At 53.7% G+C, this 136,931-nt stretch overlaps 6 protein-coding genes across 8 annotated transcripts; 4 read left to right on the forward strand and 2 right to left on the reverse strand.

Moving 5' to 3' along the window:
- Positions 1 to 6,284: 6,284 nt before the first annotated feature.
- Positions 6,285 to 30,118, forward strand: irak1 (interleukin-1 receptor-associated kinase 1). The gene is made up of 14 exons (XM_088908738.1): positions 6,285 to 6,536; positions 14,025 to 14,192; positions 15,384 to 15,539; positions 15,708 to 15,829; positions 16,301 to 16,486; positions 16,923 to 16,987; positions 18,697 to 18,811; positions 21,250 to 21,362; positions 24,009 to 24,216; positions 24,848 to 24,916; positions 25,337 to 25,570; positions 25,867 to 26,317; positions 26,641 to 26,766; positions 27,073 to 30,118. The coding sequence occupies exons 1-14, from the start codon at positions 6,341 to 6,343 to the stop codon at positions 27,126 to 27,128; spliced, it is 2,265 nt and encodes a 754-aa protein (XP_088764864.1). The 5' UTR covers positions 6,285 to 6,340; the 3' UTR covers positions 27,129 to 30,118.
- A 1,202-nt stretch (positions 30,119 to 31,320) lies between these two features.
- Positions 31,321 to 73,453, forward strand: LOC148838998 (host cell factor 1-like). Of its 2 annotated transcripts, none has more exons than XM_088938332.1 (28): positions 31,321 to 31,333; positions 42,066 to 42,269; positions 49,485 to 49,633; positions 50,383 to 50,543; positions 50,858 to 51,066; positions 51,652 to 51,736; positions 52,792 to 52,898; positions 53,062 to 53,241; positions 53,638 to 53,994; positions 54,830 to 54,981; positions 55,390 to 55,584; positions 56,014 to 56,238; positions 56,987 to 57,091; positions 57,427 to 57,649; positions 58,031 to 58,173; positions 59,120 to 59,258; positions 59,583 to 59,803; positions 61,378 to 63,007; positions 63,504 to 63,664; positions 64,180 to 64,569; positions 65,040 to 65,283; positions 65,859 to 66,245; positions 66,505 to 66,626; positions 67,741 to 67,878; positions 68,340 to 68,525; positions 69,412 to 69,709; positions 69,953 to 70,016; positions 71,273 to 73,453. In XM_088938332.1, exons 2-28 carry the CDS (start codon positions 42,068 to 42,070, stop codon positions 71,313 to 71,315), a joined length of 6,516 nt encoding a protein of 2,171 aa, XP_088794458.1. In that variant the 5' UTR covers positions 31,321 to 31,333; positions 42,066 to 42,067; the 3' UTR covers positions 71,316 to 73,453. The 2 variants fall into 2 exon arrangements, with proteins under 2 accessions (XP_088794458.1, XP_088794450.1); XM_088938324.1 differs by lacking the exon at positions 31,321 to 31,333 and adding an exon at positions 40,540 to 40,677.
- On the reverse strand, positions 33,554 to 34,871 carry tmem187 (transmembrane protein 187). Its single transcript, XM_088939379.1, has one exon. It carries the CDS (start codon positions 34,593 to 34,595, stop codon positions 33,831 to 33,833), a length of 765 nt encoding a protein of 254 aa, XP_088795505.1. The 5' UTR covers positions 34,596 to 34,871; the 3' UTR covers positions 33,554 to 33,830.
- Positions 73,454 to 76,041: 2,588 nt separating the features above from the next.
- Positions 76,042 to 81,917, reverse strand: LOC148839000 (ras-related protein rab7). The gene is made up of 5 exons (XM_088938347.1): positions 81,803 to 81,917; positions 79,521 to 79,647; positions 78,402 to 78,620; positions 77,401 to 77,526; positions 76,042 to 76,718 (listed from the first exon to the last, which is right to left on the reverse strand). The coding sequence occupies exons 1-5, from the start codon at positions 81,853 to 81,855 to the stop codon at positions 76,626 to 76,628; spliced, it is 618 nt and encodes a 205-aa protein (XP_088794473.1). The 5' UTR covers positions 81,856 to 81,917; the 3' UTR covers positions 76,042 to 76,625.
- A 1,831-nt stretch (positions 81,918 to 83,748) lies between these two features.
- cdk20 (cyclin dependent kinase 20) lies at positions 83,749 to 92,297 on the forward strand. Of its 2 annotated transcripts, XM_088939053.1 has the most exons (8): positions 83,749 to 84,053; positions 86,060 to 86,173; positions 86,983 to 87,171; positions 87,550 to 87,671; positions 89,065 to 89,127; positions 89,726 to 89,849; positions 90,478 to 90,633; positions 91,718 to 92,297. In XM_088939053.1, the coding sequence occupies exons 1-8, from the start codon at positions 83,979 to 83,981 to the stop codon at positions 91,907 to 91,909; spliced, it is 1,035 nt and encodes a 344-aa protein (XP_088795179.1). In that variant the 5' UTR covers positions 83,749 to 83,978; the 3' UTR covers positions 91,910 to 92,297. The 2 variants fall into 2 exon arrangements, with proteins under 2 accessions (XP_088795179.1, XP_088795189.1); XM_088939063.1 differs by lacking the exon at positions 89,065 to 89,127 and having other exon boundaries at positions 83,752 to 84,053.
- An 8,854-nt stretch (positions 92,298 to 101,151) lies between these two features.
- gata1b (GATA binding protein 1b) lies at positions 101,152 to 120,085 on the forward strand. The gene is made up of 6 exons (XM_088932336.1): positions 101,152 to 101,347; positions 114,020 to 114,352; positions 115,011 to 115,523; positions 116,487 to 116,632; positions 118,257 to 118,382; positions 119,062 to 120,085. The coding sequence occupies exons 2-6, from the start codon at positions 114,139 to 114,141 to the stop codon at positions 119,356 to 119,358; spliced, it is 1,296 nt and encodes a 431-aa protein (XP_088788462.1). The 5' UTR covers positions 101,152 to 101,347; positions 114,020 to 114,138; the 3' UTR covers positions 119,359 to 120,085.
- Positions 120,086 to 136,931: the final 16,846 nt, after the last annotated feature.

Here is a 136,931-nt window from a genome sequence, read left to right on the forward strand (position 1 = left end):
TTTTAACAGAGGAGTAAATATTCTGAATTTAAAAGGCTTTACCCGGGTTTTGGGGGGGGCTGACGTCAGATCGAAGATCCTTCACTCACTACGACCCCTCAGAATTCCATGACGTAACCTGTCTCCGTACAAGTGTCGGTGTGCTTATTTTCTCGGCGCGGTGTCCTGGTGCTGTTCGGTCATACGGCGACTTCGGGGGCGACCCCGTATCTGTGCGGTACACCTGTGAGCCGCTGGTGTCAGGTAAGGGGGGGCACAAGCTTTCAGGAGTGAAGCCACACACACACACACACACCAACCGGGCAGCACAACGCCAAGCACGAAAGGGAGCCCGCACCAACACACCTCCGTTCGCTAAACCTTCGCCTCGTGCCGGAGCGACCTGACACAGAAAGCGTCAGGTGTTTTGTTTTTGTCACTGAATGGGTTTTGCAGATTAGTCCCGGAAGAAACACAGACGCTTCCCCCTGCTGGAGTTCCGAGGGTGGGGAGAGAGAGGCAACCGCGCTCTCCAGCCTAGACGTTTCTAAAAAGGCGTTAGAGAAGGCGCCTTTGCACAGCTACGCATCTGCCGGGATTCCCACAGTACTGCAGGCGGAGTATCTGAGCCGCAGAAATCACACCGAGCCGACGAGCCGCTCGGAGCCGCTCGGAGCGCAGCACCGACCCGGGCTTCTGTCGGAGCGGCGTGACGACGCTTCCGTCATCGGAAAATTCACAGGTCGAATGGGGAACAAAAGCCGAGAAGACAGCAAAACAGCACACGCAGAAAACACTCTGTCCAGCCCACGCGTGTGCACGGGAAACCCCGAGGTCGGGAATAACGGCTCCGTGGGAGTGAGGACTCGAATACAGGCGATTTTTTTCCCGAACTTTTAACATAAAAAAATCCAGCCAAAAGGGCAAAAGGTAAAGAAGACAAGGGAACAAAAAATCGCCACACAATAAATTAAACATTTACATACTGTACATCATTTTGTTTTATTTTACGAATATGATACCTACCCCGTATTACTGACAGATTGATCCTATCTAAATGTTCTCTAACCTTATTACCTGTTGCGAGGTTTAACACCATATCAAGCTCCTTTAGCCTAGCGTCCACATTTCAAAGCTGATCCAGTCCGTCTGGAACACAGAACTGAACAGACACCGCCTGCTGGCGAAGACCCCGATGACGTCACAGCCCCTCGCCGCGGCCGGCCGGCGCGGAGTCCAGCTCCCTGCGCGGGGAGTCACTCTCAGGCTCGGCCGGCTCGCCGCTGACTGCACCGCTGTGCGAAGGGAGATGAAAACAGGGGTCTTTCGCGACCTCTCCTCTAGCTCTGCAAGCAAAGCGGGCGGACTCGCCCCTCAGAGCCCGTGCGGTCCCCGGCCTGTGGGTGGACGGACAGGCGCCGTGTGGACGCGGACCGGCCGAGTGGTCGTTGTCGGTGCTGTAACTTAATTAATTAATTGCTTACACTTATATAGCGCTTTTTCTGGGCACTCCACTCAAAGCGCTTTACAGGTAATGGGGAAACTTGTGGGTGGAGATCGATATCTGCTCAGACCCCTTCCCAGAAATGTTTCCTCTCAGCAGACCGGTGAGGGTGAAGTTAAATGTGTCTTTTTAAATGATTTTCCGCGGCAGAAGGCCTCACACAGACACAGAGCCGATGGTGAGGTATGTTTAAGATTTTTCAGTAGATTGCGGCCCGAAGCTGCGGGAGGACCGGGTGTGCTGGGATTGGGAACTGGGCAGGGCTACATGCAGAGTGGAGTAACACAGCCATCTGTACTGGGATAACCCCTAAGCCGCATCACTGACGCCATTCTGGTACAGTTCCTACACGGGCCGTGTGCGGGGATGATTAAAAAAACAGGAGTATTAGCACACAGCGTGGGAGCACCTCATTCAATTCTAAAAAAATGAGCTAAAATTCACTAGTAGGCAAAGCGAAGTGGCAGATGATGACGTCTTTTAATGCGGACAAGCGCGAAGTCTGCATGAGGGCATAAAAAAAACAAATTCTACACCCGAAACAGGACTCGCTGAGCCAGAAGAGGGCTCCACAGCCGAAACGTTGTCTCTTTTCTTTTCCTTTCAGCAGGGAATAAACCTGCGCCCGTTCCTTTGCAGTCTACCCAAGCTGACGCAGCTCCCCACTAGAACTACTGATAATGATAATGAAAAACTTTATTTTATAAAACGCCTTTAAAGGTGGCTTCTCAAAGCGTTTTACAGAATGACAACAATAAATAAAAAGAATACACAAGATAAAACACAATTACAATACACAGAGGAGGCCGTGGATGGTGGTGCTAAGTATAGTAGGAGCAGAGGGGTGAAGAACAGAGCCAGTTCAGTAAAGGCTCTTCTAAAGAAGAAGGCTTTGAGTCTGGATTTGAAGGAGTTTAGAGAAGGTGACTCTCTGATATCCTTGGGGAGAGAGTTCCAGAGCTTGGGGGCAGAACAGGAGAAGGCCCTGTCACCCCTAGAGTGTAGACGGGCTTGGGGGACAGTAAGGAGAGCAGAATTTGAAGAGCGGAGGTTGTGAGGTGGGGAGTGGGGTGATAATAGTTCAGACAGGTACTGAGCTGCCCAGTCATGCAGAGCCTTGTAGGTGGAAACATGTAAATGCTGAAGACCAAGGGGCCCAGTATTGAGCCCTGAGGAACACCAGACTTGACAAGACCAATTTCAGACCTACGCCCATCAAGAGAGACAGAGTGACAGCGATCAGTGAGGTAAGACCTGAACCATTTGAGGGCAGTGTCAGAAACTCCCAGCACAGTCTCAAGACGAGGAAGTAAGATGTCACAGTCAACTGTGTCAAAAGCTGGTGAGAAAGACTTGGGTATTTACATTGAGTTAGCATTTATTTCTTCTAGGCAATGTGGGGACGCTCGAGAGGTGTCAGGTTAAACTTGTGCAAGGCACTAGTGAGACTGCTTTGAGAACACTGTGTGGAATTTTTCACCAGGTTACAGATCCATCCTTCCGTTTTCTGACCGCCTTGTCCAATACAGGGTGGCGGGGAAGAGCCTGGGGTCAGTTTCAGTTTTCCGGTTGCTTTGGGGAGTCGGATCAATGAACTGTAAGTGAGCCAGTCGGGTCGAACCCCTGTCCTCAGGTTCGTTCTCCAGCCCTTCTGCTCGACACGATGAGGCAGAGCACGCAAACAGCGCCGCGCCACTCTGGCAGCTAAATTCAAATTCCAACAGCTTTATTGGCACGACCGGTCAATGACAGAAAATGCCAGAGCCGATACAGTCAGTGCAACATCTGCAGACATTTACGACGCGGACGCACAGGCACATCCTAGGAACTTCAGGACGACACACGACACAACCACACAGCGACACGCGTTCGTTTCCTCTCTATCTCCTGCTGCAGACCGCGGAGCGCGCCTGTGACGAATAGCGGGGGGGGGGTAGCCGCGCGGGGGGCAGGGGATTGGGGGTCGCCGAGCTCTTTTGGCAGCTCGCGCAGGATGCACTCAGCATGACTCAACTGCTGCCGCTGCTGCAGCAAGAACAAGAGCACCATTCAAGTGGGTGGGAGAGAGAGAGGCGGGGGGGGGGGGGGGAGCTCGGTCTCCCCCTCTGTCAGCGCGCCGCTATTCAGGTCGCTCCCAGGCGGCCCACGCGCCTCAGATGACAGTTTACATCCCCGTTTCTTAGAAAGCTCTGCTGCACCCAGGCTCTGCGCGGTTCCTCTCGCAACGTCAGGAATGCTCTCTCATAAGCCTTTACACAGCATGGCTATAATAATAGCGACAGCAGTAACGATCTGCCTGCTCTCTGTGCTGTGCCCTGCCTGGCCAGCTCACGGCCACGTGAATGTCTTCATGGCTGGCAGTTAGCTCACCCCCCTGTTTCAGCATGCGGTTTGCATCCTGAGTTGTTTCTAGCTCTGTATTAATTTAGCATAATTGTACATCAATACATGAAAAATATATGGATCACCCAGGTAAAAGGTCTGGAGTGCAGTATAGCAAGAGAGATCATGAAAAGGCAAAGCGCATTTCGCCAAAAAGTGTTTACTAAATGGAATTTGAAGTTAGGTTAATATCCTTGATTTTTTGACAGCCTGCCTGTCTATTATTTTATTGATCGGTGATCCTGGAGGCTGGCATGGTGGCACAGCAGTTATTACTGCCTACGGCTCTGGGGCTCCGGGTTCAATTTTTGGGTTGCTGTCTGTGTGGAGTTTGCAAGTTCTCCCCGTGTTAGCATGGATTTCCCCCAGGTGCTCTGGTTTCCTCCCACAGCCCAAGGACATGCTGGCAGGTTAATTGGCTTCTGGGAAAACTGCTCCTGGTGTGAGTGTCTGTGCCTGTGTGTGCCCAGCAATTAACTGGCTTCCCATCCAGGGTGTACCCTGCCTTCGCCACTTGCCTGCCAGGATTGCGACCTGAATGGGATATAAAGTGGGTGAAGAAAATGCTGATGATTAAAGGACGAGGTACCTAAACAGCTCATCCCTGTTTCTGAACCCCCTCCTTATGCTTGTCCTTCTGTATTTCTGGATTGCTTTGATGGGATTGAGGCCAGAGCATTAATCTCAAATCTGCATTTCTCCCTGTGTCACGGAAACAGCTCTTTGCACCCCTGGCAGTGTGCTTCAGAGCGCAGTCGGGCAGGAAGCAGAGGTGCTGCACCCTCACACATCTTCTCCAGGTGCGCGGCTTCGTTCTGGACTCTCCCATTTGTCTTTCCATCCAAAATCGGATGACAGACAGGACCACCAGCTATTCCTTCACTCGTTTTTTTTTTCTCGTATCACATGTTTAGCACGTGATCAGCTGTCTTCACAGTCCAAGGTGCACGTTGCCATAAATAGCAGAAGCAGAATGATAAGCTGGGGGTACTGCGGAGTTCTCGGTAGGGGAGATTCAGTGTACAGCATGAGAGGCAGAGTCTCCACACTTGAAAGTGAATTCTGCCGTTTTTCATTTTCTGTCAGCTCTGCTGGCCTGCTGCTGTCCGGGGGACTGTGTCAGCTTCACTGCCTCTTCTGCTTTATTTTCATCTCCAGGGGTTAACAGCTCTTTGAAGTCGACAGACACATGGGATTCGAACCCACAACCCTTACTACTCCTCCACTCTCAGCTGCATTGCTGTACCCCTCCTGATGTATCCGATCCCCGATTCCTATACGTTCCGCATCACCTCAATGGAATGTCTGTGCTGTCTGATTACTAATCGCCGTTGATTGCTCCTTAAAAGCATTTAGGGGTGGAATTCACTCCAAGGAGTTTAAATGAAACATTTCTTAACACAAATTGATTTGAGAGCTAAAAATGGTTTCTGCTTTACAGATGTCATCTGTATGGACAGGATCTGTGAGACTGCACAAATATTTTGACTCTCTGCAACGTTTAATTAGTGTTTGCTGAAATCAATCAGTTATTAGCCATTATTACGGCATTTCTATGGATGGTTCTGGGGTGCTGTTAGCTTGTTATCTTTAGGTGTGGTTTTTCCAATGACAATAAAATCTTTGGAGCATTACAGCATATTCATAAATATGAGTATAAATAAAAACATAAATGCTATTTCTAGTTCAAGCCACCCCACCTCTGAAGACCAAATAAATGTACATATATGTTATTCAGAAATGGGAGTCACTTTATAATAACAGGTAGCTTGTGACGGATCAATTGGAAATTTGGTGTTTCTTCCTGCAGAATCTCATGCCCAGTTTGGAGTCTTAACTGGCATTTTAACTCACTGTCGTACTAGGACTACTACCTGTGACAAAAATGGTCGCTGCTAACACAGTTACAACACACCCAGATACAATGTGGAGGCTGAAGCGGATATTTGAAATGAACACTGATATTTCACAGCACAGGGTGCCCATCTGTCTGCGGCAGGTCTCCGTATTTCACGGCACCAGTTTCAATCCACAGCACGATTCCAGTGGGCCTGAGAGCACTGTGTTACATCGAATGTCTCCCCACTGGAACACTCCTCAAAATCAGCATTATTTTGAGTAATCTCTCCGCTATGATTCTCTCTCTTTATGTTTTTTTTTTTTTGAGGGTGAGAGAGCGGTACGTTTGTAAACATGTCATGGTTGGGATTGAGCTGCGAGAGGACCGACCGAGACGGGAACGCAGCGCCTTGAGATATCGCGTATCCCTGTGCCCGGTGCGCCACACTCAAGATGGCGTTTCCGGCCAGGACCGGGTTTCCATGGTTTCCGAAGCGCGTTTCCGGAGTCCTCCCCGCCCCGTCGGAGTCCAACCAACCCCATCGAGAGAAAAAAAGTCCTTCTGAGTCTTAAAGGGGAAGTGAGTCAGTAGCGTGGAACCTCGCAGATGGAGTCGTCGCCTCCGCCAGCGGAGCGATGGTTCTGGACGGGACCGTTGTAAGTCCGAGGAAGGCGCTCGCCACTTCTCCCGGAAGCCGCCCGGAGCCGAAGCAGACGAAAATGTCCGCCGGGAGTATCGAGGGGCAGTACCTGTACCGCCTGCCGGCGCACATCACGACCGAGTTCTGCAAGGTTATGGACAGCCTCGACAGGTCGGACTGGCTGCGTTTCGGTGAGTTAGCCCCTCATTTCAAGCCCTCGTCCGAACTGGCGGTCCCGGTTCCGGCAGCCGCCCAGTGCGGGACCGGCGGGGGTGGTCAGTCCCGGGACTAGCCGGGTGTCTAATCGGCTTCCCCCCCCGGGCTGAGCTGTGCGCTCTTGCGGCGCACGGAGTGAGACAGAGTGGCGGGCTGGGCTGGGCTGGACGGGACGGGACGGGACGGGACCGAACCGACCTGGACGAACCGCTCCGGCGCGGACAGGTCCACGACAGCAGGGAGTCCCGTTGCAGTGATCATGGGGGGGGGACAGCAGGTTAGACAGGACCGGGGTCTGTACAGTGTGTACGGTGGACTTCCCATTCTTAAACTCGCATTCAAAGCCAGCACAATCGGATTGATTGCCGAGTTACAAGAAATTATATTAAAATACGATGTCGCGTCGTTGTTGTTATTGTTAGTGTTGTTGTTATGGGTGCTGCCGCGGAGCTGCGGAGCTGAGGCCGGGGACAGTGAAGATCCCGACTCGAGGGGTTGCGCAAGTGTGTTACTGAGCGCTGCGCCGGGTCAGAAGCGGCGCTGCGCCGGTTGACATGCCTTGATTTTCACTTGCGATCCGGGCAGTGCGTGGTGCTCCGCGGCCAGAACTGCCGTCTCCCCGGCGCCCCGGCCCCGTTGCCTTACAGAGAACTTCGGTTCCCCCTGAGGCCGGGACGGGTACGGCTCCGGCTCCGGCTCCGGCCCCGGCCCCGGCCCCGGCCACATCGGCCCGGCTCACCTCGCCTCCCTCCCCACGCAAATTCTTGGCATTCTGAGCGTGGCGCATTCCACGGGAGACCAGGGGGAGTACCCGTTCCTGTCCCCCCCTCCTCACTCTGATCCCCCATCAAACTTCATCCATCCCAGTCTGGTCCGGTCTGTGTTCACTGTGGTCAGCAGTCCCCTCCCGGCTACATGACCATGGCTGAACAGAGAGGGGTGCTGGCCCACCAGTCCCTGTGGACAAGCTGCAGGTCAGTCAGCTCCAGGCCACCAGGCTCAAAGAAGAGAAGCCTGACTGCTCCCCTCACCCCCAACCAGAAAGCTAGAAGCAGAACTGGTCACAGGCTGCTGTGTTTCGAGACGCTTACACGGGGTGTTGAACGTGGTGGAAAGGGGAAGTGTGTCCTTCAGCACCCCTGGTGCTCTGTCTCATGGTTCAGAAGTGCGTAGGGGTCTGGGTGAGGCAGCGACGGTCTTCTTTTTGGCCCGGTGTTGCCAAGTTTGCCCCCGAAGTCAACTCGACAGGGGTCGCAGTGCATGCTGGGATGCTTAGCTTCCGCTTCCCTGTCAGTGACCCTGATCAGTTCTGTCAGTCCTGTGGACACATCCAGGAGGGTCTGGTGAGCTCTGAGCCCGGAGTAGGATTAAGGGCAGGTGTGTCTAGTCCTGGTCCTGCAGGGTCGGTGTGTGTCTGCAGGGGGTCCAGTCCTGGTCTCCTGCAGGGTTGGTGTGTGTCTGCAGGGGGTCCAGTCCTGGTCTCCTGCAGGGTTGGTGTGTGTCTGCAGGGGGTCCAGTCCTGGTCTCCTGCAGGGTCGGTGTGTGTCTGCAGGGGGTCCAGTCCGGTCCTGCAGGGTCAGTGTGTGTCTGCAGGGAGTCCAGTTCTGGTCCTGTTGGACTGGTGTGTCTGTGGGTTTTGTTCCATCTTGACTCTTAATGAGGTAAAAAACAACAGGTGTCAGCTGACTGGTTTTAACACGCAGGTGACTGTGCTGTCTCAGGAGCAGTGATGTCAGTGCTGTGCGCCCCTGAGAGAGGACCTGGCTGTGCCTTAGGGGAAAGTTTGACTCTGACTATTTTTATTCCTTTTGCTCAGGCATAACGACACCTTTTCTTCCACATCCCATAGTGTTGCGAGGAGCTAGCTGTGTTTGCATTGGGCTGGTAGAACAACGTCTATTACTTTATATGCTGTATGTCTGCTGTAGCAGATTGAGAATAAATGTCACAGCGCCAATGATGAGGGCTTCAACATCCCCCCTCCATGTACCCCCCCCTCCTCACACACACATAGATAAGATAAGATCACCACAGACAATTTCTTGCATTAGGAATTGCTGACCCTGCGCACTGACCCCAGCTTGCTCTCCAGGAGACACACAGACGGGGAGAGAAGCTGGGGGTCAGAGCACAGGGTCGGCCATTTATACAGCGCCCCTGGAGCAGCTGGGGTGAAGGGCCTTGCTCAGCGGCCCAACGGAGTAGGATTCCTCTGCCGGCCGCTGGATTTGAACCGGCAACCTTCCAGCCACAGGCGCAGTTCCTGAGCCACAGAGCCGCCGCTCCGCCACACACAGGGATTTTAATCAGTGTCACAGCCCGAACCGGAAAGGTCAGGTTTTAAAATCCGGGCTGGTCTGAGTTCTCCCGTGTCTTAACCGGCGTTCAGCTGTGTTTCAGGTCTCAGCCTCTGACTCAGACTCGGCAGCTGCAGCGATCGTGCTGGGCTGTGCGTGGGCGGGCCAGCCTGCGGTGACCCTCGGCCCCCCCCAGGGGGGCTTCAGGTGTTGCTTCACTTGTGGTCCCAGCCGAGATGGAGGGTGTGAAGCTGTTGGGGAAGCTTGCGGTTGTGTCGCGGAGAGAGCAGTCTAGCACGGGGCATGGGGCTGTTGAGGCGCAGGAGGAGAACTCCTTGAGCCCCCGGGGCTCCTGTGTGGAACGGGGTTCCTGGGGTCGCTGGAAGAAGGGGGCCCGGTCGAGAGCGGTCACCCCTCGGCCAGGCCGCAGGCTGGCAGCGTGAAGGGCTCACAGGGCTCTGACACTGCGCAGGGGGAGCAGGCACACGAGAGAGGCAGATGAGCTGCTCTCCTAACGTCCTGCCCAGACTGGTGGTCGGCCTGAGCGAACCCCACTCTTGCTGGAGAAGGGTCAGGGGCCGTGGGGAGGGTCAGTGCGGTCAGCTTGCCCTGGACAGTGAAGCCTGGGCTGGGAATGTGTGGACGTGCACCTCGATCATACCTCGTGCGCCGAGCTGAGAAACTTGGGGCCCCTGCAGCCTCCCGGTGAGCCCGAGCTGGGCGGGGGGAGGGCGGGAGGCAGCTGCTGGCCAGCGGCGGCCGAAGGTTCGATTTAATCCGAGCCACGACCTCCCCTTGCGAGCACGCTGGTGCCCTGGGGCGAGAACTGCAGTACGATTTCAGGGGTGCGCTGTCCCCGAAACGCCTTCTCTCGGACTAATCCATCCTTTTCCGAAGGCTCCTCCGACATCCTGCTCCAGGGGCTCGGGTAACTCGGGAAGAGTATGTACGTCTTTTTTTCTGTCCTTGGTACCTGAAGCAGTGAACACGGTGAGAGAACTGCTAAGATCAAGCACACAGAACCTGCATGAAGCCAGCAATCTGCTGGAGATCAGGGGTGAAACAAGGGGCAGGTTTCCTCTCTGTCTGCTGCTGGTCTGATACAAGCCTGTAGCAGCTGCAGCAGTCAGAGATACAGGGGTTAGGCTTTTTCAGATGAAGCGATTTCCCTGGAACTGTCAAAAGCCTGCTCACCCTTATTTGAGAGTTCAGCTTTCGTTGACGCAAAGGCTGGAATCAAGACAAATCCCGTCGGACCTTCTCTTGACTGGATCCCGTCCCGCCCAGGGTGGGCAGAGCAGACCAGAACAGCGCCGGCCTGCTGTCCCGAGATCTGCGGCCGGGGGTCTTCTGTAACGGGCAGTGCTGCCTCGGTCTGCTCCGCGTTCACACCAGGAGGGCTGTCGGGCTCCGTGCCTGCCCCCTCACTGACCGCCAGGGCTGCGTCCCAGCGTCCCTGCTGTGCAGTACCCAGAGCCAAGTGCGTCTCTCACATTCAGAGCTTAAACAAGTAACATAAGACGTATCAGAAGCGTAGACCGGCTGATCTCCGTGAAACTGGAGCGGGAACGCCAAGACCCTGCAGAGCCCAGAGCTCATGTTCATTAAGTGCAGCTGATCAGCGCCCAGAGAAGAAAGACGGGAACAGCTGGACAGAGGAGTGCTGTGTCCCTCCCCTCCCCCCCTCCACGGCCATGCGGAGGTGGAGCTGAGGAGTGTGGGAGAATCTGGGAACTGGAGAGATGAAGATATGTCCAGTGACCGCTTTTGGCAGTCATTGCAGAGGGGAGTGGTCCAGTGGGAACTTGTGTACTAGGGGTGGAAGTACTTTGTCAAATGTCTTTCCTGTCCTGTGTTTTAATACATCCCTTTTAGACTAATCCTTCCGTTTCGTGAGGATTGGAGGCTTATTGATATTGTTACCTAAAACAGTGTTCTTTTGTTCTCTGGCCCCATGCTGCTGACAGGGCAATAATATGGCCCAACAGAATACATATTTGATCATCCTAAATCATACACAACTAAATGTAGACAGACATGTACAGTGGGTTAAGAGTCCTGCTTGCTGTAGACCTAGAAAATGAGAGAATTCTGGTCCTGTAATCTGAGCACACCCCAATAACACTTTAACAGGGCAAGCAGAGGAAACCTGTTCCCCAAGTCAAATAAAAACAGATCGCACCCAGGACTGTTCCTCCCTCTCTACAGCACTGATGCCCACGGGACAATGCATTACTGACCTAGGAGAGAACTCTTCCAGCCGGAGGATTCCACAACAAAGGAATTCAGAGTTTCCTTCAATAAAAAAAGACAGCAAGCCCTTTTATAATGATGTCCTGATTACTTAGACATAATTATATATTTATATATTATTACTACTACTAATTTATTACTATTATTATTATTATTATTATTCTGATGATGTAGAAAGAGGTCGTGGGGTAATGGCACTGAGCACCAGGCACCAGGGAAGCACACTGCTGAGCACCAGGTCTTTCAGTGGCACAGCAGTGCCTTGTCCAGCGGGGAGGTACAGACTGGACAGGTGCAGTTGGGCTGGTCGCTGTGGGCTGCTCTGCAGGGTGCAGGACAGAAGCCGTGAGCGTGCAGGAGCTCCTGTCCACGTTCATGCAAAGCCCTGGACCGGAAGTGTCTGTTCCCGGAGAGGTGTGGATCTGTTGGTCACCCGGCGTTGCAGAGAGTCTCGGTCGGCACCATTCCCCAGAGGGCTGTGGGCTCAGGACTCGCGGCCCCTTCCGGTTTCCTTTCCCCCCGAGCTCTCGTTAGCTCTCAAGTGAACAGATTCACCACGTGATTGGAGTGACGATGTCATCCAAGTGATCTCATCTCTCGGCTCTCAGACCTCGTCTGGGACAGAGACCAGAATAAGGCAGTTGAGGCCTTGGAGAGACAGCACTGCAGTAAAGACCAGGAATCGAACTTCAGACAGTTACTATTATATTCCAGTATTATTATGCATTTCCTGCTGGTGTGGGAGCCAGTACCTGGAAAGTGTGCGTGTACCAGGTGTGATGTGGGCTCTATCCTGGCCTCTGTTTATCAGATGGGGGATTTTTCTTATGTCTTCCATGGGTGTTAAGCTTTAGTGGGCCTGTTAGGTGTTTTTATCCCCAGCGGGAGGAAGTGTGAATCTCTGATGTGAAGAACACACACGGCTGGTGATGCCAAATGTGGTCACAACAAAAAAAATCGTGGCGGTTCTACTTTCTCTGAAGAAAGGAGTGGTGTGTTGGAAACGCGGGTGCGATGTGTGGCATGAGATGGGAAGTGAATGGAGACCACAAGTGGTCCCACATCAGACCGAAAATCAGCGGCACTTCTTTGCACAGAGAGTTGTGGGAGTCTGGAGCGAGCTACCTGGCCATGCTGTCGGAGCCGGTACCCCGGATTCTTTCAGGAAGCAGCTGGATAAGATCCCCAGCTGCCACACAGGCCAGATGGACGAGATAGCTAGCTCCTCTCGTTTGTTTTTCATCAAATCTGTTTTCAAACCGTTTCTACCAATTCAGGGGAGCCAGAGCCTATCCCAGCAAGCAATGGGCACAAGGCAGGAAACGCCCTGGACACATCTCACACACACACACACACACACACACCAGGGATAGATTTCACGTTTAACCCATTTGTGGGGAGAACACGCAGACTCCACACAGACAGCACCCCAGGGGAGCACAGACGACGCCCTGCCTGCCCCTCCTCACACACACGGCTGTGAGCCCCTGGGGGCGGTTAGTACCCTGAGCAAGGAGACCAGGCAGACGCAGCGGCTGACTCACAGCGCCTGCACTTTCACACGTTCCCGAGAAGAGCCTTTCTCTAAATCCCGGGCTGGTCCGTCCCTCCTCCTTTCCCACTCGGACCACCCCGCCTTCCTAAAAGCCGCTTGTAGTTTCCTGGAAAATTCCCGGCCAGTTTTATTCAGCTCCTGCTCGTTGTAATCGGATGATTCGATGACATCCTTCTGCGCCTCCCATGTCCGAAAATTCTCTTCTGTTTGTATCCTTATATACTCCCAAAGCAGAAACTTTAAAAAAAAAAAAGAGCAAAATAAATTGGTTTCCGGAAGAAACTCCCCTTTACAAGCAATCCATTGTAAACAAAAGCGTCGATGTGCCTGAGTGCAGTGTGTGAGGATAGGATCTTCTCTCAGCCCTCTGGAAGTGGCCGATAGTAAGAAAACGAGCTCTAGTTTTCTGTAGGTCCTGTCCAAGGAAATAATGAGTGAGCAGGGTGGGACGCTCTCTGAGGATTAGATAGGTGGCGAGAATCTGGGACTAGAGCTCTGCCAGGATTCATTAATTCCCGCCTGTAAATCCCTTTACTGAATATTTACGGTTTGCATTAACCCTTCACTTGCAACTAATTTCAAGAGTGTGATGAGTGCCGGACCTGGAGGAGGAGCAGGGTTCAGGGCTGGAGAGGCAGCACAGGGGAGCCTGACCTCCTGTGCTCCTCTACCGCCTCCAGCCTCCTCCCTGACCTCCTGTGCTTCTCTCTCACCCTCCTGTCCTCCTCTCCAGCCTCCTCCCTGACCTCCTGTGCTCCTCTCTCACCCTCCCGTCCTCCTCTCCAGCCTCCTCCCTGACCTCCTGTGCTCCTCTCTCACGCTCCTGTCCTCCTCCCCAGCCTCCTCCCTGACCTCCTGTGCTCCTCTCTCACCCTCCCGTCCTCCTCCCCAGCCTCCTCCCTGACCTCCTGTGCTCCTCTCTCACCCTCCCGTCCTCCCCTCCAGCCTCCTCCCTGACCTCCTGTGCTCCTCTCTCACCCTCCTGTCCTCCTCCCCAGCCTCCTCCCTGACCTCCTGTGCTCCTCTCTCACGCTCCTGTCCTCCTCCCCAGCCTCCTCCCTGACCTCCTGTGCTCCTCTCTCACCCTCCCGTCCTCCTCCCCAGCCTCCTCCCTGACCTCCTGTGCTCCTCTCTCACCCTCCCGTCCTCCCCTCCAGCCTCCTCCCTGACCTCCTGTGCTCCTCTCTCACCCTCCTGTCCTCCTCCCCAGCCTCCTCCCTGACCTCCTGTGCTCCTCTCTCACCCTCCCGTCCTCCCCTCCAGCCTCCTCCCTGACCTGTGCTCCTCTCTCACGCTCCTGTCCTCCTCCCCAGCCTCCTCCCTGACCTGTGCTCCTCTCACCCTGCTCTGCTCTCCAGCCTCCAGGGTGCTGCACGACCAGGTGGACCTGCGCCTGGCGGAGCGCAGCGAGAGGCCGACGGACTCCGTTCTGCACCGCTGGGGGGTGCAGAACGGCACCGTGGGGGAGCTGCTGCACGTGCTCAACGACCTCAAGCTGCTGCGCGCCCGAGACATCATCCTGCGCTGTGAGTCGGTCGCGAGTGCGGAGTTAGTGGACTTCGCTGGCGTGAATAATTAACCCTCTGAGGAATGGATACCAGTGCAGAGGCTGTCAGGGCTGGAGCTCTTCAGGACCAGGAGCGAGGGTCTCTGCTCTCACACATTTGCCCAGGATAAGGGTATCTGCTAAACAAAGATGTAAATAATAGCTACATGCAATCCGGCCTCGGCAGCTGCATCTTTCAGGCAGAACTAATCTTGTTTTGAGCCGCTGTACACGTCGGCAGACTGCTTGAATCCGGAGAGCAGATGCACCCTGAAACAAAGGCTTTATCCTTAAAGCCTGAAGCAGTAGGTTTTCCCCGAGTCTGTGTCAGGCTGTGGACTGGGACCTGCTGTGACTCACCTGCAGTTAACAGACTCCCGGTCCACCACGTCAGCTCCTGCAGCCCCCTGCTGTTTTTGGTTCTGTTCTGGCGCAGAGTTCTCCACTGTGCAGTAGCTCGGAGTCAGCTTACAACAGGCGGCCTGCTGCGGACAAGTTTGTTTCCTTGAAGCCTGGAAGCAGGTTTGATCCCAGGTGACCCCGAGGTAGTTTGAGGTCAAGAGGCATCCTGAAGTAATTAAAGAGCGACTGGTTATCGGCAGAAGAGTAAAGACCCTGATGATGTTCATTGGGGCTGCAGGACTGTAGCTAGATGCAGAGATTAACTCTTCCTGCTGAAAGCAACGTGGTTTTCCTTTCTGTCCCTGGGCCCTGTCTCATCAAGCGCCCTGGCTCCAGGAGATCACAGGACACGCCGAAAACCTTGCGTGCGCACACGCACGCATGCATGCATGCACGCACACACAGACACAGACACACACACACCTGCACGCACGCACCCGCACCCACACCCACAAGCACACTGCAAACACTTGGCAGCCAGTTCAGCCAAGAGGTGTTTGTGTTTGAGTCACATGGTTGCTCTGTGGGGTTTTTTCAGTTATTTCTATGAATACCGTTTCGGCTCGTAGTGTCTTTGCGGTTGCTTTCTGTGCTTCCTTGCACACCGTGCCGAACGACGGGGTCAGATTTTTTTCTTTCACATGTGACGGAAAGAGAAAATTATTTTAAAAAGCTCTCTGTGTGAAACCGTCCTGTGTCCCCCCCATATCATGACGATGGGTTCTTAGTCTGACGGGGGACTCCCGGATTGACATATTTTTAATTCTAGGGAGCCCGGTGCCCCCCAGTGACCGACCAGCCCCCACACCGTGGCCACAGCCGCCCCCCAAGCCCAGTTTTTCCGACCAGCTGTTCAGCCTCCCTCTGAAGGACCAGCACCAGAAACCCCAGAGTAACATGGAGACCCGCCTTCTGACACCACCAGGTACTGCCAGTGACGCAGAGGGGGATGGGGGCGTGTGGGAGGATGCGGGGTGCGTCGGCTGACGGGGTTAACCCCTCGGTGTGCCCGCTGATGGCACCGTCTTTGGAACCTGTTTTCTGGTGCTCCGCTGGTTCAAGGCCTGACCTGTTTGCTTCCCTGTTGCTCCAGTGCCAAGGCCTCTGCCCAGACCTGGGCCCCCGCCTTCTGCTCTCAGGACGGACAGAGAGAAGCGTCTGGAAGACCTGGACAGTCCGCCCAGACCCCCGGAGTGGCCCACAGGGGTGGGAGGGGTAGGAGAAGGGATATCGGGGTCTGGGGAAGATGGGCACACACACACATCTATCCACCCATTTTCTGACCCCTTCATCCGGTACAGTCGCTGGGGAGCTGGAGCCTATCCCAGCAAGCACCGGGTGCAAGGCAGGGCACACCCTGGATGGGACACCAGTCCACACACAGACACACACACGCCAGTGCCAGTTTCTCCATAAGCCAGTTAACACACCAGCATGTCTTTGTGCGGTGGGAGGAAACCAGAGCACCAGGAGAGAACATGCAGACTCCACAGAGATAGCAGCCCAGGAATTGAACCCAGGGCTCCAGTGCTGTGTGGCACCACCGGAAATGACCTCCTCAAGTGTGAAACTTCCCTCTTCCTTAGAAATTGGCTCATCAGATGTTCTGGTTCCTGGTTCTTTGGGAGCAGGGGTTGCACAAACAAGCGGAGCTGCTTAATTTTTGGGCTTTTTTTCCTCTTCCAGCCCCCCACCAGTGATCCCAGCTGTGACACCCAGCTGGTGCACAGCGCCCTCTGCTGGCCGCTGGAGGAGGTGCTGCGCGGGACAGAGAATTTCTCCAAGCGGCTGTGCATCGGCGAAGGAGGCTTCGGCCACGTGTACCGCGCCACCATGAGGAACACGGACTACGCCGTGAAGAAGCTCAAAGAGGTCAGGCGTGGGGGTCGGGGGTCAGAGGTCGGGGGTCGGGGGTCAAGGAGACTGCGATCTTGTGTGCCCAGCAGAGCTCAGTCTGGTCCTGTCTGATCTGCAGCTCAGCAGTCGCTCACAGTCAGACAGTAAAGCCTGGAGCGGCTCACACAGCTCTGCAATGGGAGTTTTGCCTGAAGTAGCACAGCCATTGGTCATGAGCCGGTTTACTATACTGGAGGGTTAGTGTACAGAAAATGCTGCGATTTGCAGGGAAACAAAAACATTTATTGTTTTTGGACATAACGCGTCAAGAAAATAACGAAGGGGTTGTCTAAATCAGGGGTTCCCAGTGCTGGTCTTCATTGTCTTCATTGTAGCTCTGTAGGGTGGGGGGGGGCTGGGCCCCTGCTGCCCGGCGTACTGACCGTGTACTGGTCCCTTCTTCCCTCCCCAGGACTCGGAGATGGACTGGAGTCTGGTGAAGCAGAGCTTCAGGACAGAAGTGGAGAAGCTCACCCAGTAAGACCCTTTGACCTTTAACCCCCCCCGTTCCCTGCGATTCGTGTGAGAACAGGGGGCGAAGCTGGTCAGTAGGGCCAGGAGAGAATCCAGCTGTTCTGTAGGAGGGTAGACCTGTCACCCTGGAGATCGGCTGTGGAGTCAATCCTGTCTTCAAATGCCCTCGGATATGCGGAAGATACCCTTCTAGATATGCAAATTACAGTTACACCACCCCAGTCGCAGGGGCAGTGAGAGTCAGTGGCAGAGCTCGGAGTCGAACCGTGAACCCCCCTGGTAGTAAGGTGCCGTTTAGTGGCCAGAGCGCCCAGGCCGCGCTCGACGTCTTCGAAACAGGCCTCCTTTCCCAGCCCGGCGAGCTGCAGACTGAGCTCATGCAACCGCTGCAGAACACGGGACCCGACTCTCCTTTCTGAGCCTTACTAACCCACGAATGGAAAGGCAGAGGAGACGGGGGGGCTGTGAGCGACTCCCAGCAGCCCCTGTGGGCGCACAGCCTTGCCCTGAAGGGTACGTCCCGGCATCTCGTCCGTCGGCGCCGGTGTCGCGGGATCGGCCCTCTGCGGCTTTCGCCCTGTGCAGTGTGTTGGTGAGGCCAGCCCGGGTGCGGTGCTTCCGGGGCTCATCACAGAAACTAGACTCTTGTGCACAAGGCCGGGCTGTGCCAGATAAAGCTGGGGCTTCCCACTGCGCGCTGCCCCCGCTCTGTGTCAGAGCTGGCCAGCGCTCCGGGCGAGAGCAGGTCGCACATCTGCTGTTCCTAATCCCACCTCCTGCTCTGTCCACGCCTTTTAAATCGATATGTCCACCGGGGGGCAGAGTGGTGGCTCTGTGGACAAGGATCGGCACCTGTGGCTGGGAGGTTGCCAGTTCGAATCCTGCGGCCGGCAGAGGAGTCCTACTCCGTTGGGCCCCTGAGCAAGGCCCTTCACCCCAACTGCTCCAGGGGCGCCGTATAAATGGCTGACCCTGCGCTCTGACCCCCAGCTTCTCTCCCTGTCTGTGTGTCTCACAGAGGGATCGGCCTCTGTGTCTCACAGAGGGATCGGTTTGGGTATGCAAAAAGACAAATTCCTGATACAAGAACTGTAAATGGCCAATAAAGTGATCTTATCATATATATATACTTTTACTAGTAAGGGAGTTTTCAGGTACACAGCAACACCTGCTCCTGGTTTTCACTTGTGAAACTGAGAAATGTGTGTATCCGTCAAGAAGCGCTGGCTTTACAGCAGCGTGGGTGATTTTGTTTTGAAGAACGCTGAACGTTGCGAAATGTGTGGCCTGACTGTTAGGGGCCGTGTCGAGACGTTTCAGAAAGATGAGTTCGCGAGCCGTGAGTCATCTTTGTAACCAGGCCTCCCGCACTTGGAGGCCTGACCTAGAAAAGCTGGGGCGCCAGTGAGAACGGAGCGGAGTTGCTCTGCCTGCGCTTCCTTCCCTCTCTCCCCGGGTTCGAGAGCCTGTGACTCGCTGGCGCTCGCTCTCTCTCTCTTACGGCCCGGGTGCCTGCTGTTTCCAGGTCGGGTTGGGGTTCTCCGGTCTTCATCGTAATAGCTGTGTCGGCCTGCCTTGAATCTGCTGGAAATTAACCTGGCCAGACGTCCGCTTCAGATGTTAATGAAGAAAACGTATGGTTTTGTACCATATCAGCACGCCTGTAGCTCTGCGTTCTGACTTCTGTCCCTGGTGCCTTGTGTCCTCTGCAGATACAGACACCCCAACATCGTGGATTTCGGGGGGTACTGCATGGAGCGAGGGGTCTACTGCCTGGTGTATGTGTTCATGCCCAACGGGTCACTGGAGGACTGGCTGCAGAGCAAGGTGAGCCTGGCGCCGGTCGTCTGTGGCCGGACTGGTTTGTAGTGTCCAGTCTGGCTGCGACCACAGCACTGAGCTGTCCACAGGCTCGGACCGCGAGGTCGAGCCGAAACGCCCCAGCGAGCAGCGGTGCTGCAGTCTGACGTCCTGCACAGACAGGTGCCCTCTGTAGTGTCCCGAGTGGGAGGCATTTAACAGTTCTCAGCTTCAGCTGGAATGAGGCGCATTGTGGACGTGACTCTGGCACTTCGCCTTCAGATCGCCGGAGTGTAACTGTTGACTTTTTCACCTGGCTTGTGACGTGTGATCCAAAAGAATTGGGGAAGTGTGCAGTTAGGTCGCCTGGTTTTCCTTCTACGAAATTTCCCTCGCCCTCAGACTGCGAGTTGTCGGGACAGGAAGCCCGCGGTTCGAGTGTCAGGCCTGTAGGTGGAGCATGAGTCGGTAACGGTCAGCACTGAGATCGGACTTGTGTGCTCCCAGGGACGGGAAGAGAACGATACCGGGACCTGGGACCCAGTAATAAACGGCACCTAGCAATAAATAAAATTGCCAACTGCTTCATTAATTCAGTGATGTGAGAGTTTTTGTTGACTGTTGGCAAAATTCCTGCTACTTCCCATATTCTTCTCCTTCTGTCTTGGAAGTAAGAAGCTTGACTTGCTGTTAGATCTTATAACCAGAATATCCCGTTGCAGAAGTAGCTCTTAAAATTAAAAAGGATTTTTTTCTAAAACGGGCAGCACAATGAGGTGCCAGGCACAGCTGTTCTTGGGTCCAGGGGTAGATTTAGACTTGGGGAACCTTCTGCACGGAGTTTGCATGTTCTCTGTGTGGCCTTTGCTAGAGGTAGTGATTTCCTTCTGCAAGGCCTGGCGTTAAGGGTAGCTGGCATCTCGACATGAACTCCACGAGCATGTGCCTGTACTTGCGTGTTCTTGTGTGTGTGTGTGTGTGTACGCGCGTGTACCCTTGTGCACGTGTGTTCGCGTGGGTGTCCTGTGGTGGACCGGAGCACAAGGTGGAGTCCTGTCTTGCCCTGTGTGCTCCTGGGAGCGCCTCCAGGTTGCTGCGCTCCTTTCCTGGAATGAGCATCCTTCCGTTAACTGATGGATCTTGTTTTTCGTCGGTTGTGAACTCATTTCCACAAGAAAGAAGCGTTTTTTCCAATTGCGAATCATCATCCGGTAGTATCGCGAGCATGATTATTCAAAAAGATTGATTGTCGGAAGGGACAGGAAAGGACGAAAACTAGCCAAGGGGCTGAGTCCTGAGGGGACGATGACGTTCGGCGTGACGTTCTTCTAATAAATGTGGTTTTCAAAGGGGGGACGTTATTTTCGTGTGTTTGTGAAACTTCAGCAGATTCACAGGCTGCAGGGTAAGTCCCTTCCACCCCCAGTGCGTTCTTTCCTGCTGCCCTGCGTCGGGTCAGGTGGGCGAGGCCAGGAATCCCCCTCCCTCGCGCGCCAAGAGCTGCGGCGCGTGTGTGCGTGACACTCTTCTGCCATTCGGTCAGCAGTCGGCCCATCATGCACTGTGCTTAGCGCTGCCCTGGAGTGTCGCGTGACACTCAAGGACACTGCAGTAAAGGGTTAGATTAAAGCAGCCCCATTTAGATCAGGGGCTACAAATGCAGTTTATTAGTGATTCACACACGAAGTCTATGAAATGACACCAGTGTGGTGATAACCAGCTTTTAAAGATTGGATTGATGTAACAAAACATCCTGACCGTGCCCATAGGTTGGGGGTTGTGGGAGTGTGGGACAGGCTGATGGGCAGAATGGGCTCGTCTCTTGTGTGACCTTTCACCTGCTGACCTGCACAGGCTAAACTCCGAGGGATCAGCTCCCACTGTCCTCACCCTGCGTGAAAAGTGAAAAGTTGGGACTGGGGCTGGAAGCAGTGCAAAAGGCGGAAGAACTTTGTGTTTTTGTTCATCTAGGAATGGATCTGGATCGTCAGACAGACCTTATCTGAAAGATTCCTAAGCTGCTCTCTGAGTGAATGATGAGATAAAGGGATAACACCTAAACAAGCCTCACGCTGTGGGGGGGGGGGGGTGGAGGGTGCAGGGAAATTCAGATATTTGGAAATATTGTCGCTTTGGGTCTTCTTTTAGTCTTTCATTGTCTTGTGTCCTGGGGCTCAAGTACCCACAGAGAAGTCCGGCAGACGCTGCGCCCCATCAGTACGAGTGTCATGACTGGCGGTGCCGGAGCATGCAGCGAAAGTCACGCTCATACTGGCGACCCAGCTCTCCTCACGGGGAGCTGCCGCTCACTTCAGACGTCTGTGTGAGCCTGCGGACACGTCCCGCGGCCAGCGCCAGACCGCGCACGGCGACGGTGGAAAGACATGAGTCTCACGCCGCCTTTCTCCTGCTTCTTCTTTAATGGCGTGTGATGATCCCGGCGCTGTGTGTGTCTCGCTCCCCAGACCGGCGGCGCCCCCTCCTGGCAGCAGCGCGTCGGCGTCCTGCTGGGCTCTGCCAGGGCCATCCAGTTCCTGCACGAGAGCACGCCGGCGCTCATCCACGGCGACGTCAAGAGGTGAGCAGGGCGCCGCGCATCTGGGTGCACGTGTCATTGCTTTGGTTAAAAGTGTCAGCCGTGCAAATGAGTTGAGAGCACAACAGCATGCGCTGTGGGGCGACTCAGCAGAAGGGCGCAGGTGAGGTCGCAGATTTACCGTGGTAAAATCGGGGGAGAAAGGAACTGTGCCCTTTTCATCCTACGGCTTTGTTTCGGAATTCCAGTCCGGGAAACGCACCAAGGAGCCAGCGCCCGTCTGTGTTTTAAACTCCCCAGCTCTCGATGTGGCTCGTGGAGCGGTCACTGCCACGCGATCGTGGCGTTGTCCAGGCTTCCCATGGGCGGCAGTAGGGATATCCCTGCTTCCACTGTCCGCGTGTCTGTGAGCACCCCGGTTTTTCACCGTGGAATTACTCCAGTCGTCGCTGTGTAAATGGGGGGATTTAATCCATTTTAAAAGGACGTAGGAACATTTGATGTTTGTGGAACTTAAACGGATGCACGAGCCGTTGCCGTGGCGCCCATCGGGGTCAGAGAGGGGTCACGGTGCCGGACACCGTTGCTGCCGGAGCTCCGGGTGCCGGACAACGTGGGCGCGTCTCTCATACACCCCGAAAACCGAGCAATGTCTGGGCGCGGCTCTGGCACGCTTGGCTTGTCGCGTTTCGCCAAGCGCCTGGGGCCTCTTCCTGGGCGAGAGACATGGAAAAGATCAGGAGGTGCTGCCGGCGAGCTGGGGGTCGAGCGGTAAAACGGCCCCGGGCTGACGCCAGGCCTGATGGGAAGCCATGGGTCCAAGGCTACGTGCCCTCTGCCGGCGGGGTCTGTGGTCTGGAGAGGCGGTGAGTAAACATCATGTCGCTGCTTGCAATGCTGCTACCAGCGGCTCTCTGGGGTCTCTCTCTCTCTCTGTCTGTCGTCGAGACAGGGGAGATCGCGAACGCCCCTCCAGCGTTTGTTACGTGACGTGCTGCGTTCGCCCCAGATTGGCGCCTGGTGTTCGTGGTGTCGCCCGCACAGGTCCGTCTGAAGTGTGACGAAATTGACATGCCTCTCTCAGATACCGTTTAAGGCAGACATGCGAAGCAGCACAATTGTGCCGACCCCTGACCCCTGACCCCTGACCACCAACCCCCGCCAGGACCAGGGAGTGTATCGCCAACGTTCGGTTACGTGTCGAGCCGCGCGGGGCGCGTGGGAGAAAGGGACAGTGAGGCCTCCAGGGATGCTGACGTGAAATTAAGGCTAAAAAGGGAAGTGTGAATTTGAAGTGAATTTTAGTCGTGTGGTGGCTTTGGAAATCTGCCAGTTTTGACTCGTGAGCGAGTCAGCCAGGCGGGGGCGGTCGAGGGCAGGCAGGGAGGCTGAAAGCAGGCACAGACGGGCTCTGAAAATGTAGGTCACAGGCTGGTTCTGCCAGAACCAGGGAGGAAAGCCTTGAGGCTGCCCTGTGTTGACTCACAAGAGGTGACAATGCAGAGAGAGCTGCTCTGACTCTTTACCTTTATCTGACTCTGTCTCTGATTTCTGTCCCTTGTGTCTTTCTCTCTCTCTCTCTGCTTTCCTCCCTCCTCGCAATTCCCCACCCCAGTCACTCTGTCTCAATTACCTCCTCTAAAATCTCAAATTCCAATTCAAACAGCTTTACTGGCATGGGCGGTAAATTACAGTGTGGCCAAAGCACATACTGTACAACCGATATAACATCTACAGACATTTACATACAACATACAGTATAACACATAGAGCATTGTTGAGAGACAGGCTCACTGTTGCTCAGGCTGTGACAGGAGATCACGGGCTGCAAGCTCAACAGAGTTCCCTCTCCCTGCTCTGTCAGTAGGATCTGGAGCTGTTGTGATTCTGTGATTCTGGTGTGGGGATTCTGGGATTTCATTTGTCATTTTGGGGGAAGAATCTTTGTCTAATCCCAGAATATTCAACACAGTGCAGTAGGAACTGCATATCTGTCTTTGCTTCTCCCTGCTGGCAGTGGGAGCACAGGTTTGCCTGTGTCCAGTGTCTATGGCCAGGCTGTGGTGACTGAGCCTGTCCTCTCTGGACAGCCAGATCTGCCTGTGTCCAGTCTCTATGGCCAGGCTGTGGTCACTGAGCCTGTACTTCAGCAGGGTCTGTTTCTTCTTGCTGTTTCTTACCCTGGTCAGATATTCAGCTAGTGTGTATTGTCTGTTTAGGGTTCTGTGGCATTCCAGTCTGTGTTGTGTTTGTGTGTCCCAGTGGGTGAGGTAGTGTTGTTTGGTTTGTGTTGTGATTCGTGTGGTTTCAGCTGTGCTGTCCTGAGGCTGGTTGGCGTCAGTGAGTTTCAGGACCAGCTGGCTGAGGAGGCTCTTCTCCGGGCTCAGCAGGGCCTTGTGATTGTACGAATTCTGGTCGCTGTTTCTCAGGAGTACCCAGTACTTGATTGCTCTCTTCTGTATGCCGATAAGAGATGGGTATTGGCCTAATTCAGCCCTGCACGCATGCGTTTCTAGGCATTTTTCTCTGCACATGGAGGATGTTTTTCGAGATCTCTGTGTGCAGAGATTCTATGGGATGTTTGTCCCTTGTAGTGCAATCCTGGTCCCCCTGTCCCGCCCTCCATCTCTTTGCCCTGTTCTGACTGCACTTTCTTCCTGATTGCCGGTGTTTCTCTCCCTGCCCAAGCTCCAACATCCTGCTGGCCGAGGGCCTGGAGCCGAAGCTGGGCGACTTCGGGCTGGCGCGCCTCTGCCGGGCCCCCCCGGGCCGCGGGGCCGCCACCAGCTCGGTGGTGCGGACGCAGAAGGTGCGCGGCACGCTGGCCTACCTGCCCGAGGAGTACATCCTGACTGGGGAGCTGGGCGTGGAGATCGACACCTACAGCTTCGGAGTGGTGAGGGAGCGTTCCTCCCCAGGGCTGGACAAGGGAGGGCACGGGGCATGTCTAGGAGAATGTACTCATGGAACAGGCGGTGGCATGAAACGGGGGGTGCTGGTTTGTGGACAGGGTCTATATTAATTATAATTAGGTAGCTTTTTAATTCGGACAGCTGTGTTGGTAGTCCTGTGTGCCATGAAGCAGTACCCAGTGAAGCTCAGCACTGGCCAGCACCTGGATGGGAGACTCCTGGGAAAGCTCAGGCTGCTGCTGGAAGAGGTGTTAGCGGGGCCAGCAGGGGGCGCTCACCCTGCGGTCTGTGTGGGTCACAGTGCCCCAGTATACCGAGGAGGACACTATACTGTGAAAAAGGCGCCGTCCTTTGGATGAGGTATAAAACTGAGGTCCTGACTCCCTGTGGTCATTAGAAATCCCAGGGCGTTTATCAAAAAGAGGAGGGCGTGTTTCTGTACTTACTGCGCTCCATAAAGACTGAAACCGAGCACAACTCTGCTGATGACGTATCTCCCACTACAGGATGCTGGCTAGGAAGAAGAGCAGGTGGCAGTGCAGGTTACACACGTCGGTCTGGCGCCTAGGAGTGCTGTGTGAAACTGGCAGCCTGACTGTGCGTTGTTCTCCTCAGGTGCTGCTGGAGCTGCTCACAGGGCGGAGAGCACTGGAGACTGACGGCACCTCGCGGACCAGATACCTGGTGAGAGCTGACTGCCCTACACTGTGCTGCAGTACACTGGACTGCACTGTAGTGCACTGCACTGTACTGCGCTGTAGTACACTGGACTACACTGCACTGTGCTGTAGTACTCCTGGACTGCACTGCGCTGTAGTACACTGCACTGCGCTGTAGTACACTGTAGTACACTGCACTGCACTGTAGTACACTGGACTGCACTGTACCGTAGTATAGTACACTGGACTGCACTGCACTGTAGTATAGTACACTGGACTGACATCTGTACTGTAAGGAAAACACTATTTGCAATAGCTGAAATGCAAAACTAAACGAATCCTTGTTTGAAGACGAGGGAGAAGGCCAAAGGGACAGACAGGCCTGTGCTGTCTGTGCTGAGTCTGACGAGGGGTTTTATATACGTGGTCCCTGCTGTCTCCGCAGAAAGACCTGGTGAGGGAGAGCGAGGAAGAGGCTGATGAAGAGAGAGGAAGAGGAGGAGCGGGGAAGAGCGCCCGTGTCTCCCAGGAGGAGAGGATAAGTCAGGCTGCTGCCCACATCTGGAAGAAACATCTGGATCCCCAGCTGCGCTCCCAGTTCTCCCCCGGCTCCCAGGAGCTCTGCAAGCTGGCCTGCCGCTGCTTGGACCGCAGGAAAAGGAGACCCCGCATGAAAGAGGTGAGAGGGAGGGGAGGAGAGGGAGGGAGGAGCAGAGGGAGGGGGAGGAGAGGGAGGGAGGAGCAGAGGGAGGGGGAGGAGAGAGGGAGGTGCAGAGGGAGGGGGAGGAGAGAGGAGGAGAGCAGGAACGCAATGGGAGGAGGGAGAAGAGCAGGTGAGCAGTGAAGGGGGAGGAGGCAGTGCAGACGGAGAGACGGGAGAAAATCGGTTTTAATTCCAGTAGTGACGTGGAGCCCCGTGAGAGCGAGAGCCTCACCGTGTTGCTGGTCTGCTTGACTCCCTGCCTGTGGCCTCAGGTGTTCAGACTCCTCCAGGAAGTGCAGCAGCGTCTCGACAGCAGCAGCCCGGCCTCCCAGGCCCCCCCGCCTCTCCCTCCGTCCCTCCCGCTCTCGGCCTCCGTGGACTCCCTCGCTGACCGCTTCTCCAGGCTGGGCCCGCAGGAGGACACCTTCCACTGCCCCCCCATCCCGCACCCCCCGCCGGGGGCGCTGACGTCCCAGGACGGCCTCCGCTGCGCCTCCCTCTCTCGGGTGCCGTGCGAGTCGGACGAGAGCCAGGGGTTCTCCCAGTACCTTGTGTCCAGCCCCGGGGAGCCCGACTCCTCCTCCCTCTCGTCCTGCGGCAGGAACGGACTCTACGGTTCAAGCCACAGCCCTCAGAGGAGCCCGGGTTCGAGGCTCGGCTCCCCGGATGGCCTGGGCGGCGCCCCGGCTCTGGCCGCTTCCTGCGCCCCCAGCTGCCAGGCAGGTGGGTGAGAAGGGGCCCCCGAACGCACCGACCGCCTCGGAGAGCGGGCCAGGAGGACAGGGCGGCTCTCCGTCTTCAGCTGTGCTCTTTTTCCCTGACCTCTTTCCTGGCTTTTTTCTCCTGTCCGCCCTTCCGCTCCTCCTCCCTCAGAGCTCTCCTCTTCCTCTGGTGTGGAACCCCTGCTCCTGGGTGCTTGGCAGCGGCGATAGGTGCGCCTCCTCTCCCAGATCCCCCAGCTGGGTGACCTCTCACTTCTCAGTTTGGGTTCCATCGTGCAAACTTGACAGGATGAAAGCCCTCTCTCCCCTCTCTCTCTCTCCCAGGGGGGTCCGGGCTGCCGCAGGGGATCGTGATGAATCCAGCCAAGGAGAGGTTCTTCCACAAGCTGGCCCTGTACCAAGAAGGGAGGATTCCCAGCTCCGAGCTGCTCTCCTCCTCCGCGCTCTCCGGTCAGCCGTCGCTCCTTCCCCCCCTCCCCTCCCCTCCCCTGTTTCTGCGCCCCCACACCCCCTCCCCTGAACCGGGCCCCCCGTGTGACCTGCGAAGGAACGGGCGCGGGTTTGTTCCGCACTGAAAGGAAAAGAAAAGAGACGCAACGTTTCGGCTGCGGAGCCTCCTGCAGGTGTTGTCTTCGGCGCCTCTTCTCCTTTCGGGATGCAGTGAACCTGTGCCCGTTCCTTCCCAGGGGAACCGTCTGCCATCGGAGCTCCGAGAGGGCCCTTGACTGAGTCTGACGTGGCGTCTTCTCTCCACAGCCAACAGCGACGGCGAGGTCAGGCGGCCGGAGGAGAGCGACGAGTTTGACTGCTGACGGGGGGGAGGAGCCCAGGCCCGTGTGTGCTCGTCTCTCGGACCCCACGCACTCACCCACCTGTACGCAGGGCAGCGTGCGCTTTCCTGCGGGTGTCCCCGTTGCTTCCGTTTGGGTGTGTGGCACAGGAAGATGGACGACGGGACTCGAAATCCAGATTTTAATGAAGACTTTGAATCTTTGCGTTCAGCTCTGATTCTGCCTGTTTCTCACCGTTTGCGTCTGTGTGTAACTGCTAGACAGCCTGTGCTGCGTGCACGTCACCCCTGGTACTTCTGGAGAGTCACAGGGACTCCCCCACCCTTCTGACACGCTGTCAGAGCGCCGAACTGCTGCAGGTTCCTCTCTGTGCTGAGCGGATGTGAATGTTTGGCGACGTCGCAAAGTCCGGCGTGCAAGCCCTCGGGCGACGCGGCCCAGTGCAGAATTGGCCACAGAATACTGGACTCACGCTGGAAGGAGCTCATCCCCACAGAGGGAATGGAATCACAGCCCGAGAGCAGAAAGACGACGGTATGTCTGTCCGCGACGCTGTGCCGTTTGTGGGGAAAGACCAGCTGGGAAGAACTTCCGTGTTCCCAGAGCACGATGACCTCGAACACGCCTCCTGGGAGAGCCGGCATCGGCGTTGACGTCGATTCAAAATCCCCCCCCCCCCCCCCAGCATTTGTGCAGATCTCCAGCCTGGCCAGTCTGAAGTGGTGTCTGGCCTGGGCGCTCGGGCGGGGGGCTCTGAGGGGGAAGGTGCTGCTGTATTCATCTTGAACACTATGTCCAGCCCTGCCGCCCCCCGGGAGAGGAGGACCGCGGACCAGTGCTCAGGGAAACACCGGGGAGAAAGGTCGCTGCCCTGAGGGGTAGGCGTTGGGACAGACCCGGACCACGCTGCTGTTTTAACTCTCTTGTCCCGCTTGGCCTCTCCGGCCGCTAGGCCGAGCGAACGGCCCACGGGCCCCCGCGCCCATCGACGCGCCCGGTCAGACGCTCGGGGGGCCGCGCACGTGCTGCCTGCCCCGTACTGACCCCTGCACCGACGGTCTCCCTGCAGGACGGCTGCTGACACGCAAGCGGTACCGAGTGTCGAAGTGCACGCCGCTGCCCGATGGGTGTTCTCATTGACAGTCATATTCCCACTGGCACTATTAAACCACTATAAACGGGAGTGGTGACAGACGGGAGGAAATAACACAACGGTACCAGAGAGGCTTCTCCACTCCTCCTGCTGGGCCTTCTGCCCGGAAAGACTGGAAGTGGAGTACTGTGCCTCTGGGAAATCTGGAAGTAGGGATGGCTTGATACCAGGGATAGATGTATCGCCATCACTCCGGGGACACACTGACGGAGGTTGCCATGACCAGCAACGCTCTTTTATCACCGAATCCTGAAATCGGAGATTTTGAAAAACTTATCCCCTTTTATTTAATGTTAGTAATGATTTCTTCTAGTGCTGATTCTTTTTTTTTTAATTGGAATCCATTCAGAGTTTTTAAGATTTTCTTTCTTTAAATTAAAATTGCCCTCTCCCCTCCCAAACATAAGTGGGCAGTGACTTTTCGTTGACCCTGGACTGTTCCATTACCCGGAACGGGGGGTAGGGAGGGCAGGGTATTTGTGGCACTATGTGTACTGTCACGACCTGCACTGTAAATACAGGTTGTTATGATCATAAACCCACAAACCCACGTCTTCATCTCCTTGAAACAACTTCTGCCCCGACCCCTCTCTCAAACACCCGTTCCCTTTCCCATCCCATCAGAAGGGCATCTGTAGCATTAAGGAACAAACTGTCATCTGTCCATGACCTCACCACTTCTTCCGGTAGAGGATGGAGGGGCAGCCGGAGCCTATCCCAGCAAGCAGCGGGAGCAAGGCAGGGTACTCCCTGGATGGGACACAAGTCCATCGCAGGACACACACAGACACAGACACACACTCACGCCAGGGCCAGTTTCCTCAGAACACACCAGCATCTCTTTGAACTGCGGGAAGAAACCAGAGCACCTGGAGGAATGCCGCACGAGCACAGGGAGAACATGCAGACTCCACACACACAGCACCCCAGGGCCCCTGCCCTGGGAGGCAGCAATGCCGACCGCTGCACCACCGTGCCGCCCAGGAACTGCCATAGTAGTGGAAACAGACGTGGCTTAAAGATTTGGTCACAGCCCAAGGCCCGAAGATCCGCTTCAATCCCCAGTCATCGCTGCTGCCTTCGTCTCTCTGCCTAGCGGCGAAGGGGCGCGGTGTCAGGCCGTTGGTTACGGAGGCGGGCGAGACAGGGTGGCGGATGAGGAGAGTCATGGCAGGTTCGCCCAGGGGCGTCCGTTCGCTCCCCCGCCCTGTGTTGTCGTGTTTTGCAACTGCGGTGCGTTGCCGTCGCTGTCTAACCCTAACCCTAGCGTGGTGCCGGATGGCCGCCCCAGTCTTCCGTACGACCGCGGTGTTTAACAAAGCCGTCGAGAATCTTACCCACCCGGTGGGCAAAGGGGGGTGAGAAATATCCTTTAGATCGCTATGTACTTGCATATCTTTGATTTGGGGCCCGGCGAAATCTTTAAAATCTTAAACTGCTGCCCTCCATTAAAGCATGCCTTGCAGCAGATCCAGTTTGCTTCTTTTTTCTTTCATTTTCCCATCTGAATAGAAAATGCAAAGCTGTCTGCGATCAGCGTCCTGATTTCCAGATATGTATAGTTCAGTCAGCCCCTCTGATTTTATTTAATATTTATTTAACAGAGCAGTTGGGTGGATTTGGTTGAAATTCTGTGTTTTATTTTACAGATTTTATTGATCACTATCATCCCTGTATTTGCAAGGATTTTAAAAATGCTGTAATGAAGTTCTCAAGTACATTTTATACCTTGTTCACTACACACCTTTTGTTGGGTATAAATTGGGTTTTGTAAACAAATGAAAATTGTATTATTTTCTATGGAATTTTGTTTCTGCTGAAATTCATTGGAATTATAAAACATACCAAGTTCTGTGTTAATTGTTTTTCTGATTCTTACTGGAGTCACTGAATACACACACACCTGGAGTACAGACTCTTACTGGAGTCACTGCACACACACACACACACACCTGGAGTACAGACTCTTACTGGAGTCACTTTTGCAGACACAGGGGTGTCACAGGTAGTGCTCATGTCTTCAGTGGGGCGTTGGGAGCCCTAATGAAGAGAACTCTGACGGGGTGAGCTGTGGGGGTGAGGGGGGTGTCTACACACTCACAGGTAGACATGTACACACACAGCACACAAACACAGGTAGACATACACACACAGGTAAACACGCACACGGACACACAAGCAAGCTCTCAAGTGTGCATGCTCGCCAGCGGCTGCACAACTCGATCCTGGAGCCCAGAGTCCCGCGGCAGGGGCTCGTCAGGGCTGCGGATCCTGTCCAGCGGCGAGTCGGGTCTGGCAGAAAGAGCGAGAGCACGTGACTTTAGCACACCGACACGGATGACACGGCACGACGAGTTTGGCATGTTGTCAGCTGAGGTGACGTTCAAAACCACTTTCATCCCAGGTAGTAGACGCCGTCTTGGTAGCCAGGCAGTTTAGACATTTCTGTATTAAAGCGTTGTCTCTGGCTTGAGAACGGAGTGGTGTATCCGCTGGGCTGCACTCCTCTTTAGCTCTGAAACTCCGAGGTTGTGAACTGGCACTTCTGTTTACGTGCACTGCACGGCTAGGCCTTTCCCAGCTCTAGCCCTCTAGCCCGCTGATTGTAAACGATGCTGCCTTTGCCTTCAGAAATCCTCAAAACAGCTCCGCGCGCCGCACGTCACGCCCGCCCCTCGAGACGGCGGAACCTGCAGCTCGCGAGCCGGGGCGCGGGGCAGCGGGCGACGGCCGAGCTCGCGCCGGCGCAGGCGCCCGGGCGGCCCGCTGATTGGAGGGCCCGCAGCTCTCGCGTGCGCTGCCTGCTGTCAGTGTCTCTCTCAGCTGATGAAGAGCAGGCTGGCACGTGGAGGCGGTGTGCTGCCTACAAGCACGAGGAGGGGAGGGCACGGGACGGGACGTCACGCGCTTCGGCAAATACAAAACAGGCAACACGCAACACGCAACGCACGGCGCGCAGCCGGACCGCAAACACGCCGGCGGACGCACAACTTGCTCAGAATCTGGAGAGTCCCGGGAACACCGAGATAAACATGCCTCTGAAGTTTGCAGGAGCTGTGTCAGTGGGAATGCGGTAAGCAGAGCACAGGTTGTATGAATCTCTATATCCCAGCGAGTGAGGTGACGCTTCTGAACCTGGTAGATTTTTTGGATGGGAGTGAGCACAGTTATTGTTGTTTATTATCGGTGTCGTTAACATAAAACCTAAGAATGCTGATGTTGTAAACAGCCCCAGACTTCTCACAGTCTCTGGCTGTATAAGGGTGACCACCCTGCAGCTGCAGCCTGGCTGTCAGATCTCAGCAGCTCATCCAGCCTGTCTGGGTTCCAGCTGTGTGAAGTGTGGGGCGTGGTGGTGGACCAGCAGGTGGCGCTCTGCCCACTGGACCAGAATTTCCAAACCAGTGCCTCAGTGTGGTGACCGGGCGCAGCATGCTGTCCTCTGGATGAGACGTTAAGTCCAGGTCTCGCCGACTTGGTCATTAGAGAGCCCCTGTGCGCTTGTTCATCCTGGTGTCCCGGCAAAATTCCTCTCTGAGCCAGGACACCCTCACCCTCCTGAAGCTCCCCCAGGTCTGCGAGCAGGGCTGGGGAGCCCCGTCTCCCTGTGTGCAAAGAGCTTTGAGATCAGGGACAGAAACGTCTTTCAATTCCACTACTTAGCAAATGGGAAAATCTTTATTTCCATTGAAGATACAATGTCTCTGACATATTTTGGGGCTCTTATCTGGGGGGTGCCTGCTGTTCTCTCTTATTTGGGTCTGACTTTTTATTGAGTATCTGAACTGTGAGATTTTCAGCTTAACCTGAAGTTAGATCTGTGGACTATAGTGTCACTTCAAATGAGATTTACACAACAGGCGTCTTTGAGACCATTAACAGGTTTTTGTCTGATGGCCTTTACGAATCAGTCAGTTACAATATCAGGGTTGGGCGGTGTGTCGATGAGTTTCCATTTAAACTGGGTTCTTACTGAGCTCAGGAGAGCAGGGGACAGGACTGGACAACTACAGACACACTGACCGGCCCTGCAGGACCAGGACTGGACATCACTGCAGACACACTGACCGGCCCTGCAGGACCAGGACTGGACATCACTGCAGACACACTGACCGGCCCTTCAGGACCAGGACTGGACATCACTGCAGACACACTGACCGGCCCTGCAGGACCAGGACTGGACAACTACAGACACACTGACCGGCCCTTCAGGACCAGGACTGGACATCACTGCAGACACACTGACCGGCCCTGCAGGACCAGGACTGGACAACTACAGACACACTGACCGGCCCTTCAGGACCAGGACTGGACATCACTGCAGACACACTGACCGGCCCTGCAGGACCAGGACTGGACAACTACAGACACACTGACCGGCCCTTCAGGACCAGGACTGGACATCACTGCAGACACACTGACCGGCCCTGCAGGACCAGGACTGGACAACTACAGACACACTGACCGGCCCTTCAGGACCAGGACTGGACATCACTGCAGACACACTGACCGGCCCTGCAGGACCAGGACTGGACAACTACAGACACACTGACCGGCCCTGCAGGACCAGGACTGGACATCACTGCAGACACACTGACTGGCCCTGCAGAACCAGACTGGACATCACTGCAGACACACTGACCAGCTCTGCGGGACCAGGACTGAACGTCACTGCAGACACACTGACCGGCCCTGCAGGACCAGGATTGGACAACTGCAGACACACTGACCGGCCCTGCAGGACCAGACTGGACATCACTGCAGACACACTGACCGGCCCTGCAGGACCAGGACTGGACATCACTGCAGACACACTGACCGGCTCTGCAGGACCAGGACTGAACGTCACTGCAGACACACTGACCAGCCCTCCAGGACATCACAGCAGACACACTGACCCTAAATGACCAGGGCCGGTCAGTGTGTCTGCAGGGGTGTCCTGCAGGACCAGGATCGCTCACCCCTGGGTCACTGCTCCTGTTTTTTTTAAATCGGTTCTAGGCCGGTCACCTGCACTACACAATGAGGCCACAAGAGGCCGCTCTTGTGTTGGCAGAAATAGCTCTGCCGTTTGTGGGGAACTTTACAGGTGTAAAAAATCGCGCTTCTATCACTCCTGCTAGGGGCGGCCGGCCGTGATTCGCTGTTGTCCCCCCAGGAATAACTTACGTAACTTGCGTCCTCTTCTCACGTATTGAACGGTATTTTAAAATATATGCCTTCATCAGGGAAATAAAATCAGAACACTTCTGAACAAAGACCGATGACCTTAGTGACGTACCACACAACTTCAGCCACTACGCTACAATTTATTTGAGCGATCTGCAGGTCTGCTCTAAAACGGATATAAGAATACTGCATTCTAAAAATCCCCATATTCTTTAAAATGTATATCTCCATTGCTGGGGGCGTTTTAGACGAAGAAAGCCGGCCATCCCTTCGCGCGATCCCAGACAGAAAGTCGTTCGCTTGATCTCGGGCAGAGAGCTCGCCTGGACAGAACCGGACTCCGGAGCTAAAGCTCGGCGGTGCTCCGAGGAGGCTGACGGGTCTGGACGGTCCGCAGAGAGTCAGTCCGCCCTGACCGCCCGTCTCTCTGCGGCTCGGGTCAGATGGGTCAGGAAGCGGAAACTGTAGTGGAACTGCAGGACGTCGCACACTTTGGACCAGAAGTGGCCGGACAGGCGGCGGAAGCCCCGGTAGCGGGCCAGGGGCAGGTCGAGCAGCTTCAGCCCCACGAACCCGGCGCACGACAGCAGGGCCAGGCACAGGTAGCGCCGGGACAGCGCGTCTCCGTGCCGCCGCTGGACGCGGAGCCCCTGGCCGGCGGCGAGGGCGATGTGGAGGCCCAGGGCCGCCTCGAACCCGCGGTCGTGGAGCAGCGCCAGGGCGAAGCTGCCCAGGGAGCACAGCTCCGCCGCCAGGCAGAGGCGCGGCTGCCACCCGTGGGTGATGTAGCGGCACCACACGGGCACCCAGGCGAAGATGGGGAGGGTGAACCACTGGTCCAGCACGGCGGGCAGGCGGGCGAACGTGGCGAGGCGGGCCCACTGCACGGGGCCGTAGGCGAGGGCCATGGAGGCGAAGACGTCCTTCATGTAGGCCGCCCCCTCGCTCGTCCGCTCCGCCCGCAGCCAGAAGAGCCCCAGCACCATGTAGCCCACGTTGACCAGCGAGTTGCACGGCATGGCCAGCCAGGCCGGCAGCCCCGGCACGGGGGTCTCCGCGTAGTGCTCGTAGCCGAGTTCCACCGCCACCGAGTCGAAGAGGCCGCTGGCCGCCACGGCGAGGCAGAGGGCGGCGGGGAGCGACACGTGTATCAGCGCCGCCTTCATGCCTGGAGCTCTCGGGCTGCCGACGGCCCGGCAGCCGCTGCGTCCGCCCTGCTGCTTTGCGAGCGGGTTGCACGGTATCGGCAACCACAGGCCAGTGCTGCTGCTGGCTCTGTTTAGTTTCTACCCTTTTTTTAAAAAAAAAACTTTGCAAACCGGTACGTGCACCGCTGTAACCAGGTCTTTAAAAGCCTCGGTAGTAGATGTTGCTTTAGGTATTTGTATGTTTTGCGGTCAGCTCATCGGCAGCCGGGTTGTTGCTCTGAAGCGATCGCTTGTTCTTCCGGGGTCTTTTTTTTGTCTTGCCAAATGGGCGTGGTTGGGGTAGTTCCTACCCTCCCATTGGCTGAAACGCTCTGTCCCAAGTACCGCTGCCCAATAGTAACACAGACTTGGGTGGCAGCTGGAGCGTCCATTGGCTGTTTGTGGAGATCCCTCCCCCCCCCCCGGCCTCCTTTGGACCTGCCCGGTCGGGCGCAGAATAAACACCTGGAGTAAATTCACAACATGCTGTCGTTGCTGGAGTGGGGCAGCTCGATTCGTGTTAGTGAATCGAGTCGTGTGATTTAGGGAATCTTTTAAGTAGAACTGAATCTACGTCCCCAGTGAGGGTGAGAGAGGGAGGGAGGGAGGAAGTGACAGTGAGGCCGGCCGTGAGGATGGGCAGTGTAGTGGCAGGTGCAGGCTGCAGTGCTGCTCTCTAACCCAGCGGTTTCCCTGGCGACAGGTGATTCCCATCACCAAGGAAACCTCAGGATTCTGGCAGAGCCGTTCCCTGTGCGCTCTGCTCCTGCAGCCAGCCAGGCCTCTCTCTCGCAGAGGAAGAAACAGATGTGAGATCAGTCCGGGCTAAAACTCTGTGGCGCCGTGTGCGGAGCCACCACACTCCCTCTGCTGGCGACACCGGATCCTGGCCTGGACTTGCGGCTGCTGGGATTCCCAGTGCACGGTGTGGAATTGAATGGGTAATAATAAAAATGATCCATTATTTGTATAGCGCCTTTAAAAGTGACTTCGCAAAGGGCTTTAAAGTAAGAAGAAAGTACACATTTAGAGCAGAATTGCACAATTTCAGTGGGGGTTTGGAATACAGTAGAAAAGCAAAGGGCCAGCAGACACAGAACCAGTCAAATCCAAGCCCTTCTGAAGGAGAGGGTTTTGAGTCTTGATTTGAAGGAGCTCAGGGAAAGGGAGTCTCTGATATTCTTCGGGATATAATTCCAGAGCTTTGGGGTCCTGTCACCCATAAAATGTAGACAGGCTTGGGGGACGGACAGGAGAATTTGATGAATGAAGGTTGCGAGGTGGGTAGTGGGATGATAGAGGGGTACTGAGGTGCCAAGCTATGCAGAGCCTTATAGGTGAGCATGATTTTGAAGTCGACACAAAACCTGATGGGAAGCCAGTGCCAGGACTCCAGCATAGGAGTGATGTGATCACTTGCACAAGACCTGGTCAGGATTCTGGACAAACTGAATCAGTTTGATCAGTGGGGATTTAGGTACCCCAGCGAGTAGAGTGTTTCAGTAGTCAATTTGAGAAAAGACAAAAGTGTTGACCAGCTTTTCAGTGACAGTTAGCAACAACATAGTCTGGTGATATTTCTAAGGTGGAAAAAATATGTTTTTACAATATGATGTACATGGGGGGGGGGGTTCAACTTCAAAAATCACCCCCAGGTTGTTTAATTTAGATTGAAATTCAAGTACAGTGCCACCCCCAGATAGGGTTACTGCACTGCCTTTACAAAGTTGATGGGAGGTGCCTAGAAGCATGACTTCAGTCTTGTCACACTTTAAGGGAATTTTGAGTATTCCATGTTTTTATGTCAGAGATGCAATTAGAGCAGAGACGGCCACAGTCACACTACAGTCACAGATTTAGTATGGACATAGATTTGAGTATCATCAGTGTATAACTGATCATTTAGACTATGTGATCTTAATAGCTGACCAAGTGGGAACAAGTAATAGGTTTATTCCATGCTGAAAAAAAGAAGAAAGAGAACACAACGTTTCATGTAAACATGTAAATGCTTAATAGTAAGGGGCCAAGTATTGAACCCTGAGGAACACCAGACTTAACGAGTCCAACTTCAGCACTGACACCCCAAAGAGAGAGAAAGTGCTGGCAGATCAGTAAAGACTTGAACCACTTAAGAGCAGTGAAAAAACTCCCAACACAATCTCAAGATGAGAAAATAAGATGTCAAGGTTAACAGTTTCAAAAGCAGCACTGGGTCAAAGAGAATAAGGATAGAAGGAACCAGAATCAGAAGCCATCAGAAGAAGACTGTTAGCGACTTTAAACAGGGCAGGGCATATATATATATATATGTATTATGTTCTCCTCCCCACTGATAGCTGATGTGTGATGAGAGTTCTGGCGCACTATGGCTGCCGTCGCATCATCCAGGTGGGGCTGCACACTGGTGGTGGAGGGGATCCCCATTACCTGTAAAGCGCTTTGAGTGGAGTGTCCAGAAAAGCGCTATATAAGTGTAAGCAATTAAATTTAAATTATATTGTATGGATATATGCATGTGGGATGCATACAGTATATGCATATAAAGGAACAAGTAATAGGTTTATTCCATGCTGAAAAAAAGTTTTGGTTGTGTTTTCTTTCTTCTTTTTTTCAGCATGGAATAAACCTATTGTTCCTTTGCAGCCTACGCATGCTGACGCAGCTCCCCACCTGAACTATATATGCATATATGCATGGATGAATATATACAGTATATATGGATAAGGAAGTGGGATAGTGTGGGATGTGGATGGAGATATAGATGTATGGATATGGATGGATATATATATGGATATATGGGTGTAGGAGTGGGATAGTGTGGGATGTGGATGGATGTAGATGTGGGAGGTAAGTAGAACAGCAGTTGTCACAGTCAGGGCCTTCTTGCAGGTGGTCTCCACTGTAGCTGTTTGTATTTTTAAGGATCCTCAGGTTGGATCTTGGAAGTGAGGACCATTGAGGGGGACAAGGGAAAAATGAGGAGGTTTTGTGTGTAGCCGGGGGGGAATCGTTATTTGTTTGTTGTGTTTTATTGGAGGAAAGCCAATAAGAAAGATTCAAGGAGACATGGAGTCCCCGTCTTGGCTGCAAACCTTGTTTTATAAGTGAGCGGGACATTTAAAAATGACAAAAACCCACAACTCAACAACACTTTTATGTTGGAACCAGGAACAGGAAGATGACTCTGCTGTAGTGCAGGACCACAGCCCTGGGATACTGTGTCAGAAATGTATTTTACTCTCGCTGCCTCTGTCTGCAGTGACTGCTCCACCACACTTTAATTTCCAGCCTTAATAGAATATTACCATCAGATCAAGGGAACTTAATCTCTTTTGCAGTAACGAGGGGAGTTTACAAGGGCATATATTTTGATTGAAATATGTAAAATATGGGTGAATGGTGACTTCGCTGCCTCACAGCACCGGGGACCTGGGTGCGATTCCTGGGTTGCTGTCTGTGTTGGAGTTTGCATGTTCTCCTCGTGTTTCGTCTCACAATCCGAAGACACGCTGATGGGTGAATTAGCTTCTGGGGAAATCGGTCCCAGAGTGAATGTTTGTTTCTGTGTGTGCTCTGCTCTGGACTGGCGTATTGTCCAGGCTGTACCCTGCCTTGTGCCTGTTGCTTGCTGGGACAGGCTCTGGCTCAACACAAATCACTGCACTGTTTGGCGGCTTAGCCCTGTAAATAATGCTTCGACTTGGATACAGTTCTGAAGGATGTCGAAATTTAATATTTAGCCACAGGGCTCAGTATTATTGTGGTGAAAATACATTCTAGTAATACTCAGGAGTTTGCACATTTTGTTATGGTAGAGGGTGGTGGTGGATAGGCCTTTGTATTTCCGAGACAGATTGCGCAGTGGTTCCAAATTCTGGTACGGTGACCCACACAGCTGTTGTTTTTGTTACAGCTGTTTCCCGAGTTACGCAATCAAATCCTTCATCGACTCGATAATAATAATAATAATAAGGTTACTTCGGACTGTTCGTTCCCAACTCTTAAACACGTTGGAGCTTTGAACATTGTATTGTGTAACATAAAACCCCAAGCTTGTCACTAGAAACAAAATGCAAACATTTCAATGCAGCAACTTCTTAGATCACTTAAGGTTCAATAGTTAAGTAATTAAGGTGGGCCGGACCACAGATTAGCAGGTGGGTGGGTCACCAGTACCAGGACTGGGAACTGGACTACAGGATATAGATGTAAATGGAGTACAATCACAATATAAGAACATACTGTAATGATTAAAAACGAGAAGAGGGTCATTTGAGTTATCAAGCTCCTTTGGTAATTAGCTACTATTTTTTTTAATTTGAACCTGTCTCGATGTCTGTTTTGTTCGATGTCTGATCCAAAGATCTTGTACACCTGTTTCCTGAAAGAACCCAGAGTATTGGCTTCAATAATGTAATTGTTCGACTTGTTCCACACTCCTACTACCCTTTGTGCAAAGGTGCACCTCCTATTCTCAGTTTTAAATGCTCTTCCCTGTAGATTCCACTTGCATCCTTTGGTTCCTGTGTCACTGTAGATTCTGAATAAGATCATAGGGTTGAAGGAGTTGGAACTGAGTATTTTTAGTCTTAATCCATGGACACAACAGGGAAAAGTCATGGAAATATTTAAAATCCTGCCAGGCCATCACTAGTGTGCTGCTTTGGGACCCGTAGTGGCACAAGAACCCATTGACATGTGAAAGTCAAGAGGCTGTTGTGCGCTTAGAATGAAAAGCAGGAGATAGTTCCTCACACAAAGAGTTGTGGGTGCCTGGAACAACCTACCCATACATATCAATGCAGCATCACTTGCGTACTTAAAAGCTTTAAGTCCTCAAAAGATCAAGTCTTTGGACAATAAGCTTCTAACAAACAAGGAAGATGAGCCAAATGATATTCTGCTGTGTGTAAACTTTCTTACTTTTATAATACCCTGAGATCATAATAATGGATTTTGTGTTGAAAAGTGAATATTTTCAGATAAAATCTACAGATTAAAAAAAAAAACATCTCTCATTTGTCCAGATCACCTTGAAATGCACTAATCTGTTATTTAAAATGTGATGTCATTATATATGTGGCGCATAACAGACACGGTGCTGGCACAGCTTAGCTTCTTTGAACGTTAAGGTCGGATGCCTGCTGCGTCTTGCTTCACGGCAGTCATTGCGTTTTACCTCAGAAGAAACCCATTGACAGGACCCCTGCTGTAAACGGAGACGGAGGCGGGGAGTTGGCCGGGAGAGGGTTTCTTTTGACAAAATGGCGGTTCATACACTAGGAAGAAAACACAAATTCAAATCTGCTTTTACGAAATGGTGGAAAGCGTCACATCTTTTTGAATCGCGCTTCGGGAAAACATCAGAGGCACACAAATAACCACACGATATTTTGTCCACCCCATTAAGCCGATTCCAATTCCTTTGCTGTATATTTTACTGTAAAAGGGGGAGGCGGGGACGGGTTCGGTTGCTTCTGCGTCGGTGTGCAATTGTTTTAATCTCCATAAAATATGAACAAAACGCACTGTACCACCGGTAAATCGAACTTCGATATAAATAAACGCGGCACTGACATGAAATAAGCCCACTCTTTCTGTAAATTATTGCTTAGTGCCAGTACCGGTTTCCCTCCCGCCATGTTGAGTAAAGTTGTCATCGCCATCTTGAGTAAGGGCATGTGGATTTCCTTTGTTTACTGCACGGCAACTCCCATTACATTGTGGAAAAAAAACTAAATTGCTAAATAACTTTACTTTTGAACAGTAGACGAGTGTTGTTAAAGAAAGGTGACGATGTCTGATAAAAATCCATCCAAGCGGGGGTTTTAAAGTGGCATGTTGTGTTGTTTTATATAAAAAAAGTTAACTTCATAGCTGTCCGCCATTTTTGTTGTGGGTGTAGGGAGCTGTCTGTCTTGTTGTTTGGTTGTCAAGAAGATGGCGGCTCCCAGGCAGGCATGAGAGAAGATACTTCTTCACAAACCGACGTTACCCGGGTTATTTGCACCAAGTCCGGTCTTCGAGTCATTCTGTTGAAATTCGCGACGTGACGAAAGTAAGTGCTTTGGGTTGGGGGGAAAAAACCACGCGTGTCATTTTGTTTGGGCCGTTTTATTTTGTTATGGCTAGCGCCTCCGCCATTTTTCTTGAGGGAGGCAAGAATGGGGCTGTTTTTGTCGACAAGATGGCGGCTTCCACCTGAGAAACGTGAAAAGAAAAAATAAATATATCAAGTTATTTTATCCATCCGTGGCCTGATAAATACGCATTGATTGTTTTTTTTTTTTGTTGTAAAAATGACATGCTAAGATACAACGAAATAACGGAAAAGATTTAGGGAGGGAACTTAGCAAGAGAGGTGCAAAGCGGAATTCTGTTTCTGCAGGGGACTGTAGAGATGATGGTTTAATGTGAACCTTGCACTAACGGGCTGCAAGGTGCCTTATAATAAGACCCGGGTCGTCAAATTAAATTGAATGGGCTCGTAGCGGGAAAGAATTGTTTCGTGTCTGGAAGTGGCAGAGGTGGACGAAAAAGAAAATATTGTTTATGAAGCAGCGCATCCCGCCCCCCTGGTAAATCTCTCGGCGCTCCATTCAGCCTGGAGAGAGAGAGAGAGGAGGGGATTGTTGGGTTAGTGAACAAGATGGCAGCTCCCAGGGAAGCATGAAAATAGCCTTTCTGCAGTAAATAAAACTGCCGTCACACACTAACGCTTCTGTTCAGGCATAACACATTGCAGCTCCCGATTATTAAAAAGCGCTTGGGTGGTCATTACTTTTGTTGCTGTTTTTAACTTCTGATATTTTCTTGTGTGTGTGTGTTTTTTTTTTTACCCTCGCTTGGTTTCGCTTTTTTATTTTTTCATTATTTTTTTTTTCTCGCGTTCGCCATTTTTTAGACTGGCGAAAGGAAGGCAGGTTTGTTTGGCTGCTACAAGATGGCGGCTCCCATGGAGTGGCACTGCTTTTCAACTGGAGGGATTTAACTGCGGGGACGGGGCGAATAAATGCGTTTTTCGAGGGGGGAAAGAGGATCACAAATTGTCTGAGGGACTGTGGCGTTCAGTGCCCAGGATTTTGAGCCCCGGTGGTGCAGCGGATGGGTTACAGACAAGCCGGCTTTTTTTTCCAGATCTCCTGCAAAGCATCTGCCGCTGTTTTGTAAAATGGCGGCACCCATGGACTTGCATCTTCCTGAATATTAAACCGCAAAAATAAACATTCTGGAAACTGAGTTTAATGTGTGCTGTAAAACCCAGCGGGGAAAGAGGGTTACAACATTCGAAATATTTCGATGAGATGCGCTTTTTCTTTTTTCCCTTTGATAACTTAGTTTCCGAGTTTTATTGGTTTCGGTAGACTTTACGGTATCGTATCATTTTGCTGGGATTAAACAAACAATTCCGGGGGATTTTTTTTGTCTGTTTTTTTTTTTTTAAAGAAATGTCTTCTTCTGGTTCCGTGGGATCTGGGACCACCGGATCGGGCTTCGTTCTCCAGCCGCGCTGGAAGCGGGTTCTCGGTTGGTCCGGCCCGGTCCCGAGGCCGCGCCATGGCCACCGAGCCGTGGCGATCAAGGAGCTGATGGTGGTTTTCGGAGGAGGCAATGAAGGCATCGTGGACGAGCTGCACGTCTATAACACAGGTGAGAGCAGTTACACTGCGGACATTATTTATCAACACGGACGGAGACGCGGTTGAGCTGACCTACCTAGTAACTGTAGTCATTTTTGCAGGCAGGGCTGCAGTAGTGTTCAGGCTTGGTTGCAAGCGTGTTCGCACGCATTTCTTTATTTCTATGTGAAATATGTGGAATTTGATTACTGGTATCACCAGTGCTGCTGCATTAACGTTTTTCCTGGTATTGCCGGTGTAGTAGCTTTGTTGTTGGCCTAGATAGCCGTGTATGAAAATACATAGTACTGTGACCGTGCACGCCTAGTTTTAAAAAAAAATCTAAGTCAGACAACTTTTTGTCTAAAATAAAATATTTTATTTTAATATACTTTTCAATATTCCGGCACGGGTCTCTGCACGTAACCGTAAAGGTGGATTTTGGAAGCGATTGCAGAAGGAGCACATCCCGAGACAGCGGCAATCCTGTTTTAGTTTGTTTTTTTTTTTACCCCCATAAAACATTTAAACTTACGCGTGAGCTGCCATATTACTGCCCGAATTTAGTCTGTGCCTTAATTTAGCGGTGCCTTGCCGCTGGGCAATTTGAAAATTGTACTGTGGATTGAATCGTTTCGGTCTAGTCAGATAGCAGCGAGTGGACAACCGATTTTTTCCTACCAACCTTAGTTAAACAAAAAATTAAGGCTTGAGTTGGCTGTGGGTTTTAGTAGTTAGCGTTTTGGTCTGGAGAGGTATCGGTAGTAACTTGAGATGTGATTTTAAACGACATTTTAAAACGTTGATTTTAAAAAAAAAGAGTCGTTAGGTTCAACCGCGGCAGCAGCCGGGCTGGGAAGAAAATGCCCTAAGAAAAATGGCGGGTTAAAAGTAAAATGGGCGACACCATGGTTACCGTACTCCGAGGTGCATTCGGCGGTGCCTTATCATTTTTAATTTCTCTCCCTCGGTTTTTACCAGCCCGGTGGTTTGGATCATTTCTGATTAAAATTAAAAAGCTTATTAGCCGGAAGGGAGCGACCGCGACTCCAGTTTCGTGGGCTTTGTGCTGGGCGTGTGAGCGATACCCCCGCTATTTCGGGTTCCTGTAGTTTATCGCGGGCGGCGCCATTTTGGAAAACCGTGACTAAGGTGCCGGGGAGGTTGGGCATGTTCGGTTCATACAGGCCCCGAATCTGAGCGGTACCGGCGCTCACGGCTGCCCGGCTCTCCCTCCCGGTGTTATTTACGGCTCTGGCTTCCCTGTGTGTGGGCCCGGAGGCGCTGTGTACGGGTCTTTGTCCCGGCGTCTCTCTCTCTCTCTCCCACTTCCATATTAGCCCGTAGCGCCAATTTAGAAGTGTCACTGCCCTAGGCATCTACCTTAAAATATACCATTTTCAGAAGAACAACGTATTAAAGAGTATTTTACAACACAACCGATAAGATTTCTTTATTACTGTACCATCATAATTTATAACGCGTTTGATTCTCCCTTAATTTTCCGTCCATAGTTATATGATGCCGGATAAGTCGTCTTTTTTTAATTTGACGTTTGTCTGAATTTCCCCTCAGCGTTAAGAATATTCGTGTTTTTTTAAAAAAATATAAATTGAAATCTCTTTTAAGTCGTATTTTTTCGCCTATAACCGTGTACGTCTCAGACGGTGTTTTCCTGCGGTGCAGTCTCCCCCCAACACACACACACACACCCGTTTTGGCGGAATCTCATTTTCAACCTCCGGGAATTTGGGGGTGCGGTTTTCCTCCTCCCCCCTCCCCCCCCCCAAAAAAAAAAATGTTCGTTTTGTGTATTAAAAAAAATAAAAATTTTAATTAGCCCCGTTTTGGCGCCAAATCTGTGACAGTGGCGCTGTCAGAGGCCGGAATGACAGCGCTGTGTCATGCAGACCGCCGAGCGCAGCGATGCGTCTGCCATTGTCTTCCTGCAACAAAAGGCAGCTCATTGAGATGCGCGGCGCTAGCCGGGACCTGTGGTTGGTGGCATGCATCTTAATTGTGCATATATGCTGCAGGCGTTTGAATCTGCGATAAAAATCGTTTCTCGGTGGCGATTGTGCCCGCACGCACACACACTCACAAATCTAGGGTGTAGGTAGGAGGAAGTCGGGCAGCAGCTCCGGAGCGCTGTGTTGAATTTGAGCCCTAGACGGGAGGCTCACGGGTTTCAATCCTAGTTGGGATGCTGCAGGGGGGGGTGGGGGTGGATGAGAGGCACTTTGATGAAGCTGGTCTCCGGGTTGCCATTGTTTAATGAGAATTTGAATTAATGAGAACACCGAGTTGTGGGGAGGTGTTTGAGGTCGGAGTTAGAAGGGGGGTGGGGGTGGGGGTGGGGGGGACTCCACACAGACCTGGGGGGACCTGTTTGAGTGAGACACCTGGGCCTGAGAGTGCAGCGAGAGTTAGCATTTTAATAATAATTCCTTACACTTCTGTAGCGCTTTTCTGGACACTCCACTTAAAGTGCTTTACAGGTAATTGGGATCCCTTACACCACCACCAGTGTGCAGCCCCACCTGGATGATGCGCCAGTCCTCTCCCCACACACCAGCTCTCAGTGGGGAGGAGAGCAGAGTGATGAGGCCAGTTCAGAGAGGGGGGTTATTAGGATTGGTAAAGGCCAGGGGGAAATCTGGTTTTACTTCTCATCCGAAGGATGGTGCCTTTTTGTAGACTAGTGTCCCCATCACTATAGTGGGGCATTAGGACTCACACCGACCGCAGGGTGAGCGCCCCCTACTGGTCCCACTTACACCTCTTCCAGCAGCAGCCTTAGGAGTCTTAGGAGTTTCCCAGGAGTCTCCCATCCAGGTACTGGCCAGGCTCACACCTGCTGAGCTTCAGTGGGGCTGCCAGCTGTGAGTTGCAAGGTGATACAGCTGCTGGCTCGACCAGTTTTGTGGTCACAGCAGCTGAGAGGACACGGGCCTGGTTCCTCCTCTCCGACTGTACTCTTGCTGGTAAGGGCTGAGCTCGCCTGTATGTGCGTACACAGCTGGAACCCGTTGCTCCCCCCTGCTGTTCTGTACCAAGCCGCGTACCTACCTCAGGGAAGCACGGCGCTCGGTGGGCGTGACGCCCTTCTATGTGCTGCAGTGCTTTGCAAGAACCGCACGCCTGACTGTCGGTTTACATGCCTCAGCTTTTCACCGTCCAGGAGCTCGTGAAAGTGAGCCACTGTCGCGCATCTTAAAAAAAAAAACAGGAGCTGGCTGCAGATTGCAGTGCTGGAGTTTCAGGTGTTTAGCTAGAAAGACGTGTGTGCACCTGCTCTTTTTTATTTATAATTTTCTGTGCTTCTTCCTTCCACTGAAAACTGAATATGCTTTACGCTGTGTGTCCCTTACGGTGCCTTGTTGCGCTCATCTCTTTCGCAGAATATTTTCCTGTTATGTTTTCTACCCATGTAAAATATATAATAGAAATATTAACGGTCTCAATTTTCATAGCAAGTGAGTATTGCAATTCTTTTAACACATAAGCTAAAACTTGCTGTGCTGAAGACACTAAGGTATTTGTCTGGGGGTGAAGTATTCTATACTTTCCAATTTCCCATTGGTTATCAGAAATCCACTTATTCCTGGTGAGGGTCACGGTGATCCGGCGTCTATCCCAGAAATACAGGAAATAGTCTTGCCTTGCTCCCTGGACACTTGTGTGTTGCAGACCTTTTAGTTAGGCCATACAAAATATACCCTGGCTGTGGAGGTCTGCGGTCTGTGTACCTTTATTTAGTATTAGTTGCAAGTGCTCTACACCTGGTGTTGCTTTATGCATGTATGTTACAAAAAAACGTTTCTCTGTCTGCATGTCTGCCTGTCCACTGTACAGTCCGTGTATATATGCAGAAGGGCACGCATGTGCATGTGTGCAGATTTTTTTTCTCCTTTGTGAAGAGTTTGGCCTCGCACTCCTGTGCGCTTCTCTAAGGCTTTAGAAGTCTCAAGAACATAAAAACTACAAATGTGAGATGACCGTGAGATGGTGCTATTTTTATAACTTTATAGCCAGCACCTGTATGGCCCTGCAATTCACTACTTGCAGCCCACTGGAGTTCAGCAGGTGTGAGCTTGGACAGTACCTAGACGGGAGACCTCCTGGGAAAGCTCAGGCTGCTGGAAGAGGTGTTAGTGGGACCAGCAGAGGGCGCTCACCCTGCGGTTTGTGTGGGTCCCTAATGTCTCAGTATAGGGATGGGGATACTAGACTGCAAACCAGGTGCCGACCTTTGAATGATATAAAAAAACAAGGTCCTGACTCTCTGTGGTTGTTAATCCCAGGGCGTTTCTTGAAAAGAGTAGGGGTGTTACCCTGGCGTCCTGGCCAAATTTCCCCCCTGGCCTTTACCCATCATGGCCTCCTAATAACCCCCCTCTCTGAACTGGCTTCATCACTCTGCTCTCCTCCCCACTGGGAGCTGCTGTGTGGGGAGTGGACTGGTGCACTATGGCTGCTGTCCAGGTGGGGCTGCACGTATATCATCGTGGAGGGGGAGGGGGGGTGTCCCTATTATCTGTAAGGCATTAATTTAGTTGTTTATCAATCTGATCTCATCCAGCCAAATATGAGAAACATCTCGTTTTCACATCTCGACGCACTTCTTCCTAGCATGAAATAAACCTTTAGCTGTTCCAGAAGAGAATTTGTTAACTGCACGGCGAGGAGCTGTGGTCGTTACGCCTCGGGGTGGAGGAGAGGGGACCCGCGAGGCGGCCGGGCAGGGGGCTGCGCTCCCAGCTCGGGGGCAGCGGTTGCACTGCCTCCTCGAGGGGGGTGGTGGTGTTGTTTTTTTTTGTGTGTGTGTGTGTGTGTTGGACACACCTGCCGCTCGGTTGCGTTTTGTTTCGGGAACCGTATCGCGCAGCTGTGCTGCTGCAGAAATAACTTTTGAAAAAAGAAACTGAAAAAATAACGACGGACTAAAAGCGGCGAATGTTGGGGGGGGGGGGGGGGTTCCGAAGCACGCGACTCTCTTGTCTTTGTGCTTCTGTGCTCCAATTCATTCATCGCGAGCTCCAGGGTCTCCATCTATCCGATGCCCAATAGAATGTGTCGCAGGTGCTTTTGCTGCCTGCCCGCCCGCCCTGCACGTGGGCTTCTCTGAGGTTTCTGTGCTGGTTTGCGGCCAGTCGGGGCACCTTGGTGTGTTCTCCCGGTGAAGCTGCACGCAGAAGGGGGGGGGGGCCGCCGCCTCTCCCGGTCTCTGCAGAGGGGCTGGGGAACAGCGCACCGCCGTGCCGCTCTCCTCTGGCACCTAAACCAGCGTCTCGCGGGGTTCGAGATAAAGCAGCCAAAACGGAAAGAGAAGAGAAGAGACGAGCGAATGAGGAGGAGAGCCTCGCTGTGCAGCTGTCCTGCTTGCTCGCTCGCTCTCTCTCTCTCTCACTCCCTGTGTCTCCCTCCCTCCCTGTGCGGTTTCAGACAGGAAACTTGTGCAGCGCCGGCGGCGTCGTTATCTGTTCCGTCGGGGCAGGGCTTAGTGAATCCCCGTTTTAATTGGCTGCCTTTTTGTTTTTGTTTGAAAGTAAACCCTTAACCACAGTAAGTGCATAATGTCCTCGGTGCAGGTGTATGTGGACCCCCCCCGTGTTTGCGTCGACAGAGCTTGTGGGGAGCGTGGGCCGGCTTCTTGGGGGGCGGGGGGGATAGCGGAAAATGGGCTTCGCTCTCTTGCCCCCCCCCCCCCCCCCGGCTCTGGCATCGCCCCTGGGGTTGTGGCGGACCAGTCAGCTGTGCGTTTGTTAAAGATTCGGCCGCTGGCAGCTCTGTGACGGGTGCAGCAAGTCACAAAGTTCAGTTTGAAATGCCTCACTGTGACCTCTGGCCCCGAGTTACTTTTTCTTTCCCGTTTGCGTAGCTGACTCCCCACCGGTGAGCGTGTCCGAATAAATCTGTCGTTTTGCGGTCCGAATTAGTCGGCCGTGAGGGCCCGAGCGGATGATACAGGGCTCGGTAGGCTGATCCTGTTGGGGGGGTCTCATCGACCCCTTGTACCCTGGACAGCGCAGAACCTGCTCGTTTTGCCTGGCGGAGTGATCCGCTGTTTGGAGCGTGGCGCGCTGCTTGCTCGCTTGCTCGCTCTGATCCCAGGAGAGATCGGGAGCGAATCCCGGCTGGGGCGTGCTGGACAGAGCACAGCTGGACTCCTCTCGCCTGGGAACAGAACCCTGAAGGGGTGGTGAGGCAGGCTAGAAGGCAGCATGGTGTCGGGTGTGCATGGAATTGTTCACCCACAGCTGAAACCACTCCAGGAAAGGAGCTACTAAATAAGTTAAAAAACAATTACTGAATGTTCACACCATAATAAAGATATTTCTTGAGGGCAGTTAATCCTTTTCGCGATGGAAAACCACGTACAAATGGACACCCCTTGAAATGCACGCCTGAGAACCTGGAACAAGCACAAAGCAGTGAATAGCTGCACCTGGGAACTTGGCTGTAGGCATCGCGCAGAGCCTGATGCAGATGCTCCGGCCGTGTGCGGGTGTTGGAGCGAATGGAGGCGGAGAAGTTTGGGGAGAATCACTGCTGGGCTCTATACCGTGTACGGTTAGGCGTCAGTCACAGTGGGGGCCAGCCAGTCCCTCCTGGACAAGCATTGCTGTCATTGAGTTGAGGGGCCTCTGCTAGCTTGGCGAGTTCTGAAGGCTTGGTGTCGTGAAGGGTTTTTTGAAGTTGCCAATATGCTCAGTTCAGCGAGGGGGAGGTCCTGGAGGTCTGACAGGTCCTTATTTGAGATGGTCAAGTCACAGAACAAGTTACCTTTTGATCAAAAATGCCCTCGTTCGCCCTCTGTTTGAAATGCGTCTCGGGGATGCCGTACAAAACCTGCTGTTCTGTGGCTCAATGAATAAGTTGAAGGGCTGTAATACTAAAGAGCTCCACACAGTAGCAGCAGTGAGTCTCGCAGCTGCAGTTAGGAGGGCTGTGACCCAGCATTACTCTGCAAGCGTTCAGCTGGAACCTGGAGGTGCTCACTCAGACAGGCTCATATGCTCCGCGCTTTTATAATAAAAAAAATATACTCGTGGAAGACTGACAGATTTGTTCATGCTGGCATTCCAACCGTAGCATTTTGAGAGTGAAAGTGTTTTTCGTGCTCCTGCCTCTTCCTCCCCGGCCCGACGCCCCTCGTCCTCCTCGCTCTTCCTCCCCGGCCCGCTCCACACTGACGCCTCTTTTTATTTTTTCCTTCTCCTCTCTCCCTCCCTTTTCTTTCTAGCCACCAACCAGTGGTTCATCCCCGCGGTCCGGGGCGACATCCCGCCCGGCTGTGCGGCCTACGGCTTCGTGTGCGACGGCACTAGGCTGCTGGTGTTCGGGGGGATGGTGGAGTACGGAAAATACAGCAACGACCTCTACGAGCTGCAGGTAAGGGGGTGGGGGGGTGCCGCGCTGGGCGAGACCTGTCCGCGGAGGCGAGGTGTCTGCGCCCCAGCCGGCTGCCTCGGGGGGGCCGGTAATGTCTGTGTGCTCGTGGCCCTTCAGCTCTGCCGGCCTTTCATCCGCACGGTGACGCCTCGTACGTCGTAAAAAGGGGCATCTTCGTCTGCAAATAAATCTGCGTTGAACCACACGGGGCTTGCGTGTTCCAAAATAAACCCAGTGAAAGCTTTCTGCTGCGCTAGTCCAGGTTGCTAAAGCGATGCAGGTCTAGAGCTGTTTGCAGGGATGACCTGATCTGCGTTCTGCTGATGTACAGGCCCCGGTGCTTTTGATGGTGACCGAGCGCTACAGCCTCCACAGCTGTTACAGCTCTGTTTCATACAGATTAGCCCTTCAGGGGGAGCGCTGACCTTCTGGCTTTGTTTTAAAAGCTCAATCTTTTTAGGCTCCCTCTAGCTGACGTTTTTTAAAGCCGAGTCCATGTTGAATGTTTTGGGCTTTCGGTGTTGCAGATCTCTCCCGTGCTGTAGGAGTCTATTTTTAGAGGCGCCTTGAATCATCCCGCGACACGTGGAGACGGTTCTGTTTTAATTCTGGCGCCGGCCCCCGGTGTGCGGGCTGGCTCGGGCCCCGAGCAGGAAGCCAAAAGGGGAGCTGTTGCTAGAGGCTGTCCTGTGCGGCTGGGCATCACGCCCACCCAGTCCCTGACACTGAGGTCTGTGCTCCCAACTCAGGCGAGCCGCTGGGAGTGGAAGAGACTCAAGCCCAAAGCCCCGAAGAACGGCCCCCCGCCCTGCCCCCGGCTCGGACACAGCTTCTCCCTGGTGGGGAACAAGTGCTACCTGTTCGGGGGGCTGGCCAACGACAGCGAGGACCCCAAGAATAACATTCCCAGGTACGGGGGAGAGGGAAGGAGGGAGAGAGGGATGGGTGGAGAGACTGAAAACAGAGGGAGGGAGCAGCAGCAGGAGGAGAGGAACGGTAGGAGCTGAGTAGGAAGGAGAGCTGGTGGAGAAGGGAGGGCAGAAGGAGAGGGGTGGCCTCAGGCCCCAGGCACATGGGAGGTGGGAGATGGGAAGGTTGTAGAGATAAAATGGGGGGGGGGGTTTAGAGAAGATCAGATGTAGGGAAAGGAGAGAGAGATGAGAGCCGAAGAGCAGCTCTGAGCGGGACCGAGGCTAACCGGGCCCGTGCCGTGCTTGTGCCAAGGTACCTCAACGACCTGTACATCCTGGAGCTGCGCGCGGGCTCCAGCGTGGTGGGGTGGGACATCCCCATCACCTACGGCGTCCTGCCGCCCCCCCGCGAGAGCCACACGGCCGTGGTCTACACCGAGAAGGAGAGCAAGAAGTCGCGGCTCGTCATCTACGGGGGCATGAGCGGCTGCCGGCTTGGAGACCTCTGGACGCTGGACATTGGTGAGCGGGCTGGGGGGCCGAGGGGCGGGAGGGAGGTCGTGGTTTAGCTCTAGCGCTTCTTACGCCTCGGACTGTGGGGCGCCGCCCTGCCGCTCGCTGGCCGACGTGCCTGGGGCAACGGCAGTCGCTCAAGCAAGCGGAGGGTCTAGGGGGAGCCAGAACCCTGACCGCTGTGTTCGTGGCTCTCCAGGACTGGGGACTGGGGACTGGGGACTGGGGACTGGGGACTGGGGACTGGGGACTGGGCACTGGGCACTGGGCACTGGCCATGGCGTTCTCTGGCTTTGCAGATCTCTGCTTTCTCGCTCTGGCGTCGAAAGCAGAGATCGTCGTTTTCAGGTTAATTCTCGAGATTAACTTAATCCCAACAACAGGCTCCCGTGTCGAGCTTTAAAGAAGCCAGAGCCGACGCATTGGGTCGCTGTTAACCCTCGACCTGGCCTTGCACGCTGGGGGCAGAGAGACGCACGGGGGAGTATGGAGGAGCTCCGGGCGGTCTGGGGAGGCCGAGCCGTGCGCGCTGTAGGAATGCTGGGGCGCGCCTGTGACGCGTTGTGACCTTTCCGCTTGCTGCCCTGTTCACAGACACCCTGACGTGGAACAAGCCCACGGTGAGCGGCACGGCCCCCCTGCCCCGCAGCCTGCACTCCGCCACCACCATCGGCAACAAGTGAGTGTCCCCCGAGCCTCTCCCGACGCCTTTCCCCTCTCGACTCTCTTCCCTTCGGAGCGGGGAGCACGGCTCACGTGCCTTCCAGCGAAATATCAGTACTGGGGTTGTAGTATTACTCATAAACTTGTGATGAGCAAGGCAGTTCTATCGTATGTAGCGAATGCAAGGTCCCTGACCCAAGCAATAGCTTCTGGTCCGGCTGTGTTGAGGGTGTTGATCCTCAGGAGTGGCCAGTCCTTAAGGATTGTGCCGCATAGTTTGCTCCATCCCTCGGGAACACGGAGGTGTGGATTCCCATCTATCCTGTTAGTGCCTAGCCATGCTTTGGGAAGCTAATGATCCAGCTAAGCTAGATTCTTCTAAGAGAATCTCCAGGGAAAGAGTATCGCAGAATCCTTGTCCAGGGGTCCCAGGTCTAATAAGGCAAGGTCATCCCCCAGCCCATAGGCAGCAGCAGTAGCAGTGTTGCATCTTGTAGTCTCGTCTCATCAGATCTCGATGCCAGACTGGACCGGGTCGCTCTCGGTATTGGGAGACGGCTGAGGAAACACCAGGTTCCTGCTGAAGTAGTGGACCAGTAGGGGGTGCTCTCTCCACGCCCTCCCCCCCCCCTCCCTCCCTGCACCCAGGCCAGAATTTCTAAGGCCCCGAGATGTGAAACAGGCTGTGACAACCTGGTCATTAAAAATCCCAGGTCTGCTTATAAGTCAGGGTGTGAACCCCCATGTTCTGATTAAATCAAAATGAAGGGGATCCCCACATTCAAATAGATTGTTTGCAGTGTAGGTGGGGTCCCCTAGTATATAAAGGCAAAGATTTGGGATGAAATCTATCAATGTGATTAATAATTATAATGATGCTGTCAATGCAAATAATAATAGTTAGGCTGATAGGTCTTTTATGCTGCCTGCATTTTAGTACGGCGGTGGTAATTTTGCTTCCTGTCCATCTGTTTGAAACGAGATGCATGCTGTGGATGCTGATGTAAAACCGCCTCATCGTCGGGTTAAGCAAAAGAAGCGCTAACCTGGTTTCTCTCCCGCGCTCTGCAGGATGTACGTGTTTGGCGGCTGGGTGCCCCTGGTGATGGATGATGTCAAGGTGGCCACACACGAGAAGGAGTGGAAGTGCACCAACACGCTGGCCTGCCTCAACCTGGGTCAGCACGCCACGCACCCACGCTCGCTCGCGTTCCTCCCCGCCCGCACCCTCTCCTTTGCTGCAATCCTACTCCTGCCCCCGCCCCCGCCGCCTCCCCGACTTGCCCTTCCCTCCTCTTCGTGCAGTATTCCCGGAGTGACGTCCTTTCTCTCCCCCCCCAGACACCATGGCGTGGGAGCCCGTGCTCATGGACACCCTGGAGGACAACATCCCGCGCGCTCGGGCCGGCCACTGCTCCGTCGCCATCAACTCCCGCCTGTACGTCTGGAGCGGCCGGGACGGGTACCGCAAGGCCTGGAACAACCAGGTGTGCTGCAAGGACCTGTGGTACCTGGAGACAGGTGGGTCGCTCGCTCGATTGCTCGCTCGTCCCAGGGCGCGGCGCCTGTAGGCTCGAGCTGTGGGGGAGCATTGGGGTGGGTCGGTTCTTTTTGTTTATCTGGTTCTGTGTGTCTGTGTCTGCACCTGGGCTTTCTTACTGTTGTCAATACCCCAACCTACTGTGTCCTTTCAGTGTGGATTTTCGTTTTGTTGCTGCCGCTGTTCTGTACTGCGCTTTGAAAACACACTTTTCAAGGTGCTATATAAAAAATAGTAATAGGAATAAATACAGATGTATTACTGTTAAGTCCTCCAAGTGTTAAGTCCACACTCTGCAATGTGGGAGCAGTGCGAGAGTGATGCGCCGACCGGTTGTTTGACCGGCCGTTTCTTCTTCTTCTTCCTCCTCCTCGCAGAGAAGCCCCCCCCCCCTTCGCGGGTGCAGCTGGTCCGCGCCAACACCAACTCGCTGGAGGTGAGCTGGGGCGCCGTGCCCACGGCCGACAGCTACCTCCTGCAGCTGCAGAAGTACGACATCCCTGCCGCCACGGCCGCCACCTCGCCCGCCCTGAACCCCACGCCCTCTCTGCCCGTCAACCCCCCGAAGAGCCCCGCCCCCGCGGCGGCCGCGCCCGCCCCCGCGGCCCAGGGTCTGCCCCACGGCGGCATCACGCTGCTGCCCCAGGCGGCCTCGCCCTCGCCCACGTCCGGCCTGCCCGTCCTGCCCAACATGCCAGGGAGCCCGCTGGCCGCCGCCACAGCTCGGGGGCCAGGTGAGAGTCTTTCCGGCCTCTTCCTCTTCCTCTCTCCTGGGCCTGAGCCGGTCCGAACACGTCTGCGCTCCGCCTGCGTGAGGTTCTGAAGTGCAGAACTTGAACATTATCGCCATATGTAGCCGGTACATGTACTGGTACAGTGGAATTCTTACTTACAGAAAGTCTCTCAAAGTCAATCAACAAAGTGCAGACAGTGCATCTAGACAATATACAAGTAAACAAGTAAACAGTTCAAATGTAAACAATGCAGCTATGTAAACCTTGACTGCAGATGTGCAATAAATAAAAAAAATAAAATGACAGTGAGGTAGATGGTGTAGGTGTGGTCTGAGGTGCATGACCAAGTGTGTTCGCCATTCGCTCCGCTTGTGGGTAGAAGCTACTGAGGAGTCTGGTGGTAAGTGGAGCTGTTGCAGGGTGACGGCTCTCAGCCTGGAAGTATTGTCTGTTTTTTATTTCCTCTCACCTATGGTTTCTTTCTTGCTGTGTTATTTACACATGGATGAATTATAGATGATGAGTAAGATTCTTGCAGTCAAATGTGTCTGTTAATCACTGTAACCCAGTTCTCAATATCTTAAATACAGCCGTGTTCTACAATTTAGCTGTTGCTGGGTGATGGCGTTTCACCCCCTTATTTACATGCCCTCTTGTGGAAAATTGGTTTTTATTTTTAAATTTGAGTTTTGATCGTTTTTCTGGACGTCACCTGCCGTGTAGATTGAGGAACAACCGGTGCAGTACATCACGTGTGTGTGTGTCTCAATATCCTGAGATCCGGTGGGATGTCAAGGATTGTGTCGTCTTGACTGGTGTCTCGTTGTTCCCTCAGCTATCCTGAAGGTGGCAGCACCACAGTCCAACACTGGCACCTCCATCGTCACTGTGCGCCAGGCTAACCAGGTGGGGAAATCCCCCGTCACTGTGACATCACTTCCTGCTGGGGTCCGCATGGTGGTTCCTGCACAGAGCACCCAAGGAACGGTAGGCTTCCTTGAGTAATAGGATTTGATTCTTGCTCCTGTCTGTGAGTGGTTAGATCTTTGTCTCTGTGCTGTCATGAAAAAAGGAAGTTCGATATGCATGTGTCGGTTACAGATGTGATGATTTGCTGTTTACAAAGGACGTGCAGATTTGTGTAAATGTTGCAGTCGGATTCCACAGCATCTAGTAGTTTTGTGTCTAAACTGCTTAGTTTAAGAGACATGATACTGATTTTATGTGTAAGAATTGAGTAAATCCCACAGCTCTCAGAACCATGTTAAATGCAAACGAGGACTGTTTTCCCATGCTTTGTCATCTTAAGTTGCTAGGTCTTGTTGCTCTGTCATGTTCTGCGGGTACAAACACCTGTTGACGCCCCCTGTCCTCCTCCTCCTCCTCCTCCTCCAGCCAATGGGGAGCAGCCCTCAGATGAGTGGGATGGCGGCACTGGCCGCCGCCGCCGCCGCCACGCAGAAGATCCCGCCCTCGTCGACGCCCACCATGCTGAACGTCCCGGCTGGGGCCACCATCGTGAAGACGGTGGCCATGACCCCCGGGTCAACCTCCCTGCCTGCCACCGTCAAGGTGGCATCACCAGTGATGGTAAATGCCAGGAGCGGCTTTTGCAGAGGCTAAGAGCAAAGGGCAGCGACACCATTTAGAACTAAAATTTTAGTACACTTCAGCCCTCAAGAACCAGAGCTATAAAGATTGAACAGATTACTTGCTCAGATCGGCGGCAGCCGAGGTGTCACCAGTCTTTATCCACAGGTGAGCTTTAAGAGTAACTGGAGTGGGGCTCCTCAGGACCAGGCTTGGAGGCCCCGGCCGTAGGCGCATGCTGCTCTTCTTTTTGGCCGAGAAGTTTTGGCAATCATTTTCCCAGGAATTGCTTAGTTAAGTCGCGGAAAGAAAGGCCGAGTCCACTCAGTCAGTGACTCTTGCTCCACTGCCTGGAGTGAGAAGTGCCGGCTGTGGTTGTTGTATGCGAGTTCTGATTCCCCCCCCCCCCCTTCACTTTTCCGCCCCCAGGTGAGTAACCCCGCGACTCGGATGCTGAAGACGGCGGCGGCGCAGGTGGGCACCTCGGCCGCCTCCACGCCCAACACGCCCACGCGGCCCATCATCACCGTGCACAAGTCCGGCACCGTCACCGTGGCGCAGCAGGCCCAGGTCGTCACCACCGTGGTGGGCGGCGTCACCAAGACCATCACGCTCGTCAAGAGCCCCATCACCATGCCAGGGGGCAGCGCGCTGGTAAGACACCGCTGATAAACCCACAGCTCCCAGTGTGGATGTGCCACTGGGACACCAGCGCTAATAAGCCCACAGCTCCCAATGTAGATGTGCCACTGGGACACCAGCGCTGATAAACCCACAGCTCCCAGTGTGGATGTGCCACTGGGACAACATAGCTCCCAGTGTGGATGTGCCACTGGGACACCAGTGCTAATAAGCCCACAGCTCCCAGTGTGGATATGCCACTGGGACACCAGCGCTAATAAGCCCACAGCTCCCAGTGTGGAAGTGCCACTGGGACACCAGCGCTAATAAGCCCACAGCTCCCAGTGTAGACGTGCCACTGGGACAACGTAGCTCCCAGTGTAGACGTGCCACTGGCGGCATTAATATCCCAGAGCTCCCAGTGTAGACATGCCACTGGGACAGTAGCGCTAATAACCCCATAACTCCTAGTATAAATATAGTCTTGGTATTAACACCTCACCTTGAGGGACAAACAGCCCCAATCCTCAAAGACCTAATTCTAGAATGTTTCTTAGGTGTTTCAGTTTAGGTTGGTAGACGTTACAAAAGTGGAATAAATTGCCTTCAATATAGTAGCAAAATCCTCAGGTCCTTGATCCTGAACCATCTCTTATTCCTTTCAAACATCATGGTGGTGCTTCGTTTTCACTTTGTAACGAACTCGCGTGGTCGGCATCGGAGAAGCCTGTCAACAGTCGGGGTGGGTCATTCACCCTAATGTTTCTCTCGCTGTGCACAGATTTCCAACCTCGGGAAAGTGATGTCTGTGGTTCAGACTAAACCGGTTCAGACCTCTGCAGTCACGGGACAGGCGTCAACCAACCCCGTCACCCAGATCATACAGGTGTGTCCTCGAACACCACACTCTTCCCAGGGTCCCCTGGGGATAAATGGGTTTACGAACAGGAATACAGGGGGATCTTCTGGGTTTGATATTACGGCTTTGGTGGGTCCGGGGTCACGGCACTGAATGTTGGAGAAGGCTGGAGGGGGTTGATGGGCTTTCATCTTCTGGGGGATCAGCAGTCAACCAGCAGGGGGCGATGGGTTGAGGGTAAGAGGAGCTGTGCTTATGGCCGGGTCGTTTTGTCCCAAGAATCCAAAGGAACTGGGGTGTTCTAATACCAAGGTTAAAAACTGAAAAGGTAACTCCTCTTCCTCCTCCTCCTCCCCCCGCAGACTAAGGGACCCCTCCCTGCCGGCACCATTCTGAAGCTGGTGACCTCCGCAGACGGCAAGCCCACCACGATCATCACCACCACCCAGGCGGGTGGCACGGGTAACAAGCCCACCATCCTGGGCATCAGCAGCGTCTCCCCGACCACCACCACCAAGCCTGGCACCACCACCATCATCAAGACCATCCCCATGTCCGCCATCATGACCCAGCCTGGCGCCACAGGTAGGAGGGAGGGGGACCCCGAAAGTCTGGAGGAGCAGTCAGAGAAACGCAGTCAGCCTGCAGCACTTAGTTATACGAGCAGGCATGTTTTGAGTATGTAGGTTCCCGTTACAGTGACAACCCCCTGTAACGTGATCTCCAGGTCTCGCTGCCTGGTGCTCTTGTGTCAACAGGATCCTTCTATGTTAGTGTCTGCATCGAGCCATGCAGGATAGATTCACCCAGGTCAGCTGGCATCCATGTAGAAGTCATCTTTTAGAAAGGGTGTGGAGATTGGACTTGTGGTCAAAAAAAAAAAAGACTGCGGCGGATACCTAAAATATCTTTTTCCATAAGAAAGCTTGTGCTGAGCTGCTGCTTCTGCATGTGTTGTCTGTCCAGGAGTAACCAGCAGCCCCGGCATCAAATCCCCCATCACCATCATCACCACCAAGATGATGACGTCGGGAACGGGCACCCCTGGCAAGATCATCACTGCGGTGCCCAAGCTGGGGGCCGGGCCCGGGCAGCAAGGGGTCACACAGGTCAGCATGGCCAGACGCCTCGCACCCAACCCCCTCTCCTCTATGAGTTACCATTGCAAGCTGTCCTTTGAGTCCAAGGAGATCGCATAAAGAACAGTAGAGAGTGTCTTCATTGGCGGCCATTGCTTCCTTGAAGAAATGCATTGAACGCAATAATGATTTAACCCTGAAAGGTGGATGTTTCTATTATTATTATTGATGGTCTGATTGGAAAGAATAGACAGGAATTGTTAATAATTGTGGTAAGTTTTTTTTATTCATGTAGGTATAGGAAAACCCTAACCCTAGAAAAGAGTTTTGTTTTGAATAATCTCAGCACTGGGCCAAACTGATAAAAGAACAGGAAGGACTTAAATCCCCTTCAGTTCTTGCTACTGAAATATGAAATATGTTGGCAAGACCCATCTGTGGCATTTGAAGCTGTGCTTTTGAGTTGGGGGGGGAGGGGGCTGTAGCTTCAGGGAATGTAGCTGTCGCTTGAATACAAACATTTATTGATTATTGATTTAACCCCGAAAGGCTGGAAGTGTCTGGTCAATCGGTGGCAAACCGGCTGCGTATCTGGATACAAGCACGCTGAAATGGCGCCTGAGACCGGCGTACCAGCCCGTGCTGCAGGCGTTTATACATCTGCCGGGCTGAAAGCTGGGTGTTTCTCCAAATCAGTCAGGGAGCGGAGTACAGAAGCAAGAAGAGTAGCTCCAGAGATGGGAGCGTTCCTCCTGTTTTGTTTTTTTTTGTGTTATGGTTGCATGGAGTTATTTGGTCCTAGAATGTCCTTCAATCGTTTACTGAAGGATGCCAGAGTGTATAGGGGGAAGGGTCGCTTCAGTGGGCAGGTTGTTCCAGACGCCCCCAGCTCTGTGTGAGAAGGCCCCTCCTGCCTCGTCTTCTGCTCTACAGGGAGTAAAAGCGTCTGTTGCCTTTTCTGCTGCTCTCCCCGCAGGTGGTGCTCAAGGGGGCTCCGGGACAGCCAGGCACCATCCTCCGCACTGTGCCCATGGGCGGGGTCCGTCTGGTCACCCCAGTAACCGTATCTGCTGTCAAGCCGACGGTCACGACCCTGGTTGTCAAGGGAACAACAGGTGAGGGGGGTATCCAGTAGCAGGTGCACAAAGCCCGGCTGTGCACCTGCTGAATTATTACAGGCTGAGAAAAATATGCCGTAGTGGCTTTAGAGAGCTTTTTTCAAGTGTTTCATTATTTGTAAGTAAGTTTGTCTTTGAATACACGTATGTAGTGATAAAGTGGTGTTTAGGGGCATTGAAAGTCTTCCTGTATTGCACCTCTTTTAGACCTGCTTATAAGGCACGTAAGTCTCGGAACGGTTCACGCCCGAGTATGGTTCCTTTGGTCGTGCCCTTTTATCCTTTCCTGTCGCTCACCTGCGCGTCTTCTCTTGGGCTCAGGGGTAACGACGTTGGGGACGGTGACGGGCACCGTGTCCACCAGCCTGGCAGGGGGCAGCGTGGCCAGCGCCAACGCCTCCCTGGCCACCCCGATCACCACCCTGGGCACCATCGCCACGCTCTCCAGCCAGGTCATCAACCCTGCCGCCATCACTGTGTCCGCGGCGCAGACCAGCCTGACCGCGGCCTCGCCTCTGCCCACGCCCACCATCACCATGCAGGTAGGGGAACCCTCGGGTCGGCGGGCGCTGCTGGCGCATCTCGTTTCGCCACGCACGCGGCACTGGGGTTTGTGAACACTAGCACCGCGGCTGCAGTTGGTGGAAGTCTTCTTTACTTTGATGGATGTCGAGATACTCCCCACCCTGAGCAATGCCGTGCAGTGAAAGTCCACACAGCGCAAACATCTGTCCACGACGACCGTCCACCCCACTTTTCCATTTACTAAATGCTTCTTCCAGTTCAGGGTCAAGGGGAGAGCCAGAGCCTATCTGGCAAGCCGTGGGCACAAGGCAGTGTAGTCCCTGGACAGGACGCCAGTCCACAGCAGGGCACACACACAGATTCACGCATCCATTCACACCAGGAATGAACAATTCTTCCCGGAAGCCAATCAACCCACCAGAATGTCTTTGGTCTGTGGGAGGAAACCCACATGAATAGGGGATACCATATAAGCTCCACACAGACAGCACCCCAGGTTCCTTATCGAACCCAGGGCCCCCCAGGCGCTGCGCAGCAGCAATGCTAACTACTGAGTCGCTGTGCCGCCCCAGCGACAACGTTTGGGTTAATTTGTACGCCTTGCGTGTCGCTGTGTGTATCTCGTCTTTCATCTTCCTGGACGTACCCTCTCCCCGGCCTCCGCGAGGCTTGGCGTGCACAAATCCAGCTTGGCAGAAGACCCTCCCAAGGGTCACGCCGTAAACTTGCAGCTCGTGACTTTTCCTTGACATCACGCTGGGCACGTAACGAGCGGGTCACCGTTCGGGCTCCCTTTACTTCCCTTCGCTCCGTTCTTGCGCACCTGCGCCATCTTGCTCTGTGTCGCTGAAGGTTGCGACACGGCGATCCTGTCAGGGAAGCACCCAATTTATTTTATCTTGACCGTGCATTTACTGGACAGTGCAGTGTAGGGCGGTGAAATATACACCATTTCATTTAGAGTAATTCTTTTCCATGTTTTATTTCAGTGTGCGTCTTTAAAGTTGATGCAGCACGTTATTCTAGTTGTTGGATTTCAGAAGGCTTCCCCCCCCCCCCCCACTCATTTTTCTTTGTTTTCTCTGCCCCTTATTAAACGGGGGATGTTTCCATTCCCTGTCCTTCCTGGTCTGCCCTGCACTGTCTCTCTGGCTCTCAACACTCCTCCATGATCAGCACGCGCACCAGTTAGCCGTCACAGGAGGTTAAGTCCTGGTGAGCCTACAGTTCTGCCCCCTGTCCCTCTTCCCCAGCACAGCTAGGGAAAATAAGGGCGGATCACCACTAATCAGGAATTGTAGCTCTCTGTGTGTGTTCAGGCAGCTAAAATGGGTTGCATAGAATTCGGGTTGTGTAAAGGGACGGAGTATTTGTTTTATACAGGCAAAATGAAAGGGGTATTTTTTTACATGGTAATTGAACTATTGCTGGATAGCTACATTTTGCGTGTTATGCCCATGCTTTGAAATGTTACGCTTTTTTCCTTAAATCAATATTGGTGTTGAAATTCTTGCCCGAATGGGAGTTGGGCGTTTTCCTGTTCTGAAACCCCGGATTCTTTTCTCCCTGTTCCCCCCCCCCCCCCTTGCAGTCGGTGAACCAGCCCACCCAGGTGACCCTGATCACCACGCCCAGCGGGGTGGAGGCCCAGCCTGTGCAGGACCTGCCCGTCTCGATCCTGGCTTCGCCCACCTCCGAGCAGCCCAGTGCCACGGTCACCGTGGCCGAGTCCGGGGACCCCCCTGGCACCGTCACCCTGGTCTGCTCCAACCCGCCCTGCGAGACGCACGAGACCGGCACCACCAACACGGCCACCACTGCGTCCGCCAATATCGGGGGGACGGTACAGCGCATCTGCTCGAACCCGCCCTGCGAGACGCATGAGACCGGCACCACCAACACGGCCACCACCGCGTCCGCCAACATCGGGGGGATGGTACAGCGCGTCTGCTCGAACCCGCCCTGCGAGACGCACGAGACCGGCACCACCAACACCTCCACCACTGCGTCCGCCAACATGGGGGGGGCAGTGCAGCGCGTCTGCTCGAACCCGCCCTGCGAGACGCACGAGACCGGCACCACCAACACCTCCACCACTGCGTCCGCCAACATGGGGGGGGCGGTGCAGCGCGTCTGCTCGAACCCACCCTCGGAGACGCACGAGACCGGCACCACCAACACCTCCACCACTGCCCGCTCCAACATGGGCTCTGACCAGATGGGCACAGTGCAGAGCGGGAGTGCCCGGTCCGTCGGTGGGACCTCACCCCCTCCCTCCTCCTCCTCTGTCGCTTCCTCTTCCTCTGTGCCCACCCCAGCACCTGGGGTTCTGCGCCCGGAGAACCTGCGGACTGGCACCACGTACACCCCCACCACAGCCCGCTCCAACATGGGTTCTGACCAGACGGGCACCGTGCAGAGCTCCCAGTCCAACCAGGAAGGCAGGAAGGCTTGCAGCGTCACATGCCCCGTTTCCCAGAAACCTGCGCCCGCCCCGCTGGGGACGGATGACCCGGTGGCTTGCTCAAACCCGCCCTGCGAGACGCACGAGACCGACACCTCCACCACCGCGTCCGCCAACATCGAGGGGACGGTGCAGAGCGTCTCCTCGGACCCGCCCTGCGAGACGCACGAGACCGGCACCACCAACACGCCGTCCACAGCTTCCTCCAGCATGGGCGCGAGCCAGGGCACAGCAGTGCAGAGGGTCTGCTCGAACCCGCCCTGTGAGACGCACGAGACGGGCACCACCAACACGCCGTCCACAGCTTCCTCCAGCATGGGCGCGAGCCAGGGCACAGCAGTGCAGAGGGTCTGCTCGAACCCGCCCTGCGAGACGCACGAGACCGGCACCACCAACACGCCGTCCACAGCTTCCTCCAGCATGGGCGCGAGCCAGGGCACAGCAGTGCAGAGGGTCTGCTCGAACCCGCCCTGCGAGACGCACGAGACCGGCACCACCAACACGCCGTCCACAGCTTCCTCCAGCATGGGCGTGAGCCAGGGCACAACAGTGCAGAGGGTCTGCTCGAACCCGCCCTGTGAGACACACGAGACCGGCACCACCAACACGCCGTCCACGGCTTCCTCCAGCATGGGCGCGAGCCAGGGCACAGCAGTGCAGAGGGTCTGCTCGAACCCGCCCTGCGAGACGCACGAGACCGGCACCACCAACACTGCCACCACTGCCACCTGCAGCATGGAGACTGGGGAGAGTGCAGGTATGGCGGCTGTGTCCTGCTCGTGCTGGACCAGAGCTCCACGATGTCATCGTGCTGTCCCATCACCTCATCAGTAACCCCCTCACCCCTCGTCTTGCGCGTAGCCCCAAGACATTGCCTCTTTAGTACAGCAGCACATGATGTCAAGAACACGTCATGAGTAACAGACCCCAAGGCTGGTCCTGCTGACCCACACACCCACTGGTTTTCTTGATTAGACACCTTAATATCAAGGTGGTGGGAACGAGTGGTTCCCGTTTCTTTTGACTAAATCGGTAAAGAGCATGATGGTTTAACTACGGGTTCGTCTGGAACAAAAACCAGCAGATGTGTGGGTCACCAGGACCAGGATTTGGAACCACTTCATAATCCCAGTACTTGTCTTGAATGCAATAGGCGTGCCATTACCTCATTGCTAGGGCACTGTCTCTGTGACATCAGTGTCCCAGTCCTCCTTTCCCATCGATCATGCATCAGTGAAACTTTGCGCCCACAGCCCAGCAAAGTGGCGAGACGGTGCAGGGAGAGGCGGCGACGACCACGGAGGTGCCCCCCCCTCCCGCGCCCTCCACCTGCACGGCCATGCCCGCGGCGACGCAGAGCCGGGCCATCACCACGGTGACGCAGGCCACGCCCGCCCCGGGGCCGGCGGTGCCGGTGAGTGTCCGTCGCGGTTTCTCAACCCAGTCCTGATGCTTCTCTTCTGTCGGGCTTTTAATTACGACAGTGTCTGATCATCGTTTATATCTGTGCTGAACATGGAATATGCAAGTTTTTTTTTATTATTCTTAAATAAGCTTAAATAAGCTATCAAAAATACAAATACAGTACATAGTGTTCAAAGGTCCCTTGGATGGAGAATCCCAATGCTGTGTAGCTCTCAAGCAGCAAACTTGACCCTTCCTGAGTTATTTTAATCAGTTAGTTCACTAAATTGATCAAAAGTCTCCACACACACGACGAATTTAACAGTGACTCTGGACTGGACCACGACTGGCCGTCCCCTGTAAAGACATTCAAAGGCACGATTAGGTGTTGGCTGGACCGAGCTGGGGGTGGTCTTCATTTTTTCTTTTGTTCCTGCTTAAGTCCACTTGCTGCTTAGGTTCTGCATCTGTTTTTTTTTTTCTTTTACTTCATCCTCCTCCTCTCCTCGCATCGCCTCTCCTCAGACGATCTCGTCGATCGCCGAGTCTTCCTCAGCCGCGGCGGGTGTCGAGGAGGTCCCCACGGAGATTACCCAGGAGGCCCCGCCTCTGCCGCCCCCCGAGGACCCCCCGCACGCCGAGATGGAGCCCCTGGCCGAGCAGGCCCTGCCGCCCGAGTCCTCGGCGGCCCCCCAGGAGGAGGAGGAGGAAGGGGGGGCGGAGGGGGAGCCGATGCAGACCGAGCCCCACGCCGAGCTGTCCGCCGAGGCCGCGGTCGGGGTGGTGCCCATGGAGGAGGGCGTGGAGGTCGCGGGGGTGGGGGAGACCGAGGCCGCCGCCGTCCTGCACGCGCAAGTGGAGCAGCTGCCGGCCGCCATGGAGGCGCAGCCCAGCCAGGAGGAGCACGGGGCCGAGGTGCGTGAGAGCGGCGGGCCGCGGGTGCGAGCCGGGGGTCACGGGGGCCCGGAATGAGCCTGAAAGAGGCGTCATCCGTTGCGTCTGACTTGACGTTTATCGCCAAAGCCATGATATTGCCTTGTCGCACAGACTCTGTGCCGACGCAAACGTCGTCCGCTTTCGGGACGCGGGAAAGCTGTGACCGGCAGGTTGCCCATCCCGACGTTACACGATTTTTGCCAACAACTGAAGAGCGGGTTTGTCTAGCAGGGACTCCTCTACTGTTCAGAATGTTTCTTCTGTTCTCGGGTGCGTGGTGTTACACCTGCTTGTGAAAAGGGTGCTTCCCTGGGAGACCTCAGGCTATGACCAGCTTTCTTTCTGGGGAGATGCTGGGTGAAACGTCATGTACGCGGAAACTGTTCGGGCATTCCTAGACGTTGCTCTCACTGGCCGCTAACCTCGCGGTCTTCTTGTCCTTCCCGCAGATGGAAGGAGGGGATGGTTCAGTCGCCCCGGCTGCCCCGCCCTCCCAGGACCCCGAACCCCTGTCGCTGCCCCAGGAGCTGATGTCGGAGGGGCAGGCCGCCACCCTGATGGTCACGGGCCTGTCCCCCGAGGAGCTGGCCGTGACGGCCGCCGCGGAGGCCGCGGCCCAGGCGGTGGCCAACGAGGAGGCCCAGGCCCTGGCCATCCAGGCTGTGCTGCAGGCCGCCCAGCAGGCTGTCATGAGTGAGTGCGCTGCCGCCTTCACTGCCAGAACGTTTCCGCCTGCTGTGTTTCTGTGTCGCCTTCATCCTAGTTTTAATACTAACTAAGGTGGGGGTGGGGGTGGGGGCTTTGTCAGTAAAGAAATCCTAAATAAAACATCGTTCGGAGCTACCTGAACCTTTGTGATCTGCGGACCGGAGTATTGTAACATTTCCAAAAATATTTCAGAAATGGCCGAAAGGCGCAGATAACGTTATCAGAGATAGCCCTTTTTGCCAGGTGTGGAAATATTTTGTCCAGGTTTTGACATATGCGGTGGGCACTTCTCAGCACCCATTCAGCGTCTTAACAGAGGGTGACCAGGTTTGTACTCGAGCTATAAAATGTCCGCAAAACTGCCTGGCTCCAGGGTGCCATGGAGGAAACGCCGCGTGCGTCTTCCGTAGTGTTCCAGACCTTCCCTGAGCGTCGCTGTGACCCCTTGCAGCTTCCATGCTGTAAAGAAGTGCTGTCTGTTCTCGGGGAGGGATCTGGGGGCAAGTGGCATATCCCTTCACCCCCCTGCCCTGTGTCTGTCACCCCCCCCCCCCCTCCAGGTGCGAGCGAGGGTGACCCCGGGCACGACGGTGGGCAGCCCACCACCATCCCCATCGTGCTGACCCAGCAGGAGCTGGCCGCGCTGGTGCACCAGCAGCAGCAGCTCCAGGAGGCCCAGGCCCAAGCCCAGGCCGCTGCTGCAGCCGCTGCCGCCGCCGCCGCCGCCGCCGCCTCCCAGCAGCAGCAGCACCAGCATCACCAGCAGGCCGCCGCCCAGCACCTGCCCCCGCCAGTGCAGCCCCCTCCCGCGCTGCCCACCGAGGGCCTGGCGCCCGCCGACAGCCTCAATGACCCGTCCTCCGAGAGCAACGGGCACAACGAGATCGCGGCCGGCGTCGCCAGCGCGGCGGCAGCTGTGGGGCTCCTCCCTCGTACCTCAGCCGAGAGTGAGTGTCCGCCTGCGCTTTGTTCTCCCAGAGTCGCACTTCATGCCCCCTAATGGGGACGTCCTGGTTTCCGATGGGCGATGGGCAGAACAAACTGGCACCACTTCTAACGGCTTCTGTGTGCAAGTCGGTTTGTCTGCCCTCTTCTTGAGGGGGCGTTTTCAGTGTGGCCTGAGCTCTTTTTTTTTAAAATGAATATAACAGCGGTTTTGGCCTGCGTGAGGCGACCGATGCTGACCTGTTCCTCTCTCTGCCCCAGCCCTGGCCCCCTCCAGCACTTTCGCGCCCCCCCAGCCCATGGTGGTGGTGGCAAGTCCGGCCAAGATGCAGGCCGCCGCCGCCCTGGCAGAGGTGGCCAACGGGATCGAGACGGCAGCTGGGGTGAGTCTTCACACGGACGCGCTGGGAAGGACAGGCCGTGCTCCCGCTTGCCTGCGGGGAGAAGCAGAGACAGCGGGGCACTCTCTGCTGCGCTGTCAGAAATACTCTGGGATTAGATAAACATTCTTCCCCATCGGAATCGAATCGGAACAGCTACTGATCTACTAAGGAAACTTAATAGATCTGCAGCTTAGAGTGATCTCCTGTCACAGCCTGATGAACAGACAGTGAGCCTGTCTCTCAATAATAATAATACAGTGTGTGATCTCCTGTCCCAGCCTGAGGAACAGACAGTGAGCCTGTCTCTCAATATTAATAATAGTGTGTGATCTCCTGTCCCAGCCTGAGGAACAGACAGTGAGCCTGTCTCTCAATAATAATAATACAGTGTGTGATCTCCTGTCCCAGCCTGAGGAACAGACAGTGAGCCTGTCTCTCAATAATAATAATACAGTGTGTGATCTCCTGTCCCAGCCTGAGGAACAGACAGTGAGCCTGTCTCTTAATAATAATAATACAGTGTGTGATCTCCTGTCCCAGCCTGAGGAACAGACAGTGAGCCTGTCTCTTAATAATAATAATACAGTGTGTGATCTCCTGTCCCAGCCTGAGGAACAGACAGTGAGCCTGTCTCTTAATAATAATAATACAGTGTGTGATCTCCTGTCCCAGTCTGAGGAACAGACAGTGAGCCTGTCTCTTAATAATAATAATACAGTGTGTGATCTCCTGTCCCAGTCTGAGGAACAGACAGTGAGCCTGTCTCTCAATAATAATAATACAGTGTGTGATCTCCTGTCCCAGCCTGAGGAACAGACAGTGAGCCTGTCTCTCAATAATAATAATAATAAGACAGTGTGTGATCTCCTGTCCCAGCCTGAGGAACAGACAGTGAGCCTGTCTCACAACAATCTTATTATACCTCTATAAATGTCCTGTTAATTTTCTCCCTTTGGCATCACTGTACTTCATCAGTCATGCCATGAAAGTGTGACAGAGCTGTGTGACCTTGCTCGTTCTCGGACGCCAGCCGGCTCGCCGCGCGGCTGTTTTCCTCGCGCGCGCGTTAACCCGCCTGCTGTCTCCTCTCCTCTCCCCCGTCCCGGCGGCGCAGAAGCAGGACCCTGCTCCGGCCCCCGTCAAGGCTCCGGTGAAGAAGGAGAACCAGTGGTTTGACGTTGGCGTCGTGAAGGTCACCAACATGGTCGTCACTCACTACTTCCTGCCACCGGACGACGCTCCCTCGACCGACGTGAGTCCTGTCGCGTTTCCTCCTCGCCTTTCTCGAGAGTGTCGCGCAGCTTTTCCGGGAAAAGTGACACATGCTCTTACGGGTTTATTTAAGTTTGTCCCGGGTGCACGTTACGTCCCCAAGTTGTTCTCCTCTTGTATGCTTATCGATCCGGCATTGATAATGGGTTCGAGAATGATGGGAGTGTGGAGCAGCTCTAGCAGTGTGGAAGGCCGACTAGATGTCTTGCATAGGAAAACGGTGGCTTGTTTCAGTTCCACAACCATGCGTGCACTGTCTCTCAAATGTGTTGTCCGCACTCCTCCACTGGGCCTGTCGCTGCGCCCTGCTCGTCTCGCAGCCTAGCAGCGAGCCCTTACAGTCATGGGCGTGCACGCCCCCACCAGGGTTTTCAGTTCCCCCCCCCCCGTGAGAGGGAACACCGGAGCGGGGCAACGACCTGATCCGTCTGTGTTCTGCAGGACGACTCGGGCGCCATCCCCGACTACAACCAGATGAAGAAGGTGGAGCTCCAGCCCGGCACGGCCTACAAGTTCCGCGTGGCGGGGATCAACGCCTGCGGCCGCGGCCCCTTCTCCGAGATCTCCGCCTTCAAGACCTGCCTGCCCGGTTTCCCCGGTGCGCCGTGCGCCATCAAGATCAGCAAGGTACACCACCGCGCGCTCGGCACGCGGCCTTTCACATGACTCCCCTCCCCACCTCGCCGTCGCGCGGTCTCGGAAACCCTCTCTTCATACGCAAAGAGGCCGAATCAAAACCCTAGCAGTGTACTGAACTCGTCTTATCCTTCCTCATTCTCTCATTCTTCATTCTCGGTATGTCAGACCACCACATCTTGGTGGAACAATATCATAGTAATAATTCCTTACACTTCTATAGCGCTATTCTGGACACTCCACTCAAAGCGCTTCACAGGTGATGGGGGATCCCCTCCACCCCCACCAGTGTGCAGCCCCACCTGGGTGGTGTGACTGCAGCCATAGTGTGCCAGTACGCTCTCCACACATCAGCTCTCAGTGGGGAGGAGAGCAGAGTGATGAAGCCAGTTCAGAGATGGGGGTTATTAGGAGGCCATAATTGGTGAAGGCCAGGGTAAAATTTGGCCAGGAAGGGGGTAATACCCCTTCTCTTTTTCGAGAAACACTCTAGGATTTTTAATGACCAAAGTCAGGACCTGGGTTTTATGTCTCATCTGAAGGACGGTGCCTTATAGTGTCCCTGTCACTATACTGGGGCATTAGGACCCACACAGACCGCAGGGTGAGCGCCCCCTACTGGTCCCACTAACACCTCTTTCAGCAGCGGCCTTAGTTTTTCCCAGGAGGTCTCCCATCCAGGTACTGGCCAGGCTCACACCTGCTGAGCTCCAGTGGGTTGTCAGTTGTGAGTTGCAGGGTGATATGGATTTTGGCAGTCTACAAGATAAACGAGAACATATAAGGTAAAGCTCTGACTGCCTATCAGCCTGTTACCTCTCACTCGTTGGCTAATCTGTTGAATTTCTCTCTCTCTCTCTCTCTCGCCTTCCGCCAGAGCCCGGACGGCGCTCACCTGACGTGGGAGCCCCCCTCGATGACGTCGGGGAAGATCGTGGAGTACTCGGTCTACCTGGCCATCCAGAGCGCCCAGGCCGGCGAGCCTAAGGCGTCGGCGCCGGCCCAGCTGGCCTTCATGCGGGTGTACTGCGGGCCCAGCCCGTCCTGCCTGGTCCAGTCCTCCAGCCTGTCCAACGCCCACATCGACTACACCACCAAGCCCGCCATCATCTTCCGCATCGCCGCCCGCAACGAGAAGGGCTACGGCCCCGCCACGCAAGTCAGGTGGCTGCAAGGTACGAGCGTGGGGCCGCCCCGGGCGGATCTGCTCTTTTCTCTCTTCGGTTCCCGGTCTCCTGGACCCGGTGCGATAATTTGGTGGGTGTGTATTGAACAGGTGAACAGAACCAACAAAGGCTTGGGATGGAAAGCGTGAGAAAGTGTATTGGACTGTGAGTTGTTAGCCAATGCTCTTGCCTGTTGTGCCATCCTGGCTATACAGCAAGATTGTTCTGAGTGCGCTCTCTCTGTCTCGGCAGAGTCCAGTAAAGATGGCTCATCAGCGAAGCCCGCCACAAAGAGACCCGTCTCTTCTCCCGAAGTGTGAGTATCCATGTGCCTCATCCGTAGCTCTTCCGCCGCGGAGCAGTCAGCACTGACCTGCTCTCCCGAAAACCCCAAACCTGCCACCGGGCTCTTTGACGCTTCATCTCGGGAGTGAAGCTGGATCCTCATGAACGTGCTCCCGAGTCCACGTCTGCTTGCACTTGAACCAGACGTCAAAGGCGGAGAGGAATGTGGGCAGTGATTCCTAACCGAGCCGAAGGGACGTTGGTTTGAGGTGTGGTGGTTGGGTCTCACCAAGATAATACAATCTAAAAGCTGTCTGAAGAGTTTTGGCAAACTCGTTCACCTAAAATACCCCAGCCCTTTAAGGCATCTCATAACCCTATTGTTTTTGCAATGGCTTCTGTCAAGGTAATTAATATAACTGTTTATCTTAAATTCTCAGGGTTATTAATAAGGTTTTTGGGATAACAGGGCACAAATAATGAGGTTGATCTTATTTAACATCAGAAGCGTACATAAAGAGAACTAGTTATAAGTACTGAATAGGAGATCAAGGTGCAGTAAACCTTTAGGCTCCTGGTGCGCCACGTAGTTATTTTGTATGGAGAGTCTTCACTCTTGTCGCTCACTAGCCTGCTTCTCCATTTTTACTCATTTGCATATAAGGCATTTAGCTGTAATTTAGTTGTGGCAGGTGACTGTTCTATAGATACCTGCAATAACACGATACCGATCCATCCTGTAAGACCACAGAAAAAGACTGCAAATGTTGACACGTTAACAGCTCAGAAGTGGGTGTAAAATCATTGCGTGTTTTTATTACATTCAGTTTTATACATGAGTAATTAGATGGTTGGCACAATGCTGGCTTCATCTTCTGTGTTTTGGTATGGATCAGGAGCAGGTTTATTTTCAAACCTCGCTCAAGAAGGCGTGTCGCTGATGCCTCAGGGACGTGACCCAGCAGGGCCGTCCCTACAAGTCCCATGGACCCGACGATCGCAGACAGCTGCCGTAGCTTCAGTATTTATTTTTTACAACCCCTTCAACTTCTCACACTTGGTTGACCTGCTCCCCAAAAACCAAACTGTGAGCTTCAGTCTGGCCACATGGAATTGTTAACTCCGCTTCAGTGAACCTGGGTCGACTTCAGTTTAACCCTTGGGTGTTTTCAGCGAATGTGGTTCCGGGCAGTCCGGCCTGTTGTTTTTTGGAAGGGCCGTTTCACACCACGATCGTCGGCCATTATTGACTCTTCCTTTTTTTGCCTTCTCCCTCTCTGTCTGCAGGAAAGCCACTGGTCCAAAGAAGGCAAAATCGGACGGCCAGTGACGGGACATCCTGAACACGCACCCCCTCCCCCTTCTTCCCGACTCAGACATTTGCTGACCTCCCCCCCCCACATCCAACCCCTGCCAACAACCCCACCCTCACCCCCAAAGAACTCTGCCCCCGACCCCCGACCCTGGTCCCCACTGCTGCCGCCCCCTACCACTCTCCCCGCACAGCGGCAGTGTCTGGCTCTGCGCGGCTGCCTGGGGGCCCCGTGCCCTGAGGAGGAGGAGGAGGAGGAGGAAGGACCGGGACAAGAAGGGGGTGGACCCCAGCCGAAGGTTTATATAGGTGCCATGGACGCCTTATCGCAACTTGTATTTTTTATTTTTATTGTTGTATTATTATTACTACTAGTAGTTCTACTCCTTGAGCAAGACAAACGAGAAGCACATTTTTTGTTTTCGTTGAGCTTTTTCGTGTTGGAAACCAAAACGGCAGACGTTTTCCTCTGCCGCCGCCTCGGGGGACTCACGTCACGCAATAAGGATTCCTCGTGCTTTCCTTTCTTCTTCATGGCAGCGTTGCGTGCTCCTTTTTTTTTTGTTAATATATTTTTTGTACATTTTTTTTTCTTCTCTGCCTCCCTCTGCCTGCACCTTCTCCGTGGGGGGGGGGGTTGTGCGCGTGCCCCCCCTTTCAATGCAGGGAAAACGGGGAAAAGAAGGAAAAAAAACTTGAGCTGTGAATTTCGCTTCAGGAGATCGTGTTTTTTTTTTTGTCAGTTTTGAGGTGTGTGTTTTCTGAGGGGTGTTGGGGGTGCCCCGAAGAAGGAGACAAGAACAGGTGTGTGTGTGTGATGGGCCAGGAGTGGGATTTAAACTTTCAAAAATGGAAAAAGCAAAAGTAGGGGGGGAAAAGGGTTTTTATTTGGGAGTTTAAAAGCACTTGCTACGAAACAGAAGAGGAGGAACTTGGGAGAATCGGCTGATTTCTGAGAGAGACGCTTTTGGTGGGATGGTGTGGACTGAGCTAATGGTGCTGTCTCCCGGTGTGATGTCATCACTGTGCGCCCGCTTCAGGGGGAGCTGGAAGAAGGACACTGCAGAGGAGGGGAAGGGTCTCCTGAAGCAGAGGGACTTAGATGGGCGTGGCTCTCTTGGTGCCACGTTAAAATCTCGCGATGCCTTCCCGAAAAAAATAAACAAGCTGTACAGCAGACGTTTTCCATTTAGTTTATTTTTGTATTAATTTTTTAATAGCTTCTTCTGCCCTCGTGTGCGTGTGGATGAGGTGTATGCGCTTCTGCACACCTGTATTTTTTAAACCTCATGTTATTATTATTTTCAGTCCTTAACTGTTGATTCATTTCCCTGTTGTTTCCATGTTTGGGGGATGAGAGAGTGGGGGGTGGGGATACAGCACAGTACAGGAGCTCTTATTACCAAGACGTCTTTACTAAATGCTGATGCGTTTTTGCTCATTGTTTTTATTGAAAGTAGAAGGTTTTTGGTCGGAAAGCAAACATTATAAATAGCAAAAGAAAAGCAGGACTGAAAAACTTTGGGGGGGAAGCAGAAGATTTGTGCAGCGTGATTTGCTGCTTTTCCTTGAGGACGCTCAGCCTGTTAGCAGCGTGGAACAGGGCAGGACAGCAGCCGACAGGACGTCAGCTCCCTGCCTCTTCCAGTATCGCTCTGCTCTCCGCTTGCCTTCGCAAACATTGTCGAGGGGAAAGTCGTTTTTTTTTCTAACCCATTTTAGAGACACTGCAAAACAAATCAGTAGGATTTTTTTTTTCCTGGATTGGCGGAAGCTGTCGAGAGAAAATTGATGGAAAAACAATAAAACTGTATTTACTTTAGTTTTTTTTTGGTTCTGTATTTTACAGGAATAAAAGGGGGAAAGGGGTGGGTCTTGTGCATCGTCATGTGACTGAGAATGTTTCGGGGGCACCTTGTGTACGTGTTTCTGACTGGAGGGGAGGGATATGTTTTTTTGGGCGGGGGGGTTACAAGGGGCATTGGCCTAGCCAAAGTTCAGGCTCAATTGTACATTAGATCCTTCATATAGCAAGAAGAAGAAAAAGATCTTGGCCTTTTTTATATAAATTACCTGTAACAAAGTTTTTACATGTTGGTCATCTCTTGATTGCCTTTTTGTGTCTTGACATATAAAACAAAAAGAAATATCTACTGTCTTACTTCTTGGAGTGATGTATTTCTTAGCGGACTCGGATGTCTTTTTTTTTTTTTTAAGGGCGGGGTCCGGGTGGCGGGACATTTTTAATAGTGGAAATGCTTTATTTGTAAAAGAATACTCCTGCAGCCTTTCATCAAAGATGTATTTTCTTATGTCTACAATGTGGGATTGATCTTCCAAGGTTAATTCTCAATCCCCTTTCCACCTGCTGTACTTGTAGTCAACTTTTTTTTAAAAGGAAGTGTGATTCGATGGTTTTCTTCCACTGCATTTCCCCAGTGTGGAGCTGCCCATGGGCGGTCAGCTGAACTTGCAGTCCACACAGGGAAATATGCGGACTGTGCACCTGAGCACACTCCCTCATGTTCATCACGCTACCTGCACCAACGCCAGCATCACGCATAAGAGAGCTTATAATCTCCTGGGGGTAACAGAGTGCACAGTGCTGCACAGCCAGCTAAGGAAACAGGCATCACGTGTGTCCAAGGGGTACTTTCTCACCAAGGTCCACTCCAGTAGTTGGGGGGCATGGTGGCAAAGTGATGGCATTGCTGCTTTGCAGTTGAGAGGCCCTGGTGTCTGGCTGGGTGGAGTTTCTGTGTTCTCCCAGTGTTTGCATGGGTTTCCTCTGATGGCTCTGGTTTCCTCCTGCAAAGACGTACGGGTGGGTTAATTGTCTTCTGGGGGAAAATTGGCCTTGGTGTGAGTGGTTGCACGTGTTTGTGCTTGTGTCTCTGTGTGTGTGTACCCAGTGATGGACTGGTGTCCCATCCAGGGTGTACCCTGCCTCATGCCCACGGCTTGCTGGGACAGGCTCTGGCTCCCCTAAGACCCTGAGTTGGAAGTTGGAAAGTGGACAGATGCAGTGGGTAATGGTGGTCATAGTCTGGTTAAGTCTGAGTTACAGGGATCAGGATATCTCTACAGGGGGAGTTATGGGGGAACACTTTCTAGACCAGATGTGTGCATTTACTTCAGTATGCAGTATTTACCAGAACCAGTCTGAGGATCATTTCAAAGATGGAGGAAGCTGGGAGAATTGTGCACCAGGAGCAAAAAAAAAAATGATGTCCTGCTTCTTCAGCAACTGGAGTGAAACAGTATGTTCAACAAACGGCTTTGAACAGTGGACAAAATGGGGGAGGGGCTCGCTTTTTTTAAAACAAAAGTAATGCCCAAGTCTAAAAATGACTTTGAATCGCAGGTCTTTGGTAGTGGGCACAGGAATTTGTGGTAGCAAGGGGCAGTGGTTTTGTTTTGGAAAACTAGTACTTGGCCTTTTAGAAAATCTTGAACTGAAGGAGTCCTGTACTTGCCCAGTGGTTGCTGGTGCTGTGGGCCTCTGCACTGAAAGATTTTTTTAGTCCTGGGATGGTTGTGCCGCACGCTTCAAATTCAAGCGCAGAAAACTGTACAAGTCGTGGTGAGGGTGGGGCTAGAAATCATATTTGTTTTTAGGAAAAAGTTTATTCTGAACATCCGGAAGGGGCCAGTGTGTCTGAGGGAGCTTATGATGGCAAATAATTCCTTACAGGGATATAGTGCTTCTTTAACACTCCACTCAAAGCACATTACTGGTAATGGGGATCCCCTCCACCACCACCAGTGTGCCCCCCCTGGATGATGCGACTACAGCCAGTGTGCAGCAGTACTCTCCCCACACACCAGCTCTCAGGGGGGAGGAGAGCAGAGTGATGAAGGCAGTTCAGAGAGGGGGGTTATCAGGAGGCTATGACTGGTAAAGGGCAGGTGGACGTTTGGTCAGGACACTGGGATACTGGCCAGGCTCATACCTGCTGACCTGTGGGTTGCTGGTTGTGAGTTGCAGGGTGATAAAAGCTGCTGGCTATAGCGATGTAGCGATGATTGCTTGTGTCTCCCATCGTGATTTACAAGGGGGGGCGGCTCCAATTCAACTGAGTGATATATGGAAACTGCTTCACCAGCTGGTTTAAGGGGGAACCCTAGAGAGGCCTGATTGTTCAAGCCCAGAGTGGCACTTAGCCTGGAGATCTTTCATGATGGAGGCATCAGGCGCTCCGTTTAATCTCTCATGCAAAAGACGGAACCTCCTGCAGGACAGGGTTCTATCACACGGGGGCAGCGGCTTGGTCATTCTTATTCAAAGGGAAGAGCACCCCCCCCTTACTGGTCCACCACCACCACCATGGACAGCAGCATCCATAATTGTTTATAGTTGTCTCCCATCCCTGTAATAGCCAGGCTCAGCTCAGTCTATCTGATGAGATCGGGGTATGAAGGTTACGAAGGTGCTTAGAACCTTCAGAATTACTTCTAAAGCTTAAAATGTGACTTTTCAGCCAATCTGCTTTTCCAATGACCTATTCAACTGCTGAACCATGGCCTCTTCAGGATCCCAGATGAGCATCCCAATTTTGTCATTGACATATCTTTTGAGAGTTGCGAGGTGACGGCCTATGATATTTGAATACAATTGACAGAGGTGCTTGATTTCTTCCAAAATACCCTTGAGGTTCATCCTCTGAAAGGATAATATTTTAACTTTACTGATAATAACCCTTATGGAATAGCAGTATTTGCAACAGCCAGTTAGTAAGCAAAGTTGATCGAGAAAAAAGTTTAATTTGAAAGTTTAGGCTTAAACGGCAGGACTTAGATGACATGTTCAGGTTACTCTAAAGTCTGAATGGAAAAGTCTGCATGCTAGATATATATCACTATGTTAAACACATTTAAACATTTCAGCTATCGCAATGCAGAAATGTACATATTTCCATCCATTGTAATGAAAACCTATTTTGACATGTGACAGTGCAGCATGGTCAATTAATATTAACTACCTCCTATGTGCCTAATGCATTTTTATGTCTATTCTCCAGAAAGCCAAACTGGTTAAATCCTAGAGTTATGTGGAGGCACTCATTAGTCCTACAACTAACTTGGAATATAGAAACCTGGAAATGAATATGGGAAAGGCATCAGAAAATAGAGGGACTAAATAAAAATAAAGGGAGAAGTGGAGGAACAGAGAGAAGCTGCTTCCAGGTGAAACGCTTGAGGGCTTCTTTTTTCAAGCATTTAATAAACGTCCACCGTTCAGGGGGCAGCAGTTCCACGAGCTTCAGCCCCAGACCGCCGTCCTGCGAGAAAGCTGTAGCGCCTCCAGTCCGCCAGGGGGCAGCGTTGTCAGCAGACGCACCGGCCCTCCGGTTTCTCCTCTGGCGTTCTGGAGGTAAGCTGGAAATAGTCCCCAGGGGCCTCAGGGCTGTAGTCCTTGAACTGCAAGAGACAGTAACATGGGTAACAGTGAACGCATTTTTACACGGCCAGTTGAAGTTGGATCTGGAGCCAGCACGAGAGACCGTCTTTCACTGGTAATTACTCCGAGAGCCCCGTGGGCTTCTGTGCTCGACTCTCGACTCAAACCCAGCAGTCGTTTCTTTTTACACCTTCCATCGTCGGCTACCGACACCCGAGCGCAACCTGTCCCAGGCGTACACCCGCACCCTCGCACTAAAGCAGGGTGCCGGCGCAGGTGTGGCCGGCGTATGGAACTGGTGTGAGCAGGCGTGTGCGGTATTCCACACTGCCGCAAGGAGAGCGCGGCTCTGGAACCGGGCTCGAGAAGAGCCTCCCGTTCTCGGTTTTAGATGCACTCGCTCAGAGTTTCCACTTGCGTCTGCTGGTTCTCAAGAAACCCGCAGTTGGACTCTGCTGATGCCTTTGAGCAGTGTGAACACCTGGATCAGGTCTCCTTGTAGTCGATAATAAAGAGGTTCGGTTCCTGCAGCCTGTCGGGACAGATCACTCCCTGAAGCCCTGGATGGTGCCTGGTCGCTCTTCTCTGGACGGATTCTGGGGTGGTCCCGGGAAGGGAGAGGCTCAGACTGGACACGACCCCAGTGAGGATGAAGTGGTTCTGCAGATCACACGTAAAAACATAAGCCGGTCTGGGACTCACATAGTGCAGCGCAGCTCTGACGGCGCTCAGGAACGGCTTGTCCACGCCGATGTCCTCCTTGGCGCTGACTTCAAAGTACTCCGCCCCCAACTCCGCGCACCAGTCCTGCACACGCTTTCCCGTCACCTGCGTCCATAAAGACAGAGCGCTGTCGTCATTTCCAACATCACCGACTGTCTGGTACCCTCAACAGCTCCATCACCCATCACCCCCTCCGGCACCCTCAACAGCTCCATCACCCATCACCCCCTCTGTCACCCTCAACAGCTCCATCACCCCCTCCGGCACCCTCAACAGCTCCATCACCCCCTCCGGCACCCTCAACAGCTCCATCACCCCCCTCCGGCACCCTCAACAGCTCCATCACCCATCACCCCCTCCGGCACCCTCAACAGCTCCATCACCCATCACCCCCTCCGGCACCCTCAACAGCTCCATCACCCCCTCCGGCACCCTCAACAGCTCCATCACCCATCACCCCCTCCGGCACCCTCAACAGCTCCATCACCCCCTCCGGCACCCTCAACAGCACCAAAACCCCCTCTGGCACCCTCAACAGCTCCATCACCCATCACCCCCTCTGGCATCCTCAACAGCTCCATCACCCCCTCCCAGGCTGCCAACAAACCTTAAATTTGAAGCATGTTCCAAACACCCGCCACTCTTTGTGTAAGGATGTGTTTTGTGTAATAACTGAGTGTGAAATTGTGCATTATCTGTACCCCTAAGAAGTATATAGACTTGGATCAACCCTCCACTCAGTTATCTTTGTTCTAGACCGAAGAGACTCAGTTCCTTTAACGTGACCATACATGAACGTGAACATACGACCAGGAAATAGCCGTGTTAATTTTCTATGAACTCTCTAATGGTGTAATACTGTTTTTGACCACAACTGAACACAATATTCTAAATCTGGTCTCTCTGCCTTCTGTAAAAGCAGATGCAGTTTTATTCAGGGTCGCAGCAGGTGTGGCTGTGTGCGCGGGCACGACGCTGACCTCTCGGTTGTCCAGGTCGATCTTGTTGCCCACGACGACGAAAGGGAAGCGCTGGGGGTCGGGGGGGTCGGCCTGCACCATGAACTCACGCCTCCAGGAGTCCAGGGCGGCGAAGGAGGCCGCGGAGGTGACGTCGAACACCAGGAGGCAGCAGTGGGCACCGCGGTACAGGGCGCCCCCTAGGGACTGGAATCGCTCGGTCCCGGCCGTGTCCCAGATCTGGAAACGAACACACGACTGGGGCATGCTGTCACACGGCGCGCTAACACACGGCACCCAATACACGCGGGGCACCCTCTGTCCAACACACTGATGGGGGGGTGTCCGTTATCGCTGAAAGTCCGTTAAACTGCCAGTCATCTCCTCTCAGCCCCCAAAACCGTGTGATGTGAGGAATATACATGTGCGTTCTGGATTTTTTAACTTATTCTTTCAACAGCTACCATCAGCACAGTCGAGGAAAGTTGTTCCTGTGCCTCTGTCTTCCTCAGTGCACCAGCTCTCTATTTCAAGTGTCGTGAATATATTGTGTCAAGTTTGCTGAAGCTGACTAAATGCCAGCCACACCCACTGAAAACACCTGACCTACCCCCATAGGGCCCCACAGGTATTCCTGAATCTGAAGCCGTGCGCCTCCCCATTGTCGCGGGGCATGTCCAGCGTTTCTGAGTTTACAGAAGGAGACTTTGTGCATTAAGGCCGGGGGTTGGCTGTGCTCATCAGACACGCACGGTCCGTTAGCGTTCTGCAGAAGGCAGGTTACCCCCTGGATGGGACACCAGTCCGTTGCAGGACACAGGCGTACGCATTCACACTCACACCAGGGTCAGTTTTCCCGGAAGCCCATTAACTCACCCGTGTGTCTGGGGGCTGTGGGGAGAACATACAAGCTCCACACAGACAGCACCCCAAGACCCCAGTGCTGCAAGGCCCCAGTCTAACCACCGCCCCACCATTGCGCCCCAAAAACGGGCACCTCTGAACTCTAGACAAAGCTTCACTTAGTCCGTGAAGGCGCCCTTAGTAAGTGAGAGTGCAGCTGGTGTGGGGGTCTCCCGCGACCGGGATAGGGATCCCTGGAGGCAGCGCACGGGCCGATCGCCCGAACGCCACGCGTACCTGCAGGCTGACCGGCCTGTTGTCCACCGTGATGTCCTTGGTGAAGAAGTCCGCCCCGATCGTGGCCCGGTACAGGTTGGTGAAGCGCCGGTTCACATACTGGTTCATGAAGGAGGACTTCCCCGCCCTGCACAGAGAAGGAGCCCCCATCAGCGACGCTCTCGCCATCGCCCCCTGCAGGCGGGCGCCGTCCGCCACGCCCACGGCCCAGCAGGTTTCTTTCCCCCCCGCTCCTGTGAGCGTTCGTCATGCGAATGCACTAAATCAATGATTCCTTTATCGATCCATCTCTTACCCCCCCGGTAGGTCAGTTCTACAGGATTCTCACCGAGATCCACGTGTGCAGCAGAGCTCGTCCTGAACCAGCACCCCTGAAGTAACGTGCCCCACGGCACCATCAAGCAGTGCTGCACATGGGATTCGAACCCCTGACCACAGACCCCCCCCACACACACAGGCCTGGAGTCTCACACCCCGATCGACAGCCCTTTGTAGGGATGCAAGGAGTCACAGTGCAGTCCAGTGAAGGATGCTCTCTCTCACAGTGCCCCGAATTACAGCAGTGTTACAGAGTGTTTTATAGTCCGAGTCCGGCTGTGGTCGCCCTACGTTATGACCATGAATGGGTGTTGGGGTGACCATTACCACAGTGCTTCCACTCCTGCCCCAGGGCTATTGCTGGTCCTGTTATCCCTGAGGGGTCACGTACAGCACCAGGTGTCTGTTTGAAACTCACACAAGCCGGGTCAGGGGTCAGACTTCTACAGCTTCCCCCATGGGACCCCCTCCACCCCCACTGGGGCGACAGCCAGAGACGCATGGCTCCCCCGGCTGAGCGAAGGGGGGCTCTGGAGATGCCAGACAGTACCAACCCATGGGAAAACGATCCAGGATGCGCTGATCAACGCTCTTCCTTTTAAGAAGAGAAGCACTGATTACGTATCTGGGTCGTCAGATTATCATCTCCTGCAAAGGACAGCACTCCCTGCAGCCCTGGGGCCACTGGTCTCTGGGGCAATGGTTTGGGAATTCTCGACTGGGGGGGGAAAGAGCGCCTCCTACTGGTCCACTGACACCATTTTAATAATTCCTTACACTTACTACAGCGCTTTTGCTGGACACTCTCCTCAAAGCGCTGTACAGGTAATGGGGATCCCCTCCACCCCCACCAGTGTGCAGCCCCACCTGGATGATGCACCAGTCCTCTCCCCACACACCAGCTCTCAGTGGGGAGGAGAGCAGAGTGATGAAGCCAGTTCAGAGAGGGGGGTTATTAGGAGGCCATGATTGGTAAAGGCCAGGGGGGAAATTTGGCCAGGACGCCGGGGTCACACCCCTACTCTTACTGAGAAACATCCTGGGATTTGTAATGATTTTTAATGACCACGGAGACTCAGGACCCTGGTTGTACGCTGCATCTCAAGGACAGCACTTTTTTAAGCAGCAACCTGGATTTCCCCCTTCCGGAGTTCTCCTGTTCCCAGGACCAGACCCTATACGCATCACAAGTGGTAAACAATGATCAAATAACGCACTGAACTTGTTTTCAGAGGTTCTGAACTCGTTTAAAATTTCAGATCCGTTGTCATGAGCACTTCTGTAGTTCCACTTATGTGCGCAAGGCGGCGCTAAAGAGTTACAGATACGTTGCAAAAGAGTTATTTCTGCGCGCAGGTACGCAAGTCTTCAACTTGAAGCACAGCGCCTGTCGCTCGGATTGCTGAACTTCAAGCTGAAAAGCGCGCTATTATCTTGGTGAACATGGCTTATTACCTACAGTACAGCCGTGTTAAAGAAAATGTATTACTTAATTTACTTTTCTAACGACCGGTGCCACGGTGTCACTTTCTCAGGGCAATTTCTGTATCGGACAGATCCTTCTCTGCCGCGAGAGGAACAGCTCGGTACGTAAGGCTGTCGAGTTGGAAATGAATTCTGTAACAGGAGAGTTTTGCACTTTTTCCTAAAACCCCAGAAACGTACAATATAAACTTAATTAAGGGGGTGGGCTGGAATCGACGAGTAAGCACGGGGAAACGTGTTCCGACATCGTTCATTGAGATCCCAGCTGGAGAGGTAATGGTGAATCAGGCCACACATTCCGTCTCACCTGACATACAAAAACTACACACAGAAACCACACCGGTAGCCAAGGAGGGAACCCCCAGGCCTTCGCCAGAAAGTGCGCTTAATTACAGCATTAATAGGCAATCCCTGGTCTCACGGAGCAGCACCGCGACACAACCCGATAGCCGGCCAAAGCAGCGGTGGCAGAAACTCACCCCGAATTCCCGAGCAGGATCACCTTGAGATGCGGCTTCTGCGCGTGAGACATGCCGCGGGTGCCGTCCGTCCGTCCGTCCGCGAGAGCGGCCGCGCCCGGCGGCGTCTTATCTCGAGCCGCTGGCGGATGTTGGCGTCAGGCTGTCGCGTCCGCTGTCCGTCTGCGGGGCGGAGGAGCGGGACGGGTGTTCTCCCCCCCCTCCTCCCGCTTTCGTTTACATGAAATAAAGAGCTCTTATCCCCCGAATAAAATACGTTTGTCGCTTGTCAAATGAGCGACGTGATCTTAAGGTTTTACACGGCAATGATAGCAGAACGGAGGTGAGCGCGTTTTTAAATTAGCGTCGACGGGCGTGCTAATCAGTGTGCAGAGGCAGACGGGTATTAATAAGAGTAGCAGCAGCCCGATCTCATCGGATCTCAGGAGCTCAAGGCCTGGCCGGTGCTGGGATGGAAGACCTCTGAAGAAACACCAGGTGTCTGCTGTAAGTCGTGTTGCTGGTGGACCAGTAGGGGGCGATCTTTCCTACCGGACCCCCAGTGTGGCGACCAGGCGCACTTTTGGTGCTGGTGCTGCAGGAGGAGCTGTCCTTTGGACTGGACGAGACGCCACCCTGAGTCCTGACTGCTTGGTCGGGGAGTTGGGGTGTTAACTCTGCTAAAGTAAATTCTGGGTTTGCACTCTCTGGCCCCTTAGATCAGTCTCTCTCTCCTCCCCTTGGTCTGCAGTGTCTTGAATGACCGCTGTGTGTCTCCCAGGTGGGGTCACTGGTGCAGAACGGCCACTGTGTGTCTCCCAGGTGGAGTCACTGGTGCAGAATGGCCGCTGTGTGTCTCCCAGGTGGGGTCACTGGTGCAGAATGGCCGCTGTGTGTCTCCCAGGTGGGGTTACTGGTGCAGAATGGCCGCTGTGTGTCTCCCAGGTGGAGTCACTGGTGCAGAATGGCCGCTGTGTGTCTCCCAGGTGGGGCTACTGGTGCAGAATGGCCGCTGTGTGTCTCCCAGGTGGAGTCACTGGTGCAGAATGGCCGCTGTGTGTCTCCCAGGTGGGGCTACTGGTGCAGAATGGCCGCTGTGTGTCTCCCAGGTGGAGTCACTGGTGCAGAATGGCTGCTGTGTGTCTCCCAGGTGGAGTCACTGGTGCAGAATGGCCGCTGTGTGTCTCCCAGGTGGGGCTACTGGTGCAGAATGGCCGCTGTGTGTCTCCCAAATTGGCTGTGAGTGTTCTGGTGCGGTGGTGCAGTGGTCAGAATTGCTGCCTCACAGAGCTGCAGGCCCTGGGTTCATGTAGAGAAATGTAATGTTTAACGGCTTTATCTGTGAAGCTGTAGCACAAAGTAAACACCGAGCCCTCAGAGGCAAACAAGCGACACCGAATCCGAGGTTGTCTTCTCGTTTGCTGAGCTCCGGGGCTGTCTCACCCGTTTCCGAACGCGCTGTCGGGGAAAATAAGTTGAAACCCCTGTAAATATATATTTTTTTTAATACAGCGCTTCGCCGCCTGCTTGCTGGCTAAGGATCTCGATGCGATGATATTGACACCTTCCTGCTGGCCCTGTGCTGAATAAAGAGAGGTTTGAACACGCGGGTATAGTGCTGTAGTGACCCGTTTCTGCCAGTGTCATGTGTATTTCGTGCCACAACAGAAACTCCCTTTTTGAAATCATGTTTGTTTGTTTTTTAGGTGTTTTGGGAGGAGTGAAAAGTGTCTTAAATTTCGTAGGCTTTAGGTAAGAAGTTCGGGAACTGCACCTCGACGCAAACGCAGATAATAGTAATAGTACTATGATAATGTATTATACGAATATTGTAACGAATACTGCGAGCGAGGGACAGCGGTAAAATCCCATGTTATCATGTGTCATCAGAATAAAAAGCTACTTGGCTACAGAAGCCAGAGAAATGCGCCCCCTGGCGGCCATGCCGCGCATTTCCGCTGGCCCGCGGTAACTATGGAAACCTCTCCAAGGCTGCGGAGAGCTACCGCTTGTTTCCAGTCCCAGCTGAACGCCATGGGACAGAAACCGAGTTTCCCCTAACAAAACTGGATCGACACCGCCGGAGCTGATCGAATGAGGTTCGGCTTATGACCGTTTGTAATAGTTTTATAAACGCCAGGTGAGGCGCGGCCTTCCAGGCGTCTCCGATCCCCGGTGTTTCCTGCGGTTGTGCCCGATGGATCAGTACAGCATACTGGGCAGGATCGGGGAAGGAGCCCACGGCATCGTTTTTAAAGCCAAGCATATTGAGGTATCATTCATTCGTCTTATTATTTATATTTTGCCTTTTAATTTTCTTTTAAAGGTTTTGGGAGCAAACGGCGTAGGAATGCCATTCGATCAGATAACCGAGAAACATAAAACCATCGAGCGATGCACTGGTTGAGATTGTTGATTTTGTTTTTATACGTATAAGTATCTTCTAAACTATGTTCAAAACCATTAGATAAAAGTATTACCGTTGAAAGTTTTTTTTTAATCCTTTAATGCATTTTAAGTTTGTGTTGTTGTCGTCTTTATTCTTTTATTTAACTCCCTCGATAAAACGGTTGTTCATGAGTCATTTTGAATAAACGTGCCTGCTCTGACGCTAATGCCCTTAGAACTGCCAACAGTTCAGATGTGAGAAGTGCAACCTGTTTCCTCTCCTCAATTCATCTGCGTGTTCTGTGGCCGGGACAGAGAGCCACAGTCCAGACAGTTTTCTGGGTATCCTTTAAAAATCATCAGTTTCCGCAACCCTGAGCGATTCGTCTGGACCCGTGAAGCAGCTCAGAGGGCACCTGAAGCTGAAATCCCACCAGCCTGTAGATCTCAAGAGCCCCAGGTGCTCCTCCCTGAACTGACCGAACCCCCTGTGAGCTCCTGGCCTTTACAAGCGGAGGACTCAAGGGTAGCCAGCAGGAACCGCTGGACTGAGGCTTTCTGGGCCCCCTCCCAGCCTCTTTCTTGGGTTTGAGAACTAGTCAGTGGCGCCCCCTGGAGTCCAGGACTGCAAATTGTGGGAAAGCGATCAGAATGCCCTCTGTGGGCATCATTAAACTGCACACATCTCCTGTTATTTAGGTGGAGTTCCTCCCTTGTTTCACACACTGCTCCCAGGCTGCTCCCTGGCCTGGTGCCTCACACATCTGGAAGTTCCTGCTGGACACTGGCTTTGCGAGCTGTTAACAGATCCGAATTCCCAGATTCCTAAACCAGGGTCTCAGACTCAGTTCCTGGAGAGTCACAGTGTCTACCTGAGCAGGCAATCGGACGGTTAACCTAGGTATTTTCTCAGTCATGCAATAGGTATTTCATCTGAAGCTTATAAAGCATTGTAGCTGATTATTCAAAACATTCCCTTCTTGGCCAGCAGCTGTGTCCCCCTGCAGCTGACAGCTGGCCGCCCACTGGAGCTCAGCAGGAGTGAGCCTGGCCAGTACCTGGATGGGAGACTCCTGGGAAAAACTAAGGTTGCTGCTGGAAGAGGTGTTAGTGGGGCCAGTAGAGGGCGCTCACCCTGCGGTCTGTGTGGGTCCTAATGCCCCAGTATAGTGATGGGATACTATACTGTAAAAAAAAAAAGTCACTGTCCTTCCGATGAGACATAAAACCGAGGTCCTGACTTTTTACCAATCATGGCCTCCTAATAATCCCCCTCTCTGAACTGGCTTCATCACTCTGTTCTCCTCCCCACTGAGAGCTGGTGTGTGGGGAGAGTACTGGTGCACTCTGGCTGCCGTCACGTCATCCAGGTGACCAGGCTAAACACTGGTGGTCCAGAAAAGCGCTATATAAGTGTAAAGATTATAATTCTTATTCTTCTTCTTATTGTTCATTAATGGTACAATTGCCTGTACACCCTGGATTCCACCCTGGAGTATGATAGAAGTGTAGCAATTATGCCTTGAATGAATTAGACCAAACATGTAATGGAGAGCTTGGGTTTGACACGAGTCACAAGGTACTGCAGCCCTGCAGGAACTGAGTTTGAAAACGCCGTGGTAAATAACTGAAGAATCATCTTGCGCCCTTTTACCGGCGACCTGAGTTCGACAGGACCCGTTTCTGCGATCACGCCTGCCAGTGTCCTGTGGTTTCGGAGCAGAGCTGCGAGCCAGTTTGCAGGACAGACTCCCGTTGTGCAGGAGCTGCTGGCGACCGTTCCGAATCCCAGCGGCGCATGAGCCGAGGAGTCCCAGGATGCAGTGCGGGGGTGGGGGCTCTGTTGTCTGCACGTGGGGCTCACAGAGGGGTCTCTTGCCTCCGATACAGACGGGAGAGACAGTGGCCCTGAAGAAGGTCGCTCTCCGGAAGCTGGAAGACGGGATCCCCAGCCAGGCGCTCCGCGAAATCAAGGCGCTGCAGGAGATCGAGGACAACCCGTATGTGAGTTGCTTTTTCCCTTTTTTGCATCCCTTTTTCCCCCCGGGATTGATCTCTTGGGATCCACCCGGGAAGAAACCCAGCCGCCGAGGCCGGGAGAACGGCCTGGGAACGTTCCTGCGTTCTCAGGGCTGCCGCCTGAACCTCGTCGGCGTGCAGCGCATGCTTGCAGACAGGAAGCAGTGTGTGTGTGTGTGTGTGATTTTGGCGGCAGATCACCTGGCAATTAAAGCCGTTCTCTGCAGCTCGTACCCCCTCTGCCGTAAGGCTTCCGGCCCCCCCTTGCCAGGCCCCCCCCTTGCCTCATCCTGTGGAGCTGCTGGGCTTCCTCAGCTCCTGCCCGGCTCTTCTCCTCCCTTCAGCCTGATTCAAGGTCAGACCGGGCAGGTGGAGCCTCGTGGCTCAAAGATTGTAGGCTCAAGCCTGGGTCCTGTTGCTCGACAGCTGTGACTGAGACTCTCCCCAAAATGGGGCCCAGGATTAGTCACCCAGGGCCCAGCAAGTCATCTCCCAGCGCGTCCTGGCTGCCCAAGCGATGCGCCCCTCCCCACTCGTCCCAGGGGCTCCCCCTGCTGCCCATCTAGAGACGGAGCGGCTCAAAGTGTGGGCGAGCTGGATGTCCCCGTCTTACTCACGTGTTCGTTTGCCTTTAATAATAAAATTTCTCTATCTCTTCTTCCCCCTGCGCCCCCTCTTCTTCCCCCTGCGCCCCCATCTCTCCCCCTCTCTCACCTTTCTCCCTTTCCCCCTGCTCCCCCTCTCTCTCTCTCTCTCTCCCCCCCCCCCCTTCCACCTGTCCCTCCCTGCCTCAGGTGGTGAAGCTGAAGAATGTGTTTCCTCACGGCACCGGCTTCGTGCTGGTGTTCGAGTACATGCTGTCCGACCTGTCGGAGGTCATCCGCAACTCCCAGCGCCCCCTGACGGAGTCGCAGGTCAAGGGTTACATGATGATGCTGCTGAAGGGCGTGGCCTTCTGCCACGAGAACTCCATCATGCACCGCGTGAGTCTGGGGCTGAGGCCGGGGGTTCGACTGAGGATTAGAATGGCGTTTGGAACAAATACTTCTGGCTTTTGTCTCCCCAGAAAAGAGTCTTGGAACCACGCATCTCGTATTTCAGGGATCGCCCTGGCTTGTTAGGAGTCATTGGCCCCGGCAGGTGGCCTGGGTTGGGTGTAATGCTGGGGTTAGGACAGAGCAGAGATGGTGTCAGTGCGGAAATCGTAGCCCTTCCTTTCCCCTGCAGTTACATCCTTGCAGTAACTTCTGATTTTTAGCATTTCAGCCGCATTGTAATGAGCGAAACGACGGTCCCGTTTCGGGGCTCCCCCCCGTACCCCCTCTTTCCTCCCTCTTCTAGCGCTGGTTCTCCCCTTGCAGGACCTGAAGCCGGCCAACCTGCTCATCAGCTCCACGGGGCACCTGAAGATCGCCGACTTCGGGCTGGCCCGGCTCTTCTCCAGCGAGGGCGACCGGCTGTACAGTCACCAGGTGGCCACCAGGTGGGGCCAAACACATCAGACTCCCATTGCAATGCTGCCACAGGCTCTTGCATAGGAATCGTCACCAAGGCCGTGGTATTCACGTCTGTCACTATGTTGCATGTATGGAGGTTGCTATAAGAAATGTGTGTGTGCGGGAGCATGCAGGCGGCCTCCTGGGCCGAGCGCAGTGCAGGCTGGGCCTCCTCCTCTTCCTCCAGCGGGGCCTCAGGGTTAAATAGGAACCTGCCATTTAAAGCGCCGGTGTCCGCAGGGACCTGCCCACAGCTCCCGGCCCAGAGGAACCGAAGCCACTCTGTGCCGAGGGTCACAGCATCACGGGGGGAAGCTCTTCCTGCTCTTGTGCTTTTGTTTTATTAAAGCTTGAGACGGACGTGTTTTTAAGTGAGCATTGCTGCCACGCAGTGCAGGGGCCCCCGGGTTCTGGTGCTGTCTGTGTGGAGTCTGCATGTTCTCCCCGGGTTTCTGTGGGTTTCCTCCAGGTGCTCCGGTTTCCTCCCACAGTCCAAAAGTTTACTCGTGGGTTAACTGGCTTCTGGGAAAATTGGCCGTGGTGTGGCTGTTTTTCCTCTGTGTCTGCGTGTGTATCTGTGCGTGAGATCGACTGACATCCCACCCAGGGTGTACCCTGCCTTGTGCCCATTGCTTGCCAGGAAAGCCTCCGGCTCCCCCTCTCAATCTGTTGTTTCCGTCTCGTCCTTCCAAAATGTATTAATTGCATAATTCAGTTCAGTAAGGCCTGGATAGAGGCAGTCTAAAGGTCAGGCTTAGAGGTGAAACGAGCACCCCAGGCCCCAAGCACCCATGAAGAGCAGGTGCACTTAACACTGTATACAGGAGGCACCTCCCTACACAGAGAGTGGCTCCACTGCCAGTGGAGAGAAGCAGAGACATAGGTGCACTTCCTACTGCACTGTGAGAAATATGCTGGGATTAGACAAACATTCTTCCCCAAATTTACAAACCAAATCCCAGAACTCCCATACCTGCCAGAATCACAACAGGTCCCAATCCTACTGGGAGAGGGAGGAGGGAGGAGGGAGCTCAGTTGAACTGGCAGCCTGGTATGTGACTGCCTGTCCCAGACTGAGGAACAGTGTGCCTGTCTCCCAATAATGCTCCATCTGTTTGAATGTAAATGTATTATGATGTGTCTTGTGTTGTTAATGTCTGTAGATTTGATGTTAATTGTATTTGTATTGCTTTGGCAACACTGATAAAGCCCCTTGAATTAAATTGAGTTGAGTTTCAGGGGCCTGGAGCAAGGGGCACAGGTGTTCTGAGCAGGCTCCTTGCATTTGTAATGTCTCTCAGGCTCCTTTTTTTCCTTGTCGAAAGAGAAGTACTCAAGATACAGAGCATACCCTTCTTCATCTGCGTTTCACTATTACAGGTGGTACCGAGCGCCAGAACTTCTGTACGGGGCCCGTAAATATGACGAAGGAGTAGATCTCTGGTGCGTATGAGACCCTCTGTTGTGCTCCAGGTTGTAGTTGTGTCCCTGAGCGGTCAGGTGATCTGCCGATCACTGCAGTAGCGTGTGTTAGTAGCCCTGCTCTGATCCCGACTTCAAACTGTTCTCCCTCCTGCACTCTGGCAAGCGGTACCGCAGTATTACAGTACGGACTTAAGAACAGCTTCTACCACAACAACGTGTTGTTCCTTCTGTTATTTCTGTTTATTATGTCTGTAATGTTCCGTCTACAGTGTGTGGTGTTGTCTGATGTACTATGTGTCCTGAGAGATCAATGCGAATAAGAATTTCAATGTGCACATACATGTGGCAGTAAGCTCCTCTACCTCGACCCTGCAGGGGCTGCTTGCTGTAGTCGTGTCTAGGCCCTGTCTAGAGGGGCAGCACACAATTGCATGGAGGCTTGAGCCAGAGTTCGTGATTGTGCATGTATGCAGTTTGTAACCGTGCAACTCGTCAGGTCAGCTCAAGTCTCAAACAGCCTAAGACTTCTGAATCAGAACTAGCGTGGACGCTGCGAGCTGAATCTGCTTGTGTGCAACATCCCTGCCTCTCTCCCTCTCTGTGTTGTGTGTGGCAGGGCGGTGGGGTGTATATTTGGGGAGCTGCTCAATAACTCCCCTCTGTTTCCTGGGGAGAACGACATCGAGCAGCTGTGCTGCGTGCTGCGGGTCCTGGGCACCCCCAACAAGAAAGTGTGGCCGGTAAGACGCACCTGCACACGCAACGCACGCTCACACACGCAACACACGCTCACGCAGGCTCTCGCACACGCTCACACAGTCTCTCACACCTGCAGCATGCGCTCACACACACACCAGACATGCTCAAACATGCACTGTAGCATGTACAGGTAGATAGATACTCTCTCACATACAGGAATGATCATACATTAGTGGCATCATGCACAGCCTTCAGGATAAAGGACTTTCCAGATTGCCATCCTTTTAAACGCACTGCAGACTACCAGATACCGTTTCAGCAGAGGAGTAACTGTTACCTGCTGCATACAAGGTGAGATCCCTTGTCTTTTCTTTCGTCTCCTGTCGATCACTTTATTTTCACTACCAGGTGTGATCCATAGGAAAAGCGAGGTGTGATCCTGTGAAAGGTAGAACCCTAACACGTGTGCACTTCGAGCAGGTGTGCTGTTGATCAGCTCTGAAAGGAACGTGCTGGCTGTGCTAAAATCTCCAGGCCTCCCTCTCCAGTTTGCTGCCTCTCGTCGGCATCATTTCCTTCTCTCTCCGTTACAGCCTCCCCTTCTCCGTTCCAAGCTCTCATTCTCTCTCTGTGTGCTTCTGTCCTCCCCCACCTCCTGTCTTTCTCCAGGAGATCACGGAGCTGCCGGATTACAACAAGATCACCTTCAAGGAGAATCCGCCGATCCCTCTGGAGCAGATTGTTCCGGACGCCTCTGACCAGGCTGTGGACCTGCTGAAGCGGTTCCTGGTGTACCCATCCAAACAGAGGATAACCGCCAGCCAGGTGAGAGAGAGAGAGAGACTGTGTGACCCACACCACTGTCCAGCAGCGCAGAGGACAGGTCAGACAGGTGAGAGACTGTGTGACCCACACCACTGTCCAGCAGCGCAGAGGACAGGTCAGACAGGTGAGAGAGACTTTGTGACCCACACCACTGTCCAGCAGCACAGAGGACAGGTCAGACAGGTGAGAGACTGTGTGACCCACACCACTGTCCAGCAGCGCAGAGGACAGGTCAGACAGGTGAGAGAGACTGTGTCCCACACCACTGTCCAGCAGCGCAGAGGACAGGTCAGACAGGTGAGAGAGACTGTGTGACCCACACCTCTGTCCAGCAGCGCAGAGGACAGGTCAGACAGGTGAGAGACTGTGTGACCCACACCATTGTCCAGCAGCGCAGAGGACAGGTCAGACAGGTGAGAGAGACTGTGAGGACACTGTCCAGCAGCACAGAGGAAAGGTCAGGCAGGTGAGAGAGACTGTGTCCCACACCACTGTCCAGCAGCACAGAGGACAGGTCAGACCAGTGAGAGAGACTGTGAGGACACTGTCCAGCAGCACAGAGGACAGGTCAGACAGGTGAGAGAGACTGTGAGGACACTGTCCAGCAACACAGAGGACAGGTCAGACAGGTGAGAGAGAGACTGTGAGGACACTGTCCAGCAGCACAGAGGACAGGTCAGACAGGTGAGAGAGACTGTGAGGACACTGTCCAGCAGCACAGAGGACAGGTCAGACAGGTGAGAGAGAGACTGTGAGGACACTGTCCAGCAGCACAGAGGACAGGTCAGACAGGTGAGAGAGGGTGTGAGGACACTGTCCAGCAGCACAGAGGACAGGTCAGACAGGTGAGAGAGAGACTGCCGTGAGGACACTGTCCAGCAGCACAGAGGACAGGTCAGACAGGTGAGAGAGAGACTGCCGTGAGGCTGTGGGCTGTGAGCGGGGCTCTGCTCCTGGCCTGTGCTGAGACCCAGAGTGAGGGCTGCACTCCCCGTGACCCTGTGTCACATGAGCGGGCCGGCGCCCGGCATCCCATCGCTCACCCTGTTCTTATCCTTCCTCTCCCCGTCTGCCCCCCCGCCAGGCTCTGCTACACCCCTACTTCTTCACGGCGCCCCTCCCCGCCCACCACTCGGAGCTGCCCATCCCCCAGCGGGGGTGCAAGCGGACCCGGCAGCGCCTGCGGCACCCCTGCGAGTTCTCGGTGGACAGGCCCCTGGAGGAGAGCCTGGTGGACCCGCGCCTGGTGTCCGGACACGCCTGGGGGTGTTTCTGAGCCGGTCGCCCCCCCGCCCCTCCCAGCACAGGGCGACAGGGGCTCCCCTCTTTCTGAGCGAACCAGAATCCACTGCGCCTCCCCCTCCGAGCGGGGCGGCTGGACAGTCTGATCTTCTTAAATACAGACAGCCTCGGCCCTACCCTTGCACCAGCATAGAGGAGATGAAGACTGCTGAGGATCTTGCACGTCATTTGAAGATAAATTAATAATGCAGAATACAGACTGACAAACAGATGTTATTTTTAAGATTTTGTTTGATTTCAAATCGATTTCCTACGGAAATGAAAAATGACTGGGAAGGCTGCCTCCCCAGTAATCATGGTAGTAGTTACATGGGCCCACCACAAGAGGGCTCTCTTATATTAACATTGAACATGTAAAACCGGCTTTTTGTTGGGTTTTTTTTCTGTTTGTTTCCTGGTTGTGACATGTTGGGACACCCCAGAGAAACTCTTAGAGAACATTTATGGTATATAAAGGCATTGTGTCCTCCCACAGGCCAAAGGCATGCAGGGAGGTTAACTGGCTTGTGGGAAAATGGGCCCTGGTGCTTGTGTGTCTGTTTGTGTGTGAGCTGCGCTGGGCTGAGACTGATTATCACCAAGCAGGGTATCTGAACAAGACAGGTAGATAACTGCTCCTGGGCAGACCTTTCTGAAAGGTAACCCTTCCTCTTACTAGCACATCTGTCCAAGACATTGCATGAGTTTGCTCTGAGAGTGCAGAGCTGTGATCTAGCCGGGAATCTTGTGTCACAGATACAGTGGGAACAGACAGTAAACAGGACCCTGGGCTTTTCCCTGGGTGAGCAAAAACAGCTAAATGCAAGAGTCCGATCCTTTTTTTCCCTTCGTCATTGTCATGTCACCTTCCCTTAATATCCTTCCCTCTTGCACAGACAACTGTTTGGCCTGTCCAGCCTAATCATGTGCCTAATGTTTTCCCAGGATAAAAAGAAGCTACGAGAGCTTTCTGTTTCCTAACTTGGTACTGTGAATTCTTGTTTTTGCAAGCTGGTTTTCTTGCGCTTGGGGGATGAAATTTTTGCACTCTGCCGCCTCACTGCGTAGCCAGAAGAGCCACGGCTCTTTGTAGTTATTTTTTCATCCCTGAGCCAGTGATTGTTTGCAACGACTGACCCTTGCCGAGTCTGAGTCCGTTTTCAGAGTCTGGAGCTCAAAGTGGTTCAGCACATCGCTCAGGGTCCCACGCGATGAGTCTGTGGCAGAGCCTAGAGTCTCCCGGCATCAGGGCACTGTACCCTTTCCAGCGGTCTTGCCACCTTCCTCCCCCGTGAGCTCTGCCCAGCAGCGGTTGAGGAAGCGTCCTGAACCAGGAAAAGGAGCTCGGCCCAGGCGCTGCCAGCCTGCATCCAGGCAGAGCCTGGCTTTACAGGAGTCGCTGCGCGGTGACTTGGAAACCGAGCTTCGGGGAACAATCACTTTCAGTATTCCAAGATCTGACATTACAGAGAGAGGTGAGTTCCTGGAAAGCAGACGTTGTGGCATGGACATCTTGGGTCGTCTTGTACAGATGTGGGCCGACGCTAGGTTAGGAGCTGTTTGCCTTCTGAGAGCTGGCATGGCATTTCTGAGCCCTCCAGCCCGAAGTATCTTGACTGAAAAAGCTGTGTTGCATTTATTTTTAATCTAAGATATGTCTGTGTACCTGCATTGGCTGTGTTGCTGTGGTATTGAGGTTATAGAGAGATCCTCTTATTTAGAGCTTGTGAAACCTAGTTCTTCCTCTGTAGAAATCGCCCCTTCTGTCTGGGCACAGCCCGAGGGACAGAGGAACGCTCATTGCTCAAACACTGCTCCTGCGTTAAGGCCATGAGGAGAGTACAAAGTGTATAATCAAGGTACATTTAATAGGCAAATGCTAGAGATTATTTTTTAATAAATCTCCATACTCTTGTCATAGCCAGCAATCAATTGTATATTTCCTATAGGGCTCCAGATCGAGGGACGCTTTGAAACAAATTCTTCCACAAGGCATCCTCTGTGTTTCCTATATCTGTAGCTGAGCTGGGAAATTGAGGGGTGCAGCAGGGACGTGCACTGAGCTGTTGCCAAGTTCACACATGCAGACATCCAATGCACTCAAGCCCCAGACAAGCACACGTGTGACAAAACGCATACACACATGCGTGCCCGAGGGCGCTACGACACGAGTCCGGCACTGAGCGGGATTGTCTGGGAGCGGGTAAGGATGTCGTGACGTCTGGAGTTCCACTGCAGGTCAGGTTCCAGACCCTGTACTGGTTGATCGGCACTTGTGGATATCGGCAGCATGGAGAAAGCCGCCTTCCTCCCGAGAAACCTGGGTGAATTATAATCTGAGAGGGCAGGAATTCCGCATCCCCATGCCCAAGTTTTCAGCGTCTCTGCTTGTTGGTCCTAATCAAACAGGGAAACCTTTTCTTTTAAAGTGAAATCTGAATTTGTCTTTCCTCTCCATAGCTGGAATAACCCAAGAGCTCGTGACTACATGACTAAAGGTCTTTGTACCTGTGCTTCCACACTGAAACCTTTTAACATCTGTAAGCAGGTAATGACTCCCTGCACACAAGCAGCATCGACATGCACACTGCCTGCTGTCGCAGCGAGCACACACACACACACGTTCTGCGTCTTTATTTATCAGCGTGTGTGCGGGAGCATGCGGGCGGCCTCCTGGGCCGAGCGCAGTGCAGGCTGGGCCTCCTCCTCTTCCTCCAGCGGGGCCTCAGGGTTAAATAGGAACCTGCCATTTAAAGCGCCGGTGTCTGCAGGGACCTGCCCACAGCTCCCGGCCCAGAGGAACCGAAGCCACTCTGTGCCGAGGGTCACAGCATCACGGGGGGAAGCTCTTCCTGCTCTTGAGCTTTTCTTTCTCTGCAGTTTGAGATGATTTTAAGGACAGTAAATACTCTGGGCGGCACAGAGGTGCAAAGGTCAGCGTTGCTGCCGCGCAGTGCTGGGGCCCCTGGGTTCAGTTCCGGACCCGGGGTGCTGTATGTGAGGAGCTTGCATGTTCTCCACACGTTTACATGGCTTTCGTCTCACGGTCCAAAGACATGCTGGTGGGTTAACTGGCTTCTGGGAAAACTGGCCCTGGTGTGAGTGCACGTTTGTGTTCGTCTGCCCCACGGTGGCCAGGCACCCGGTCCGGGGTGAACCGTGTCTTGTGTCCGTTGCTTGCTGGGATAGGCACTGAGAGCTGGTGTGTGGGGAGAGGACTGGCGCATCATCCAGGTGGGGCTGCACACTGGTGGGGGTGGAGGGGATCCCCATTACCTGTGAAGCACTTTGAGTGGAGTGTCCAGAAAAAAGCTATATAAGGATATTATTATTATTATTAGAACATGAGGTCCCCCCTGTACCCCAGAACTGGGTATTTCCAGCCTGCAGAGCCCGTGTTTCACCAGGGCAGCAGCGGGGTGAGAGGACTGGATCTGCCCGCGTCCTTGTTTTCTGCCAGCTGGTCAGCGGTGACGGCCGGCCGGGGGGGGGGGGGAGTATTACAGCTGCGCTGTCCCGCTGAGAGAGAGGATCGGCGCCCTGTGGTCGTTCCAGGCCTGGGCGGGCGCGGTCGAGTGGGCCAGCGGGTCCCATCCCGGAGAGACTCCTGCAACACGGGCTGCTCGAAACCTGCTGGCAGCCTGTCGGAGGAGATTCCTCTGGGGCCTCAGGGCAGCCATGACTATCCCCACAGCGCTGACACTGTCCCTTTCGTTCGCAGTGAACTTTCCACTGAGTCACAAGCTGCCAGCAGAAGCCCACGAGGCTGTAGTCCATGACAGTTAAAGGCCGTGCTATTCAGTCTTTCCAGGTTTGGATATTAAGTCAATCCCAGCCCCATCGTGGGTCAGAACGCAGACAAGAGCTGCTCTGGGGCTGCTGTAAATAAGGGGGTGCTGGGTGGAAGCAGTGACAGTCGGAAGTCTTGGGAACCCCGCCAGCCCCCAGTCCCCGAAAGAAAACAGAGGCTGAAACTCAGACACACGGAGAGGAGTCGGCCACTGGTTTAGGTGCTTGAGCCCAGGGGAAAGCACAGCCCCTGCTCGTCGTTTAGTGCGTCCAGATGGAATATTCTTCCCTGGCCTTGCAGCGTGAGGCAGTGCCAGCGGGAAGCTCTTTCTGCCTGCTTACCGCGGGAGCCCTGAGCTCCGCCCCGACCTTGTGCGTTTCTTCCTCCTGGAGCGCTGAGGGAGGACTCGGGCAGAGACCTGAGGAGGAGGAGGGTGGGGGAGTGGGAGCGGGCAGCGGGCAGCGCTGGTCCCGGGTGTACTGGTGTCTCAGTATTGCTCAGCAGCTGGTGTGCGACGCGGAGATAAGGCATCCTTGTTTCACAGAAATTCACAGACGCCACCTTCTAGGGAAGCAGAGGCCCAGAGCTCTGCGCGACTCACACCCCTCTCTGGCACTCTGGTACTCTCTCTGCGCCTGTGGAAAGGAAGCCGCGCATCAGGCCTGGTTCTTCAGCTTCTCTTTTCTCTCAGAGACACGTCAGACAGCTCTGACCAAACCAGAGAGTCTGGAACCACATAAAAACCAAAGGGGCAGCCATCGGAGGGAAGCAGTCTGCGCGGCCAGCTGAGTGGCAGGACTGGGGCTGTCGCGCTCTGCAGTGCAGCGTGCAGGCGCGCAGTGGGGTCAGCGTGCGTCCAGTCGTCCCAGTCCATCCCACGTGGCCGTGCTTCAGCTACATTCAGACCTGGGGCTCTAGGGCCAATCCCAGCACACCCTGCAAAGTCAGAGGGGCCGTATCCGAGCCCCTGCCACAGCCCCCATGTCTGTGGTTTGGCTTTTTTGTACTTTTGTGAAAGAGCTTCAGGGTTCGGGGGCGCAGCGCCCGGCTGCAGGAGCAGGTTACTGACTGGTTACTCACTGGGAGCCCTGTCTTCCCAGTAAGGGTTACCCCGATAGTGGGTGATCGCTCCCCACGTGGAGACGCTGGAGCTGTGTGGCCAGTCACTGAGCCGTTAATGGGCCTGTCAGTCAGCTGGTCTCCGTGAAGCGAGATGGGCGAAACTTTGCTCTCAAACTGTGTTTAACTACATACAGTACGTGTGTGTGAGAGTTTCTTGCTAGAGCTGCAGCTTTTGCATTGTAAATGACCCCTGTAGAAAACAGGGAGCACATTTTGCTATCGAGTTTGAAGCTTTGAAATCAGTCGTCCTATCAGAGTTCGTGATCAGCAGGAAAATGGCCCGCGCGGGTCAGGGGATTTGCCTAGGAATGAAAGTGAGCATTCTGAGAAACGGCTGCACAGGGGAGCTCGATCCTGAAGAAACGGCACAGCTGTGGGAGTTCCACTCATTGGTTGTCATTGTCCTCGCCCTCGTGGTGTCCTGCAAGCTGCCTGCCAGCCTGTTGTAGACGCAGACTGCGAGCTCACTCCCGGACCCCTGCTGGCGATTTTGGCCGCCCCTTGCAGTGGTCTCCGTGTCTTCCGGTGTCCGTGTGCCTGCACTTGCGTGGGGGGTCGCTCCGCTGCGTGTGCATGTGTGTCTGCGCAGCCTATTTCTGTACCGCGGTGCGGTGGGTTTGTGTTCTGCTGCTGTGCACCCGAATGTGTGTGTCGTGTGTGGCTGCTGTCTGTGTGTGTGTGTGTGTGTGTGTGTGTGTGTGTGTGTGTGTGTGTGTGTGTGTGTGTGTCAGGGAGCCAGGGAGGGTGTTGGTGTTCCGCTGTGTCCGGGGGGTGACAGTGCCAGCCCCTCAGCCCCTCTGCTCCAGTGTTTCATCTGATAACCCCTTATCAAGAGAGAGCAGCCAGCAGAGAGCAGCCACCAGCCACATCCCCAGCGGCAGCCTGTGCCTGTCCCTGCACTGCCCTCCCTCCCTCTCTCTCGCCTCCCTCTCCCGCTCCGTCTCCCTGTCCCTCTCCCTCTCCCTCACCCTCAGTTTCGCTCTTGCCCACTTCCTCACCCTCACCCTCTTCCTCGCTCTCACCCTCATCCATGCCTTCATTCTCGCATTCTTTGTCGCCCTCACCCTCACCCCCTCTCGCCCTCACCCTCGCTCTGTTCCTCGCCCTCTTCCTCACCCTTATCCTCATCCTCGCCCTCATTCTCGCCCTCTCTGAGCTCTGTTCTCTCGGAGCAGCCTGCTGTCCTTGCTGGGCAGAGCTCGGAGCTGCTGGGAGCGTGGCTGCTGTCTAACCCCACACCGCTGGGGCTCCTGGGTAACCGTGGGCTTGCAGTCCGTCTCCAGCCCTGACAGTGAAACGAGGGGGTTATTTCTGTAGCGGGGCGTTCTCACGGCTCGGCGTGTTGAGCCCCTCAGGTACAGTGCAGGCTGAACATGGCTGGCTGGGGGGGGGGTCCGGGTTCTGGTCCTGTTGGCTCAAGATAACACTGCTTCTGTATCCCACTGGATCCTGGTCCCACCAGTTCATGGTTCCCAGTGGTTCTGGGTCCCGCTGGCTGTGGGTCTTGCTGGTTCTGTGTGCCACTGATTCAGGATCCTGCCGGTTCTGGTCCCGTCACACAGCAGTCCGACCCATTTCGGGTTTTATGAGACGTGACCTCTTGTTAAGTTGGAAAGACAAAGCACAATAAAAATAGGAAAATATTAAGTGTCGCTGTTGATGTCACTTTAATTTGACATGAAGTCAGGTTGAAATACGCAGCACCTAGTTTTGGCTTTGAGCAGAACCAGCATCAGCCTGATCCGTCTAATTCTGATCACCCCAGAACCCACTGATTCTCAACTACTGTCCTGTGCCTATTTGGGATCTTGGTGCTTTAGATCAGCAGATGTACTGTGGCCTGCTGATCACTGTAATTTTAGGAGAGGCTGAGTACCCAGTGAGTCTCTCCTGCAGCGTGAGGCCAGCCTGCCCCAGCGCCTGAGGTGTTTGTCTGCTCCCCTGTTGTGCCTGGTGTTATGTCTTAGGCACATGATCTGTGTTACTGTGGGCCGGTGGTGGATTTGGGGCCACGCTGGGTCCTGTGTTGTGTCCCTTTCTAATTTCCCTGAAAACGCTAAATGAACAAAGGAACCAGGAAGACACTTGGCACTGAACTTTGCCTAACAAATGAGTCACCGTGAGTCTGACAAGATGTGCACTGTCTGAACTCTCGGGTTACCAGAGAGATATCTCAACCTGATTGCTGCGTTTTAATAATTTGCATTACTGTTCAGCTATAGTGTAGCACAGTGAAAGCACTTAAGTTCATTTTTGCATTTTTATTTGCTTTGTTCAGACACTTTTCCTTTTTTGCATCTGGGTCATCGTGTGTGTGTGTGTGTGTGTGTGTGTGCGTGTGTGTGTCTGTGTGAGTTAGAGTGTAAGAATGTACGAAAGCATGCGTGTGTATGAAAGAGTTTGTTCTGGCTGGACTGTTTGCAGAAATTAACAATCTGTTAATGGAGAAAAACCTCCAGTGAAAGGTGTTATCTTGTCAGTCTTGTGTCTGAATGTCACCTTACCAAACATTGTGCTCTCTGAATTGGCCATGACCTCTCCCTTGTTCCCAGTTTAGTTAGTTAATCTGGAGTGACATTTAAGACCTTCTGGACTGCGGGTCTGTAGGATCTGGCATTGGCCTTGCTTGCGTGCCTCTGTAATTGGTTTCTGACTTGAGGATGTAGCGTACTGTGTGTATATAGTGGGGGTACAGTGTGCTGTGTGGATACAGCGTGCCGTGTGGGTACAGCATGCCGTGTGGGTACAGTGTGCTGTGTGGGTACAGTGTACAGTGTACTGTGTGGATACACTGTGGGTACAGTGTGCTGTGTGGGTACAGTGTACTGTGTACTGTGTGGGTACAGTGTGCAGTGTGGGTACAGTGTACTGTGTTGGTACATTGTACTGTGTGGGTACAGTGTGCCGTGTGGGTACAGTGTACTGTGTGGATACACTGTGGGTACAGTGTGCTGTGTGGGTACAGTGTACTGTGTGGGTACAGTGTACAGTGTACTGTGTGGGTACAGTGTGCTGTGTGGGTACAGTGTACTGTGTTGGTACAGTGTGCTGTGTAGGTACAGTGTACCGTGTGGGTACAGTGTGCCGTGTGGATACAGTGTGCTGTGAAGGTACATGCTGTCTATCAAGCTGTTATTTCCACAGTGTGTCGGCTGCGTGCTGTGGTCCCTTTCTGACTGGTGTGAAATAAGGCAGGCAGCAAGACTGCAGTCAGACAGCTGGCTGTTTTGTGTCTCCAGGTTACTTACAGGGATTTCCAGTAGATACCTGTTCACCTCCTGGACAAATACATGTTGCAACCACTATGAATAGACTGGATTTATAGATGCTTATAGTATATAATAGAAAGTTTACACTGAAGACCAATGACATGGCCTTCATCCATCATCAGAAGACCTCTTATAGGTTTCAGTAACCCAGAGACACAGAGCTTCGGTCTGGACCGAAATGAATCGTGATCTGCCAAGGACAGGATAGACTGCTTTACACAAAGGGCTGTGGGAGCGTGGAACAAGCTCGCCCAGCTATGTTGCTGAAGCCAATACCCTGGTTGCTTTTGGGAAACAGCTGGAGGAGATCCTGGGATCAGGACAGGAGGCACTGCTTTACACAAAGAGCAGTGGGAGTGTGGAACTGGCTGCCCAGCCACATGGTGAAGCTGAATTCCTGGCTCCTTTGACTAAATGCCTGGATGAGTTGCTGTACTAGAACCTAAATAGACCAGATGGGCTGAATGTCAGTTCTTTTATTTAAAGATAATGAAATAAATGTGTAAAGTAATTTTTATGTGTTTTTTACTTTAAAGATTTAGATTTTTTGTCAGGTACCACAGAGTGTAAGTGTACAACATAAATGTTGTACGTGTTGATAACCAACATGATTTGTTTATGTTACAATGGCCCCAGTCTGGTCACTCAGTAGGGCTACAATATTGCATTATCGCTTATCCACCCAGAATAAGATCAATCGACTTTAATAGACCTCCGTTGGGTGCACTTCTCATTGACATTGCACTTAATTGGAGGCCCTTAATCACCGGCCGATGTGAGGTTTCAGGCTCGGTCTATCTGATGGCCGCAGGTCCACACGGTACTGTCTGACAGCTCAGGCCCCGGCAGAGCAGGGCAGGCCAGCGGGGAGACAGACACATGCAGGAGGAGGTGTGGCTCTTCCACCCAAAAAAAGGCCTCTTGTCCTCTACACTAAACAACCCCCCCCACCACATACACACCCACACACCTCCCAGCGTCACTACCCCACCCCCTGGCCTGCCTGAACCCGCCTCCCCCCTCCTCCCTCTAACCTCAGTTATCAGCCACTCTGCCAGAAACTCTTCAGTCCTGCTGAGCAGCACCCCACTCCGAACGACTCTCGCTCTCTCTCTCCCGCGCACACACTCGATCTCAGATCTGTCTCACCGCCCCGACCCGACCCGCCTCGCCCCCTGTCTGAGAGGGACCCGGGCTGGATGCCCCGAAACTGGACCGCTGAAGCCAGCACCATTACACTGCGGACCAACAGGTGGGTGACCTTTCCCTCTGCATCTATATCCAGGCAGCGTGCTGCTCAGAGCCTTTCCTTTCCTTCCTTACCTCCGCTGCAGACTCCGGGCTCCGGACTCGGGCCCCTGTTTTTTTTGGGTGTCTTGTGAGCAAGCAAGGGGTCAAAACCAGAGACGAGGTGTGTGCACGCACTAGCTTTCTGAGTGCGTTAGATGGATTTTGCACCAAAGAGAAATGCTTTGAAAGTCACCCTGTTATTAAATTTATACATTGTTTTAGAAACGACTGTTATTAATTCTAGTGACAACTGCTCCCTGATTGTTTCACAGCACAGCTCCTTGCTGTTGCAGCGCAGTAGTAGATCACATCCTTCGTAAATGTAGCAGGATGACTGTCAAACCCTTCTGCTTCGCTGCAAAACTGCCTCTCCATCAGCTCTGACTACCTCTGCAGGCCTGTGCTCTAGCTGTTAAAAATAAAATGGACATTGGGGGTACTGGCCCCTGCCTGAGCACCCCGAAGCCTGTCCAGTGGAGCTCAGAAGATGGGGGGGCCAGGCTGTGTTCTGGAGCGGTTTCGGAGTGTGTCGGATTGCAGGGGCAGCTCTGTGGCTGGAGCAGTGTCATCACTGCCTGGATGACCCAATGTGCCTGCCCTGGGAGAGCCACACTGAGAGCCCTCTGCACGCGCACAGCAGCCGTCTAAACTCTCCCAGAGCGCACACATCCTCGTCCACACAACACGGAGGAATGTACGCATTTCTTTTTATCTTCATAATTTTGTCACGCTGGATTTGCGACTGTGTGGGTGGAGACAATATGTCGGTTAGCTAATCGGAGGGTTTGGGGTTTTTTTTACACTGTACACAACTTGCTCAGAGCCCCTCTTATCGGGTCTCACTTGAGTCCCGATTTGCACGAGCCTCCGTCGTCTGCCCCCTTACGTCCTGCAGCTATCGGCCGCGCTCCTGAGCAAGCAGGGCTCGGCAGCGATGTTGCGGCGAGGACGCGCCGTCCGTCGAAATCCGTGCGGCCGACCGCTCCAGCGCGTTTCCGCACGGACAGTGCAGCCGGGGGCGTCTGACAGCGCGGACGCTGGTGAGGCTGCTGTCCTTGAGACAATGGCTTCTGCTGTGAAGGAGGTTCATGGCCGTGAGGCCCGGCTGACACTGAGGAGACGTTCTGAGACGGTGCTCAGAGTCCATGCTGGCCTACTGCAGCCCTGGTCCCAGACAGCTGTCCTCTAGCTCTTCGAATCGGTTCATGACACTTCAGAAGCTATAAGCAGAGTGATTCTCCAGGAGCAGGGCTGCAGGGCACTAATTCACAGCTTCGCTGGTGATTATTTGTGGTTTTGCAACATTAGGCTTTAGGTGTGTCTCATGCCCGCAGCCCATGGGCTCTGAGCTTTATTTGTGTGTTTCAATGCAGCTGTCGAGCTGTCAGGTCTCACTTTTCTGATTTTCATAGCCAGGAGTGGGAGCAGGGAGGGGGGGGGGGGTGTCTTTACATTGTGGTTCCATCCAGCAAAATGACAAGCATGAAGTCTTGATTGATAAACAAGCATGAAGTCTTAATTGATTAACAAGCATGAAGTCTTGATTGATAAATAAGCACAAAGTCTTGATTGATAAATTGACCCAAAGTCTTGATTGATGAACAAGCACGGAGTCTTAATTGATGAACGGGCCTGCTGCAGGGCTCGTTGGACTGTCCCCTGCTGTAGCGCTGTCCCAGTTTCCCTGTCCTCCTCTCGAACCCGGAGCTCCTGGAAAAATAAGGTTATGCGCTGTACTGGTTATCTTCACATCTTCCTGTTTTTTTCATTCAACTTTTATTGCATTGTGTGACATATTACAGTCATATAGCAGATTGCTTGTGTGTACAACGACAGTTCTCAGGGTTGCTCGAAGCTGAACTAGTAGAGCTGTCACAAGCTGGGTGACTGTCCCCTCCTATCCATAGTGACTCGGCACTCACAGCATGACGGGGCAGTTTGTCCCCGAGTGTGAGGATGAGCCCCCTGCTCTCACTCCTCAACTCGCTGCCAGCTCTGCTCCACTGACGTCTCTGTGCTCCGGCCTCTGCTCGGCCTCTCAGTGGGCCAGGTCATGCGACTGTGATGCTCGTTATTTAAACCTCCTAGGCTGCAATCAGTAAAACACATGCTTTGTCTCCAGGGTTGGTACTGAGTGGTGCTGCTGAACTTGGCGAACACTATTTTTCACTTTTTTCACTTTCCAAACAAACTTGTCCTGCTTTTAAGTGAACCTTGCAATTAAAACCTCACTCGGTAGCTTGTGCATATCGGTCTTGATCACGAGAACTCTTTATGTTTTTTTCTCATGAGAGATTGTTGTTGTTAAAATTGTCCAGTTGCTCATGCTTGTCTTGTTGAACCATTAGCACCTACAGGAACAGTCCACAGTCCTCACAATGTCCACTGTCCCCTCTCCACACACACTTCCCTGTCCACACACTGTCCACTGTCCCCTGTCCACACACACTCCACTGTCCACATACAGTCCCGTCTTCACACTGTCCACTGTCCCCTACCCACACACAATCCCCTGTCCTCACACAGTCCACTGTCCACACACAATCTCTTGTCTGTACACAGTCCTCTGTCCACTCACATTCCACTGTCCACTGTCCCCTGTCTACTCACAGTCCACTGTCCACACACAGTTCAGGTGAGAGTAAACAGGAGCACCTGAAGAAAACCAACGCAAACATGCCAGGAACATACAAACTCCACACAGAAGGCAGTAACTGGTCCCAGGTCCCCACCGCTGGGAGGCACCAGTACACACTGCTGGGTTTAAATGACAGGAATTATTTGGCGTGAACCTCCAGTGCACGTTCAGGAGGCGAGAGAAACAAAAGCTGGGCTGCAGCTGGGCTGCGGCGAGTCGCGGTGAAGCCGGCGCTGTCTCCGGAGCCGCAGTTAAGAAAGGCATGGCCCCGCGGATCGGAGCGGGTCGGGCGTGTGGCGGTCTGGAAGGACGTACCTGAGCTGGGATAGTGGTCGGAGACGATCCCGAGTTTTGCATTCTGGCAGTCGGCGTCCCGGAGCGCTGCTCCGTCGCGCGGGCCGACGCACTCCCATCGCGCAGCTGGGCTCCTCAGGGGACAGGGCCTGTGTGCAGCTAGCTCCACGCCGCGTTCACGGCCAATTTTTATACCCTGTTCTTCACTGCAAGATAAGCCAGCGGCTGATAAATGCTCTTTATCTGGAAAAAGAAAGGGCTTTGATAAAATGGGAGCTGTTTCGTGTTTCGAAGGCGCTCTCCCCCCCCCCTCCCTCCAACCCTGGAGGACGGGGTCCTGACAGCCCACGCAGGGACCTGCCCCTCGTCCACTCACAGCACTTCCATGGCCAGCCGGTTAAAACACGAAGCATCACGAGGGAGCAACGCCGCCCCGAGTGCTCGGACCTGGCTGCTTGTGTCTGTCCGTGGTGGACCCAGGCCCCGATCTCACACCTACCTGTGAGGACCCAGCCGGCGTCGCTGACTTGTCTGGTGAACGGTAGAGTGGCAAACAAAAGTATTTGATTAAATGTAGTAAATATAGAATCACAACCTATTTATTCTGGATTTTTTGCCCTGGATTGGCGGAAAACACTCTATGATGTCTAAGTGAACACAAAATTCTACAGATCTCCTAAATTAATTATAAATAGAGAGCAGAAAATAAGTGATGATTTAATGCTCAATGCATTATGATTCTGCATTGTATCCAAGGGGGGGGGGTGAATACTTTTGATAGGCACTGTAGCATTCCAAGGGCACAGCAACACGCAGTTTGCCACCAAGCCTGGACAGCTTGAGGGACCGCTGTCGTGCTCCCCTCCCAGTGAACTGTTTTAACTCACTTTTGGATTTTTCCCATTTCTTCCACCTGGGTTTCGGTTCGGCTCCGCTGTGCTGCGACGCGTTCTCGTCCGATAACGAGACCCTCTTGTCCTGACCGGCGACCGAGCGCCGCCTCTCTCTCGCCGAACCCCCCCAACCCGGCTGACAAACCACAGTGCTGCCCCCTGCGGGGCGGAGCCAGTAGTGTGGCACCCTTGGGAAATTCCCAATCACGCCTGGCCGGTCAGCGCACGCAGGCCCGAGCTCGGGCGCTGGGTTTCGGGAGATAACAGGCCCTGCATTCAGCAAGTGTCAGACCTTCTGCATGGTCCTCCTGGGGCACCAGTGCCCCTGCCAGCCTGAGCCGAGATGCTGTTCATCTCTCCTGGGCCCAGATCCCTTCCCTGATCACCTGCAGGGCTTGCAGCTGTGGCTGGGTGGATCGATCGATCGATCGAAAGGTAGTGGTCAGCTGTGCTGCTAAACAACTGGACAAGCGTGGTGTGGTCATTCAGCAAGTCATTTCGCTTTGCTTGATAACTTGATTCAAAGACCTATCTTCAATCAAAAAATACACTTAGCTCGCAGAGCAGGCTCTGCAAGCGAATCAGGACCACAGGGCTTTGACAAAGAGGGAGGGTCGAGTGTCTTTTATTATTTATTAACATTATTAAGAACAGAATGTAGGAGGAGATAATTTACACCAAGAGTTGTGGGTGGCTGGAACAGTCTGCCCAAATCACAGTGCAGCTGAATTTCCGTGATCCCTCAAAACCGAAGCTGAGTGAGGCCTGTGGATCATTAAGACGCCGAGCCCCCAAACGAGCCAGGTTTGGCCAGACAGTCTCTCCTGCGTGACTGCGTGCTTTGTGTTCATGTCATCACAGTCTGGCGCTGTCGTGGGCAGTGCAGTCCGGAGCCAGGCGCGGCGAGGGTGGGGTGAACGTGGGCGCTCCTGCGGGGGACAGCCGCGGTACGTGTGCGGAGCGGAGCCTGCAGCTCGACTCCGGTGACAGACAGAGAGATGTGGGGCCAGATCTGAGGCCGTGGTCTGTAATCTCCCTTCCTGAGGGCTGAGCGGGGCTCAGTATCATCTGATCCAGGTTTCATCACACGGCCGCACTGTGACAAGGCGGGAGATACAGCCGCCCAGATAACAGCTCCAGCAGCACGGAGGCGGCCGGGCGCTGGCGGGGCACTTTCTCCGGGGCCTGACTTATCTGCGCTTGCTGGTTTTCCTGGGGCGTGCAACTCAAAATATGTTCTGATCGGCGTGCGCGGGCGTGCGTGTTGGTATGGCCTGGTCGTGGCGTGCACACGCGCTGGTGTCTTTCTGCTTGCGCCCGTGCGTTGTGAAAGCTGCCCGTGGTGTAACACGCATGTGGTGAAGCACAGTGCTCTCACGGGGGAGTGTGCTCAGGCCCCAGGGGCTTGGGAAGCCAGGGCTGCAGAGCGTGCAAGGCCAGGGACAGCCAAGCGCTCGAGAGACAGGCATGGCAGAGGGACTCTGGAGACGCCAGGCCAGCCTTCTGAGACCAGCTGTCTGCAGGGGTTTCGCTGTGGGCAGCAAGCGTCTCCATGCGAGAAAGTGCCTGATGCTGAAGGACAGGGCAGAGGCAGCTGGAGGTGTGTGTGAGGTACCCTCTCTCAGCCAGCTCAGTGTGTTCTAGAGTGGGGGTCTCTAGTCCTGGTCCTGCAGGGTCAGTGTGTGTCTGCAGGAGGTCCAGTCTGGTCCCGCAGGGTCAGTGTGTGTCTGCAGGGGGTCCAGTCTGGTCCCGCAGGGTCAGTGTGTGTCTGCAGGGGGTCCAGTCCTGGTCCCGCAGGGTCGGTGTGTGTCTGCAGGAGGTCCAGTCTGGTCCCGCAGGGTCAGTGTGTGTCTGCATCTGAGGACTGATCGGGTTTGCATTCCAGAGCTGCTTTTAATGTCCTGAATCAGGGTGAGCTGGCTGTACTGGACACGTATCATGTCCGAGGTGTTATCAGAAGCAAGGCTGTAGGGGAAGGAGAGGGTTCTTCGTCTCAAACGATCCCCTCCTCGCCCCGTCCCCAGGAGGTCCGCAAGACATTGACCGTGGCGCACAACTGTCGAAAACCCAGCTCGTGTCCCAGCTCGGTCTCCGCATTTCGGAAGCCTCTTCCGTTAATCGCGAGCTCCCTCCCCCCCCGCGCGGCGAAATTCTCTCTCAAAAGTCGCACGAGCTTTTTAATAAACCTGCAAAAATTAAAAAGGTAAAAATCTGCTTCTGGGGCGTTTCTGTAGAAGTGCGAAAAATGCGCATCTTCTATGGCGGCCGCGCAGGTGTCTAACAAACAGAGACACCAAATAACCTCTTTCGTCCCCCGGACAGCTCGGAAAGGCGGGAGACTCCGTCATACTGGGCACACACTCACACACAGTGACACAGAGCAGGCCCTCCCGGTTCTGGTTCTGTCAGAACCCACAACTCCTGGCCCCGCGTGTCAACCTGACTTCCGGCTTGCGTCCACCTGAGCTCCGCGTCAATGAGGCTCATGGGCTCGCGGCTGATGAATGTCTTTTTCGGCTTTTACCACGTGGGATGGGCTCAATGATCCGCGTGCAGGGCCCTGAACCCTTCAAATCACGCAGGTGTGCACAGTAAGCGGCAGGACTCCTGCGGGGGACGGGGGAGCATTTTCAGGTGGAGGAGCTGATACAGAATCTTTCCCTCCTTCATCTGGAGATCACGAACTGATGCCCAGTTAATGAATTAATTAGTTTTTTGTTGTGCCGGCAGAAAAAAAAAAGGCGGCGGGTGACTTGATCCCTTATTCCTAAGCATCTCTGCCACCGCTGCACCTGCAGCAGGGTTCTTTCTGACATCTGTCCGAGGACAGAGCGCGGAAACAGGCTGACCCTGCGCTACGGGTCTGTCCCTCCAGGGGGGCCGTGGTATCTGCTCGGTGTGGAGCTCTAGCGCGCTGCTGTGCACGTTATCAGGCAATTGTACTGGCGTGCCCGCAGCGTCACGGGCGTTCGCTCCTGAACTGACCAATAATTCTCCTGCGATCCTGTGATCTCGGGGTGTTTACTGCCGCAGCAGATGAGCAAAAACGAAAACTGTGTTGTTGTTTTTTTTTTCCTTTTCGTGCATGGCCCCGCGATAACGGCCCAGTTTGAGAACAGCGCGCCCTGCCCCGTCCACACCCCGCCACTTTTGCGTCTCGGGTGGGGCCTCCGCTCTCGTGGGCGCCCGAGCAGGGGGCGTCTGCGGCGGCGGCGCGCTTTCCTCTTGACCGATCACCGCTCTCGGTCCACCTCGGCGGAAAAGATTTCATTTCTTCATCGTGCGACGCAGCGCCAACTCACGCCCACGGCCACTCAAGGGCGCACCACCCTCGTCAACTGCGCGAGCGGCAGGCACAGGCCGGGCCGCGGCGCCCGAAAATTCACTCGCACTGCCGCTGGGCGACCAGAAGAAGATCATTCTGCCCCTTAGCCTCTCAGAGACGTTGTCGAAACCTGAGTGTAGGGAATGTAGCCGTAACTGCGAAAACGGCTGCGTTCGTCTTTGAAGAAGATGCACATTAGTGTAATTTCTTTTCACCTTCGTTAATAAATACTAAAGATCATTTCTAGGAAAGGAGCTGGGGAGGAGAGGGGAATATAAACATCTGTATAGAGTTGCCAGATCTCGATACTGTTGTCAGCACAGGAGACAGAGCAGGACAGCTCAGCTCAGTTCCCATCGCCATGATCTTCATCACAGCCTCAGCTGGAGGTGATCTTTCTAAAAAGGCTGGCGTGGAGCAGGGCTGCAGGCATTCTGAACCCCTGTTCTATGCTCTGTGCATCATCCCATTCAAGCAGCCCGACATACAATTTATTGTGTGTGTGTGTGTGTGAGGTGCAAGTGTCTTATACAGATACAGTAAATATCCAGCAGCTGTGTCCCCCTGCAGCTCCCAGCTGGCCGCCCACTGGAGCTCAGCAGGAGTGAGCCTGGCCAGTGCCTGGAGGGGAGACTTCCTGGGAAAAACTAAGGCCGCTGCTGGAAGAGGTGTTAGTGGGACCAGTAGGGGGCGCTCACCCTGTGGTCTGTGTGGGTTCTAATGCCCTAGTATAGTGATGGGGACACCATGCTGTAAAAAAGGTGCTGTCCTTCAGATGAGACGTAAAACTGAGGTCCTGACTCTCCGTGGTCATTAAAAATCCCAGGGTGTTTCTCGAAAAGAGTAGGGGTGTTACCCTGGAGGCCTGGCCAAAGTTTTCCCATTGGCCCTTACCAATCATGGCCTCCTAATAACCCCCCTCTCTGCACTGGCTTCATCACTCTGCTCTCCTCCCCACTGAGAGCTGCTGTGTGGGGAGAGGACTGGTGGGGCTGCACACTGGTGGGGGTGGAGGGGATCCCCATTACCTGTAAAGCACTTTGAGTGGAGTGTCCCGAGAAGTGCTATATAAGTGTAATCAATTATTATTATTATTATTATCGCTCAGCGTCCGAATCCTGAAACCGGATCCGTTCAGGCAGTGGGAAAAGTAAAAGATGGAAAAGTGTTTTCCAGTAACTGTCACAGTTCATGGTGAGTTACATTATATTAAAACTCTAACCCTTTGCGGCCCTGTTGGAACGACAGGCTACGTTTCACTGCTGAGGTCTGACAGGAGTCACAAATCCTGCAGGACAGTTCAACAGTCTTCCTTGATGTTGCCACTGTGGCCTCATGGAGCCGGGATATTGTCCAGAGCAAGCATCTGAGGATCAAGGAAGCTGTTAGCTTGAGCACTGCGCTCGGAGAGGGGTGCTGGGAGAGGAGCTTGCCGATACTGCAGCCACTGGGTGTGGCATCCGGAGTGGACATCTGCTAACAGAATTTAAAAAGGCATGCCGGGTTGCGCATGGTCTCCAATAATAAGAGCCCTGCGTGTTTATTAATAAGCGCCGCAGTGGGGCCGGAGAGAGCTTTTGGAGAAGTCGGCCTCTCTGCTGTCCCTGGAGCCAGCGCGCGCGGCCCAAGCCACTTCTCCAAACGCGCAGTCCTGTGGCCGAGAGGCTCTGGGCCGCGCTCGTTCCGAGCCCTGCTCATTGCAGAGCCCTGCTGGAGCCCGCGTGAGGAAGCAGCACGACCGCTGCCTGTTTACGCAAAAGGCAAGCTCTCTCTCAACATCGCCTTGCACAAGTTATCTGCGTGTTTACAGCCCGGACCGCAGCCACAGGGTGAATTCTGTTGGGCCCCGTTCAGCGACTTTTTGTGTGTGTGTGTGTGTGTGTGTGGGAAATGGGAATGAGAGCGCATGGGCGGGCAGCCAGCGCCCTGCCAGATTAAAATGAGCGCTCCTCGACTTATGCCCAAGACAGTGCTTTCCAGTGGCCGTGTCTGCGCCGGGCCCTGCAGTGGACGATGAGCTGTCCATTCTCTTCCTGTGTTCGGCAAAAACCCCTAGTTTTACATAAGCAACATAACGCCATTGTCTTCATTGTGCAGTCAGGGACAGCCACTTTCTTGTCTGTTTGCTAGGCATTTAACTTAATGGTATGGGTTTTGCAACTCAACTGATATCACATTTTTAAGAAGTTGCAGAATTTCTGCATGACTGATTTGGGGCTTCCTGTGGAACCTGTGCTTACATTTCTCAGTAATTCCCTTCAGCTGACTCATATTTTCATCTTAATTCATAACAAGGCTCTGCTGTTAATCAGATGAGATTGACTCGGTTTCCCTCTCTAACCCTCCGTTTTGTGCTGTGTAACTTTATTATGATAATAGTCGACCTTATCAGATTCTCACAAACCCTATCTGTGCCCTCGCTCTTTATACATTGTTGCAGAGAGAAGATATCGGGCATGCGATCTAGATTGTTTCCATAAGAGCACAACTGCTCTGTCACGCTGCGTGTGTGTGTGCGTTCAGCCCGCGTGTTTGTGTGGGTCTGTGTGTGCAAGGAGGTGCTTTTGTGCTTGTGTTGGGGTGACAGGGTGTGTGTCAGCATGGTCATCTAGGCGTAGCTGAAATAGTGTGACATGTCTAAGGCTGTGACTGTAATTGAACAGGGTTGGGTATTAGAGCTGCCGACAGCGAGTTGAATTTGCAAATGCATTGTCTGAAATGACTAAAACGTTACTGGTCATCTGAAGAAGCCTTTGGAAAGCAAAGCCCAGCTCCTCTGTCGCAATTTGGTTGGTGCTCTGTGCCATGTGCAGACTCTTCAGTTTCACTGTGTTTCACTCTTAACACTCTTGTGCCTTTTTCCTGTTAAACAGTGTACGAAGCATCAGCTTTTGATTCAGAATATCTTTAGGCAAAGGTATTAGTTGAAATGTCTTGAATCAGCTCTCAAGCTTTTATGACGGCTTAAAGATGGGAGAAATCCTGGCCCTGGTGTCAAAAGCTAGCAGTTTTCTGGCGGGACAGAGAGGGTGCCAGCAGCAGGAGTCATCAAGTAACACCAACAGGTCGAAAGTACAAGATCTTTTTCATTTAGACAGAGTTTCCCCTTTTTGAAGAAAAAAAAAAATTTTAACACTTTTCTCCTTTTCAACTCCTTTGGGGTGAACACGTCCTCCTGGGGAAAGCAGCAGCTGAGATGGGTGTTCACTTGCAGTGCTTCCCTTGTGTAGTGCGCAGACGCAGGACCCGCTGGGGCTGTGCACACACTGCAGGTCACCAAAGGCCACCCGCTTTCTTTGAAGTCAGATTTTAGCTGCTGGGTCTTTGGTATTTTTTTTTCTTTCTCTCAAGGCTCACTTTCAACCACATTGAAAAGGGGAGGTTTTGAAAGCAGGGCTCTTCGAAAGGAAGTCCGCCAGGCAAAGAATAGCGTCTGTGTCTGGAAAGCCACCCGCAGCTTCTTCTGCGATAAAAGGGAAAAGGTGTTTTTTTTTAGAAACAACATGCAAATCGCCACAGCTTCCCCCGCGGTTCGTCAGTTGAAGTTTTTTAACTTAGATCATCAATGAAATTGTCGATTTAAAAATCAGTTGAGTTTGTGCCGTTTCTCGGGTGCTGATGGTGCCTGTTCCTGGGCTCTGTGTTTCGGGGCTCTGTACATCCTCCTCGGACCCTCGTGGCTCAGAGCGGATTCTGAGACCCAGCGATCTGCTCCTGCCCCTCGCCGTCCTGGAAGTTGCTCACTGGTGCCCCACAATGCTGTGCGTCTGATGCCCTGAGCCTTCTCAGAGCAAAGCTGCTGCAGCTGCCTGTGGAATAATGTAAGCAGACAACATACTGGCAGTACTGCATCTTGCCTTGACCCCTGTAAGTGCTCTGTACCAGGCCGCAGTGTTACATCTATGTAAGTATTTCTGATGGAATTAATATGAGAATAGCTTTCAAATCACACAATGCCTTTGTATAACTTCCCCATGGTTTCAGCATGAGCAGCAGCTGGTGGAGAGCTGTGATCAGGGGCCTCACCTGTTGCAGGTAGACCTTGTGATAAAGGCCAAGCACCTGGCTGCCATCGGGGGATTGTTCTCAGCAGGTGTTTGTGATTTCTCTTTGGATCGGGGCTCTTTAGTTTATTAAAAGCTGATAACTGCGCACACTCATACACCTCATGCTTCTCACAGGAGGCATAGTGATGCCTCTGTTCCAGCACGGGCGGCGCGGTGGTGCGGTGGTCAGCATTGCTGCCTCACAGAGCAGGGGCCCTGGGGCCTCTTCCTGGGGTGCTGTCTGTGTGGAGCTTGCATGTTCTCCCTGTGTTCATGTGGGTTTCCTCCCACAGTCCAAAGACATGCTGGTAGGTTAATTAGCTTCTGGGAAAACTGTCTCTGGTGTGTGTGTGTGCCCTGTGATGGGCTGGCATCCTGTCCGGATATATCCCACTTTGCGCCGTCTCTCCCCGGGATAGGCTCCAGCTCCACTGAGACCCCAGAATTGGCTAAGGTGTTTAGGAAACGGGTGGATGTTCCGAAAGGCAGAGTCTGTGGGTTATTCATATTTGTCTAGTTATGCCTTTCCCAGGGCAGCTTCAAGTTGATACTGGAATGCATTTCCATTTCCTGAGACAGAACATGTCTCACGCGGCGCCGCTGCCTGGACCTTCCAGCTCTCACCCAGGGCAGGAAGTTACAGACCCGCACGTCCATGACACCAGCCGGGTCTCTGACAACGCAGCCCCGAAAGGTGCAGGGAGTCTGAGAGCAGGGCTCGTGCTACAGACACGGGCAGCACACCAGAGAGAGTGCTACCAGCAGCAGCCTGAGGCAGCAGCCTGAGTTCTCACGAAGAGCCCCAGTGTTTTCCCGTGAATTTCAGTGAGGGAGAAAGTGTGACAGCCCATCAGCCACGCCTGTGTCAAACTTCACTCTTGAGAAACACAAAGGCGTCCCACCGCACCTTCAGGCTGAATGTCCAGGATCGTTTACACAGGTTTTGGACTGTGAAAGAAAGGAGGTTATCGCACACTTTCGAACATTGTCGAGCTTCTTTCCAGGCTCGTGCACGGGGCCTGCGCTCCGAGTGACCGTTCCTGCATTTGGTGTGAAAATTCAATCCGGACGAATGAATGAAAAATGCCTCCGGTCGCTGGCAGTTTGAAAAAAAAATGTAGCATAACGGCACTCGGCTACACACGGAAAATCACAGGGCTTTGTTTTATTTCAGATCTTTGTTTTCTGAAAGCCCTGTGTATCGGTGCTGCCAACAGAGCAGTCCTGGGATACCTGCCACGCTGGCTCCCCCCAGCTGTGACCTGCTGTGTCTGTTTAGGTTCTGCTCCGTCTGCTCTTTGCTCAGACGTTTGCTGGTAGACTTTAACGGAGCAGAGACTTCAAATGCTGTTGTGAAAGACTGTGCTGTCGGTTTTCTCTGGAATGGCGCCACACCTGTTCCACGGGGGTTGACTCTTGTGTGTTTTTTTGCTTGCAGGGGTGGCCAACGCACACCGCTGCAGGAGGTACCTTCACCCCTGAACCCCTGAACCCCACACCGCCCACGGCCCCGTGAGCCCACGAAAAGGGTGCCCCGACCCTTCCTCCCGCCCCCAGATGATGGAGGATTCTGCAGAGACACGCTGGGTCTCCCCGGTCCTCATCGGGCCCGACCCGCTTTCCGGCTTCCCCTCCGAGCAGGGCCTGATCCAGCCGGCGGAGGAGCCCGAGTCGTTCTACTCCAGCGTCGATTCGGACTTCACCACCCTGCCCTCCTACTTCTCCAGCCCGGCTCACAGCCGAGCCGCCCCGGCCTACCGGCACTCCCCAGGTCAGGGCCGCCCCCAGCACCTTGCTTCCCAAAGCGGGCAGCCTCCTCGGCATGCAGCTGGCCGGAGATCAGGCCCATCGCATGCAGGCTGGTTCCTGTTCCATAGCAGCCCGATCCATGTCGGCCTTTACCGTGAGCCTCGGGCGTCTATATGAGCGGCCAGCAGCAGGCCCTGGATATTAAAACCTTGTTACCTTGCTTGTTGTTTTGTATAAAACCTCACAGGCAAACGTGTGAAGGTAAATAGCATTCAATCTATTTCGTTCCTGCTTTATCAGTGCAGTTTGTACAAGAGCCTGCAGTGCGTAAAATCTTGATCAGATTTGTGTGCGATGGGCACCTATCTCTTTTCCTGCAATGTTTCTTAAGTCCTGTGTTGCACAATGTAAGATGCTTCTCTCTCGCAAATGTATCCTTCTAATGTATATAGAAATATATCCGCATAGTAACGTTATATCTGAACAATTGCAAACCCCTCACGTCCCCCTCCCTGTCTCTTGATCAGCTATACCCTGCAAAACGGATTTTTCAGGGTGTAACAGAGGCAGAACACGTCTCTCTCCGTCATCTCCCTCTTTAATGATCTTTTCTTCCCCTCTTGCTCTCAGTGTGATTTTAAACACTCTTCCCTCTCTCTGTCTCTGTGGTTTTCCCCCAGTGCGCCAGGTCTACTCCTCCTCCTCTCTCCTCAACAACCTTCAGTGGCTCGACGGGACGGCCCACTCCCTGAACTCTCCGTACAACCCCCCTCCGCACCCCTCCTGGTCCGTCGGCCCCTTCGGCAAGACCCCGTTGTCCTCCCCGGGGGGCTCCCTCTCCCTCTACCCCACCTCCTCCTCTTTCACCTCCCCCAAGGAAGGCCTGCCTTCGCCGGGCCGGGACGACAAGGCGAGCCCCAGGCTCCAGGAGGCCTTGAAGGCCGAGCGGCTCAGCCCCAGCAGCGGCATGGGGGGTGGCAGTTTCCTGAACCTGGGCTCGGGCGCGGGGGTGGCCCACACACACTCCCACTCCTACACACACGCCCACACGCATGCGCTGGGACCCTATAGCCCCTACATGGCCTCCCCACAGGATTACAGCACGGGTGGGCTGTACCCTACACCTGGGGGGCTGGTATCCCCTTCTTCATACTCCCCCAAGCTGCGCAACAAGATGAGACTGTCCCCTTCAGGTAAGGAAAAAGAAATCGTCAGTAAACGTTCTTCATTGAACTGTGTTAGGAGCATAAAATAGGAAACCACGCATCTGACTTGTGTTTGTTGCTCCATAAGAAAATCTGACCCATTTACTAGTTGATTGATCCAAGGATCTCACCCAGACGTTCCTTGAGATAAGTTACGATATCAGCTTCAGCAACTTGCTTGGGCAGCTTGATAGACACTCCTTCAACCTGCGATCATCGTTGTGATGATAATGGCTTTAATTCTTGCCTGTGCAGCATTTATTCCTTGACATTTGTCGTTTCCTCGTGCGCTGGGTTCCTTGATGTGTACGCACTGTGCTCTGCCCTGAACGTTGAGCCCCCCCGTTGCAAACACGATCCACCGGCCTGCTTACTGTTAAAGATAGTAATAATGATTAATAATAATTCCTTACACTTATACAGCGCTTTTCTGGACACTCCACTCAAAGCGCTGTACAGGTACTAGGGATCCCCTCCACCCCCACCAGTGTGCAGCCCCACCTGGATGATGCACCAGTCCTCTCCCCACACACCAGCTCTCAGTGGGGAGGAGAGCAGAGTGATGAGGCCAGTTCAAACAGGGGGGTTATTAGGAGGCCATGATTGGTAAAGGACAGGGGGAAATTTGGCCAGGACGCCGGGGTAACACCCCTGCTTTTTTTGAGAAACGCCCTGGGATTTTTAATGACCACAGAGAGTCAGGACCTCGGTTTTACGTCTCATCCGAAAGACGGTGCCTGTTTACAGTACAGTGTCCCCGTCACTATACTATATATATGCAAGTTGTGAGTTGCAGAGTGATATGGCTGCCGGCCATATCAAGATACAGCAGCGTTCCTGGTCGCCGGTGCTGTCTGAGCACCCTGCCTCTGCGGCCTGCGACGCTGGGACGGCGGTCGGACTCGTGACCCCGGGACGTTAATCGTGTCGTCTCTCTCGCACGGCTGACAGAGGCCCGGGAGTGTGTGAACTGTGGGGCGACCAACACGCCCCTCTGGCGCCGGGACGGGACGGGCCACTACCTGTGCAACGCCTGCGGGCTGTACCACAAGATGAACGGGCAGAACCGGCCCCTCATCCGGCCCAAGAAGAGACTGGTACGTACGGCCCGCTTTCTTTACCGGTTCCACCCACTCGGAATAACTCCATTGGAAAGAGCGGGCGTCCGATACCACAATACTGAACGGCTTTCCGCTGCTTTCCGCTGTGCTCTGGAAAAGAAGGATAACTTCCTACTTCCCGGTCTCATTGACTCTGAGTCAGTAGAAGATAAATGATCCAAAACATGCTAGTTAGAACTGAAACCAAATACACCTTCTGAGCCAAGCAGATCCCCATCTAGGAAAACGCAAAGAACAAAACAGGAAAATCGATAGTTGAACGCAGGAAGGGAATATCTGAGGAACAAGTGTATTCAAGTGTATTCTTCAGACTGTGTTACCTCGGTGCCCGAGACCCAGAGGCAGGAAGAGAGCACGCCGAGCCGCGAACCCAGAGCTGAAAAAAAGAGAAATTAGAATCACCAAGAGAGAACAGACGAATACTGCAACAGAGCCAAAAACTGATGCAAACCTTTTTTTTTTTAGTACTGCAACAGCAGAAGACATGAAGACCTATAAAAGCCAAAGCAGTAGTTTGGGGGTTTATGAAACATGTAACTGGCCCTGAGGTTCTGCAAGGACGTGCACGATTCAAAACTTATAAAACTTATAAAAAAAACATATAATCACCCAGATTCACTTAAGGCAATAACACCCAGTGGTATTTATAGACTCCTAACTGGGATATTCCGTCCTTTCTTAGAATTAGTGCTGTACCCACAGGCAGGAGAATCACTTGTAACTGGACCAGATCGATCTTAATTCTGCTATTGCTAAAGCTATGAAAATGATAGATTTAAACTGGGAGAATACTTAGAAAACGGGTGATTCAGGAGACAGCCAATGTAGATTTAGAAAGGAAAGAACTTGTTTTATTGCTGGCTGTGATTCTTCAAATAAAGCATTAAGGACAGTTGATAAAATATACAAGAAGACACATTTACACTTCCAGAAAGCTTGAAGTATGGTGCCTCATTAAAGCTTGATTCTTGAATTGAAATCCATGGGAATTCACAGTAATGAGTACTTTGAGCTGGTTAATGAACAGGAGACATTGCCTCACCTCACAGGGCACAACCATGTGAGCAGTAAGTAACCATGTGAGTAGTGGTGTGCCACAGGGGTACCTTTTAGGCCCTTCACTCTTCTTGATCTGATTCAGCTAATTAGATTCTGGTACTAACTACTGTAGTTAAATTTTCACATGGTACAAAAATGTGGGAAACTCAGAAATACTGGCAAGAGACTTAGACAAAATACCCGACCCTTGTTAAGTGCAAAGTGATCCACACAGGAAGTAGTTCCAGGAACTTACACTACATATTCACAAGGGAACATACAGTATATATAAAGTATATAGGGAGGCTTCCTGGTGCAATCTGGAGACAGCACAGTATCTGACTCCACATCAAAAACAGGTCCTTCAATAGATATTTTTCATCCCTGCATCACCAAGTTACTCACAATTAAACATGCTTGTTAACATGAAAGGTCTCTGACTCCTGACCTTTCTCCTGGACTTGAGCTCGTACTTCACCGCACTGCTGCCTGGTCATCGGACCTCTGACCTCTGACCTTTCACCCTTCCTCAAGCATCCTCACGTTCTCTCCTGCCCTGCAGATCGTCAGCAAGAGAGCGGGCACCCAGTGCGCCAACTGCCACACGAGCACCACCACGCTGTGGAGACGCAACGCCAGCGGGGAGCCCGTGTGCAACGCCTGCGGACTCTACTTCAAGCTGCACAACGTGAGTGCCGCTCGCTGGGCCCGCACACCCGGCCCCTCTCCACTCCTTTCCATTCACAGGCCCTCTCCAGGCTTCGGACAGCAGCTGTCCCGTTCAGCGGCGTAGCCAGGACTGTTTACTGGGGGGGCAGGGACACCAGTGGGGGGGAGGGGGGGGCTTTGTTAAATGATATTATTTCCCTTCTGACACGGGAGGTGCAACTACAAGATTCCCTGCTGCTCTCCCCTGCACCAGTGACACTGGTGGCCCCTGTCCCACACTGGTGACCCCTGTCCCACACTGGCTCCGGGACCGTGAGCCGGAGCCGCAGACTCGTGCCGCGTTCACTGAACCGCGCGGGGATCGGTCTGCAGCAGTCTGCCCCTCATGCGCCTGCACTGTCCACCTAGTACAGGCTACAGGGGCGCTCCTAGAGAAACATTTCAGAGGCGTCGGAATAGTCTCCTGTGTTATCTGCTTTTGTCGGTAAACTAAAGACAATACGGGGTGTTTGGTAACAGCTAAAATGAGGTGGCAAAGCCATATTTGGGGGGGGGGGGGGGGCAGTGCCAGTGTCCCCAGCGCCAGTGTCCCCGGCGCCAGTGTCCCCAGCGCCAGTGTGGGCCTCCCTCCCTCTCTGGCCTCCGCGCCGTCGGGCCGGCCTGACCTTTGACCCCGGTGTTGCTCTCGCTGCCCGCAGGTGAACAGGCCCCTCACCATGAAGAAAGATGGCATCCAGACCCGCAACCGCAAGGTCTCCAGCAAGAACAAGAAGGGCAAGAAGGGTGCAGAGGCCTCCTACTCAGAGCTGTCCCGGGGCCTGGGGCTGGAGGAGCAGGGAGGGCCCTTCTCGCTGGGGCCCGGGTCGCTCTCCGGCCCCCTGCTGCCCTTCGGCCACCCCTCCCACCTGCTGCCCCCGCCCTCCGCCCTGCACCCCTCCACCACGCTTTCCTACTCCCACCACCCCTCCGCCGGCATGGTGCCCACTCTGGTGTAGGGGGCGCACAGACGCAGCAGTGCCCACCCGCGGACGCAGGCTCTCTCGCGCTCGGCTGCGGGGACGCCCCTGGTTCACAGCAAAGACCCCCCGTCCCCCAGCACCCCGGCACACCGGCACGAGGGGTACACCTCCCGTCAGGGACACCAGCCCCTCTCGGACGGGGGCGCCCCCCGCCGTGCTGCCTCAGCCCTCACCGCCACACGCTGTGGCGCCAGCGCCCCGAGACGCGGAGACAGGAAGGGTGTCACTGTCTCGGCGTGTGCGCTGGACAGGAGCGAGCCGTGCAGGGGCGCGGGGTCCCCCAAACTCTGCCTACAAACTGACCTCTCAGTTAGGGGTCTGGTCACCAGGGGGTGAGCGTCATCCCCCGGGGGGGGGCAGGTGGACACCCACCCTCCCCCAGTCCTCATGGGACACCCCTGGGCCACAGAGGTCAGAGGTCACGCAGGGATACTCAGGGCCAGGGTGACGCCTTCTACAGCCCCAGCGCCTCGGACGACAGACAACACGACTCTGAAGAACGATTTTCTACCAATTCCTTTTAATTTCCCTCCGAAATGACAAAGGTTGTAGATATAATTTTAAATATTTTCCCTATTTTTTGAATGGGTGGGGCAGATTTGTAAGAATTATTTAATCTGTTGTGATCTGATCCTGTTGTTTTTTTTGTCTTTTCAACATCCTGAAGTAAAAGAACATTAATAAATACCGTTTGTGACCATCACATAAGAAGTGAGATTTTTTCTTTCAAAAAAAGTATTTTCTGTCAGTCTTATTTTGCCCGTGAGTTTTAGTCCTGAATCCGCGTGAACGCTCTTCTGTTCAACAAAACGATTTATGTTATGATCTGCCGTGAAACAGTCTTTATACTTCAGCAGATTACCAGACCGCTTAAAGGCACTGAACGGTTATTCGTCTGAATCAACGACCCGGGGTGTCGAAGCTGCAAAGATACGTTTTTACACTGTTGTCTCAACAGTTTGTGACTCTTAATAAGAAAGCGAATGACATTGTTGCAAAAGGAACTGTGCTTTAGTCTGACATCTGTGCCCAGGTTTGAATTATTATTATTATGATGCAGTCGCAAAAGGGCAGAACAGAAATCAAACACAAGCCCTTGTAAAGAAGCAGGTTTTCAGTCTCGATGTGAAAACGCTCAGGAAGGTGGCTCTGATACGTTTGAGGATAGAATTTCAGAGCTTTCTAATAAACTTTATTTTATATAGCGCCTTTAAAGGTAGCTTCTCAAAGCGCTTTGGGCCCTGTCACCTATAAAACGCAAGTAACAATTACTGGTAGTTTAATTCATTGGCCTTTATATTTATTTTAAGCTTATTTTTGGCTGGGTTTGATGTCTTAATCTGTGCCGTGTTACAAACCGGGGCGCGGACAGCAGGAAACATCCCCGTGAAAAACACGGAGAGCACAGGCACGTGCCGCTGGCTCGAGGCCGCCGGGGACTGGGGGGGAGCGCGCGCAGACCCAGACGCTGTTCCGGCAGCCGCGCGGCTGTGCGGTCGGCCCGGGACGGCGGCCGCCCCCCGCCACAGACGTCACATCTTCTGCGCAACGAACGCCGTCTGTCTTCAGAAATAAAATAAAAGGGAAGTTATTAACTGCAGTTCGGGAGGGATGACGACGGCAAGTCGCGCTCGGCTGTGCCGGACCGCCATCATTCATAAAACCAGCTCTACAGTTTATATCTGCCGGACTCAAACGCCCCCTCTTCGCTTTCGTCTCCAGCCTCCCTCCTCCGCCCCGTCTCCTACCCTCCCCTTTGGGGCTCGCTCCATTTGACTGGGGTTCGAGTCGCCTCGTCCTGTGGCCAGGGGGGGCTGCCCCTGAACCAAGCGGGTTCAGCCCGACTTGACAGTAATTCGCCAATAATTGCAAACGTTCACAGAGCATTGAGCAGCGCCAGCGGACCTCTTCTCCTCCCCTCATCTTTGGATTTGGATCATCGTTACTGCCCATCACTTTCGATAGTCGCCTGTCCGGTTCAGGGCGGAGGGGGAGCCGGAGTCTATCCCAGGAAGCAACCGGCACGAGGCAGGGTACACCCTGGACGGGACGCCAGTCCATCACAGGGCAGACACACTCACACCAGGGCCAGTTTCCCCAGAAGCCAGTTAACCCACCAGCAAGTCTGTGGACTTTGGGAGTAAACTGCAGCACCTGGAGGAAACCCACGCAAACACAGAACATGCAAACTCCACGCAGACAGCACCCCAGGAATTGAACCCAGGGCTTCAGCACTGTGAGGCAGCAATGCAAAGCACTGTGCCACCCCCCTTTATTCTAATAATGATCATGATGATGATGATAATTATTATTATTATTGAGTGCAATATTCACACAACAGAGAAATTTAAATACAGACAGGTCAGCGCAGTGAGATCCCGACCGGAGCGTTTAAATGCATCGGAAATATAGATGCGTTTTGGGAAAACAGTCCTGCATCTCGATTACACACCAGCCTCAGGCTCTTGCTGCTGGTGTCTGGAGCTGCTGCTGAGCGCACAGCTACAGTAGCTCTGTCTGGGTGGCTCCACAGCTCTCTCTCTCACACACACGCACGCACGCACGCATGCACACACACGCGCACACACGCACTCGTCCATGAGCTCGTCCAGTAATGGCGCACCAGGGAAGAGCGCTGTCTGATCGCTGCGCCCCTGGAGCGGTTGGACTCGTCTGCGTCGGAGGGGGTCGTGTGCCTTTGACCCCGAGGCCAGACAGCTGTGGTCGAGGGGCTTGTGACACTTCTCCGTCTTTAACCACAGCTGCGTGTCGACAGAGCTGCGTCTGCAGCCTGGCAGCGGTGTGGCGGCGGTGCGGCGCAGGGGCCGGGGGTCAGGGGCCGGTTTTAAGCCCAGGTGAGGCGCTGCTGCTGCTGCTGCACTCCTGGGGGAGGAGCTTCGCCCGCGCACAGCTCCAGCACAGCGCCCTGTGGTCTGGGAGTGCCTGTCGGAGACCTTCCACACGAGCGCCAGACACTGCAGATCACCGCAGCAGACCGCAGGAGGCGACACACACGCCGGCTCCGAATCACACTTTGAACACAACCTGCGGTCAGACCTGCTCAGATCTCGGAAGATGAGCCGGGCTGGGCCTGGTCAGTGCCGGGAATGGAGACCTCTCGCCAGTTCCAGCTGTTAGTGGTGCCGGTGGACCAGTAGTGGACCAGTAGGGGGCGATCTTCCTCCCTCCGGACCATAATTCCCCCCGTATGTTGACCAGGAACACTGTGTCCTGTGATCTGTGTCCTGTGATCTGTCCTTGGGATGCGACATTCAGCTGAATTCCTGATGACTGGTCCCTCATTGCCATGGCCCTATTTGTGATGGGTGGTATCTGGGGTGTCCACGCAAAACTCCTCTCTGGTCACCCCCCCCCCCGAATTCCCCCTACCTGAATCAGAGCAGCAGCTTCTCCCCCCCCGCCCCACCCCACACACCCCACACACCCCACACACCCAGTTCAGTTAGCTGTGCAGAATGACCGCTATGTGGCCCAGGAGACACACGTCCACTGGGCTGCCTGTACTCCTGACCAACCATCTGTCCATCTTCTAACGGCTTCTTCCATTGCAGGCCTGTGGGGGAGCTGGAGCCTATCCCAGCAGGCAACAGGCCCAGGGCAAGGTACGCCCTGGATGGGACACCAGTCCATCGCAGGGTACACACACACACACACACACCAGGGACAATTTTCCCCAGAAGCCAATTAACCCACCAGCATGTCTTTGGACTGTGGGAGGGAACTGGGGCACCCATGGAATCCCATGCAAACCTAGGGAGAACATGCAAACTCCGCACAGACAGCACCTCAGGTCGAGAATTGAACCCGGGGCCCCAGCGCTGCGAGGCAGCAACGCTGACCCCTGCACCACCCGCTTCTGACTAATCCCAGAACAGGAACAAGTCCAGGTTTATCCCAGGCTGAAAAAGAGAAGAAAAGAAACAACGTTTCGGCTGCGGTGCCTTCTTCGGGTGTGAGCTACCTACTTGGACTAATTCCAAAATATATATATATATATGAGCCGTGTTTATTTTAAAAAGAAACGTTGCCGGAAATGTCATCTCCTAAGCTGCTCGTTGGATTCCCAGGAGGGTGCACACCAGCGCGCGGGATCTCGAGTCTCCCGAGCGTTCCCGCGCGCCGACACGCGCCCTTTCCAAAGAAGATCGAATGCAAAACTCCGGCGGAGATAAGAGCGACAGAAAGTCGTTAAAAGCCGGCAAAGGTCACTACCGTGGGCTGATCAGCAGAGACAGCACCTCCGCAGTCACACGCACTGAGGCGGACCAGGGTGTCAGGGGGCGACTCCCTTCAGAAAATCGCGGTGAGAGTCCTAATATTAGAACTAACAGTTTCACGACCAACCGATTGAATAATCGTCTCTTCTGTGGTTTCTGTTTCGTAAACACGTTCCTTGCTGGCAGATGGGAGATTAGCTCAGCTTTGTTGTTGTTGCAAGTGGTTAAAAAAAAACTGCACGATTCCCCCCCCCCCCCAAGTCTGACAAAAAAAAATAAAAATAATCTTGGCTTTATCTGTTGCTTTGGTTCATGTGTTGCAATACGAACAGATTAAAACGCCTCGTAGAAGGACGTCACAGCGCAGCGCAGCGCAGCACGGGGCGCGGAGCGCGGCTCCTCGCGCTGCCAGACCAACACCTGTGCACGCGCTGGCGCCCCTGGGCGCGCCATTCACATGTACAGTATATGCATGAATGCAAACACACTAATACTGATACGAATTAGTACTGTACTGTATATCTCTTCCTCCGCCCGGTCTCCACCCGTCTGACTGGGGTTCGAGTCTCCTCGCCCTGTGGCCTGCCAGGGGAGGCTGCCCCTTAACCAAACTTCTCTTGCCAGCTATCCCAAACGGTCACAAAGCATTCCGTTCTTGGATTTTGTTTGACCTTGTTAGAAACATATCAGAAGTGTTTTGATGTGCCCTAAAATACGGTATGCATATGGGCGGCACTTAGATTGCAAGTGGAGCGTCCAATGTGTTTCAGCTGAATTCAGCAACAGCAATATTGACCTTGAAAATAACAGTTCACGCTGGCCTGCATGCTAGCTGCTTGATTGACAGGTTCTGTTGTGTGTGTCTATGTTTTTTTTTCAGATGCAATTTCTCTGAGCCTCACCCCAGCTCCTTCCCAAGCGCACAGCAATTCCTCTGTCCGTTTCAACACCGGCTAACTGATCTTTTTTAAGCAAATTCTCTCTGCGGCGCATTTGAATAAACAGACGCTACAATAAAACTCGACCCACGCGTGCGGGCCGGGGGGGCAAGTGTGGAGGTGACGCGAGTTTTATTTTCCACGTTCACTGCGGGTGGGGGGGCTAGGACTCGACTCAGGCGACCTCAGCACCCTCGGACTGCCTCAGTGCTGGAGGGAGTAAATACTGGGCTCTGTCTACAGTCCGGACTGGGATACGCACTGGTGCTGTACTTCACAAATGTAATGGACTTAAAGAGTATTGGACCTCGCACCCGACTCTGATGGTGATGAAGTGTATTTGAGTTGCTCCTGTACAAAGAGGTGAGGGGGCATCCGGTCGCCGACGAAAGGCTGCAAGTTCCCAGACAAGTCTGGGAAAGGACGCAGCCTAAAGAACTGGACAGCCAACTGAAGGACCTCAACTGGATGGCCGTACACAAGAGACTGGCCACCAGAGAGGTCCTCTACAGACACTCGATCTCCAGGAACCCGCATTGCCCCCGGGACACGTGCTTCGTCGAGGAGACTCAGGAGCACGTGTTCTGGAGCTGCCCCTTCGCCAAGGCGGTGTGGGGCAGAATGGACAACACCATGCAACTCCTGGGGACGGGTGCGGTGCTCAGTTACCAGTACGTTCTGCTGGGGCTGGCACCTACCGGACTGGACAAGGGGACGCAGTTCCTGATGTGGCTGCTGCTGTCCCTCACAAAGAAAGGCCTGTGGGACGCGAGGAACAATCTCATCCGGCACAACATCCAGTGGGGAGCGAGGGAGCTGGAGGAGAGGATCCTGGCGGACCTCAGGAGGAGGATGAAGCGCGACGTAGCCAAATGGGGTTTCCCCACGGCGAGGGAGCGCTGGAAAGGACTATGGACCCTGTACAGGGATTAATGGTTTAACAGCAAGTGGCAGGGTTTGGAGGGACTCTCATAATCGCGCAAATCCGCCCACCCTTGCAATGATTGATAACGGACAATCACCGCCGTTCCGCCGTTGTTTTTAGAAAGTGGAGTGTTAATGTGTGAGGTGTTTCCTTTTGAGATGTTTTTTTTCGGAATAAAGTATATTTTATAAGAAAAAAAAAATTGAGTTGCTCCTGTCCTGGTAGGTGTAACAGGAAACATGCAGGGTAAATTATAAGGGTCTACAGTTCACTGCTCTTCATTAACCTCCACTGTGGCGAATATTCTGGGGCTCCTCTACACGGAGGGCATGCTGGGCGTGAGTTTCAGCTGTCTGGAGCCACGCTCTGATGGTTCCATGCTACCTGATGCTTAGAAGTGTACGCTTTCCAATTTTTCAGCAGCAGCTGTGGCTGTATTCCAATTCAGACCTGCATGCAGGTGAAACTGCCCTCAAATCAGGGTCAGTACCCTGCTTGAACTACCGTAATTACATACAGGATGGACAACTTTTTTATTTGAACAAGGCAAAATCTTTACAGTGCCAAGCCACCCTGGAGTTACAAAGTGGCTTCAGTTGTTTTGATGCAACTTCTCTCTTTTTGTTTCTGGCTCACACAATAAAATAGTCCTGTTACAATAGGAGCTACAGTCCCAGTACAGTAGAACAGTCCTGTTACAATAAGGGCTACAGTCCCAGTACAGTAGACCAGTCTGTTACAATAGGAGCTACAGTCCCAGTACAGCAGAACAGTCCTGTTACAACAGGGGCTACAGTACCAGTATAGTAGAACAGTCCTGTTACAGTAGGGGCTACAGTCCCAGTACAGTAGAACAGTCCTGTTACAATAGGGGCTACAGTCCCAGTACAGTAGAACAGTCCTGTTACAATAGGGGCTACAGTCCCAGTACAGCAGAACACTCCTGTTACAATAGGGGCTACAGTCCCAGTACAGTAGAACAGTCCTGTTACAATAGGAGCTACAGTCCCAGTACAGTAGAACAGTCTTGTTACAATAGGAGCTACAGTCCCAGTACAGTAGAACAGTCCTGTTACAATAGGGGCTACAGTCCCAGTACAGTAGAACAGTCCTGTTACAGTAGGAGCTACAGTCCCAGTACAGTAGAACAGTCCTGTTACAATAGGAGCTACAGTCCCAGTACAGTAGAACAGTCCTGTTACAGTAGGAGCTACAGTCCCAGTACAGTAGAACAGTCCTGTTACAATAGGGGCTACAGTCCCAGTACAGTAGACCAGTCTGTTACAATAGGGGCTACAGTCCCAGTACAGTAGAACAGTCCTGTTACAGTAGGAGCTACAGTCCCAGTACAGTAGAACAGTCTTGTTACAATAGGAGCTACAGTCCCAGTACAGTAGAACAGTCCTGTTACAATAGGGGCTACAGTCCCAGTACAGTAGAACAGTCCTGTTACAATAGGAGCTACAGTCCCAGTACAGTAGAACAGTCTGTTACAATAGGGGCTACAGTCCCAGTACAGTAGAACAGTCCTGTTACAATAGGAGCTACAGTCCCAGTACAGTAGAACAGTCCTGTTACAATAGGAGCTACAGTCCCAGTACAGTAGAGCAGTCCCGTTACAATAGGGGCTACAGTCCCAGTACAGTGGAACAGTCCTGTTACAATAGGAGCTACAGTCCCAGTACAGTAGAGCAGTCCCGTTACAATAGGGGCTACAGTCCCAGTACAGTAGAACAGTCCCGTTACAATAGGGGCTACAGTCCCAGTACAGTGGAACAGTCCTGTTACAATAGGGGCTTCAGTCCCAGTACAGCAGAACAGTCCTGTTTAGTGGGGAGATACAGAAAGAGTAATACAGAAATCAGAATGAAGTGATCATGAAGTTTCAGGAGATAAATGACATTGAGCTACAGATAATGGACTCAGTTCTGTGCACTTTCATTATGAACCTTACAAATCACGCTCTGACTTACAAGGGCGCTCTGACTTTTCCAAGCTGTGGCTGCAGCACTAGTCAGTGGTATGGATTATCCAGGGAAACTGATTACAAGTGGCTGGAGGGCAGTTTAGAGGTCAAGGGAAAGTCCAACAGAACAGCCATGTCCAGGTGCAATTGGAATAAGGATGAGGAGTGGGATCCCGGAGTCTGTTCAGAAACTGGGAGAGACAAACTTTACCATCTACGTGCAGAAAACAAACAGGAAGAAGACAGTCTGGAATATCATGGCTCGGCTATCTGAGCACCCTGGGGACCACAGGTCCAGTAGCCAGGACAGTCCTGTCCCTGTGTCTCTTCTCTGCTCCACTCAGGTCTGTAAAGGGGCAGTGTGGTGGCTCTGTGGACAAGGATCTGCGCCTGTGGCTGGGAGGTTGCTGGTTCGTATCCCGCACCCGGCAGAGGAATCCTACTCCGTTGGGCCCCTGAGCAAGGCCCTTCACCCCAACTGCTCCAGGGGCGCCGTATAAATGGCTGACCCTGCGCTCTGACCCCCAGCTTCTCTCCCTGTCTGTGTGTCTCATGGAGAGCAAGCTGGGGTCTGCGAAAAGACAAATTCCTGATACAAGAAATTGTATAGGGCCAATAAAGTGATCTTATCTTAAAGCCATCATGACTTGGGACTTTCCACACCACCCTTGTGTGTGAAAACCATGACTCGGGACATTTCTCAGCACCCAGGGGGCTCTCTTAATGGTCTCTATTTTATTAGCAGTGCTGACACTCTCTTCGCTGGGGATCCCTGGGGCTGGAATGAGCTGTATCTGCAAGTTGACGTGATTTCTGCATATCTCCAGACATGTAAATCTCCATAGTGACTGAAGAGAACCAAGTGGTCAACTAGCATGAACTCCAGACAGTAACAATCGAAATTATTGATCATAAAATAATACTGATGATTTTAAGTTGCTCTTAAAGAGAGAGTGACCACAGGAGGGACACACACAGGAGAGAGAGAGAGTGACCACAGGAGGGACACACACAGGAGAGAGAGAGAGTGACCACAGGAGGGACACACACAGGAGAGAGAGAGAGTGACCACAGGAGGGACACACACAGGGGAGAGAGAGAGAGTGACCACAGGAGGGACACACACAGGAGAGAGAGAGAGTGACCACAGGAGGGACACACACAGGAGAGAGAGAGAGTGACCACAGGAGGGACACACACAGGGGACAGAGAGAGAGAGAGTGGACACACACAGATGAAACACATTTACCAGTTTTCTACGATTTAACCCAGGTCTTAGTTGCACGAATCGTGCGATTTGTCTTTTTTAAAATTCTGCAGGATTTCGTGCCATTAGCAGGTGTTACGGTTGAGGCACCGGGGGCGGTCTGGTCAAAGGGAGAGCTGGAGCGTTTCCCGATGACCCGCTGGCAGTCACAGAGCTGCTAATTCCCCAGTGTGTGTGTGTGAGGGGGGTTAAAATAACACTTGCAAAGCGCAACAACGGAGCGCAGTTCTTTTTATACAAATGACGGGGTTAGGAGCTACAAAGGCAGGTGTCTGCCGGTGTGTAAGTGGTATTTAAATCCGCAGTCCCGGGTAAGCCTGCGGTCTGCAGCCGGACTGTAGCGGCATTGTGAAGCCAGCGAGCGGCCTATAATCGCGCCTTTGTCTGCTGCGCCGGGCTCCTCACCTCGCTCGCTGAGAGCACTTTGGGAAAATTAAAAATGCAAATCGTGCGCTTTCCATACCGCTCCTGGAATCGGACAAGCATTTAACTAAAGTGTCACGCTTGGCTCGTACCCATATATGTATATAAATGCCATTATTATTGGAGATTTTCCACAGAAGCGGGCCGAGCTATTTGAATGCTAGCAGTTGCTGCGTTTTGGATTTTTATCTCGCCTGGTTGGTGTGTGTGTGTGTGTGTGTGTGTTTGTGTGTGTGTGTTTTCCACCCCGGTGTTCGAGAATTTCATTAACGTTCTCCTGCCTAACCTGACAAAAAAAAAATGAAGAGTTATTTACTTTCAGGAAATCGGTGTGCCCCAAAATTAGACACCCGATTTAAAAGCCGATCCGAGATGAAAAGTGGATTCGAGAAATCGGACCTACCCCCCCTTCCCCTCCAAAAAACATTTCGCCAGGGACAGCACCATCCGCGAACGGAGCGCTCGGCGAGATGAGTCGGGCGGAACCCGCTTGGGTGACGGGCAGCCCCCTGGCCACGGGACTAGGCGACCCGAGCCCAGCTGCAGGGGTTAACGAAAGGGATCTGAGCTCCGTATATACATAGATACTGGTTTTGTAAATGATGGTGGTTCGGCACAGCCGAGTGTGAGAGACTCGCCGTTATCATCCCCCCCGAACTGCAGTTAGCAACTTCCATTTCAGATACGGTTGTGCCAAACTATATATATAGTGAATCTACCCATTTATCTTCGTGTCCCCAAGATGTGTTGGGATGTGAGGAAATTGTCATTCCTGTCAACATCAGCGGCACTGGAGGTGGCGGGGCTTACCCGGCAGGATCGATAGATCGCCATCCAAGCGGCAACTTCTGAAGACGCGGAACAATTTTAACTGTGATCAGATGCACAGGAGAGTTTTTCTTTGAATGAAATAAGTGATTTAGAAATCACTTCGTGTAAAATGTCTGACGGCTTTTCCGCTCGGAAGGGCCGGAGCCGCCTGAGTTGCAGGAGTCACTTTGTCAGGTGATCAGCAGTTCACAGGCGCCTCTGGGTGTCCAACAGGACCAGCTGGATTCGGGTGTGTAGTCTGGACCAGGGGCCCTGCGCTAGTGGGCTCTGCGCTTGTTGCCTGTAAATGCAGTAATTAATGCAGGATTACATGTAAATCAAAACTTAATGACGGTGTGCAGAAACTCATTCCTAATTTTGTAACGGGTCTGCATCGTAATTTGTGCAAGAATACCTATTTGCGACGCTGTAATAATAGAAATACAGGCCGTGCTCGGACGCACGGGCGATCCATCTCCGTGAGCTTGCCGAAGCCGCGCTCGCGCGACGTCAGAGCAGGTAAGAGGTGAGAGCGAGCGCGAGGCGCATCCGAGGGGGCTCGGCACGAGCAGCGGTGTGTCTGCTGCCTCCAACCCCCCCCCCCCACACACACACACACACACCGCCCCCCCCCGCCTTCCGGGGAGCTCATCACCCGATGGGTTCACCCACGGAGGCACAGTGCTCTGTTTTCGGTTTCTTCTCTTTCTTTCTGTTAGTGAACCGGAGTGCTGAGGGGGGGGGGGTGAAGACTCTCGGCTTCTGGGAGGCAGATAGCTTATCAGTGTCGCCCCAGCCGGCCGTCCACCCCCGTCACACACAGGCGCGCGCACACACCCGGGCAGGGGGCGCTCGGTCTCCTGCCGGTTATTAATACTGATTATGAGACCCGAAACGCACTGTCCTTTTTCAGCCTGGAATAAACCTTGACCTGTCCCTTTGCAGCCTAGACATGCAGACGCAGCTCCCTACTCGATTAAGGTCTCTTTATTGGCCCTATACAATTTCTTGCATTAGGAATTCGTCTTTTCGCAGACCCCAGCTTGCTCTCCGTGAGACACACAGACAGGGAGAGAAGCTGGGGGTCAGAGCGCAGGGTCAGCCATTTATACGGCGCCCCTGGAGCAGTTGGGGCGAAGGGCCTTGCTCAGGGGCCCAACGGAGTAGGATTCCTCTGTCGGCTGTGGGATTCGAACTGGCAACCTTCCAGCCACAGGCGCAGATCCTGAGCCACAGAGCCACTGCGCCACATGATTATTATTAGTATTAGTAACAACAACAAGAACAACAACAATAATAATAATAATAATATAGGGCAGCACAGTGACCAGTGGTCAGCGTTGCTGCCTCGCAGCGCTGGGTCCCTGGGCTCAGTACCTGGGTGCTGTCTGGGGAGTTTGCATGTTCTCTCTGTGTTCACATGGCTTTCCTGCAGTCCAAAGACATGCTGGAAGGTTAATTGGCTTCTGGGAGAGCTGGCCCTGGTGCGAGTTTGTGTGTGTCCTGCAATGGGCTGGCGTCCTGTCCAGGGCGTACCCTGCCTTGTGCCCGTTGCCTGCTGGGATAGGCTCTGGCTCCCCCCTGAGTTGGCTAAAGAGGCAGACAATGCCTGGGTATGGATGTGAAAGTGCACACAGGGGCACAGGGATCTGGGGTTCAGCCTTCCTCTGGGGGTGAGAGATGGGGTGCGCGGTACAGGGGTGGGGAGCGTGGAGACGGTTGATGGGTGCAGGACTGGGGTTCAGGTTCCCACAGGAGACAGCAGAGGAACAGGTGGAAAGGGGGGGGTGTGTGTACAGATTTGGGTGTGGGTTTGGAGTTCAGCAGCCTGCGGAGATACCGAGAGGATACAGGGGATGGGGGGGCACAGCCGTCCCCAGAGGGGACAGGAGGGGTGGGTGCCAAGCAGGACACCCGCAGGACCAGCGGGCACCCCGACTGCCCCCCGCAGGACCAGCCCGCAGGCACCCCGACTGTCACCCGCAGGACCAGCCCACAGGCACCCCGACTGCCCCCCTGCAGGCACCCCGACTGTCCCCTGCAGGACCAGCCCACAGGCACCCCGACTGTCCCCCGCAGGACCAGCCCACAGGCACCCCGACTGTCACCCGCAGGACCAGCCCGCAGGCACCCCGACTGTCACCTGCAGGACCAGCCCGCAGGCACCCCGACTGTCCCCCGCAGGACCAGCCCGCAGGCACCCCGACTGTCCCCCGCAGGACCAGCCCGCAGGCACCCCGACTGTCACCCGCAGGACCAGCCCGCAGGCACCCCGACTGCCCCCGCAGGACCAGCCCGCAGGCACCCCGACTGCCCCCCGCAGGACCAGCCCGCAGGCACCCCGACTGCCCCCCGCAGGACCAGCCCGCAGGCACCCCAACTGTCCCCCTGCGGGCACCCCGACTGTCTCCCACAGGACCAGCCCGCAGGCACCCCGACTGTCACCCGCAGGACCAGCCCGCAGGCACCCCGACTGTCCCCCGCAGGACCAGCCCGCAGGCACCCCGACTGTCCCCTGCAGGACCAGCCCGCAGGCACCCCGACTGTCACCCGCAGGACCAGCCCGCAGGCACCCCGACTGCCCCCGCAGGACCAGCCCGCAGGCACCCCGACTGTCCCCTGCAGGACCAGCCCGCAGGCACCCCGACTGTCCCCAGCAGGACCAGCCCGTAGGCACCCCGACTGTCCCCCACAGGACCAGCCCACAGGCACCCCGACTGTCACCCGCAGGACCAGCCCGCAGGCACCCCGACTGTCCCCCTGCGGGCACCCCGACTGTCCCCCACAGGATCAGCCCGCAGGCACCCCAACTGCCCCCCGCAGGACCAGCCCGCAGGCACCCCGACTGTCCCCCGCAGGACCAGCCCGCAGGCACCCCGACTGTCACCCGCAGGACCAGCCCGCAGGCACCCCGACTGCCCCCCGCAGGACCAGGATTTGAGCAGACACCTTTATGAAAGCGCCCTACAGAGCCTAAGAAGAGGAAGGCAGGCAGAGTCACTGTCAACAGAAATCCAGTCTGACTTTTCTCCCAGAAGAAGAGGAGTGAGATACAGGCTCAGTCTGTGAACCTCCTGGTTTCTTTTCCTTGCCTTAACCCAGTGGTCCCCAAGTGTGGTCCCGGTGACCCCCACAAACCTGCTGGTTTTCACTCCAGCCCCCCTTCAATTAGACAGCTGAAGCCTTCCTTGATCTGAGAAGCTGCTTCGTTTGAATACCTGCGTTTTGTTCCTAGTCACAAGTTTGGGGTTTTGTTGCACTTACAAACTACGACGTTGAAGAGCTGGGAACAAACAGTTCAGATTCATCTGATTACTACTAAGTCAGTGAAGGGTTTGATGGTGTATCTGTGGGTTCCACTAGGACACAAACCAGCAGGAGTGTGGGTCACCAGGGCAGGGACTGGGAACCACTGCCTTAGCCCCTTAGTTTACTGAGAAATACGAACAGAAGAGCCAGAGACAAGAGAAGATCATTTAGCCTGTTTGGCTCCTTTGTTCATAACTGATCTCATCCAGCCGATTCCTGAAAGAAACGAAGATATCAGACCCAACAGCATGGTTGGGCAGCTTGTTCCACACTCCCACCACCCTTTGTGAAAAGAAGTGCCTCCTGTTCTCAGCTTTGGATGCCCTTCCATGCAGTTTCCACTTGTATGAACTCCTTCTGGTGCGTGCCTCTCTGCTTATTCTGGAGAAAACCTCTGGCTTTGACTCTGTCGGTGCCTCTGAGGATTGTGAATATTAGGTCCTCTTGCAGTGTTCATGGTGCAAAATGACAAAGGCTGGGTTCCTTCAGCCTGTCAGTGCAGGACTTTCCCTTCAAGTCCTTAAATGTGTCTGGATTCTCTTCTCTGGACTGACTCCAGATACCTTTTCTACAACCTGGTGACCAGAATTGTCTGCAGTTATCTAAATGAAGTCTTCCTGGTGTGTTATACAATTCTAACATATATCTCTTGATTTAAATTCTAAAACAACAGATTCAAAGTGATGACCTAAGGGTGTTCTGATGTACTCTCTGTCCAACACAGCAGTGTTCTTATTCATTGCAGGGCTATTTCTAAGCACCTTCTTATTTTCTCTATTTACATATTAACTCTTTCTGCGAGAAAACGTTTTGAGGCAGCCAGATGTTGTTGGGCAGTGGAAAAAAAACACCTTTAAAAATAAATCTACAAACGAAAAATAGACTGAAAAACAGAAATAAAAAATCATTTGCATAGTTCGGTTGACATGAGTCCCACACAGCCCAGGGTCAGCGAGGGAGGGGACGAGGGCTGTGGGTTGTGATGGCTCTATTTCAGGCTTCTGCTTCAACCCCTGAAAACCGATGTGTCAAACAGAGAGAGAAACAGCTGGCCAGCTGGCCAGCTCCTCCACTGCCCCCACAAACACAGAAATGGCCTCCAGGCTCTGAGGACAGTCTCCCTGCTGGAGCGCGGTGGACAAATTCACCCTCTGAAGCAGGGGTCCCCAACCCTGGTCCTGCAGATCCCCAATCCAGTTATTCTTACCGGTCACCCTGATTCTCCTGTTATTTGAAGATGAGGAACATGTGTTTCAGCCACTGATCAACTAAGTGAATAACGTTTGCATGAAGGGCACACTGTCCTTTGAAGGCTGATGGATGTCTTGATATTTGTTCCAGATGAGCTCTAAGTTAATTAATTAATTGCTGAGGGCAAAGCACTGGAGCCCCTGTGCTGGGAGAGGCGTAGGGGAACTTGAGAAACGCAGGGTGTCATCTTGTGTCATTTCTGGAGTCTGGTGTGTATTGACCTAGAAAGCAGTAGTCTTTTAGTTATGCCAGGTGGAACTAGAATGAAAGCCCATGGAGAGAGGATTAATAGCTTGCCAATGTATCCGGCATTCCTGCTGGATGCCTCTGTGACCGCACCTGCTGAGCTAGGACCCCTATGCATGCTTGTCAGCTCTCCGTTGCCTCTCCGTTGCCCAGCTTCCAGACCCCTCTCTCAGACTGCTCCCTCCTCTTCACTTCAGAGTCGCCCTCGAGCCAGTCCAGAAACTGCTCCTAGCCCGTAAGGAATCCCAATGCGCCCTCAGCAGATATCGCAGTGTTGCAGGCTGTCTTCCGGTTATGCCCCATTCTGGCCACAGAAAATGACATCAGTAGGGCTCCGGACTAAGGTGCAATATCTTCCAGGGTTTGGGTGCTCTTGGGGGTTAGAATACAGTCCTGGGAAGAGTTGGTCACTGGAATCAAGCTGTGCATTGCTCATCTGAACATCACCAAGACACAATGACTGACTCCAGTATGTGAGAAAGCAGCATGATGCGTCTGCACAGGAGGGAGTGAATATGAGTGACTGCAGTAAAGGAAATCAGGGTGCCCCAGTAAACTGGGGAGCTGTGGGGGGGGGGGGAATCCAGTCTGGCCTGCAATGGCATTGCCTGCTTGCCCACTGGAGCCCTGCTACCTTCCTCTGTCTCTTCTCTCCCGCCATCTGTGCAGCTGGAGGCTGGAAAAAGAGGCCTGTTTCTCTCCAGCGCCCTGACAGCTGCTGACCACATGCTCTCCGGTTTGACGCCTTGGCTGGAGCCCCATTGTGCAACGCAGCAGGCTTCTGGTTTTCCGGACTTTCATGAAAAAAAGGCCACGCAGGCACGCGGAGGCACCGTTGTGTGTGCGCGTGGAGGGGGGGCGGTGGTTTCGTTTATTCGTTTATCAGCATGGCAGACGGGTCGGGGTTTGTGAAAAAAAGAAATTCTGCCCTGCGGACAGGGTTATCTCGCGGGGCTCGGGAAGCGGCAGCGAATGAGGGCGAGAGATTAGCAACCACAGCCCCGGGCCCAGCGGACACACGGGCCCATCCGTTGGAGCCTGAATCCGTCTCTCCCTCTCCTGCTGTCTGTTACAGTTGCTGTGCGCTCATGCCCCCTGCTCCATCCCTTCGTACACCCCCTCCCCCAGCGGACGCAGTGACTCCGTCTCTCTCTCTCTCTCCTCCAGAGTGTTCTACACCCAGAGCCCCCGCCCCGCCGGGCTGGAGACAGCCGGGGGTCTTGTCTCCCCCCGCAGTGCCGGAGGAGGCCGCAGTGTGGTGTGGCTCTCGCCTCTCCTTACAGAGAGCCAAAGAGGGGACAAGAGGAGCCCAAGCCCATTAGACTCTGGGAGAGGGGGGTATATTATGTCTAAAAGGGTCCAAAACAACTTAGCAGCTACTGTACAACCACCGCTGGAAAAAAAAGATGTCATGTTTCCGGTAGCTGGAATTCCCTCACGGAACAATTTGCAGGATTAATGGTGGCTGAAAATAAGCACAGGAGACGTTGATGCGAAGCTGATGCATCAATGTCCCTGTGTGAGGGTCTTCTGGGTGACCCCTGCAGGCCAGAGGTCAAGGTTCAAGGGTCAGGGTGGCCAAGTCTCTCTGCGGACAGAGTCGCTGGCTCTCGTGGGTTTTGTTCTGACTGGGCATAAGATGACTTTTAAAAGCATCCTGCTTCGATGTAGGATCTGGGCCAGGATTTTTCTGTCTGCGGGCAATATCCAGTTTAAATGCACGGACACGTCCAGGAGGGAGGGGAAGGGGAAGAATTAACAGTTCAAGAGCAAGAAATGTTCTTGGAAGGAGGAAAATTTCCGAAGACCAATATGGTATTCAAGTTCTTAAATGTCTCCTCTAAACAAATAATAGAGAAGAAGAACACGAAAATGGAGAAGGGAGAGGGGCATATTTTCTTTTCCTCTATTTTTCCGAACAGACCTCTATTGCATCAGATATAGAGCTGTCTGGTACTTTTGTGTGCTTATAAGGGAACAAGGGCCTTTGTGTGGAGGGAGTGTGGCCTGCCAGTCCAGTCCCCAAGCTCTAGTATGAGCTCATACCCACCCCCCCAGCTTCCTCACGCCCACTGCTGGCCTACCCGACCCCCCAGGCCTTATCACCACGCAGGGCCGGCTGCTCTCTGCTCTCCCTTCAAAGCCTGGCTATCTCTTCCATCGCAGTCCCGGCGTG

This window comes from Atractosteus spatula, chromosome 2 (assembly GCF_055471065.1).
Source record: "Atractosteus spatula isolate fAtrSpa1 chromosome 2, fAtrSpa1.hap1, whole genome shotgun sequence".
Lineage (NCBI taxonomy): Eukaryota > Metazoa > Chordata > Actinopteri > Semionotiformes > Lepisosteidae > Atractosteus > Atractosteus spatula.

Excerpts from the sequence above, each read along its gene's own strand:
- cdk20 (XM_088939053.1), top strand. The coding sequence starts at position 83,979 with ATGGATCAGTACAGCATACTGGGCAGGATCGGGGAAGGAGCCCACGGC. Across the intron at positions 86,174-86,982 it reads AGATCGAGGACAACCCGTAT|GTGGTGAAGCTGAAGAATGT; the intron begins GTGAGTTGCTTT and ends TCCCTGCCTCAG. Across the intron at positions 87,672-89,064 it reads AGTCACCAGGTGGCCACCAG|GTGGTACCGAGCGCCAGAAC; the intron begins GTGGGGCCAAAC and ends TCACTATTACAG.
- LOC148838998 (XM_088938332.1), top strand. The coding sequence starts at position 42,068 with ATGTCTTCTTCTGGTTCCGTGGGATCTGGGACCACCGGATCGGGCTTC. Across the intron at positions 49,634-50,382 it reads ACGACCTCTACGAGCTGCAG|GCGAGCCGCTGGGAGTGGAA; the intron begins GTAAGGGGGTGG and ends CTCCCAACTCAG. Across the intron at positions 51,737-52,791 it reads GCCACCACCATCGGCAACAA|GATGTACGTGTTTGGCGGCT; the intron begins GTGAGTGTCCCC and ends CGCGCTCTGCAG.
- gata1b (XM_088932336.1), top strand. The coding sequence starts at position 114,139 with ATGATGGAGGATTCTGCAGAGACACGCTGGGTCTCCCCGGTCCTCATC. Across the intron at positions 114,353-115,010 it reads GGCCTACCGGCACTCCCCAG|TGCGCCAGGTCTACTCCTCC; the intron begins GTCAGGGCCGCC and ends GTTTTCCCCCAG. Across the intron at positions 115,524-116,486 it reads GATGAGACTGTCCCCTTCAG|AGGCCCGGGAGTGTGTGAAC; the intron begins GTAAGGAAAAAG and ends CACGGCTGACAG.
- tmem187 (XM_088939379.1), bottom strand. The coding sequence starts at position 34,595 with ATGAAGGCGGCGCTGATACACGTGTCGCTCCCCGCCGCCCTCTGCCTC.
- irak1 (XM_088908738.1), top strand. The coding sequence starts at position 6,341 with ATGGTTCTGGACGGGACCGTTGTAAGTCCGAGGAAGGCGCTCGCCACT. Across the intron at positions 24,217-24,847 it reads ACACCTACAGCTTCGGAGTG|GTGCTGCTGGAGCTGCTCAC; the intron begins GTGAGGGAGCGT and ends TGTTCTCCTCAG. Across the intron at positions 25,571-25,866 it reads GGAGACCCCGCATGAAAGAG|GTGTTCAGACTCCTCCAGGA; the intron begins GTGAGAGGGAGG and ends CTGTGGCCTCAG.
- LOC148839000 (XM_088938347.1), bottom strand. The coding sequence starts at position 81,855 with ATGTCTCACGCGCAGAAGCCGCATCTCAAGGTGATCCTGCTCGGGAAT. Across the intron at positions 79,648-81,802 it reads ATCCTGCTCGGGAATTCGGG|GGCGGGGAAGTCCTCCTTCA; the intron begins GTGAGTTTCTGC and ends TTCTCTGTGCAG. Across the intron at positions 78,621-79,520 it reads ACAGGCCGGTCAGCCTGCAG|ATCTGGGACACGGCCGGGAC; the intron begins GTACGCGTGGCG and ends GTTCGTTTCCAG.